Source organism: Gallinula chloropus (assembly GCF_964237585.1).
Source record: "Gallinula chloropus genome assembly, chromosome: 1".
NCBI classification, from domain to species: Eukaryota; Metazoa; Chordata; class Aves; order Gruiformes; family Rallidae; genus Gallinula; species Gallinula chloropus.
In genome coordinates, this window is record NC_140085.1 from 191271484 (window position 1) to 191415662 (window position 144179).

Here is a 144179-nt window from a genome sequence, read left to right on the forward strand (position 1 = left end):
TTCATGCCTGCCTGCATCCGTTAGGGAACAGACTTGGCTGATATTAGAATATTTTGTGCATTGAAATGCAGAGGTTTTTTTCTAATCAATAATACTATTTCTAAATTTTAACTATTTTAGGAACAATAGACAAAGAAGAGAGACCTCATCTCTTAATGAAATATGGGTGCATTAATCTCCTTGACCTAATCTCCAGTTCACTCGAACATATATAGTTCAAAAGTTCAGCTTAGGATCAAACTTCATTGGGTTTATGTCCTGTTTGGGACAGACAGCTTGGAACAGAAGTGAGGAACCCAGTGAAGAACAGAGGGAGAAGGCAGCAGTGGTCAGGATGGAGGAAATAGAACAGCTGGGCATGAAAAAACAATAAGCCCATTAAAATAATGAATACTTTGTATGGAGCATCACTTTCACCCAGGTTGTCCTTTGAGCACATTTCATAAAGTTGCTGGATGCATCACACCTGCTGAGCATCACCTGGTGACATCACCAGTCCCATACATGTTGTTAGTACCATTTTTAGAGTGAAATGCGAGTGCTAACAGCAGCAGTATCTTCGCTGGTGTGGATGAAGATATCCCACTTAAGGGATTCGGTCACAAGCAGGAGCTTGGACATTCTGATTAAATGGTCCAACAGAAACAGAAACAAGCAGAAATTCTGTTTGCAGGATAAAGATACAGGCACTCAGTCTGATCTGAAAAACCTCTAAGTTAATTAGAAGTCCAGAATAATTCCTATGCCAACATCTGTAAGTCCAAACTGATGGGAAAGTGTCTGCTCTCTTCCCCATGCATAAAGCCTCTTCCAGGAGGCAGGCTCTGCTGAGTCCCTTGGGTTCAGGATTGATCCCAACATGCATTTACATCCATGCCACCACTGAGACTGTAAAAATCCACCCAACATTTGACTTACATTTTCTATGTGCTTCTTCCTTCTTCCCTGCTGATTCAGAATGTTTAAAACATCCCTTTCTGTTTATATGCTTTAATTCTTCCCCTTCCACTGCGAACCAATTCTCATAACCTTTCTGCAGAGGTCCCATTTTTCACACCTTTCTCTGTTGCTGCTGCATCCCCTCTGAACTCTCTCACGGTGCCTGGCTGGAAAACTTTGCCAGGTTTTGTAACCTCATTCTTGAGAGAAAGTACCAGGGATCTTGAGGAGTGCATTTGGGAGCTCTGCAGAGCGAGACAGCAGAAGCAGGATAGGAGCAGCTGTCGTGGAGTTGAGTCTTGTGAGGTAATAAACTATCCTTAATCAGGATGTAAATGATACTGGGTGTAGTCTTAGCCTGTGCCATTTGTCAAGGAAAACATGAAGACAGTTTATACTACATCACAAACAGAGAAACAGAGAGAAAGTTGTGAGGGGCTGGCTGGTGAAAAGATTGCAACTTCATCTTTCACTCATGGCTGAGACATCTCCAAAAACTATACTAACTTAATCAGGAAAATGACTGCTATAAGTTTCCCAATGCTGATAGTATGATCTGTCTTTATTTCTAATTTATGGGGGCATCTGAAACAGTGCAGTGGAAAAACAAGGGAGTTTTGGATGTTTGCATGATAAACTATAGTTTAACTATGTCTTTTAGGCCTTTATTAACTGAATAAAGCTTTTTTTATTATAACTGTGGGAGGAAAGTTATGGATATCTACTTAGTTTATATGATCCAAAATGATTTGATCCAAATAGATCACGGTCTTTCTCTGAGATAAAACTTTATTCCCATATCAACTCTTGTGCAAGATCAAAATCTCAACAGCCAAGTTACAGAATCACAGAATCACAAGGTTAGAAAAGACCTTTAACATCATCAAGTCCAACCGTTCCTGTCCTGTGCTAAACCATATCCCTAAGTACTTGATCTACATTTTGTTAAAACACATCCAGGGATGGTGACTCAATCCCCGCCCTGGGCAGCCTGTTCCAGGCCCCGACAACTCTTTTAGTGAATATATTTTAGCTAACATCTGATCTGACCCTGCCCTGGTGCAGTTTGAGGCCATTTCCCCTTTTCCTATCAGCTGTCACCTGGCTAAAGAGACCATTGCCCTCTCTACACCCTCCTGTCAGGTCAGTGGAGGCAGTGACCTAGCCTCCTCTCCTCCAGGCTGAACACCCCCAGCTCCTTAGAGAATTTGCCCTCCAGTCCCTTCCCCAGCCTGGTTGCCCTTCTCTGGACTCGTTCAAGGACCACAATGTCCTTCTTGTAGTGAGGAGCCCAGAACTGGACCCAGCACTCGAGGTGCAGCTTCACCAGTGCCCAGTACAGGGGCACAATCCCCTCCCCGGTCCTACTGGCCACGCTATTTCTGATACAAGCCAGGATGCCATTGGCCTTCCTGGCCACCCAGGCACACTGCTGGCTCATGTTCAGTCAGCAGTCATCCAACACCCTCAGGTCTTTCTCCACCTGACATCTCTCCAGCCAGTCTCCCCCAAGCCTGTAGCGTTGCATAGGGTTGTTATGTCCCATATGCAGCACTCTACACTTGGCATTGTTAAACCTTATTCCATAAGTTGTGAAATGAGAAGTGGTCATAAAAAAAAATCCAAACATTTGGGCCATGAAATGCTGAAAGTTTTGCTCCACAGACCACAGTAAGTGGTTTGTTTAACCATGCTGTACTCAGGTACTCTACTAGAAGACATGTGAGAATGCTCTGTGTGGGTGAGTCCAGAGGTCTGCTGGAGCAGTAGGAATTGTCCGATGAAAACTGAATCAAGTGGCATATTCTGTACTGTGCAAACATGTGATGCCATTGCACTTCTACTGCATCTACTCAAAAGCCTCCTTGTCAGCAGCCAAAGGAAGTGGGAGGCTGGAAAACCAATTACACTGTGGGAAAAGAAGAAAAACAGATAACATGACATTGGATTTGCACAGGCAGAGAGCTGTGCAAAACCTTCCTGGTAGAAAGCTGGTCTTGATTTCTCATTTTGATTGCTGTTTAATAGGGCAAACTGAGTTTAGGCTTCAGAGAGCAGATCTAACGTATCAGCCAGTCAAAGCAAAGGACACAGAGCACATGTTTTTCAAACAGATTTTGACTTCTTATCCAGCAGTGTGTTTGACTGGGTGCCCACAAACTGGTGTTCAGTTGCCTTTGAGATGCCATGGGATATGCTGTCTAGCCTCCAGCTGATATTCAAGAACATCTAGGTTTCCTTGCTCTCCTGTATCACTCCTTCAGACTCTGTATTGATGTAGCCCAAATCCCAGGAGGATCCCAAATGGCATGAGTTTCTTGCCATAGACTGAACTAGCTGTTTATGTTTAGGCAGTTGACTACAGTCTTTAGCTATGGGTTAAGATTAAGCTCTGGATTAATAGTGTTGCCAGCAGAACCAGGGCAGGGATCATCCCCCTGTACTTGTCACTGGTGAGACCATCCCTCAAGTGCTGTATTCAAGTTTGGGCCCATCACAACAAAAAAGATGTTTAGATGCTGGAGCATGCCTAGAGCAGGGCAACAGAGTGGGGAAAGGTCTGGAGCACAAGTGTGATGAGAAGCAGCTGAGGCAACTGGGGTTATTTAGCCTGGAGGAGACCTTATTGGTCGCTGCAGCTACCTGAAAGGTAACTTGACGATCTTAAAGGTGCTTTCCAACCTAAATGATTATATGGTTCTAAGATACTTAAAGTGTCTAGATGTAGACATCACTGTGTCGGTCCACTTTTGCAACTAGTGGAGATCTACTCTCTACAAATGAGAGGCTCACTATGTAGTGGGACTGTGAGTCTCCCAGAAGACCTGAGTCATGGCCTCCATCCATGTAGTTGTAGAGGCCCTAAGGGAATTTAGATGTCTGTCAGGGAACTTCAATGTCATAACTCTTCATGATGGTACCTGCATTTTAACCTCCCTCTGTGACTTCAATGCCTTAAACTGGGCTATAGAGATTGGCATTGGCTATTAATGGTTCCCATCCCTAGACCTTCCTCATGAAACACAGTGACTGAACGTTGTGTGGCTTTTCTTTCTCTTTTCTCCTATAGCATAGTATTTAGAGCTCGTTGTAGACTATGGCACACAGTGGCTCAGTTTTCTCCTCTTCAGGAGGAGGGTTGCTTTAATCAGTACATCAAGAAACATGGGAGCGTGGTCTTTCCCAAGTAGCCTCTGTCTTTAGTCTCAATGGCCAAGTTGTTGTCTTGAGGGCACAGTTCCCTCCTCCACAGATTGCTTAAGTGCTCCTTAGGGGCCACAAAATTCTATAAATTGAGACAAAATTGAGGATAAGTTGATAGGGCCTACCTAGCACAATCATTGCACTGGTAAGGAAGGCACTGTTTGAGAAGTAAAAAGCACCTGTCTGGGTAGGGCAGAGAATTGAACTATCCATCTAGGCTTGGAATTATCATGGCAGCTCTGTTTCCAGCTACACTTTGTACAGAGCTTTATCTAGCAACAATGCTTCAGCAATATTTATTGCTTAGGACACTTGGAAGAGGGATACCCAACTTGAGAGCCCCATTGGGGCTTGCAGAGATATGAATGGTTTTGTCATGTCTGTGGCATTTCTGAATATGCCGAGGAGCAGGCTGTTAAATCCACAGGGAATTTCAACATCAAACATAGTCCTCTACAGACTTTAGGCATCAGATGGAAGAATCAGCAGCTGAACAAGGACTCTAAAGATTTAGATTTTGGACGTAAAATACCAAGAGTGGCAATAAAAGCACCTAAATCCTCTTCTGAACTTTCACCTCACTGATCGTCATTCTTCCCAAACAGGAAAGGATCTTGACTTAGGCTTGATGGATCCAGCTCAGCAACTTGCCTGATGTCTGTGGTGAAGCATGAGGGACATATTAGAGGAAATGTACAGTCTTGAATCACATATGTAAGGAAAGAAACATATGCTAAGGTCTGTTACAAAGAGCTTTTTCCAAGAGTAACCAACAATTAATGAAGCCAGGATTTTGAAATTCTTCACACTACAACACTCGCCAGAATTTTTTGTTGCACCACTTCAAAGTGAAAGGCAGTGGCCTTTTAAAACTCATAAATATTATTTTAAAAGCACCAATTATTATGTAAGTACTCATGGTGGAAGGAAGTTTTACAATGAAAACCATTTTGAACAAAAATTACTAAATTTTATTTTATTTTTACATTTTATTTTATTATTTTAATTTAATTTATTCCTGTGTCTTCGTACTACATGATGTGCTGAAACATGAAAAAATGTCATATTTTCAAGAGGCTAACACTTCATTTTATTTTGTTTGCTTTTTTTGCTTTAATAGTAACTGGGGGGAGGATGTTATTTAGCATTAGCCCATAGAAACATTTCCTCATCTTCTCTAGAACAAAGATAATAAAAGCATATTGAATGTTGCAATGATTATTTGTTTTTTTATTGTATGAGAATGTGCTTGCAAGATTAACTCTGGTCTTACAAAGTGAACATGCTCCCAGCCTCATTTTTCAGAATTGCATGGAAAATTTTGAAAATATTGTTTTTAAATTTGAGCTATAAATAAAAAAAACCCAAACCAAACATTATGTGAACTCAGACTTCAACAACCTGACTAACTCTGCCCACATCTGACATTATCAGCCAATTCTGACATCTCTCCAGACACATCTACTGCCAAGTCCATTCCACATCTTCAGTGCAGGGAGTAGATACCATCAACAGTCTTGGAAGTTTCTTTGCTACTCTACTCTTCACTTAAGTGCATGACCTGTTCTTCTAGTTTTGAAAAGTCTCAGAGAACAATTCAGCTTAGAAGGAGCCTCTGGAGATCTCCATCCCAGCTTCCAGATCAAAGCAGGGACAACTTCAATGTCAGAAGCGGTTGCTCAGGGCCTTGCCCTGATGACTTTTGAAAATCTCCAAGGATTTTTCCAGAGCTCGACCTCTCTCATTATGAAGAATTTTTTCCTTATCTGAACTTCCCCAGTTGCGTCTCAAGGGTTGCATCTTGTCCTTGAACTGAATACCCCTGGGAGGAACTGATGCTGTGGTCTTTGTAACTTCCCTTCCAGTACTGACAAAAGATTCTCCCCACAAGACTTTCCCTTCTTTCCAGGCTGAACAAGCCTAGTTCCCTCCATCTCTTTCTCAATTATCATATGCTCCAGCCTCCTGACCGTCTTGGTGGCCTCTGCTGGACTCACTCCAGCCTGTCTCTCTCTTGCACTGGGAGGCCCACAACTGGACACAGTATCCAGATGTGCCAAATGGAGGGGAATTTCCTGACATTCTAACAAAGCTTTTGCAAAGATGGCTCAGAATGCAGCTGGATATCATTGTCACTAGGGCATGATGTTGATTCATGGATGACTTGTCATTCACTCAGACCTAGGTCCCTAGGCTGGAGTGTTGTATGACCTTGTCCTGTCTAAGGTGCGGGTCTTCGCTGAATATCATGAAGTTTCTGTGGGACCAGTGCTCTAATGTGAAATGTGCTTCTGAATAGCAGCCCTGTCCCAACATATCAACTATTGCTCCATTTGGTGTCATCCACACATACAGTGCAGGCTCTGTCCCATAAGCTCAAATACAGAAGTGTAGATTAAAGCATGGCACAGCTTTCTTTTGATTTATTTCTGATCTCATCCTGACCATTTGTTCCCCATTTGTCCTCCAAATTCCTGGTTTAGATGTACTTATTCCCCTTCTGTTCTCCCTACCACATGCATCCTGCCCAGTTGTCTGTCCCAAACCTTCCTCTCCTTGGTGGGTTTCCTGCCCTAAGATGGTTCCTTTATCTCTCCAGTCTCATCCCTGGATCCCTGGGCTCCCCTCTCCACTCCATTTTCTGGGAAAGTCAGAAACCGTAGAAAGGAAACTCTTCTGCTGTCACCTTTCAGAGTGCTTCCTGATAGAGAATAGTGCTTATGAACTGGGAAATGTGTGTTTTTTGTGCAGTGGCTGTTAGAGATGGACAGGAGGGGGAAATCTGTGGCACTAACTTGGCTCTGCAATGCGTCAGAACAGTCATGATCAATAACCTGGGGGAAGAGTGACTCTCCCAGAGTTTCTGGATTTACATTTGCCAAAATTTTGCTCAGTATCATGTTACATTAGTGTCCAAATGTCTTTGCTTGTGAAAGAATGTTGTACAGCCTGATGGGCCCTGCTTGGAAAGTTCTTCTGTGTTTATTTGCTCCCTTTTCCCTCATTTCAGTTTCACCCTGCTTCCCTGGTCCTCCTCTGTTTATATGCACCACATATTTGCAGGCAGCTGGCATGTTGCCTAACCAAAGTATCCGTGCCTCCCCCTGCTCCACATAGCTCATCTCTGCCTCTTTACAAAGCTTTTCCCACCCCTCACTCTTGGATGCTCTTCAGTTCCCAGTTACACTTCTTGGTTACCCATCACGAAGAGTGAAATCCTCCTAAAACCCTCTACTCTAATCCATTTTCTCTCCATCTTTTTGAATTCTTCTATCAGCCTGCATTTTTGCTCCTCTAATTATTTGTGCCCTACACTCTCTTCTCACTTTTCCACTACAGGACAAGGACTGAAGCTTCACAGATCTCCTCTAACCTCTTGGACTGGGGAGAGTCCAGTAGGTACTATTACTACCTGTTCCACTGGAGTGTTTTCAGCTCCTCATTGCTTGGAGGGAATTACACCAACACTTTGTTTTTTCTCTCTTACCCAGAGCTCTCCGATGGCTCTCAAAAACCCTCATCCCCCGTTCCTCTTGTTTCTTGGCAAAATCTATTTGGACCATCACGAATCCATGACCCATGAGACCAAAGAACCATCTGGCTGATAGCTGCAGCATTGTCAGAAAGCTGCAGACCCAAGGCTTAATTTGTGTTCTTTCCTTAGGGACAATTTTCCTCTTTCACTCAAATTAAGCCACACAAGCAGGTGAATTATTTCTCTGTGAGTGAGAAGATACTTAACTTGGTCCTTCTGAGAGCAGACCACAGGGCAGAGGAGGTGTTGGTGGGTAGCCTTGCTGTATTTCAGCTCTTCAGATGTTCAACACAGCTCTGACAGAGCAGACAACTATCATTAGAAAGCAGTTAAGTGAAATAATTATATATACATCTGGAAAATCTCAGATTTTTTTTTTCTGGGGGTTGCCTAATTCACACTACAGACCCTTTATTTTGAGGGGAGATGGACCTGGTTTTCTGGAAAAATCAGACATGTTTCTGGATTGCTGAGATGCGTGCTGCAAATTTAGGCATCTGAAATAAATCATTGATCGCTCTTGAGAGCCTTCATCAAATCGCTTCACAGGGACAGGCATGAAACGGGAATCCACAGGCACCAGTACCACAGGCTGTTTGTTATTGTAGAAGATCATTTCGTACAGGCTGTTCTAATTGAGGTTAAACAAAGCTAATCCCAAAAGCGATGCATTCCTTCTACTAGCCTGCGTGCATCTGTGCCTTTGCACACGTGGGCAATTGTTTATGGAAAATAGTAGATACAGCCAGAGGATGCCTTGCTGTGCAAGGTAAGACATGGTTTTTCCCTCTTGTGGGGTTATAGGGGATTCAGGTTGTAGTTTGTTTCTTTTTTTTTTTTTCTCCAGGTGAGTAAGAGGGTACTGAATGGTATGAGGAATATATGGGAACAGGAGACCAAATACTCTAGACTCCTGAAGTATTAGGAAGCACTTAGTGGGGTTCAATACCAATACACCATGGGTAGTTCAGGGCTGAGGAATGTTCCTGCAGAGAGGTCTGTAGCCAGAGGCTCTGCTACTCTGCTAGGATATTGTTTTGCCTTGGCTTTGCAGGAAAAGCGAACACCTTTGGAAACTGAGACTTGACTTTCTGTGGACAGCCAACATGAGTCATGGCTTGCTGAAATTTTAGGGACTCTCTCTAGGAGTGTTTCTAGTGCTTCCATTACTTCTTTCTACCTGACCACACTGCAGGGGATCATTTTTGGGGAATAAACCACAGCAAACTGTGATATGAAGTATTTGAAGGAGATCTATTGTCCTGCTCTGTGCAAACATCTGCAGAGCAGAAGCCACTTGTTGCATCCAACAATTTAAAAGAAAAAAAGAAAAAAAAGTTTAATTGGCTGCATAAATCCCACATTCTTTGCTACATCTTCCAAAATCCCAGGACAGAAGGATAATCCCTGGATAAGTAGCACGCCCTCTCTTTGCATGACCAGAAGCTGTTACAAGGTGAAAGAGGAGTGAATGAGGGTGTAAATTTTGGTTGGAAATTCAGTTAAAACATCCTGTATCATGCGAACCTAGTCCCCTTAGGACAATGGGACTAATAGGTGGAAAAATGTGCAATGTGTGAGTAATGACTATAATTGAATAAGGTTCAGGTACTTTGACTTTGTGAAGGCACAGAAGCAGTCAAGGGAGGTAAGGGTTGGGGTAGTAATCTGTATACCCCTGTTTTGAGTAATTACAGAACAGAGAGCTCCTATTTCTCCCTGTTTTCCCTCTCTTTGCTCTTTTATTCCCTTGCGTTCCTCATCCCATCCAGAACTGGCTGGAGTGGGCTCATGTAGTGGAGACCCCATCCCTGGAGATAAATTTAAGGTCAGGCTTGATGGGGCTCTGAGTGACCTGATCTAGTGAAGATGTCCCTGCCCACTGCAGGGGAGTTGGACTAGATGGCCTCTAAAGGTCCCTTCCAACCTTACATATTCTATGATTCTATGATTCTCTGTCACTTCTCGGTTGCTTATTCAGCTAACAGAGAAACCCAAATGACTCCTGCTGCACTTTAATCCTGAGGATTATTCCTCGAGAAAGTTGTTTCTGCTCCCAAGGAAGTCTAATTAGTCCCAGATGTTTAGTAATAACAAGCACTTCCTTTTGGTAAAGCCAAACAAAAGCAGTGTTAAAACTGTTAATTAATTGGGTTTGGCTTTGTCATCGGGTTATTAACTAATTCCAGTCATGGCAGCCAAACTAATACTGACTCTCAAAAAGAAAAAGAATCTTGCCATGCTCAACACAAAATACATGGACTTAATGTGTGGCCAAATTGGCCTGTGTCTGGGCACACAGCTCAGTTTGCTTTCACACTAGAGGAGAAGCTCACCAACTTCAGCATCAGGCTTCCAATTAATCTCTGGGATTGCTGCTGGTGCAAAGTTTCTCCTACAAGAACAAGAGTTTGAACCAATGAACAGTGTTGTCTTTCATAAATGTTAGATCAGGCCCTAATGCTGCTGACCACTTGTGCAAATGCTTAGCTACATCTTTAGCAAATCTTGTTCTCCATTAGGGCTTGAACTCCTGGGAAGCACGACCTGGGAGTTCTGGTGGACAACAAGCTCTCCATGACCAGGAGTGTGCCCTCGGGACCAAGAGGCCAATGGAACCTGGGGACATTGAGAAAAGTGTGGCCAGCAGGTTGAGGCAGGTTCTCCTCCCGCTCTAATCTACCCTGCCCTGCTGAGGCCACATCTGGAGTTCTGTGTCCAGTGTTGGGCTCCCCAGATCAAGACAGAAAGGAAACTGTTGGAGAGTGTCCAGTGGAGGGTATGACAATGATGAGGGGTCTGGAGCATCTCTGCTGTGGGGGAAGGCTGAGAGAGGTGGGGCTATTTAGTCTGTAGTAGAGAAGACTGAGAGGGGATCTCATCAACACTTATAAATATCTAAAGGGTGGATAGCACGATGATGGGGCCAGACTCTTCTCAGTGTTGCCCAGTGACAGGACAAGGGGCAACGGGCACAAACTGGAACACAGGAAGTTCCACCTCAATATGAGAAAAACCTTCTTTGCAGGAGTCTGAGCACAGGGACAGGCTGCCCAGAGAGCTTGTAGAGATATTCAAAATCTGCCTGAACGTGACCCTGTGGCACATGCTCTAGGTACTGTTGATTTAGCAGGGGAGTTGGACTGGATGATCTCCGGAGGTCCCTACCAACCCTTACTGGTCTGTGATTCTGTGATACTCTTAAGATATGTAGCAGCCGTCCCTGCTCTAGGACCAGCACATAAGGTTCTTAGGTGGGGTCTGAACACCACGGAAACATAGGAAGACATGGCTTTTCATCTGTGGAGCATTCCAAGCTGGTGCTTTAATATATTCACAACCCTGTGCTTTTTACAAAATTCAAAGGTGTTTTTATTGTACAAAATTCCACAATTAAAACTACCAGCCAGTTTCTTACATAACTGCTTTAAAAATAGAACTATACATCTTTTTGTAGTGTGTTAATTTTGACATTCACTAGCTGGAAGAAACAGAAATGGAGCAGCAATTTAACTCTGAGTTATATACCTGGAGAGGTTTTTGTTTCACCTCTATTTGTCTTATGTGCCTTAATGTACAGTTCCTGACATTATCAGAAAACCCGATATAGCTCATTTCAAAGCCATTGAACCCTGTTAGTAGGTCAGAGTCCCACTGTTGGTGAGCTTTTTATTCACTTCCATATTCACTGTCAGAGTATGGGACATAGCATAAGTCAGTGTCAGCTTCTAGCAACCATGTTAAACCCATCACAGAATGAGTTCCTATGTAACTTTTCTTGCAGCCTGTCCTGTAGACCATAATACATTTTTAGGGAGACACGGAGGACACCTGATATAAATAACGGCCCAGGACTAGATTCCATGTGTATTTTTTCACACTGGTATCTTTAACATGTCTTTTTTGCTCTCTAAGCTTCTGTGGCCTTTAAAAATCACAGAATTGTAGGGGTTGGAAGGGACCTTGAGAGGTCATCAGGTCCAACCCCCAAAATAGAGATTTTTGATTAAAAATAGAGATTTTTAGTTTTTTTTCATTGAAATGCAACTGGAATGCAGTGAGTTCCCAACAGTTTTCCTTAGAAATATAAACATTTTGTCCAATGGTAGCTGATTGAAATTCATTCTCCAAGATTTCCCTTTTAAAAAGCATTCGCCCGGAGATGAATTTCTTCACATTAAAACCAGTTAAATATGTATTGCACGTGAGGAGCAAATTTCTCCCCTTTGAGTTTAACTGTGGACCTGTGACCTTCTGAGCATACCATGTGCCCGTTGCACACCTGAGATTTCTCCTACATCTCCCCTTGGGTATTAAGTGCCATGAGTAATTAACCTCATCTACCTCTTGTGTCTTGCTCTCAAGCAACCTGCTTCAAGCAAAAGGAGGTATCCAAAGAGGTTCCCACCGCTGAAGATAGCTGCTGATTTTCTAAACACCAACCATGAGCACAACAGGCACTGCCATTTTTAGCTAAATCCTCATTGTTTTGGAACTCATGGGAGATTTGCAACCAACTCCAGGGACTGAAAGAACGTATATTGGCCCGACCTGGCCTTGACTTATGTGGTTTAAGCTTAAGAAGGTTTGGAAGCTGTTATTTCTAACCACTTAGGAAAAAGCCGCACTCGTAGCTCAAAGCAAATTATCTCATGGAAGCACATGACTTTGAGAAGGGCTTTCCTACTCATTTGGTGTCATCAATGACTGTCATAAGAAGGTGATTCAGTCACAATGCTCAATTTGCATAAAGACTTTCTGTGAGGGTGACATCACAAAGTATCTCTAGGCTTAGTGGAAAGTTCTCAAGACCTCAGAAGGCTTTTTTTCGCTTTTGGTTTAAATTTCCCATTCCTCCAAACAACAGCAGGGCTTTACAGTGGCCTCTTTTACCACTGTATAAACTTTTAAAGCAAATCTGCCTGTGACTGAAGCAAGTGCAAAACATAGCAAATTCTCCTTTCAGTCCCTGCAGTCCAGGTGAAGCTGAGGGACTCTTGCAAACCACATTAAAATCCACAGTTAAAAATCAAAGATGAGAATTTTACCCTTCATTCCTACACACCGGCAGTGTAGCACCTGATTTCTTCAGTTTTCAAGGCATTTTGTGTTTCTACGCTTTAAACTGATGGCTAAAATTTTGCCTGCGGAAGCAAAAGAATGAACCCACGCCAATGATGATCACAGATAAAATCAACACAAATGTTAATATAATAAGGAAATTGATTTTCTTCAGATCATCTTTTTCACAGTCTTCTGGTCTAATATTCCCAATGTGCATTTCTTCCTGGTACCCGAAGTTCTGAGTGTACTGGCACATTAAGTGCTCCACATTCGGGATCTCGACATTTTTGTTCTGGATCATTGATGAGAGCCAGATGTTTCCACAGCAGTTGAGTGGATTCCCAGTGAGATACAAGTTTTTAAGGGAATTTTCTAATGCTAGAATATTGCTGTTCTGTAATGTACTAAACCTATTGTTCCGTAGGTCCAGAACTTCCAATGGAGAGTCACTGCACCACTTAGGCAGCCAGCTGAGCTGATTTTCAGAGAGGTTTAAATGTTTAAGGTGACTAAAAGAAGGCAAGTCAATATTTAAATCTATCAGGCTATTGCCATGCAAATACAAATATTCCAGAGACTTTTCCAGTCCTGACAATGCTTTAACTTCTATTTTCAGTCCCGGGTTCATGGAAAGATCCAAGACAATCAGAGAAGTCTTGTAGAAAGTGTATGCTGGTAGGATGTTCAGCATGTTGTCGGCTAGGTACAAGTACTGAAGATTAGGAGAGTCAACAAATGATACACAGCCACTTTCCTCTCCAGCGAGTCTCTGCTTAGCTAATCCTGAGTACATGCTGCAAAGGCTGATGTTATTGCTCTGTAGATTAAGCAGTCTGAGGTTAGGAAGACTTGAGAAGATATCAAATTGCAGGGTTTGAAGATGGTTGTTTTGAATATAGAGCTCCTTCAAATTTGACAACGGGCTGGCATCTAGGAGAAGGTTCTGCAAAGCATTGTAGCTCAGGTCGAGGACAGTTAGGGAGATCAATGCACTGTCATACGTTACTGAAAACGCCTGAAGACAGTTTTTACTGAGATTAAGTGTGTGAAGGGATAACATTGATTCAAAGAACTCATCTGGAATAGATTTGATTTCATTATAACTTAAGTCTAAATATACAAGCTGGGATAAATAAAGAGAACTTTTGTTTCTAGTTTGCTTCTGATCGAGAAGATGAAAAGAAGCATCTAGCCATTCACTTTCCATATAGTCCATTTTGTTATGAGAGGATTCAGCAGTGAGCTGGATTAAATTCTTTGATAAATTCAGAGTTACCAGTTTATTTACCTGGGGGAAGACTGGGAAGTGAAGAAGTTTGTTTTCACTCAGATCCAAACATCTTAAACTATATTCATCATCTGACTTTGTGGTGTGGAAGGTCTCAATGCTATTCCTGCTAAGGTCAAGTATCTCCAGCTGCCTGAGGTTGAAATCAGAGATGCAAGTAATTGAATTCATGGAGAGATTGAGTTTGGAAAGGTTCACTAGAGTCTCAAAAGCACCTTCTTCTATTTCCATGATGATATTGCTCTGAAGGTCTATCTCCACAAGACTGGGAGATCCCTGAAACATCTTGTGTGATATAGCTATAATACTGTTGTCTGCCAAAGAAAGATACCGCAGTGCTGGAGCTTGTTTAATGAAATACTCAGCCATACCATTGTAGAGACTGTTGTGGGACAAGTCCAGTATTTCCACCTTGGGTAAAAGTCCAATCCCTTCTGTCCCATTCTGAGCAAGCTCATATAAGTGGTTGTTGGCTAAATTTATTTCCAGCAAACTTGTCATGTGTGCAAAGACTCCAGGCGTGATGAAGCTTATCTGGTTAGAGCTTAAATCCAGGCACTGGAGGGAAGTGTAGAATGATAACGATGTGTCAGGGATGCTTTGAATCAGATTTCCAGACAGATCTATTTTGTTTACATTTCGATACAGCTCATGAGGGATTTGGTGAAGTTCTTTGTTGTGGCAAAATGCCTGCAAGTTCGCCTGCCAGAGAAAGAGAGAAAAGGGGTTGTCACATGGCAAACGAAAAACATCTTTGCATGAAATGTAAAGAAAATAATATTCAGCATCCAGGCAAATGCTTCTTCTGAAACACTATTTACTCTGACCATTCAGTAGAGATTTTTATCTGCATGTGATACCTACTAAATGTTTTCCTTTTCAAACCTTTCTCCTGGGCTCATTTGAACTGCTCCAAGTGAAGGATGTTTTCCATTGCAAACAGTCATTGTTTCCTCACTTTTTCCCCCCGATATTTAATTTTCTCAGTTTTATCACTGTATTAGACTCTGCAAACTGTACTTGCAATAGTAAGTAGCACTCAGAAGAGCTCCACTCTAATAGTAGCACAGGTCTCATATAAGGAGAAGGAGTAATGTATAAGGATCCTATGGCACAAAAAACACATCTCTCCTTCCTAGTCACACCCTCAGATACTTCATTCTTTAGCCATGGCTTAGTTAAGCAATGCATTTTAAATTAGATGGGTTATTCAACCACTGAAACATTTTTGATGCAAACTTTCAAACTCCTCCTGCTTTTACCATCCATATTTATCCTTTTCTTAAGAAAACAGTTCCCTTCTTGTTTGAGGAGCATGCCTTATGAAGCCACTTACACAAGCCACACATGACACAACACAGAAAAATTGTGTAAATCCAGCTTTTTGAGAGGAAAAATAAAAGCTGTGGCATGCACTGAGGATCATGTCTTTTCAGTTCAGTTCTCAGCAGCAAGATGGAGAAAAACCCCAAGTGTCAAAGTCAAATTAGTCATCTAGATGCATATCTGTTTAATTGCAGCTAGGACTGAATCTGTGTTCAGAGCAAAAATTGGAGTGTGTAGTCACAAGGAACATTGGAAACTTGAACATACTTGCATAAATGTCAAGCTGTGTTTTGCTATTAAGGAGAACATACGGCAGCGGGAGGAAGTGGAATGCGAATGGCTTAGGCAGCATTTAATTTACTGGAGGAAAACTCTTGTTATGAGTGTATTCGGGTGACTGGGTCATGTACTGTTGCAGAAAGATGAGAAAGAAAAGAAAGAGGGAAAAAAAAAAAGTTGAATTTTAACTTCTGTGGAGAAGCAGAATCCAGATTCCATGACGCAAAGCTTTTCAGACATTAAAGAAACACTGAAAGTCAAAAAAATACTTTAAAACCCCAGCTGTTTCATGTGAACTTTTAGGTGAATGAAGTGGCAGGACTGTTTAGGAGAAGTGGGGCAATAGTCAGCATTTTGTGAATCTCTTTTACATCATGTGAGATTTGGAGACCACACAAAAATGTGCTACAGAAGTGTGAGTGCTCATCCAAACTCTGGATATACACAGGCTGCTCCCCGGTCTTCTCATGACACATCTTTCTTAAAGATCCCAAGTAAATGGCCTATTGAAACATGAATCCCCACCTTTATTCCCTGCAACTCACTCAAATTTCCTGCAGCTAAACAAAATAATGGAGAAGGGAATTTTCTGGATTCTGGCAATATTTCTTTCCTGCAAAGCCTGTAGAATTGCTTATTTCAAGCTAAAATGTGCTCAGAGTAGGGCATAGCTCTGAGGCCCAAGTAACAGAGCAGGAAGTCTCCTCTTCTTCATTTTGTGGAAGAGGGAGAAGCCAGAAGAATGCAAAAATCCAGACTGAAAGAGCAGCAGCCACTTCGTAGCCTAGGGCAGATACCAGGTTTCTTCCCACACTTTGAGCCCAACCTCAACAAGTGTTGAGCACCCTCCACTCCCTCTGGGCACCCAGCATCTTAGCAAAGTCCTGATCCAACTCCCGTTGATGCCAGCCAGCTGGTTCTCACTCAAGTAGATGGGAGAGAGGTCAGTCACAGTTCACCAAGTATCTTGCAGGACTGGGACTTTAATCTGCATCCACTGAAACCTCCCAGTGATAAAAGGGACTGATAACATCTATACCTCCCACTCTCTGCTATTTGTTCCTATAACATTTACCCTCCCATTTAAAAAAAAAAAAAAAACCTTTCATTCCTTTTCACTGACTATTTTGATCCTCACTAAATTTCTTATCTAGTCTGTTCTGCACCATCTTTCTCCCCCCAGGCTCAAAATGCATGAATTTCATTCTCATCACCACTAGGAAGAAAAGATGAAGTATGTCTCAGTGGGATGGAGCAAACAGCATCTGTTCTGCATGTATCTCCCCTAATCCCACCCCACAGCCCAGTGACTTGGCAGCCTGAGGCTGGAAAAGGTTTTTGCCGGTCTCAGGTTCTGCCTTTATTATCTCTGCCTGTACTGCCACCAGTTTGTAGTCTGTTGGCAAGAAATACTGTAAGGTGGGGAGCATTTGGTCTCTTCAGTGTTTGTTTCCATTCAGGTGCTGGTGAAAAAATAAACCAACAGCTCAAAAGCTGAGCATCATTTGGATTCTGACTCCAGTTCTTCTCTGCTTAATACTGGGTGGAAGTTATCACCCACATCAATGAGAACCCTACAAACACAGGAGCTGGATCCAAGCCTCCACTTGTGTTGTCCTGTGTCCGCTCATAAGTATTTGAACAAAGAATCTGAGCTGGAGCCACTTTGCTCTGACTTGCATGGTGTCCATGCCCACTGTCTAGAAGAGCTGTCCAGGCAGAGGGGCTCAGCTACACAACCAAACCTTAGCATTTGCCCAGGTATCACGTGATAACTGCCCTATGATAACCAGTTATGCACATGTAAGGTGCAGAAATATCTTTCTTTTGGAAGTAAAACATGACCTAGTTAAAGCCCCTCTCCTTGGAAGGCAGCAAGAGTTAGGAAGAACCTCCTCACACTGGAGCTGTGTCTTCTTGTCTCAAAAGCATGTAGATATATAACTCGTAAAATCAGTGCAGCTCACTCCTGCAGCAAGGACCATTTATTTCTTAAAACCTCTTTTACAAGACTTGGATTAAATGGCAGGAACATCAGCACTGAGTCAGAGAGGGGCACAGGTTTCTGACTCATGCCTCTCCCACAAAATTTGGGATTAAAGTTTCCATTTCTGAGCCTTTGCTATTCTGAAGGTGTCACTGCAGGGAAAGTAACGTAAAACAGTGAGGCTATGATGAAAAATATGTGAGGTAAGCAGGACTCTCAGTGGGCCTGTCAGCTAATCCAGTAGCTCCCTCTTTCTTTAAGCTGTTATTCGATTTACACCCTCTTCCTTCCATTGGACCAAACGTCCAGCAAAGGAAGAACAGCAACATTGCCATTAACGATGCAGAGGTGTTAATTTATTCCAGATGAGCATCCCAGCCCTTGACTGTGCTGTGTTTTCTGCCAGGGCTGAATTTATCCAAGCCTCATTGTGTAGACCCTTGGCTGACCTGTTGGGAAGCAGTTCTGTGGAAAACGCCCTGGGAGTCCTGGTGGACAACAGGAATATCATGAGCCAGTAATGTGCCCTCCTGGCCAAGAAAGCCAATGGCATCCTGGGGTGAATCAAGAAAAGTGTGGCCAGCAGGTCAAGGGAGGTTCTCTTCCCCTCTGTGTTCTGCCCTGGTGAGGCCTCATCTGGAATACTGTGTGTAGTGTTGAACTCCCCAGTTCAAGAAGGACAGGGAGTTACTGGAGAGTGTACAAAAAAGGGCTATGGAGATGATGAGGGGACTGGAACACTTCTCTTATGATGAGAAGCTGAGGGACTAGAGACTTTTTAGCCCAGGCAAGAGAAGACAGGGGGAAGAGGGTGGTATCAATGCTACTTGGGGGGTGGGTGCCAGGAGGATGGGGTCAGTCTTTTTTCAGTGGTGCCCAGTGACAGGACAAGGGACAAAGATCATGAAGTTGAAGACAGGAAGTTCCACCTAAACTTGAGGAGGAACTTCTTTACTTTGAAGGTGGCAGAGCACTGGGACAGGCTGCCTAGAGAGGTTGGGGAGTCTTCATCTCTGTAGACATTCAGGACCTGCCTGGACACTGTCCTGTGCAGCCTGCTTGAGGTGATCCTGCTCTGGAAGGTGGGTTGGACTAGATGATCTCCAGAGGTGCCTTCCAACTTCTATCCTCCAAGACTCTGTTGTCGTCTTGATGGAAACAGTTTGCAGTGGAGTGGTGGAAATGAGCATGTGTTTACTTCCCAGCAGTCAGCCTGATCTGTGACCCATCAAGAAATGGGACTGGGCAAATCTGCTTGGATTATTGCTTGGTTCACAGAGCCTTCATATGACTGTGATACATGGGACCCACGCTGTTTACAGTGGCTTCATCAGTCTTCCCTCTCCAGCCAATGAATTGAGCTACCCAGCCACCTTCCCAAGATCTTTTTATATATATTAGGTCTTCATTTCTCTGGAATTCAGGAAGTGTAGCAATACGGCAGGGTGGGCAGGAGTGGAATGAGTCCCATAAGGGAGATGTGTACAGCTAGGAAATTAATTTTTTTCCCTATTTTGGAAATTCTTGAGGATTTGTGCTGAACAGCTTCAATGTGTTTTGGTGTGTTTTGTTTTTTTGTTGTTTTTTTTTTTTTTTAAAAGAGAAGTATTTTTAAATAGCCTGTTGCAGTCAGAAGCACTGGGATAGGGAAAGAAGCGAGTTTAGCTACGAGTGACATTTATAATAGTGTACCAGCTGCTTGCAAAGTTTTGAGGACTAATTTTTTTACAGGAATAGGAGGCTTTTTCACTTTTTTAACCTCCAGCAGAAGTCAGGTATAACTGCCCTGGCAGCAATGTTGTGTCAGGGCAGAGGAGGTCAGTCTCCCCGTTACTGCAAAAGGGCTGGTTTAGATATATTTCACAGAAAATGCTTTATTTAAAGTACAAAGAACTCAGGCCTGATATAAAGGAGTTGATTTTAGGTCTAAGTTCTTTCACTGTCTCAGCCACAGATGTTCTGTACAGTCCTGGGGAAATCAGGTCAAGTTGCTTTTAAGCAGCCCCCCCTTAGGAAAAAAAATGGGGACAGTGTCTGTTCTTTCTGGCCCCCTGCCCCCCCTTTATGTGCTATTGAAGAGAGCCTGAGAACAGCCTGCTGAGCATCCACTAACCCAGCAAACCCACCTCTGCCATCACCAGAGCCTGGTCCTGGGGGGGTGTTCCCTTCTCAGAGACCAGTTATTTACATGGTGCCTGTAACAAGGGGGTCCCAACCTCATCCAGGATCTCAAAGGGCATGAAAAAGGAGACAGCCTTACCATTTCACAGGCTATGCCCTCTGTGGGCGGATAGTTAGAGGTTCCTCTGTTCACCACTGCCAGGAAGAAGATGATGTACACTTTCATGGTTCTGTGGGAGAAAGGAATTATAGTTAAATTTTGAATGTGACATGGCAGGTCATCATCTAACATGGAGAGGAAGCACACATGCAGTGCAAGAAATTAACCCATCTCTGAACCTATGTCACTTATGACCTACCTATGTGCATTTCCATGCCTGGTGTGAAATTGAGAGATTCACAAAGGAAGATCCAAGGCATTTCATGGGATTGCCTTGGTGTGACTTCAGCTGCTACCTAGATAATACACAGGCCACCCCATGAAGTCCAGATGCTCAAGTATCTGTGTGTCTGGCATCATGGAGATAGTCAGCCACTGAAGACTGAGTTACACTAATTCTCTCCATAGAGGAAGCTCAGGTGCTTTCAACTGGGATGGAGCTTTGGGATGCCAAGCCCTGAGCATAGGGAACAAATGCCACTCAGAAATAACAAGTGTTGGGAACAGTTGCCATTTCCATCCACGATAATTTCTATTCCTCTCATCCCAGAGTACCAAAGAACTTCTACACACTCATTCAGATTTCCTGAGTTAATATAAGCAGCTTAAGGAATGGACTGACAACTTTTGTCCAAGTCTTAGTTTTCCATTTTATACATCCCAGGTATGGTCAAACTTTTAAATACATTTGAAAGCAGATGCCTTGCAAGGAGACAAATGGAACAGATTTGTGTGAAATGAAGTAGTCATTGGACTTTGTTTGGAAAGCAATCCAGAAAAGAGCATAGAAATGAAAGCAAAATGAGTTAATAATGTTGGGAGGCATGTCACTGGGCAATGGTAGAAAAATATAAAGGAGAAAGCATTTGTCCTTCAAGCAGCACTTTCTTAGATGGACACTAATGAGTCTCTGGCTATGGTTACTACTGGCATGAGCTCTAGATATCAGTTCTTTATAGCAGCCTTTGTTGCAAAGATGCCAAATCTGAATTTGTATGGCTTCTTGCAGGCAGAGCTGAGCTGGTCCTGCCCCCATCCAGAGCCAGTGAGACATACGCCAGCCCCCAGCTGGAAGCCACACAGCAGTGCTTAGCTAGCACTGCTTTTAGGTCTTTCCCAAAGCAAGCCTGTATCTGGCAAGCTCCAAATGCTTGCCAATCCCATGCACACATGCTGCCAAACCCCGACATCAGTATACTGTTACTCAGCGGCTTCCACCCACTGAGCATCAGGAGCCTGGAAACAGGAGATGGGATCTTTCCCAGCTGGTGGAGATCCCTCCACTTAGTCACTGTTTGAGGGATGCATCTGATGGCCATGCTTCTGCACAGCAATGGCAATTGCTGAATGACGATGCCAACAGGTCTACTGTGGGAACCTCCCAATCCCTCCCCTTTCCAACCTAAGAAAAAATACATGTGATAGAAAGAGAGAAACTGGGGAGACTTAGACCACAGTTACTCTATTTTCTGATTGCACATTCCTTCCAGTTCAGGAAAACAACTAGAGATGTATGATGACCTGGAACCCCAATATGAAAGAGCTTGGAGTTTGTCTTTGGGGCTCAACAGCAGGATCAGAAGTCTATTCCCCCCATCTATAACAAGACCAGGGATGTTCATTCTTGACCCTTTAAATTATTGTATGTAATACACTGAAAGTATTTCATTGAAGGATGCCACCATCCAGACAATCTCTATCATCCCCCCTCTGTTCCTCATTCCCCAGGATTAGAGGAATGGGTGCCTCCTCTAAGGAGTGTTAGCTTGCTGGAACTGAGAGAACAGAGAAACATACTGATGATTACAAGGATTTACTCAGAGCCCTCGAACGGAAATTGTTTCTGTTTAAATCAAATAAATTAAGCTGATGAAATCTCCATGGATATTACTCACGAAAGGGCACCACCCTAATGGACACTGTGCGGTCTGAGATGCCTTTTATCATCACACTGCGAGTGCAAGGAATGGTTCCCTTGCTTCTTAAATAACAACCCAAACACAATCCAGGGTCTTTACATGCTTTGAAAGTCCCTACATTGTAAGCTCATAAAGCAACTAGGAAATTGATGTATTTGAACACAAACCCACGATTTAATGGCTTGTGGTGCAGGACAGATCTGTAGTAAGCTTGAAGGATGCTGTCCTTCAAGCTGCTTCTAAGGCGGCTGTGAAACCCTGAAGCACTAGGATGTGGTGGTCTCTTCCAATAGGCTATTTTCAGTTCATCTGTCCAGTTGAGGAGCTTTTCCCTGCCTAGCTTTTCTCTGGACAACCTTTAGACCCTCCTTAGAAACACCGAACATGACACAGCACCGCACCCCCCTCCTATCTGCCCTCTGGGCAGGTCTCAGATGCCCACCACCCCATCCCAATGCAGAGCTCAGGGCTCGCAGGATCCCCATTGCCCTGGTGTCAGTGAGCATTACCACTAAATCCTGCATGCTGGCACTGGTGCCTGTAACCACAGCTTACAAAATCATCCTGGGAGCAGCAGTAGCAGCAATTTGACCTAAAGGAGCTTTTATTGCTCTGAGGCTTTCCCAGAGTTTAAGCCACTTTGTGCTTGGTATCTGTTTGCTCCCACTGGCAGCTGTGATAAAAATCCCAGCATACCTCAGGGTGGGACTCTGAACCACATTTAGTGTCACGGCTTTACATCATGATACATAAAACCCATCGCCCTCCCCAGCTGAGAAACCCAGGTGATTTCAGAGAGCAACATCCACAAAGAATCTTACTGAGTCACATAATTTAGCACCTAGAAAAAACATGGTACCCAAAAGAGGCAGCATATCTACTGATCGGATGGGAGGACAAAGGCAGAGAAGAGCAGTGATTTTTCCCAAGACACATTTGAAACCATGGAAGAAATGGGGTTTAATCCCAGTTTGCCCACTTCCCACTGAAGAACAACATTTGCCTCCATCACTGTTACAATACAAACCCTGAAACCGCTTCATAGATACTGCTTGTAGCTAGCAGCAGCACCTTCCAGATTTCCCCCAAAGGTAATTTTTGTTGCTGCTGAGACAATTAACAGACATGTTCTCCTGTGCCAAAGAGAGTTTAAGAACGAGAGAATACAAAAAGCACAAACCAAATTCCCCTGGGTCTGATCCTTTTTTTTCCACACAAGCCTTTTCTCTGCCACGTTAGAGCCTTCAGGGTTAAAAAGAGTGAGTACTCCACATTTACCTTGTTTCAAGGGTTTCTTGTATCCCCAAACACTGCTTATCATGTCTTTAAAAAGCATATCCAGCTCTTCAAAAACAGCTCAGTCCAGGTACTGATGAAATTGTTCTTCAGCTTCACGTTCACCCATTTGGGACACCAAGAGCCTCACCCGTAACTTCATAACGAAGGCATTTTCAGGGAAATAACCTTATTTGGGACAGTGTCTGCTTTAAATTATATTGCTTGTCTTCCTCCCGACTCCTCTCCCGGTCTCTTGCTGGGTCCTAGCCACCGCTGTGCTCCGGACAGTCAGCTACTGTGTGACATCCTGAATCCCTTGCTCAGGGCAGGCGTTGAGAAACGAGGGGGATTTTTGCCAGGAATACTGTCAAGATCAGGCTGTGGGTTTGCTCATGGGAATAAGTGAGTTATCATTGCCGATGCCATTGTTTAGCTGCATGTGTGGTGCAAGGCAGCATGTTTACTTTAGGGTTTTTGTGTCCGCGGGTTACATTCCTGGAGAGTTGCAGCCTCCTGCCCCTGCACCCAAATCGTTCCCCACACCCCTAGGAAAGCAGAACTTGAGGAGTAAAGGTTTCTAATCCACTGCTGATAGATATAAAGCCCGTCCTGACGATGTCTTCATGGCTGGAGGCAGGAATTATGGAGGCAGAAGGGTCCAAATGTCGGGCATGAGCTGCTGAGTTTCTGGCAGCGAGTTCACAGTGCTGAATCTACAGGATCTGCTAGGAAAAATTCCCAGTGCGAAAGGGGTGCTTTTCTGTGGTGTGATTTCAGATTGCCTGGAAGTTCAGCTTTTTATTTATAATTTTGTGCTGCCCTCTAGGGCTGGAGCAGCTGTCTAATTTCTTTTCTCCTCGCTTCCTTTTGCTAATTTAGTCCCTCTCCCGGAAAACCCACCTTGACAAGAGATTTCCCCCTCACTTTCTCCTAACCTCTCAAGCCTGAACCGTTGCAATGTGCTTTTCCCATAGCTGAAATGCTGCACCAGAAGAGCTGGACTCTTAGTGTTTTGTTTGCTTTGCATCCCTGAAATAAGAGGCATTACTGCTATGAAGAAGCGTCAGGAGAAGTGAGCAGGAGAAGGCATGGTTATGTACAATGGATAGGGAAATCCATGTTTAGCTTTCAGGAGAACAGTCTGACAGTGGGATTATCACAGCACTGGGGAGGTTCTCCTCGACTCGGCTCTCACCAGGCTAATTTTGGTCATTTTCCTTGAGCTTCCCTTGGTCAGAGCTGGCTGCAGCACTGTTTCACACTCAATCCCTCTGTCACTTTCCCTAGAGTCAAGCCCTCCATCTGCAATTCCCCTTGGGGTAAGCAGGAAAGCTGGGGACCGCTGTGATATCCAGAGTTTTAAATGCCTTTTGGATGCTTGGGTTAAAGTTTGCCTTGTCAGCACCATGCAATAGCTCTTGCAATGCTCAGACACTTTTGCAAGAAAATCTCGAATACTTGAGGTTTTCAAGAAAATAAAAATACTTTTTTTTAAAGTATGATATTTTGATTTGATTGGGAGATGGAATACAGATATCATGCCTGTAACGAAGATGAGTGAGTGCCCTTGATGGCTGCAGTTTCACATTTTCCTACACCTGGATGTTCAGGGTACTTTGGGAAGTTTGGATTTGCAGAGGTAAAAATAACATGTTTTGGTCAGTGGTGCTTTTTAAAAAGCCATCTCTGCTTCTCAATCTGTTTTACCAAGCATCTGTGCCAGCTGAACTGTGAAGAAGAGCCTGGACAGAAACAAATGCCAAAGCAGGAGGGAAGGGCATGCACTGATTCTGCTGCCTAGGACTTTGCTTCATTAAAACCACAGCCTCAGAGAACACCAACCACGCTGGGAAGGACCAGTGCTGTCCTTACCATCTTTGCCCTTTACTAAAGGGGATCTGACAGCAAATAGTTTCAAAGACTCTGAAGTGTTTGGCTGACTTCTAATTTTCAGTATTTTTGTGTTTTGGGTTACCCATCAGTTTAAACTGTAAAGTGTTGCTGAAATATTAGTGTGGTGTGTGCTTGGTGACCATGTCTGCAGACCAAGGGTCTCCATCAGACAGATCGGAGTATCAAACTTGTACAAAACAGCAAAGTCTGTCCAATCCTACTCATCAAGCCTTATCCCAATTTCCCTGTGTCCTCTTTAGCCTGCTCTTTTTGCGCCAACATCAGCAGGACTTCACATCACCCGAAGCCGGGGGCACCTCATCAGACCTCTCCACTCCTCTAAATCCTCTTCCCAGCATGGCCCAGAGCAGGGAGGAAAAGCAAACCGCAGGTGCTGGCTCTCATGAGCCAGTCTGTAATCTGCTGCAGGTTCCCAAGGGTTTCAGAAAAAAACAAGAGTATGTCTTGACAGTTATGTGTCTCGAACCTCCGGACCTTTTGGAGTCTGTCCATCCATAACGCTGCTGCTTTTGGGTTGAGGCCCGTGTCAAGCCATATGAATCAAACTCTCCAGAGAAGTAAATAAAACAAGCTCCCGCCTTAGAAAGCAGGTCTGAACTGCCAGGGCAGGAATGGGACGAATCTTGCTCCCATTCGACTGGAATAGCTCCCTGGTGATTCATCCCACCAGGGAGCTGGAGACAACATTAATGCTGTTAAAAAATAAATAGCCCATGCCATCCTCAGCCACAGCCTTTGAGAAGGAGGCACAGTTTCAGCTCCTGAGACCCTGCATCTCCAGGAGCATCTTCTCCTAGTTTGGTTTGCTCGTGCCTTCTGCACTCTGCTTGGTCTCTCATGGGTGGATGCAGACACCTGCACCTCAAGTGTGAAGTCCACATATCAAAATAAGGAGTCCTACATCTCCTGCAGACCCAACAGGGACTTATCCTGTCTTTTGAAGCTGCTGAGCTCCTGACTTCCTTCTTTCTCTGTCCTTTTTCCATGTGCATCTCTATCAGGTGTTCAACCAATAGCACTTCCCCACCAAACAGTAATGTTTCTGACTAGTAGGACACAGATGATTGAGCCTCTTCCCCAATTTTGTTCACCTATTTTTCTTCTCCTCTCTCCAGGAAAGAAAATGTAAATGAATGAGAATTGCCTGAAACCCACCTGCCTGGAGAATTTGTGAGCAAGGAGCTGGGCAAAGGGACAGCAGATGGGAAAATTAAAACACTTCCATCAACAAAGTGTGACACACATTTGCAGCTTAAACAATCTGAATGTGAAATACTCTCCCTGAAGAATGAAATTCCTGGAGAAACTTAAATTCAGGAACCAAACCATATTTTTTTTTCACCATCTTTAATCTAAATGCAGCAAAAAAGAGAGAAAAATCATGTTTCAATTCAGTAGTTTTTCTTTTACTGACAGTGGTGTCCATGTGTGAGAAAAGGTGTACTGAATTCATATGATTCAACAGGAGATAAAATGAAGTGAGGAAATTTATTCCCGATAGATTTGATCGGCGCGATGATACCAACACCCCATTTGAATCCATCCATCACTGTATTAGTAAAAGGCCAAGCACTGATACAGTCACTGAGCTGTAACCATCCGCTTTAAAAAGAGAAAGCTGATTGTGATTTTCATTACTGAATTTGTTTTCAGCATACTAGAGTAACAAGATGATTTTAAAGTTGAAGTCACTACACCTTAGTAAATAAAACAAAACCAAATCTCCACTATTGTGGGAGTCCAAACTTTGGTTTCTGTGCAAGGGAAACATATTTGCACTTTTACCAAAAATACCACAGCTTTAGAAAATTATCTTTGACTTTCATATAAACTAGGATTTCCTAAAACTTTACTGATTCCAAATGCCACCTAAACATTAATTCCTCATGATCACAGTCCAGATGCAGCAAAACGCTATCAGTAAGTCATCATTCACCCAAGGTGACATTCAAGCTGTCAGGATCTTGGGAGCAGAAAAACAACTCTGCCATCTCACACCTCGTGCTCCGACAGGGAGAGCTCAATGACAGCTCTGATGATAGTAAGAAGAGCAGAGGAACTGAACGGCATTTTGCCCCTGGTACCCGGGGACTCTGTGATTTGCCCAAGGCTATATTAGGATTCAGTGTCAGAGAGCTGGGCGAGCAGCGTTTGATCAGCACACAATGCTGATCTCTGCAGCACTCCTGGTTCAGAGTGCTATAATGCAGTAACACCATAAATAGACTAGAGTCCTGTGAAGAAAGAAAGGAACAAAACCAACAACTAAAAAAAATTTAAAAACATAAATAAGAAAAAAAAGTCTCCCCATCTTCCATCACTGTAAACACAGAGAATAATAGCAAAACAGGCAATATGACAACTGTATTGTTATAAACTAACCGGTGCCTCCTTAACATAAAAGATCTAACTCTCTGCAGTGCAAGTCCCTGATGGATTAAATATACAGCTGTGTGGATAGAACCATCTACACAGTGTGTTTAGCCAGTTCCTCAGCCTATTCATAAACACAGCGTATTTTATTTATACAGTACCTTCCTCATCTGTGTTATTTTTAAAGGCTGCAGCTCTAAGACACCAGAGCCCCCGTCTCTCCCGCAGTCAAATGCTCAACTTTCCAGCAGGCTCCCGGTTTCACACGCGTCTCCACGTACCTGCTCTGTGGCTGGAGGAGGAGGAGGAGGAGGAGGAGGAGGAGGAAGAGGTTTTGCCTCTGCTTGCAGCCTTCTGCCTCCCGGACTCTCCCAGCAGCCTTTCCAGCACGAGCCGAGGAAGAGTTTCCTTGGGGAAGTCGTACCTCTGTTGCATGCCAGCTGACTAAAACTCTGCGAGCTCCGAGAGAAGTTTGAAGTCACAGGGAAAAAAAATACTCCCCATAGACTGGTCCTTGAATTCATTCCTTCGCAGTCATGAGCTCTTATATATTCCCAGGCTCCCATGAGCACGTGAATACATACCTCCGTAATAGTTTTAAAATGTGTGTGTCCTCTGCACTTCTCTTTATTTTCCATTTCGTTCACTCAACCTTGGCTTATTTCCTGCAGTTCCTCAGCTGGTAATTACACTCCTCTCGTATCGACACATGAAACAGTCTGTGAATACCACAAAAAATCCCCTCCCCGTGCTTCGGGGACGTGCGCCTGCCTCTGAAGTTTGCCGTGCCTGTCCCACAGATGTGAGCGTGTGCTCTCAGCCACATGGACCTGCGGGTTCTGGGGGGCAGAAGTGGCTGGGGCTGGGGTAAATCTGTCTGCAGACCCTAAGCTTCAAGTCTGTGTGGGATGGGGTGTGCAGGAAACGGGTATATTGGAGGGGATATGGAAAACATGGAGCATTTGTTGGTGTCCCAAAAGCTCAGGTGTGTGTCTCTGTGGCACAGCAGTGGGAGGCCAAATGCACCCTTGGGGGAAAGGGTAAATTCAATTTAACGCTTGAATAAGTAATAACATAAATGCCTTATAAAAGCAGCAATGGGATGGGGTTTTTTGTTTCTTTTCCTGAGGCATGAAGCTCCATTTTACTTCAGAAACATTGCTTTCAGGTAAATTGGTGGGAGACCTACACATTGTCCATCTTACTCTGCTTAGATACCTGGGCAGGTGTCCACTACCTCCAAGTGGTAACTTGCAGGACTGCAAACCTCTGATGGCAATTTTCCACCTGGACTTCTGGAATGGATGGCCATTTTCCAGTGGGCATCTCAGGACCAAACAGAGCCTTGGCTTCACAGAATCACAAGGTTGGAAAAGACCTTTAAGGTCATTGAGTCCAACCGTTCCTGTCCGATGCTGAACCATATCCCTAAGTACCTCATCTACCCTTTTTTAAACACATCCAGGGATGGTGACTCAACCCCTTCTCTGGGCAGCCTGTTTCATATCCCCACAACTCTTTCAGGGAAGAACTTTTTCCTCACATCCGAGCTGACCCTGCCCTGGCACAGCTTGAGGCCATTTCCCCTTGTCCTATCTCCTGACCCCTGGCTGAAGAGACCATCGCCCACCTCTCTACACTCTCCCTTCAGGCCATTGTAGGCAGTGAGGAGGTCTCCCCTCAGCCTCCTCTTCTCCATGCTGAACACCTCCAGCTCCCTCAGCTGCTCCTCGTACGATTTGCCCTCCAGCCCCTTCAACAGCCTGGTTGTCCTTCTCTGGACTCGCTCCAGGACCTCAATGTCCTTATAGTGATGAGCCCAGAGCCCAATCTCCCTGGGCCACCCCACCAAGCAGCTCCCACAGGCACTGAGGACTGCTGCAGACCTCTTGCCTTCTTCCCTAAGTGCCTGAGGAGCACCTCCTTCAAGTGACCTCCTGCTCAGAGAGGTTTGGCTTCAGCATCCTGTGTCTTCCTTGCTTTACACTGTGATGTGCAGTGATGGGCAATGATTTTCACCAAAATTATGGGGTGCTGACTCCCTTCTCCTGGGCAACATAAATTCCATCCCACTTTCTGGGATTTGCTTGTTAAAATCAGATAAAAGGCACATCATTTTATACCATGTGCCAAGCAGCTTTATGGATTCTGCTAAACAGAATGATGATGGCTCCCAGCTTTTGCTTCTCTGCAACAGGTTACTGTTCGTTTTCTATAGCACACCAGCTCCTGTGAGTCAGAGTGACTTCAGCATATTGGGAGAGTCAAGACAAAAATGTCAGCAGATGTGAAGGACGTGGTTCATTAAATATTGCAGTAAATACATTTTGCACATGTTGTTGCAATAAGTATATAACTGTGATCGTAAATGTAATAGCAACATGTACATAATGATGAAGAAGTAAATGATAATGATTCTACTACTGTGATAGCTACTGCCAGGGTACATGTGTAGCTGCACACGTATATTTAGTAAAGGCCAAGCAGCTTAACAGTTAAAAACTAAAAGATCTCTCATTGACTTGTCTCTGCAACAGAAGCAGACCCTATGGGGAAGCTTGCTTGTGTGCAGCTGTCCCAAAACCTTATTCATGTCATCAGATTAGCACTTTTAAGGTGCATTTGTGGTCCAAACCAATGCAGGGCAGTACCAAGGAGTCATTTTATGATCTGAAAGTTGTGTTTGCCCCCTCTATGCAACGTCTAAACTAACTGTCCACTATCGCTCCATCTTCTGGCACCATGCCTAGTAAATATGTCTGTACTGTTTGCTTTGGCATGAGCTCAACATCCATGTGTTGATGTATACCTCCCACCCAAGCTGAAACTCACCTCTTTCTCTGTGCTATCTTATTTGGTCAGAACTTATCGACAGAGAGTTCACTGAGGTACAAGAATCTATTGTAGCCCCTCCTGTCACTGTGCCAGGCCAACCTGATGGCCAACTTGACATCACAGCTGCCAAGCCTGGAGGATGACCATGGATCTGCTGCTTAGACAGGGGTCCAATTGTATTCTCCAAGTGGCGCATTGCTAACTAATAGGAAAATGACCTATCACAGAAAAGAAGTCTCCTGACAATAGCTTCCAAACTGATACAGAAGCAGAGGAATTATTCCCACGGATCCTGCTTTTGTTAGACCCCCATCTCTGATGTGAGGGCTACAGAATACTTGGGTCAATCTATAGTTGATTCCCTGTGACACCTGAGTGCTGATGCTTCACCAGTTGCATTTCTCCCACTGAAGATATCTCTCCCAGGGAGTTATCCCTGGCCTGATGCACACAGACCTGTCCCTTCTCTAGAGCAAGCTGGCTATGTCCAGGTATGTAGCACTCCGAAATCTAGCTCTGGACAGTGTTCCCACAGACCTGAGTTCATTGTTTCACTGTTATTCTCGTTTCAGAGTGCCTTGAATGATGTGGAAACAATGTAGGACTGGCCCACGGGGATAGTACAGGAGGACCTTGTGAACCAGAAGAAGCCAAACCTGATGCAGGCCCTGAAGGAAACACCAGAACTACATCCAGTTTGGAAGGAACAAGCTGGTTTGGTGGGAAAGGGCACCCATGAGAGAGCTAACCCACAATGTGGTTGACTGTGGGGAGCCAGGTTATCTGACAGCATTGATGTACCAATGCATACCCCACAAAAGAACATTAGGACACTAGGAGAGATGCCACACCCTGAAGACATGTAGCATCATGCCTTCAAAACTGCTTACAAGGACTAATTTCTGGCAGTACCAGCCATGCACAAATCCTGCACACCTACACACTAGTGCAGCAGGATGTGGCAATTAGCAAATCTCACTTCAAGAAAAGGGCCACAGGTCAGTACTGGTCACACAAGGTCAACCCAAGGCCATGTCTTGCCATAGATTCAACCCCTACAAGTCTCATGGGATACCCGCTCTTCCATGGGAGAGGTGAGCAGGCTCTGGCACGGACACAAGCAGAAGCGTATGAACAGAAAGTAAAACTCCCAACTACTGAGATGCTCCAGGACATCACTGCTGGTATAAGCGTCATCATCTTGAGCTGACGTTAGCCCAGTTTCTTTTTAGAAATTACACAGAAGAAAAAAAATAAAGAAAAGAAACTCTCCAGGAAGCGATGAACTGGCAGTTTTTAATCACTTGTAAAAGATTAGAGGTTGATCACGTGCTCACCTCATGCTTAAAATAGGTTGTATCATGTCAACAGGATGCCCATCTCTAATTATAAATGATATTTCCCCAGACTAAACAAAGTTTGATATTTATGCTCCATTTCCTCCAATTCCGACTGTAGCCTGTTCTTTTTTAAAAATACCAGAGGAACAAGAGGGCCAAGAGCTTTTCTCTGGCTGCCCTTTTTTTGTTCCTAATGAAGTTCAGGGAGCTTTACTGCTGGGAGCATGACAATGCTTTTCATGGTAAGATCGCGGCCTGCTTTGTTGCTGATACTGGTGACAAGTAGGAGAGGGTGGGCTGTCCTGGTCAGCAGGTCAGCTGTGGTTCCTGTCCCATCTCAGTCTCACCATACGGTGCGTGCAGGTCTCAGGCAGTGTGTCTGTAGTTGAATTCAAGGAAGATGCTGCTCACAGCATCTTCTCAGACTAGGCCTGACTTAGTCCTCTCTAATACCAACCATAATCTTCCTCAGGTCCACATGGACTTGGGTCATGAAAACCTTACCATCTCAAGACGGTGACAGCTCCACTTACAACTGCAAAGGAGATATACTTCAGCAAGCTTCAAACAAGCTACCAGTAACCCAAGTAGGTGTGAATTTCATCTCAGAAGCAGAGCAGAAAATGCATGTCTGGCTCTCCTGGGACACTCCCACACTAGGCAGATGTGACTAGCTACAGAGGCGTCAACTCTGTCCATTACAGTGCAGTGGTTTTCAAGATGGCTCATATTGGCACTCTTAGGTGACTGCACATCCTCAGGCATTGCTTGATGCCTAGGTGGGTGGTGTTACAAAACTGAACAAGCAAAACACATATAACTTGAGAATTTTCATGGTGTAATTGAGAGATGTGCATCACTTGGAATGGCAGACATTGTTGAAACTCCCAGCATGAGCAGGTTCCACCAGAGGACTTAGATGAAGTGATTTTGTTCAACAACAGTCTTCTGCAGAGTGAGAGACCGCAGAAGACAAGACAAATAAAGTTGGTGAGGAAATGATGGCCAGATGTGAGGGTTGCTGGTGCGTGGGGCTGTGACACAGTAAAAGGATGGGTAAAACATGGGAAAAACTCCTATGGAAGAGAAAGCATAACACAGGAGATACAGAGTCCCATAATTATTTTTGAAGGCTAAACCAGAGCAAATGGAATTTGTCTTTGTAGGGGGGCAAAACTATCTCTAGGGTTCTTTGTGGGCCTCAGACTTACACAATTGACCAGTGAGGCTTCAAGGTATGGGTTACGAGCAAAGCTGCCAGGGAAGCACGCCAAGAAGAAAACAATAAGGGCAAAGACCTTCTGCCTTGAACTTTCCCTGCCAGCTTTGATGGTCAGAGGCAGTCTGTATCTAACCCAGATTTTTCAAGTGGCTCTGGGCCTTGTCTGCTTCCCACGACCATCTCCAGGGACATCTTCTAGCCTGTGCTTGAAACATCCCAAGTTTTATCAACAGGTTCAGGAAACTGTGCTCCCTGTGACAGATCTGGTTTATCTTGAAATGGCAAACCAGATGAGACTGATGTGGTTTCTCTTGCAAATAGTTCTCATATCTCTGCCTGCCACTGCAATAGCAGGAGGATCTATGAATCAGGTGGTGCCAAACAAGATCACAGAATCACAGAATTGTAGGGGTTGGAAGGGACCAACCCCTAGCACATATTGCACAGATAGGCATCCAGACGGGTCTTGAATATCTCCAGAGAAGGAGACTCCACACCCCCCTGGGCAGCCTGTCCCAGGGCTCCCTCACCCTCACTGTGAAAAAGTTCTGCCGCATGTTGGTGCGGAACTTCCTATGCTCCAACTTGCAGCCATTGCCCCTTGTCCTGTCTCCACAGACCACTGAAAAGGGGTTGGCTAATTCCCCCTGCATTCCATGCTTAAGATACTTAAAGACATTAATAGATGCAGAACAGTTTGCTCTGCATCTGTGCTAGTGGGGTTAAAGATCATGTTTCTCTCTTCAGATTCTCTACTCGATTCAAAATGTGAAATATCCATTTTTCTTCCTTCTTTTAGTTTTCTTCTTCTGCTTTTTTTGTGTGTGTGTGTGTGCAGGAGAGTGAAGAGGGAAGCTGATATCTCCCCCAGCGTTTGTAGTCTCTGCACAGACCTTGTGGAAATGACTTTACACTATCTGCTATTATTGAAATAATCGATTTTCCTTTTTATTTGCCCTTCTCTTTCTATGTCTTTTCCATGTTTGCTTTGGGCAGGTGTTATCTTACTGTGGGGAAGTGAATAGATATGTAGCCTTACAGTACCTAAAGAGGCTACAGGAAGGATGGAGAGGGATTGTTTATCAGGGGATGTAGTGATAAGACAAGGGGGAATGGGTTCAGGTAACCGAGAGAAGCTGGGACTGTCCCTGGATCTCTGGCAGGGTACAAGGCCTGGTTGGATGGGGATTTGGGCAACCTGGGCTAGTGAAGAGTGTCCCTGTGCATGGCAAAGGGTGGGAACTGGATAGCCATTAAGGTCCCTTCCCACCCAAACCAGTCAGTGATTCTGCGATCCTTTGATTACTGGCATTATATCTGTGGGGCCTTGAAGCTGATAATTTTCAGCTCTTGTGGAAAAGGGTTTTATCAGTTGGTTGAGAGCACAATCCGTCCCCTCTTCTCCTCCTTCCATGCCAATTTTTCCGGCAAACACTAAAAAAAAAGGAAAGAAAAAAAAAAGGAAGGTTGTAATCATAATCCTAGGGAGAGAAGAAATGACTTAGAAATGCTCTATTTTTGTCATGTTCCTTAAACCCTTTGATCCTTCCCATAGCCCCTTGATCCATCACTACGTCATCACTTATTGAAAGCATTTTTCTTTTATAGCCCACAGCTGGATTCTGGGCTATTTCCAAAATGTCTTTGCTTCCCGTGCAGTTTGTTGGCTTTTCTTGAATAATCTAACTTCCACCCCCAATTATGTATTTTGGATTTTTTGCATTGAGGAAAAATACTTAAATCCTAGCTTCATCCTTCCCTGAGCATGCTCCTTGCTGCGCTGACATCATGGTGGTCTCTGTGCACGGCGGAATGTACATTTGAAAGGGAAAGGTACCCATATAACAACACCTCCACATCAAACAATGAAGGAGGGGGGACATAGGGAGATGTGGGGGGTATGAGGATTAGAGTTATTTCAGTGGAGAGGGCAGACATAGGGCAACAAACAATATGCTTGTGGTCCAGCTAAACAGTCTCTTTGGTTGTTCAAAACACTGGAAATTTAACTCGATGCTGAATATAATCTAGATTTTGGAGGTGGGATGCACTCAGCCAGAGCTTTGGGTCCATTGCATAGGCTGCATTTCGATTATGAAGTTTAGTGCACTGGAATGGTGAAATGCAGAGAGTACAGAAGCACAGATAACTATGCTCAAACATGTGTCACCAGCCCTCCATCAAGCACAGATGGAAGAAGCTATGGCAGCAGCATCAAAGAGCTGAGTAAACTCACAGTTGTCTTTTTCTTACACAAATATGTAACCTGTGATGTCATGGATGAAAAAGATATCTGAGATCAAATGTAAACGTCTGCAAGGTCGGTATCTATCAAATGAACTACTGATCTTGATATCCTTCACAGCTCATGAAGGGAAATGGAAGCCCTTCTTCTTCATGATTCATCTCATTCTCCAGCAGATGAGTCACCCACAAGGAGCTCCTACTTTCTCCTGTGAACATGAAGGGTGTGGTGAGTAACTAAGGCAGACGCAGATTTAAAATTGAAGGAAATGAGTCCTTCTCACAGTCTGGAAACAGACAACTGGATTTTCTGCTCACTGTGGGTATAGATCCTGCCGATGTAAATCACAGCTTTCCAGACTATGTTGGATGTACCAATCACTTAAAATACTTTGCAGGTTTCTTTTGGAGAAGCCACTTGGGGGTGGTATTTCTGAGCGTGTTACGGACATCAGAAGTGTTTCTGCCATTCTGTTGTTGCTTCAAAGGTCTATTGCCTCACCAAGTAAAGCTCTGAGCAGGATTCCTGTCCTGAAGACCCTCTGTACCCCTATAAAGCATCTTCCTGTACACAAATCAAAAGATCTTTGTTAGCAAATTTGGATTCAGCTTCTGGGCTTAAATCATGCATCCCTTTACCTCCTTAGGTCAAAGGCACTGGGATTTAGACTACAATCCTTATAGATCTCATGATCAATAATATCTAGAAAGTCTGTCTGTTACATATAATAAGCATCTCCTGGTTGGAAGAGTGTGCTTCATATAATTTACTTTCTGGTATTAACTTCTTTATTTCTATTGTCTCCATAGCATGAGTGAAAACAGAAGAAGAGAAGGCTCCAGGGAGATCTTATAGCAGCCTTCTAGTACCTGAAGGGGCTACAGGAAAGATGGAAGGACTGGTGACATGGGCAGGGAGTAATAGGAAAAGGGGGAATGGGTTTAAACTAAAGGAGGGTAGATTTGTTCTAGATATAAGGAAGAAATTATTCACTGTAAAGGTGGGGGTGGCCTGGCACAGGGTGCCCAGAGAATCTATGGCTGCCCCTGGATCTCTGGCAGGGTTCAAGGGCAAGTTGGATGAAGCTTTGGGCAACCTGGCCTAGTGAAGGGTGTCCCTGCCCATGGCAGGGAGTGGGAATAGATGGACTTTGAGGTTCCTTCCCACCGAAACCAGTCCGGGGTTCTGTGATTTTGTGACTTTACAATCCTATGAAGAGAAGCTTTTCTTTGCTCATTGTACATATGCAGAAGGTCCATGTTCCTGCTAGCACACCTGGCATCTCAACAGATGGAATAACCCTTTCCTGGGACTCAGGACTATGAGAAGGGCCAGAGTGCTTCTTGATTCATGTCAACATCACTAGATTTATATCTAATTGTTTTCTGTAGGCAAGTATGACAGTCTTGATAAACATCTAACACACTCCAGAAAGGACCAGTAATTTTACTGTATATCAGTAAATATCCACTGGAAAGGAATAATTGAAAACCCACCTGGATGTGTTCCTGTGTCACCTACTCTAGGTGATCCTGCTCAGGAAGGGAGGTTGATTTAAATGATCTTTCAAGGTCTCTTCCAATTCATTCTGTGATTCTGTGATTCTGTGGTGATGGCTTATATCCAGTGGAAAATAGAGGCATGCAGGTCCCACTGGCCTTCCCTTTCTCCAGACACACATGTGCCTATACCTGTACCCCTTTAAGCCACATTGCCAAGGAAGTTTCTAACTTTTCACATGTGGCACATCTTGTGGCTACCCTGTAGTGGACTGCTCCCAGATCAGCCCATTCCATCCTTGAAAAATGCAGAGAATTTCTAAACAAACACACAAAAATAATAGCCAGTGTAACATGATGTTATCTTAAGAGGTCAAGACTTGAGATAGAAAAGTCATTGGAGATGGTCAAAGAAAACATAGGTGATACCTTTCTGGCTACTGGACGATTTGCTTATTGACATGTGCAGGGAACACATAGGACAACTGATTTACATATACTTTGCCTGCCCTCTGGTGGCGAATGGCTGCTGACTGCTTGCAAGCATATGTGTATATTTACATATACATACATAGACACATGTGTATGTACATATGCACTTATGCAAATGGACTGACATATATGGCAGAAAGTGCTTTCATCTGAAGTGTGCCTCAAATCTGGATGTTGCAGAGGGAGTAGCAGCTAATTACTGTCACTGGATGTAGCTGGTCTTTCTAATTCCAAAGATTTTCTACCTTATTGTGATTGTGTTAAAATTTACTCCAGTGGAAATAATTCAGCACAAAGACAATAGGAGTATGGTTACATATTTGTTCCAGCTTGGAGAGACTGGTGAGCTCTTCGTGTGTCCTTTCCTTCTCTATAAATAAACTCCACTGAAACTGGGTGAGCTGTACAAAATCAAGAGCAAAATGTTTTTCCAGAACCAGTTCTTACAGCAAATACAGGGCAGCATAAAAATAACTGCCACAGCATGGACGTGCTTTTCCCTACACAATGCCAGTCTAGGTTAGCAGGAGGGTACAGAGAGAGAAGTGTCCTGGGCTGTAAGCTTGGAAGAGATACATTCCTTCAGCTTGGAAGAGACTTGTTCCCTCAGCCACTTCGTGGGGTTTATTTTCAGTTCAGCAATGGTTCAAGATCATACTTTCAATCATTTCCCCTTGTAGCTGCAAAGAGCAGGGAGATTTGCCACACAGCCCTCCTCACCTGCAAATATGTCCCCTACCTGGGCATGAAGTAGCGAGGGTATGTTCAACATTGCAGCTCTCAGGACTTACATAAATATAAGAGGCACTGACAAAACACAGGGTTCCCAGGCTTTTCTCTTTGGATGACTTGTTACAGGCAGCAACAGTGCCTGTAACAGCTTCTTAGGCTGTATTCATATTGATGGGTTTTGTCTAAGTCTAGAGGGAAGCAAATCAGAGAAACTTCTCTCAACAGCTTCATTCACCACTTAGCATTTCCAAGTGAAACTAGTCTTTCCCCTCTGGGGAAACAGCCTTCATCCCTTCTGAAGTTTATTACCTGATTTCATATTTGCATTGGATTGTATTTTGAAGCCATGTACAGGGACGAGCACACCATGTCCCATGTCCCTGGATTCAGTCATGGGCAACATGGAGGTGATGTCCATAGTGTCCAAATCCAGCTTTTATAACACATTTCCCAGTGACTGTGGCAGTATTTGTCTGCCTTTCTGACTCATAGCAACTCCATCTGAGCCAGTGACCAGTTCCTAAGTGCTGGGTTCAACTGTCAAATTGCTACTGCCGGTGGTCTCTAGGGACCAGCAATCTCAGGGCATGTCTGTGGCCAGGGATATTCCCACCATATAGTCTGGGTGTTTGGGAGATGAAGACAGTTTATTATCTGGCTCCAGTGCAAGGGAAGGGTGTCAGGTACGTGTTTAATCGTGCAGGTATCTCTATTGTTTTCTGAGGAGCATCCATTTGTGCTTTTCCTTTTCTAAGTCCACAGAGCAAAGTGTGTTGCTCTCAATGCTCAGAGCTTTCTGTTGTTTGAGATATGGGGAATGATTTCCTGAAGACCTCTCAAGATGTGAAATGTACTGTTCCCCTCACAGCTGAAGCACATACAACCAAGGCAGGTTCATCCCACCTAAATGAAGATGTTAGTCTTCTGGCCTTACCTGGTATCTCCTGTCCCATTCATAGAATCATAGAATCATAGAATCATAGAATGGCATGCGTTGGAAGGGACCCTAAGGATCATAGAGTTCCAACCCCCCTGCCATGGGCAGGAACACTAACCTCCAGGCATGATCTAGACAAGGTTGCCGAGGACTCCATCTAACCTGGCCTTGAACACCTCCAGGGATGGGGCATCCACCCCCTTTCTGGGCAGCCTGTTCAAGCACCTCACCACTCTGTAAAATACTTCCCCCTAATATCTCATCTAAACCTTCCCTCCTTTACCTTTAATCCATTCCCCCTTGTCCTGCCAGTGTCTGCCCTTTTAAAAAGTTAATTCCCCTCCTGGTTTTATGTTCCCTTCAGGTACTGGAAGGCTGCAATGCGGTCCCCCTGCAGTTCCACACATACCAGCATTGGAAAGTCTGCGCCCTTCCCAATGCTCAGCCACCAGGACAATGCTTCAGCAGTACAGGTAGAGAGGAAAAGGTTTTCAGGCTGATCCCTCCTTTTCATAGCCCAAGAAGCAGCATTTGCCGTGTCATTCTGCAGATCAGACCCGAGACTTGGACTCACCATGAGTATCAGCTCATGTTTCTCTCTTGTCCTGCGTTGCAATCCTGACAGGTGCAAGCAACCAGAGCAAGCTCAATGACATCCCTCTGTGAATAAAGTTTGGCACCTTATTTGGATAACAACCTGCAATTATTCCCTCTGGTGCTTTATGTGTGATGATGGTGCTTGGGGAGCTAGAGTTACAGATTTGGCCAGGCAGACAATCACCTCCGCAGGGAGCCCACACAAGTAGGTTAAACAAAAGCTTTATTTCCACACTGCATTCTTAGGACACGGTGCCAAGATTTCACAGACGGCTCAAAACAAGGATTGGCAAGGAATGCTCTACTCCTGTGATGCTTTCTTATTGCAAACAGCCTTGAGTCACAAAATGAGTGTTCAGAGCCAAGCCTGAACTTCCTTCAGAATCAGAAGTGTTCAGATTTTTCAGGTTTGTTCTTTAAAGCAATAATGCACCAGATCAAAGCTCTCATGCAGAGAGGTGTAAGGAGTTTCTACGCCACCAGGCTGTCATACATGGTCAAAACCTTCTGATACTACAGCAGAAGAAATATTCAATAAGCCATGGTTATTGAAGTAGTTAATTGCAGTATGTTTGCCACCAGATATTATTCTGTGCTATGCAGTGTTCGTATGGTGTAGTGCTCCTGGCGAGAGACGACCTCAAGGCTGGAGTTTCAGTCACGCAGGGTCTGTTTGGTGCCTTCTCTTCCTGCCCACAGTTCTCTGACTAGCGTGGAGAAAGGTCAGCTGGTTTCCTGCAGGATTTCACTATTTTGAAATGTTATTTCAATTCCAGCTTTTGAACAACAAAACAAAACAAACCAAAAAACCTAATGAAGGAAATTGAATGTGGAGGCTGGATCTGAGACTTCTGCCTCCAGGGTTGCTTCGCAGTGAGAGGCTGGAATTGGTGACTGAGATAGCCCAGCAGACAGGCAGCTGAGGTGTCTGGCAAACAAACTGTTCGAAAAGCAAGCCATTTTCCATTTGAAAACTGCAGAACATTTGCAACTTGGCAAATCCTAGCAATAGCAAAAAAGCTTTGATGCTAATAAATGCCTTCTGTTCAAGACCAACTGGAATTTTCGTGCATCGCACTGTGGTTTGCATTTGAACATCAGAGATATGTAGACATAACATATTTCATATTTTGTCCTTGGCCTTATATTGACTTTCCCTGAACTTCTCTGCATATGTTAATGAAAAATATTTCAGACATCTAGCTTTGGGAAAATGAATCTATTTATTTTCAGAGTCTGTTGTACAGGGATTTTTTAACTGTGCTTGCAGTCTGTACTCTGCAGTTTAGCTCCTGAACATCTCCAAGTTGAGAAGAGACAGTGACAAAAGGGGAATTTAATGCTTTTGAAACAAATATTTTAATGTGTCAATTAAAGCAGACTATGAAAAAGAACCAGCTGATAAATTTTTTTCTTGACATTCAGGAAATCCTGAACTGGTCCTAAGCAGGAAAGGAGACTGTATTGCACCAAGTAATGACAAAATGAAGGGCAAATGTCATGGATTGAAACTGATGTGGAAGCAGAAAGCAAAGAGGGGAATTGCATGATCAGGATTCATTGTGCAACAACTTTTGTGGGTGGTCCTCGCAGTCCCCTGACGGGTCCTGTGCTGTTCAGCAGAATTTAGAGTTGCTCAGAGACTTTGGTCAAGGAAGGAAGGAGAGCCCAGGGATACTGACATCTGTAGGTAGGAAGTCAGGCTTGGGGAGGATTGTGATGAACTCCAGTGAATGAGGAAAAGGTGGTGAATGAAATTTAAGACCAACAGCTGTAAAGTAATGAGCACCAGAGGAGAAGTGTTAGGTGCTTCTTACACTGTGCAGAACATGGAGCTGGTTTCATCAGCTCGGGAACCCTCCCCTGTGGTCACTGTAAGAAGACTGAAGGAGTATTCTAGTGTGGGATGAATACTGAAATGTGAATGAGCTCACCTGTCTCAGCAGTCACTGGTTTAGGAGCATGGTGTGCTGCTGCTCACCAACTAGCATCAGTGACCACGGGTCTGGAAATCATCTTGAATGCAATGGCACTCCATGCATTTTGGGAGGTCTGGTCCAACTCTGTGTGGTAACCCAGCCACCACTTACATCTTACAGCATCCTCCCCTCAAGCTGATACATCACTCCCATAGCTCTTCATCAGGCTCAGTTTTGTCTGCAGGGGCTTTATCTAAGGCCACTGTATCACATGGCTTCACCACGGGGGCGAAGAATTGTAGTTCCACTGTCTTCTACCATCTATCCTTCTATTCAAACAATTATTTTTAATACAGTTGAAGTCAGTGATGAGATTCATACTAGGACTTCATGGCATGACTGAAGAGGAATGCAGGGATGCTTGGCCACAACAGAAGGAAACTTCTAGCCCACCTTCAGCTGTAACGCTCATGGGCTTGTACCCAACTGATGACACCATGTGTGAGTGGAGGGTGAAGCAGCATAAAGCTCTCTACCTAGGACCTTGCCAGACCATGTTCTCAGTTGCATGGATAGAAGGGAGCAGGCTGCCTCGATGTCTCCCATGCATTTGGCAAAGGGACAAATCCATTGCTGGTGTGAGGACAGAAGGTTGCAGAGAAGTGAGGGCTCCTGCTATAGTGACTGTAGAGCTGTCCCTGACCTCACCATTGACAGATGTATCTGTAAAACTAAGGCAAATAATCAGAGGTTCAGGGAAGGTTGTCGTGCTGATGTTTTTGCACAAGGATGTCAGGGCAGAGAAAACACAGTTTCATGAGTTCAAAGAGGGTTGATGCTGCAGAAGGCTTACCCTCAGCTCTATCCTGCCTTCACCTGGACGCAGTCCCAACCCCAGTGAAGCATCTTGATATCTTCCAGTGAGAAAATTGTTTTGGGGACTGTTATTGCCCCCTCCTTGCTTTAGTAGCCCTTATCATGGGAAACTTGTAGACAGAGTTTTGACACCCATCCATGCTGTGGACACTCCATACTTTCCTTAGGTTCTTTTGCATGTTCTCATACCTCCTTTGTCTGACATTCCAACTGCTGGCTTTGTATTTTGAGATGTGCCACTAAGTTATTGAATGATGGAGAGGATATATGAACAGGACTCTACATAGGTCTCCAAACTGCACAGAAGAATGACCAGCAAGCTGAGATGGGTGGAAAGAAGCAAGCAAGAACAAGGTGTAGGGATAGGTTTCCAAGGATCTTTATTGACATTTGGGTTTAATTGACTGTTAAAAATGCTGTATGAAATATGAACTATAATCTAATGGTGCGTATTGTATATAAATACATCTTCTACAGCCTTCAATGAGTTTGCACAATTACATTAAAATTCACCCTATAATGTTAATGGTAAAACCTCCTGTAATCACATGGTAGGTTTTTGTTGCCTTGTCCACGACCACCTGAGAAGTCCAGTGCAGAGCTACAAAATTTACATTTGCTACTTTCCTTCTCCCATTTTTCTCATTGCAAGGTCCATACGCTGGTTTTAAGAGCAAAATAAGAGGAGCCTGATACAGTAATTGCATTTAGCATAGGAAGGAATCTCATGAATAAACCTAAACCTGACTAAACAGAACAATGCCAGGAAAGTACATATTTTATGGCTTTCTAACAGCAGAGGTTATCACACTCAGGGATGAGTCCTTGGCCTCTTCCTGTTAAACTTAAGAGGGGAAAAAATACCACTGGCTTCAAAGAGAAATAAGAATTATCTTGGGATTACTAAAGTTATCAGTGATCAGAAGTTTGTTTCTCTGCTACCCTTTCCCACAGATTTACTATTTTATATTTTAAAATAAATTCAAAGAATGTTGTTTATTTTAGAAGACCATAGGCTGGAGAAAGAATCCAAAAACTGTGCAGAAGGGAGGATTGAATCCCTCTTATTTAAGTGTTCTTCAGCTGAGAAATTCAGATTTTGGCTACCAAAAATTTCCTTAAAAATGTCTTTTCTTAGACTAACAAAACACATACTCAAAAGATTATTTCTTAGAGGATAAGTGTGAAATAAAAAAAAAATGGTTATCCCATATGTATGGGTGGGTAGGTGTAGATTTTGAAAGGGACCATATATGGATAGTGGTATACCGAAGAGGTGTGTTGTTCAGGGTTTGGCTTTATTTTGGTGCTTTTTTCCTTCCTTATACATTTACAAATGTTTAATTTGATATGTATGAGAAACAGAAAGTTGCTGTCCCTCCTGCTCACTGTCACATTACTAGCCAAATGGATTGATGGGAACCTTTTCAGGGGGCAAGTTGATTCACAAATGTTACTTTTTCTGCTCATATGTATCTCCCTTTACATCCATTTTTCCTCAGTTTTGAGAAGAAGCATTTTGAAGAGGGCTTACACATCTAGACAAGCCAAGTAGTGGAGTTTCTAGACCCAAGGAAAAGGTTAAGGGAGTCCAGCACCTCCACTGAACCAGTGATGATATCTATGTGGGAGTGAGGTTCATCCAACTTGAGGATGCGCTTTCTGCCCACCACAACTTGCAATTCTATTTAGCCAAGACATAAGGTTAGGCTGATGTAACCCACACCACTGTGTAACAGAATGACATCAATCAACATTATAAACATAGGAAAATAATGGAAAAGATGCGAATTATACAGAAATTATTTGATTTTAAACTCACATTTGCATAGATCAATACAGATTATGTACCTCCACAGAACTGTATATTGAGGTCTATTTAGACAGAATTGCTTGGCCCATGTTTCTACCACAGGACTTTACCCTGAATGAATTTGCAACAGTGCAGAAGGTGAAAGCTTTCCTAAGCTCTCTTTGACAGCTCAGGTATCATATCAGCCAGATCAGACAGATGTCTTGCAAAGGCCCACTTATCCCACCTAGAATATAGACTCCCATCACAAAATAAGTGCCTGTCACAAAACCAGGTGCCATAGGAAAGAAAAATCCTCATTATTAGACAACACTAACAAATTTCCCATCCATTTTCACTTCTTACTTTATACTTCAAACAGCTCTTACTCTGACAGTATACATGTTTTATATTTGATACAGTGAATTAGTTGTGAAAAATAATATCTTCCTTAGCTTCATGGAATCTGGCTTGCCAATCATTTCGTAAAGAGATTTGCAATAACCAAAAAAAGATTAGTGAGTGGTTGTTAACTCTTATATTTCATCTAAATGATTAGATGGTTGGCCTGATAAGTTCAAACTGAGCTTGAGAAAAGTCTCCGTGTTTTCAACGAGTATCTTCTGGTGGTAATATTGATTAAATTACCGTATCTGCTGTCCTCTTCAGCCTTGCAGAAGAGAGAGCAACAATTCCCAGAAGTTTGTTATAAGCCAGATGTTGAACAGGAGTAAAAAACTGGAAGAAGGAGTACCCAACAACAGAATGATTCAACCTTGATGAAGTGTGCTCTGAGAGAAGTGCCTACAGGCCCAGTGCTATCCCTCTGTGGAATGGTATTTTTACCCAAAGGAGGTTTACTTCGAAGACAAGTACCTTTGAGACCACTTGGAGGTTGGGAAGGACAAAGTGTGATGTGTTTAGGGCTTTGCACTACTTAAGCGATGTACTTTTCATCCCCTCAACCCCACTTCTGCAGGAAAGAAAACTCATATCTTGTTAACATTATTAATATTATTCAGCTAAAGGAAATACAGAATGTCGTTCTCTGTGTCTCAGATTTCCAATGTCTTGGCATTCCATTCTCATCCTGCTTTGGAATAAAAAGCATAAAATGTTTCAGATATGCTATATGTCTGTGTGTATAAAGAAAAACAAAATGTTCTTCCAGTCTAGGTCTGGAATGGTGAAGATGGCATATTTTGACATTTTGAGCAGAATCACATTTTGACATTTGGAAACAAATATTGATTCATACCAAACTGTTTCATTTCAAAACTGTCATTTCAGTTTGAAAATAGCATTAAAATGGCATTTGCAGCTGAAATGTCAATTTAAAGGAAAATGCTTCAGCTTAAATTGACATACGGGAACAAAACATTTTGATTCAAAATTTCCCCTGTGGGGGAGTAAAAAAAAATAATAAATTTTTGCTGTTGTCAAAACCATTTTCTTCTGAATTGAACCAGTTATAATGAAACTAGATTTTCCTACATCAACAACAAAAAATAAATCTATTTACTGAAAAACAGTTAAACAATTTTAGCACTTGGCATTATTGCTTGAATCCAGGTCCAAGTGCAACCAGACATGTTTGTGCTGACATGCAGCCCTAGCTAAAATATTCTTTGGGATCATCCTTGTAACAAACGCTGATGAAGAGCTGGTACTACCATCACCATCACTTTCCTCCCCAGTGGACCTCTACAAAATATGCACACATACAACACTGAGGTCCTGCCCAGTTTCACAAGAGATGATGGTCAGGATTCATCTGACTGCTCAGGTTCACCCTCTGCAAGAGCTAAGAGGCTTCATCAGTTATACTGCAGTTGGTGGAAGGTAATTAAGGGCGTGAGCTCCTCTGCTGGGTTGGCTTTGAGGTGTCCGTCCTGATCTTATTGGTTCTTTACTGTGACATTCTCAGATTTCATCCTCTTCAATACTTATTTCAGCCTCCTTCATGCTCTCCAGCTCCTTAAAGGTGGCTTTTGTCAGTGTCCTCTTTGTGTCCCTCAGGACAGATTTCAGTTTCCTGGTCAGCACATCTGACCAGTTGTAGCTGTAAAACAGAGGAGAGAGGACGAGTTATCAACCTTGCTTGCTAAGGAATAGCCTTTCATTTTGCATCATTTTTTTTTGTCAGACAAAGCATAAATAATAGATGTTCTCAAAGCTATTAAGAAGCATAAGGCAAAGAGGGTTTTTGGTAGAGAGCTGCAGGGATGTGTTGATCCCAGCAGACCATACAACCACTGGAGCTGTTGCATGGTTTAATGGGATATGTAGAGCTTTCATCCAATGATATCCACTTTATAGGTATAAATTACATTTACATAAAAGCAACTAGAAGGCTTCAGCTGCTCAGGAAGGACATTCCTAACTGTGCCTCACAAGTCTCTAGCTGGTAATAACAAAGATCCTCTCTTAATCATCTGGATCTCTCTGGTTTTCAGGTCATTCACTGCCACCAATGAGAAACCTGAAGCTCCAGATGCTCTGACAACCCAGGAAACTGTGATGGGTTAGCCTGGACAAAAGGGGGCTGAGGGGAGACCTCATCACTCTCTACAACTACCTGAAAGGAGATTGAAACCCGGTGGGGGTCAGTCCCTTCAACCAAGTAAGAAAGATAGGATGAGACCAAATGGGCTCAAGTTGTGCCAGGGAATGTTTAGGTTGGATATTAGCAAAAATTTCTTCACCACAAGGATTATCAGATACTGGAACAGGCTGCCCAGGGAAGTGGTGGTGTCCCCATCCCTGGAGGTATTTAAAAGACGTGTAGAGGTGGTGCTTAGGGACATGGTTTAGTAGAGGACTTGGTAGTGTAAGGTTAATGACTGAACTTGATGATATTTAAAGTCTTTTCAACCTTAATGATTCCATAGTTCTATGATATTAGGGTTTTCAGAGACAAAACAAGTATCAAGGACTTGTAGAAGGCCAGAAGCTAAATGAATGGCAGGTCTTTAGGTAGGTCACAACTCTGCAGCTCTCCTCTCCTACATAAAGCTTCAAATAACATTAAATTTGCTGTATGTAATAGAAGAAAACATAATTACAAGTATTGTAAACAAAAAAGAACTAAATTCTAACCCCTACCAACACCACACCACTGTGATTATATAGCTATTAAAAAGGATTAGTTGAGAAATTGCTGTGTATATACATACATATACACGTGGGTTTAAACTGTACACACCATTGTTGTATAAAAAGAATAAGCAATTACTTTAGAAGACAAATATATGTAAAAATGACAACATGAAGACTGTTAAATAAGAGGTCTTGAAAGGAATGAATGTTATTAGGCCTGAGGACTATTCACACTAGTGATGTATTATTAATATAGAATTATTAATCACAGAATCACACAGAATCACTAGGTTGGAAAAGACCTTTGAGGTCATTGAGTCCAACCATGCCTTTCCTCTACTAAACCATATCCCTAAACACCTCATTTACCCATCCTTTAAATACATCCAGGGTTGGTGACTCAACCCCCTCCCTGGGCAGCCTGTTCCAGTGCCCAATAACCCTTTCAGTGAAGAATGTTTTCCTAATGTCTAACCTGAACCTGCCCTGGTGCAGCTTGAGGCCATTCCCCCTCATCCCATCACCTGTCTCTTGGGTAAAGAGATCAACACCCTTCTCTCTACAACCTCCAATCAGCTTAATGAAGTTGCCCTTAATGACTGCACAGGATGAGCCATCTTAAAGTATCTATTAGATAACTATAAATTACAGACATATACTTTAAACTATATGTAAGACCATAGCAAAGTCAAATAATAGCACTGGCACCAGAACCAGATATGCAGGGTTGACCACTCCCACACCTTGTACTGAAGCACTTCATATCTCATGCTTTATTGTTATCATTCAAAAGAATTGTATTTGATTACTTGACCTAAGGTTCTGAAGATGGTGTTTGATGGTCCAGTTACCTGTCCCTGAGGACTGGCTGCTAAATCTGTATGTAACAAGAGAGGAGCAAGGGCCTTCAAACTCAGCACTTGCCATGTTCCCTTCACTTGCACATTCTGTGAGAGTCCAAGAACAGATAAAGGTGGCCAAAGACAACCAAGGGCAAAACCCAGGAAAGGAATCTAAAGGCAAATTCCTGAATCTTAAAAAAAAATCACAAATGTTTCAACTCAATGAGGCTTAGGATTCAGTGGATGATCCACCCTGACAATAGATTCATTAAACATTATGAGAAAGAGTTGAGTCCTTTTTCTATAAAAATGATAACAAATGTCATGCAACCACTGAGGAAACAAGGAAAATAAATGCCTCCTTTTTTTCTTCTTCTTTAAAAAAAAAGAAACCCAAAAACTTTCTGGTGTTGGGCAAAGAAGATATGCCTACCAGTGTGCTGCTGTGAGATGTCCCTGCATACCAAGAGGAAAGTACCACCTAATACAGAGGAGAAGGTAGAAGAGAAGACAGATTTTGTGGGGGAAAAAACCCAACCAATAGAAGTGAGTGTTTAGTTTCTGCAGTTCCGGTTTTAATCTTTGGAGAGATCATGAATGTAACATAATCTATTATCCCTGCAGTGGCACTAGAAGTAAGATGGAATTGTATGGGTTTCTGTGTAGGTGTGGGTTTCACCTTTGAGGACAGAGAGAATCTTTATCAAAAACCTTGTCCTGAATGAGCTTTCAGATCTCAACTGATGGTGAGCCACACCTTGCTAGTCTACGGTTTGGCCTGCAAGATGCAATGATTTGCACTTTCACGGGTGGGTTAGTAGGTCCATGTTAAGACCCTATATCCTACAGTATGACAAAGTAGAAGGATCACTAGTGGTATAGCCAAGAAGTTTATCACCAGGTATCTGGAGGGGCACTTTGGCGTTCCTCGTGATTTATTGTACGTTTTTATCAAGATCCAGACAAAAACATCACTTGTCTTCAAAAACAGGCATCCTCCAAGACAAAAAGAGTTCACAGTCACTCTTTCAAAGTCAAAAGGATTTGCTTCCTGATTATGAGAAGCAGAGTCATGGCTTTCTTCTAGACTCCAGGACAGATGAATGCTCCAAACGTACTGAGAAGTGAATCCCCATCATATCACAGCAATGACCCTGTGACACTGTTAACAGTTTACTGTCCCAGGTTAATGGGACTGCAAACTGGGTGAAAAGACTATATAGATCACTACATCTGAGATCCTCGTAGAGCATCCCTTTATTGCTATCAAGGAAAACCAAGGTTATCAATGGCATGATTTCTCCTATAAACATCTAAGATATATTAACCGGAAACACCACTAAGCCACCAAGCAGGCACCTGGGAATAAGTAGCTCTTGAGGACATAATTGCCTCCATTGAAAGCTTCATGCACACAAGAATGATTGAACTAGGACTGTCAAAAAGCTCCAGGTATAAACGCCTTATTGATTTTTCTTCTATTTCCCAAGAATTGAGCCAAGTAGGCTAATGAGGAACTTCTGTTCTCTATAATGTACTGCTGATCAGCCTTGCTTCAGTGCAGAAGTTTAGGTCTGTGGGTGATATATGTGTTAAATGTTGTTGTATCAGTACTGATGCAGGTTTTCTGTCAAGATGTGCTAACCCAAGTAAGAGGTCCTCTTCTCTGTCCTTGGAAGAGTAATTTGTGCTCACAGGTGAAGGTCAGCAGGGTGGACTTCTGTGCTTATATTTAGCAATATGGTAATGCTTATGTAGGTATCTGCAGAGTGTGTCCCATATTTAAATCTTTTTTTCTTCTTTTTTTTTTTTTTTTTAAATGACAAATTTCTGCCCAGCTCCTAGAATAAAGAGAGCCTCAGACCAAAATTAAAAATCTCTTAAGGGAGATAAAACAATCTAGTAACACCCCCTGAATATTCAAACATTATGGCTGGGAAAGAGGAACACAGCCAGAAATTCTCTCTGGGTTTTATCCTTGTGAGAAAAATGGATGGAGCTTTAGTCCTTAGAGTAATCTATCTGCTTCATATGATGTATCTCAGGGGTTTTTAACCAGCCTGTATCTAGGCACTCTGGGCTTTCATCCACATCTGCCTTTTACTAAGGAAGTGGTAATTAAGTCATAGTTCTGCACTGCGCAGAACTATTATTGCTGCTTTCAGAGATACTATTTTAAAACAGCATTTTCATGGGACATCAGGCCCTCTGTGTGCCTGATTATGTGCTGGTCTTGCCCTGGTAGCACCTATTGGGTCAAACACCTCTGTTCATGCTGATATACTACATGGAACATCTGAATTCCAGTCAAATCCTACTAAATCCACATTTATTTCTCATTCCAAGAGGTACCACATTGATGAATAACAGAGCTACATCCTGTTTCATGTCATGAGATACGGAATTACATTAGGAGATATGCAAGACAGGAAAGCAACAATAGGCTATTTAGATTCTTCCAGGCATGAACTCCAGCTTTATCTCCATGTTTACCATGGACTTGGTGCACATCGACATCCAGTGGATTGATAATACACTGCTGGTAAACATAGTAATACTGTACGTCGTTCAGGAATGAGTGTGGTAACAGGTTATAAGTTCGCTAGGAAATCACCCAACAAGGCTACTCTTATGTTTAGGCAGCTTTGCTGCTATTCTGAGCACCATTTGAATGAGACACTTTAATGCAGATTTTGACCAAAAAAGAAAAGAAAAAAAAAGGAATAAAAGCATGACACTAAAACCAGCAAAGTACAGACAAAGAACACATAAGCAGACACTAAATAGCAGAGCTACGTTGGGACTGTCCTACAGCTACTACCTCAGATCTAGGCCCTTTTGCCAAGGAGTTTTTCAGCTTTCCTCCTTTTGAACTCTGCAATTTCTTCCGGGGGTAACCCATGAGCTCTACACCTGCAGTGAACATGTAGGCCATTAGAAAAAGAACCAATTCAGTTTCATCTGCAATAAAGAACAGACTGTAATGGAGACCAAGCGAAAGGTAAGTGTCTTCAGGTGCAAAAAAGGGAAACAAATACTGAGCCTGGTTCAGTTTTTATTTATCGCCCTTTTATATCGCTTCATCTTGACTTGCTGCCAAGGGGGAGATTAATCTAATTTAAGTGTCCTGTAGTTAGGTGCCTGGTCTGAGACAGGCATCTTTTGTAATCTGTATAGGAGGCACTTCCAGAGGGCACACCTTAGACACTTCTCCTAGGACAAGACGAACGATGATGTTGCTTGAGGAGCCCAAACTAGGTATTGATCATGGCTATTTCCTGAACGTATTAGACAAGGTGAATCCTGGGAGAATTATTCCATTATTCCTCTGATCCTCCCCCTAGTTGATCAAAAGGAAGAGCACAACAAAACTGTTGTGAAGATCTTGCCTTTGGTTAGTTCAGTTCCTGCCTCAGTGCCTTCTGGTCTTCCAGGGGTGTTGCTTTCAGAAACTCTCAGGTCTCACAACTATGGGCACATTTCCAAATGGAAATTCTATTTAACTGTCCAGACAGTTTACCCTGAAGATTTAGCACAATTTTAAGAGCCTTTCCCAAGGGAGACTTGAATCAAGTTTCAGCTCCCGTGCCAATTCTGTCCCGCACATGACAACATCTAACCAAGCTGTCCTTCCATGTCTTGCCTAAACCCTCATCTCTGGGAGTGTCTTTCCTTTCTGTAAAAACATTGATTCTTGTTTATAAAACCTCTCATGAGTGCTGGAGACTTTATGGCTGGGCCCCAAGGACAGGAAAGCCAGGAGGATATAATCCTGATGGCCCGAATGAGAAATGGCTTCTTCTGGGAATCCACAACTCAGGGGAGATTGATCTCTGAAGTTTATTTAGGCACAACAGAGATGTCTCCACCTGAGTCAAGTGTCTTGGGCCCTCTCCTGAGCTAGTGCAGTGGAGGGAAGCAGGCAGTGCTGGACTGCAACAGGGTTTTATCCCAAAGTAGATTTCCTCTGCCAGGCAGAGGAACAGGCACCTAGAAATGCCTGTTTCTCTGAATTGACTCTAAAAGGGGTGTAAGATGATCAGCTCAGACGGATGCTTAGAGGTAAATAACTTTTAATAAGATGAAATCCTGCCAGTTGGAGGTGGAAGAGGAATACTTTGTCTCCAGCCCCTTTATGCTAGCAGTATCAAAATTCAGCCACGTGAGTAACGTGAGGGGCTTGTTCTTTGAGTCCACCCAGCAGCCACAGGGGAGTGAAGGAGGTTGCTTCTTTTTTCTGCACAATAGTGCGGCAGGTTGTGACCCGCAGAAAATGAAGACCCGACCAAAGTATTTGTAGATTAACCACAATATCAGATTGCCTGAGCTCCACCTCCAAACATTGCTCACACAAATATCAAATAGCACTTTGACAATGACTTGGTCTTCATCCATGGCATGTTAACAAGAAATATCCATTCAAACAGCACTGACACATCTCCTTATCTCACTAATATCTCAGAAACTGGAGAGGGCTAGTTCTGCACCCTCCATCCCAACCTCTTGCAAAACACATCTGTCTGAAGTCAGCTGTTATTTTTCCAAGGTTCTCTCTTCCCACCACGCTTTTTCCAAAGCCAGCAGAAGAACATCTGTGAGGTCCTGCATCCCATCTCTCTGGACCATTAAGGAATTTGCCTTCTCTTTTTGGAATGTGGTGTGTTACTGTGATTTTTTCTGTATGTCGAAGACATGAGCCCCTAACTTGAACTTTAGGCAGCCAGCACAACTTCTGGCAGGGGGGAAGCTGCAGGGGAAAAGGTTCAGATCCATAAACAGAACATTTTTATGACTTGGCCCCTCTGTACCCTTTGGCGAGAAGACCTGCAACTCAAATTTCCTTGAGAACTGAATCATATGGATGCAAACAGAGTCTTCTCTCTGCCTTCCTTTCTCTCATCCCTACTTTGCATGAACCTGTATGGTGGAGCAAGGCATGCTCTATTGCAAGGCACAGGTATCCAGGGCACAGGTATCCAGCTTATTACATCTCAGATCTGTGGTCCTGTTCTAACCAGACCCAAAGCTCTTTCATTGATTGCTTTCCACACGCCTTTATCTTTAAACCAGCTAGGATTGCCTCTAGGGTTACTAGTTTTTGAGGTGGTGTATTTTATTTTAACCCATGTTTCATTGTACTCCAGTTTTTCGTACTTTAAGTGTCTGACAGATTTGTAGAAATGGTTGGTTGAGAAGTGGAGGAGATTAAAAAAGGCAGCAGCTGGCTCTGAGATGGTTTCTCCTTGATACTCTTCCCTTTTGTGCTTCAGTACTGTCACTCAATAAAGAGCTTTTGAGCAAGCTTGCCTAGATGGCACAAGGGAGGGCAGTGTACCCTGACCTGATAGAGGCCTCACCTGGCCAGCCCACACAGCAGGTGCAACACTACACAAACTTTCCTAGACTCAAGCTGGCTCCTATTCAGAGGGCTCACTGGGCTTCCCCCTGCTTGTCTTTTCAAGGCAAGTGTGGGCAGATCCAGGGGGATCCTCAAGTGAACTTCTATATACAGGACCTACTCTAGATAGCCTCACCTGCTGCCTAGGGGCTGACTGCTGTTCTTCTTCTGTCCCTCTGAGAAACCATCCTTCAAAGGGATCTTTACCTCCCACTTCACCTCTCATCCTGTCTGGGTGAGACAGGAGAAACTACTGGGCACATCTGGACACATCTGGGCACAACTCATCCGTGCCTGAGGCCCCAGCTGAAAGCCAGAATATGTTCCACAAAGCCAGCCAGGTCCTGAGCAGTTTCAGAGCTAGCTTTCCCTAAATCCATAGAAATAGCCACAGAAGGGTGGTGCATTGAATCACATCTTCCAGGCAAATAATGTCACTACTTGCCTTTGCTTCCCTTCTGAATGCTGCATTCAGGGTTTTTTGCTATTGGCAGTAATTGTCTAATCTAATATTCCATCCAATTGTTCCAGAAACCTCAGATTGCTCAAAAAGATCTCATTGAAATATAGCAGCTGGAGCAATCGCATTCCAAATCAGAGAGCCTTGTTCAAAGAGAGATGAGTCAGTGGTTTTTATTCCCTTTTTCCCCCTCAAATCAGATTTCAGAGAAAAATTCTTCTTTCCTGCCTGCATTATTCCATAGCCATGACCAGAATATTCATTTTGTTTCAGTTTTCTGTTGTATAAGGGACTCAGAAATAATTTTAAGAGAGAGCATTTACTGTGAAGCAAAAAGCATCTGTCCTGACATTGGGTGATGAAGACAATGAGCCAGAGGATGCTTTGATTCCCCCAAATAACTGTTTATATAACATATAAGTCCATTTAGGAAATGTTGTTATGCTATTGTATCATTCCAGCTATGTAAGGACAACAAAAGTTTTTCACTGCTGTTTGCTGAACAAGCTTTTATTTCTGATTTTAAAGGGCATTGGGTGAAAAGTTTCAAATAGGATCCTGAATGGAAATCTTTTACTTATTCCCCCACAGACAGACACATCCATAGCAACACTAGAACTCTCTTCTGATCATCTCCCACCCTGCCAGGGTGCATCAACATAGGCAAAGCAATGAGAGCATTGCATTGGGTAGGAGAACAAGCCCTGTTATCCTAATAGGGATAGGATAACATCCTATTTTTCTGGCTCGTAAAAAAGATTTTTCTCATATCAAATTGGAATGATGGGTTCTTTGAGTATATTTCATTGCTTCTCACCTATTTCATCTTCAAACACGGATTTCAGGGCTTTCTCTAAGGTTGGTCCTCATGTATATGAGGACAGAACAGTCCAAAAACTTCCTCCTACACCTGGTTGCATCTTCAGGATTTAGTTATTTCTCACATTAGGCTGTACTTTCACTGGGGATGGTAGTGGACTAGAGGATCTACTAGCCCTCCTGGACCTACTGAATGATTACATACAGGAAAAGGGATCTGAGTTTGATGATAAAAATTCAAAACTTGTGTGTTCTTATCCTGGGCACTAAGTTCATGTTTAAAAACTCTTGAGAGGACCCACAATCTGTATCTTTCTTCACTGAATTGTGTTACCTTTTTTTTTTCCCCTTAAAAAGCTAACTTTCAATAGCTAATTCAAAATATCTTTAGAAAGGGAAAGCTTCCAGATAAAACTACAGGATAGAGGTTTCCTGCTGCTTGAAAGCACTGTATTCAGTAAAAGACCAAAGGTTTTCTGAAACACTATGGTAAAAGTTGGGAAATCAGAAGACTGACTATGCTACTCATCGTCCTTGAGCTGCAAATGAATGTCACCATGGTTATTGGCACCTTCTTCTGAATTTCATTATGTATTGCATTTTTCCTAGTGCTTTGTCAAATGCACCTATGATTTAGTCCAGGTCAGGCTTGTACCTGCCAGATTTCATAGAATCACTTTCACCTGGACAAGAGATGCTCACAGGAAGAGCCTATCTGTCACCATCAAAGCAAGGGTTTATCATGCTTGAGATTGGGAACTCCCCATCATAGAATCAGAGAATCACTTAGGTTGGAAGAGACCTTTAAGATCATTGAGCCACATGCCTAATCCTGCCTAGACCATGTCCTGAAGCATGTTTGTAAAACCATATCTTTTCTGCTATTTTGGAAAAGAGGAGTGCTCCACCAGTACTGACTAAGTATTGCGTGTCCAGAGCATCACAGGATGCCAACTCCAATATCACACATTTCTAAACAAACAACTTGGAGCCTTGGCTGCTCTTCAGCCCCAAAATTAGTCTCCTGGTGTACCCTCAAAGAAACCTCACAGCCTTTGCTGAAACCTATCTGGCATTGAAATCTCAAAAAATATCTAGCCTACAGGTAAACTGCTGCTTGACTGCTCAGCATGCTTGTTTTTGCTGTCTCATCATCTTGTTACAACTTCTCTATGTCCATCGTAATCTGCTTTTATTTTGTGTGACAGGCTTTTGTGGAAAGGTTTATTCTTTGCCTTCTGTCACTACTGCATAACAGATACTCAGCCTACTAGATCCTGAGATGCAGAAATAGAAATCCTAACAAGTTGCAAGGAAGAAGGAAAAATAATATTAATCACAAGGCAAACATCTCTCAGGGAAAATGTAGAAATCTGCCTTGGAGCAAGGAAGGACTAAGGAACCTATTGAACTGCTTGGTCTGTTCTCTGTTATATAAAGTTAACCTAAAGCTCCTGCATAAAACCTAAACCTGAAATTTGGTCAGACCTAGAAAGAAGGAGGTTATCCTTCAAAAAGGGGGGCGTCAGGAGCCACCACTGCAATCTGGATGTTAAACATGCACTTCTCCTGGGTCCTGGCTCTACCACTGAACCTCCACACTTTCCCATACAAGAAATATTCAATGTTCCCTAACCATCTTTATATCCCTCCACCTTCCAGTAGCTCCCTTTCTGGCTTGAATTAGGGAGCTCAGTGCTGGACACACAACTCTAGGTATGACCTCAACAGGGCAGAGCAGAAGAGGGGGACAACCTCCCTAATCTGCTGGCCACACTCTTCTCAATGCATCCTGGGTCCCACTGGCCTCCTAGACCATGAGGGCACCCTGCTGGTCATGAAGAGCTTGTTGTCCACTGGGAATCCCAGGTCCTTCTCCACAACACTGCTTCCCAGCAGGGTTTAAGAATAAAGTAAAGTACATTTATTTGAATGTCCTTCCCCAACTGTAAATGTATGAAAGTGTAGTGCAGAAAATGGCAGTCAGTAAGAATTCCAACTAATACTTCCAACAAGTCTGTAACTGGGATTAAACAGAGAAGTTGATGCATATCAATTAAATTAAAATTATATAGGTGCAACACTTGTTCCTTTGCTATTCATTTGGTGATGTCTTGTTATTTATTACTAGATAATCAGATGTATTTTCTCAGTGATTTCTGCAATACCAGAAGGAGTGGTTATCACAGCATTTTACTGGACCTTTTGGATTAACCCAATGACATAACTAAATGTTCTTCTACATCTTTAATTTTGCTAAAGTCCTAACTTGTGCATAAATGCACCTCAATGACTATTCTGCAGGTCTATGGGACCAAGTCTACTACAAGCACAGTAGGATAACGAAGTTTGATTTATCCCTAGACATCTATACTACTTGATCATAGATCTGCTCATGACTGCCTATCAGAGGTGGAAAATTGCCTTCATATGTCAAGAAATCATCCTGTGAAGGGTTGTTCTTACATCTCTGATTTACTGTTGGGATATTTTACATCATGGGAAATAAGAGCAAGTTGGCAAGTTGGCAGTGAAAGCCTGAAATACGCCATATGTCAAGGGCCACAACTTGTCATGGGAATAAGAATCACAGAATCACTAGGTTGGAAAAGATCTTTGAGTCCAACTGTACCTGTCCTCTACTAAACATGGATCTGAAGCATATTCATTAAAGAAAATCTCCTTTCCTTGCTTTGTAATACTTAATGAGTGTGATTCCCTGTGATGGTCTAAATTCAGACCTCAAGACAGCAATGAAGTGCTAAGGGATATATCTTATTCTCCTCTCATGAATAGGAGGAGAAAATCTGCTGCTGCCCACTGATTTCACCAGGTGTGAGGGACTGTCTTGTGGGAAAGGGAAGACATAAAGAGAAGATGAGTTGCTTCAGGACAGAGTGAAAAGATGAGTGGAAGAGGACTTTGTTCAGCAGCTCCTACCTTAGCACAAAAGTCTACAGATGAGGAAATTTTTACAGAAGTATTTCAGGCAATGTCTACAAGCCAGCATATTGGCTGACATACAGACCTAGAGAAACAACTTTCAACCTCTTATAAACTGCCATAAAATTGAACTCGAAAGACAAGGCTGGAAAAACTTAACATCATGTTTGACAATAACACAGCTTGTGCATGAGGCAGTTCTCCGAATGTTTGTTTTGCTTGGACCTGTATAAATCTGACTGAGATACATGACAACAGTACAGGTACTTTGAGGATTATGGAAAGAACCTCAACAGTTGGCAGAGGCCTAACACATGACTTTTAGATGGTAAAACCAGGATAAGAAGAACCTGCTCTCAAGGTAGTGTCTTAGTGTGTCTCTGGTTGCACGGTAAGCCAACCCACCTTGTTAATCTGGCAAAGCTCCTCCAATTTTCATATTTCTCATGAATAATATATCACTAATATCAGGACATACTCAATAGTTAATTTCCATCAGGGTTTATCAACGAAATGCCCCAAGCCTAAGAAATATTGTCTCTCAAAATTATCTTCCACTAACCTCCTACCTTCCACACTGACATCCAATAGCTTAAAAGTTCTGGCTCAAAATACTGTTAATTCCATGATACTCCAAGAAACCTCTGGGAGGGCTCTGAGTACATCGACTTCCCTGTATGCAACTGCCCAAGTAGTTAACCATTATCTGCAGAGTGAGATAAAACCAGTCTTCATTTTACTACAAGGAAATGAGGAAATATGTAGAGATTTCTCAGAGGAAGTCAGAGTCAAAATAAAATCAGACCTTGTTTGCTCTCAGACATCTATGTCTTAGCTAGTAACTGTAGGACCTCTTACAATCAGTAAAACAGACATCTTGCAAGAACAATTCAACTTCTAATACAGATGTTCAAGCAGGTCAGCCAAATCAGACTCTTGAGTGTGTATTTTATTTTGTTGACCATAAAAGGAATCAAGGTTGACTAGTTTTAGTGTGGGTGACTACACTCTTCATGTCAAATAAATCTTACTCCTGTTTTTTGTATCCTGACCACAACATCCTTCCCAGCCATACAGTATGTGACAACTGAACAGGGAGTACTCGGCTTGCAAAATCAGGCATTGCATGGCTACAGAATGGTTTAATGAATGTCAAGTGCTCAACATTTGCTCACCACCTCTTGTATGAAGGCAACACCATTAAGTCTTTAAATGCATAATGCTGCTGCACAAAGTCTCATTGTTCTATTTGAATGAACAGTGCTACAGGGAAGAAAAGTTTCTGTGGTGAAAGAGGCTGGTGTTTCCTCTTCAAGAGTTTGATGGAAGGAGGGAAAAACCTGAGTGTCACTTGTACACTAATGACACCAGAGTTACAATAGTGTGTGTCTCCCTTAGGCACACAGAGTAGGATAGAGTTTCAGGAAGGAGCTGCCTAGTGCTCCATCTCCAAGGGACTATAAGGGAGGAAGCAGCAAGTTGACACTCTACTTCTTGGGAACTGTGATTAAGGAGAGGAGTCAAAGAAACCGCAACACTTCTGAGTACCAGTACTATGCTTGAAAATGCAAGTCACCTAAGGAAAACTATGTAGACTTTTCAAACTGGTACCATTGAAATACAACTAATCAGCCTGTGAGACCTTTTAATAAATGCGTTGAATGGTGATGAAATCACACTTACCCTGGCTTTATTTCAGGAGGTTTAGGTAAGGGCTTCAGAAAGCCTTTTTTCCCAACTAGCCAATACGTGTCTTCTACTCCTTTACCCTAAAATAAAACAAAAAATTTAGAGAAACAGCAGCTTTCTGACTACCCTCTGCTCAATTCATAACTTCCTCAGTGGGTTTCTGAGAGCTTCATATACATCCAGAGTCAGAGCATGGCTGGAAAACTTAGGCTTTCCTTCACAATGTTTCAGGGATGATGTGTATTTCATTATCCTGAAAGAAGAGACCTTGTTCAAACTGTCATCTAAAAATGACCCTCATTGATCTGGGTCACTGAAACTACACTGCTTAACAGAAATGAGAAACTATAGCATCTCTAATAATCTTATTTGGCAGTATCATTAATTATGAGATTTTACAACTGTTACTGGGCTGAGTATCAGACTAATAACTTCCTTTCCCATCACTGATAATTTAGCTTTTAAGGTGAGATGCTCCTGATGAAATGCAGGCATCTATATTAGAATCAATCACCCTTGACTGAAGAAGTGGAGAAAAACAGACACTTCTAGGGGAACATTCATCTTTACATAAACTGGACCCTGAAAATAAGTAAGGTTAATAACTTCCTAAAGTGACAATTTATCTCCAGTAACTATGTAACAGTTTCTTTCCATTGACTAAATCTGGAATAATTACCTCAGATCTCTATTTGCAGACATATGAACTCAGGTGAGATATCATGAAAGCTTGTTGAGGGATCTGTGGTGATGTTTAGTTCAAGCAAATCTCCTACATCTGCCTATTGACTATATAATGGGAGAAGTGTTGTTTAGAATTATTTTGTGTTGTCTTGTTTGGACACTGTGAAAAGTACCAGCTTCTGTCCTAAATAGAGTCCTAAATAAATACTTAGATCCAGCATCTACAGCTGACTGTTCAATCCCACGGTTCTTCTCATGTACTGAAACAACTGACGGGGACAATTTGGGAAGGATCCAGCACAAGAGTGGTGGATGAAGGCCAAACAAGAGCTTAATATAAAAATTCCTTAATCAAGAAGATTCCCCAGTGCAGCATTTCACACAGCCCTGGCCTTCTTACCTTCAGTTCTGTTTTTCCCCTAGGTATGATTTCATAGCCTTCATTTAGACTCCGAAGCGTATCCACTGTACTTTGGCTGACGTGAATTCTGTAAGCTGGGAATGGAAAGCAAAACAGCTGGATCACTATGCTGCACACACACTGCAAATTCCCCACTGCTTCATACTGGAAAAGAAAAGTACTCTAAGGCGTGCAGGCATGTAGTTTTGTGGTGCTCCTCTGTGTAGAGTAGGATGCGGATGGATGGATCCTTCCAAGTAGGGCACAGAACACAGAGTTAAAAGAGACCTACACTGAGAACTTCCAGGAGGACACCAAACACTCTATGCATAGAAGTCCAGATCTTAATAAAGATGTTAAGTATTTTTTCAGCAGAACTCCCATCTGGAATCAAGACAGCCATTTTTATCTGTTGCCGCAGCATAAATAGGCAGCAAGAAGGAAAAGAAAAATAACCAACTGTCCTGCTCCAGACATCCAGTATCATTTGAAAGTTGGGGTGAAGAGCAGAGAGATTGACTTTGCAAGGAGACATAATGAAAACATAGCTGTGCATGTGAGGTTTTCAGCAATTGATTCCATCCAGAGCTGCCATTAACAGTCTCTGACCAAAAGGGCAAAGGTGGACATATTTATTTAATTTCCATCTCCCCCAACTTGTTTTACAGTCATTACTGGAACTGACCAAAATTTGTTGTTGTTCTGTTGGTGTGAATAAGCCAAGTAATGTTTCTAAACCATTCCCCACCATCCCCCAAAAACCAGCTATCTTTGTTGTTGCTTTTGTTAAGCTTTCATTTTAAATTTGTCACTCATGTTTCCTTCTCCCTTGAAGGATGGGGGAAAAACTAATTAATTTTTTTTGCACAATATTCAGAAAGAATAACATCAGTTCAAATACACAAAGGAAGACCACACAGCTTTCATCTGCATTTCCTGAGACACTAATCTACAACATTCCTATTACTATGGATTTTGTTATTGCTTTATATATTATTATTATTATGTTAATATATGTTACTATACATATTTCTATTCATGGGTAACAGTGCTCTTGTATCAGCAGTGCTCCCAGTCTCAGTGAAATATAGCATTTTCAAGCATCTAAACCCTGAGAATCTTCAAATATCTGTCTTGCCACTAGAAATCTGCTGTCAAATTATATTCTCTTTTTCACTGTTTTCCAAATGCTATGCACGCCTCTTAAAATAAGCCAGCCATAATCACAAGAAAGGCAATTTTCCTTAATTAATGATCAGCCTAATTGTTAGTCTTAATTAGTCTAATCAAAACCACTGGAGCTAGAAATGTGAGGATTGTATGAAAGGGTGAGAAACTTTCAATGTGGTGTGTATACTGCAGCATATTTCTAGCCTGCCAAGACCTCAAGATTTTAATACTGAATATCACAAAGTTCATGTAGCTTGTAAACTAGCCATAATGGGTAATTTCTTAGAGCTGTTGAAAATGTCAAAAGGGAGACCAGAGATCAGAGATTAAAATGTCTGAGATGTTGCCTTTGGAAATAAACTTGTACTGACAGCCTGAACATCAAAAGCAAATTTAAAATCCATCCAGGATCGTCTCCAGCTGTCCATTGTGTCATCCACAGTTCATCCACTGTGGTTTACATATCCATGTCTTAGCCAAGGACAGCAGCAAACAGCAGATCTTTGTACACATATGACCAAAACACAGGTAAATGATTTTTCCTGACCACTTCTATTTACATGTCTAGATGCCTCCAGCCATGGGACAGTAGGAAACAGCTGAGAGATAGTACTATTTTACCTGCTGCAGCAACTGACTCTGTGTATGTAGACTGGGGGGGAGGGGTGGGGGGGTGGGGGAGTGTTGATATAACTGGAAGTCTTGGAAAAATAAAGGACAAGAACTTGCGAGGAAAATAGCATGAGTATCAAGCCATGCTATACGATGAAATACCCAACAAGGAAGGGAAGCCTGCAGGTTTTTTAGGACATACCAACAATTGTTTGTGGAATTGTTATTGCTGATAAATGAACTCATCACAAATTATGCCCTTCATGCTGTAACATGTGCCCTCATGTGCTTCAACCCTTGCCTTGGCCATGACAGGTTAAGTGCATTATTTTACCGTGCAAGAACAACTCTGAATTAAAGGTCCTGAACACTAACTGAGAGCAAGATTCAACCCATGCAGGAGAAATCTAGGATGAGATTCATGCTCATTTTGGTGGACAGGATCCAAACCTCTAACTGGAAGTCTGTCTTGAAATTTGACCTACAGTGGCGAAGCTGATGATGTTCCCCTCCATGCTGTTTGAATTTTGTTGTTTGACTTGCCCCTTTCTTCAGAGATGATTCAGTTCCAATGTTTATAACTGAAGATGTGCATTTCTTTGTTTCTCTTGGGAAATCTGTCAACCATCTTCCCAAGGATTGTCCCAGATACTCACGCAGGCCTGTGGACTCCATTCGTGATGCTGTGTTCACTGTGTCTCCAAAGAGGCAATACCGTGGCATAGTAAGTCCCACCACACCTGCCACACAAGGCCCTGAAAGACACATCATCTTTATAACCCTGGAGGTATCACATGAATGAAAAGGATCACCAACAAACAAACCCCATTCGCTCCCCTGATATTCAAAAACAGGAGAAGGATTTCTAAATTTCTCATTGGCCTTGGTGCTTGCTACAAGAGGTTGAAAATTATACGTTCTGGACTGCACATTAGTGGTTTATGCCTGAGAAAGGTCTTGTGTAGTAGCACCTCAGTTCACCATCACCTGGGATAAAGTTGTTCAGAGTTCATGCAATCTCAAGTGCTATCTCAATCTCATTTTAAAAGGTCAGCTCCAATCTCCTTTTCCATCTGAGAAAAGTTCAGGTCCTGTTATGTGCTCTGTGTCCCAGTGAAACAGGATTGAAAATCAGCCTTGGAAGTCCAGAGATACTGGCAACATGCTGGACCACCCTGTGTCCCTTCCTTGGAAAGGAACATATCATTAGCTCTCCTGTCTAACCAAAACCTGTTTATTTTTCTACTTTCATTTTTTTGACAAGATCCACCCCCTTCCAAAGTAGCTCCTGAAGAACCACTGCCAAGTTCTCAGGGATAGGTATGTGTTCAGGATTCACATGAAAATGCACACATACATACAGATAAAATGTGTGACAGCCAAACAGCACCAGCAACGGCCATCTGGGGACCTGGGTTTGATATATAACATATCAAACTTTAAAAATAGTAATAAAAAATTAAGTATTTTCATATTATATTAAAAGTTGTAGGTTAAAATGTTGTTATAATAAAAGCCTAATTAAGAAGTGATGAGTTGCTTGTTTAGGATAAAGTAATTTTACTGTAATTTTATCCCTCTTAGTCATAAAAATGATTCTTCATATAGTTTTTCAGATACATCTTACGGTCAATGAAACTCTGTAGCTGAAATGTCCAAGGACCCTTCTTGCTGTGATGCTGTGACGTCTTAAGAGTTGTCAGTGAAGAGTCAGATAACAGGGTTTTGATATAATGCAAACTGAGAGGGAACACAGATCTTATCTCTAGCTTGATGAAGCATCACTTACTTGAAGAATAAAAATTAAAAGAAGAGGATGATTATTTCAAAAATTTTACAAGGACGTAAACAGCATGTCTGGGTCAATCACAGCATGCAGAGACTGCTGGACACCAAGAAAAGCTGGTTTAAAGGTGAGGTTTTTTACTGCCAATGTTCTGTGCAACCTGGAATAAAACACTGTCCCTGAGAATCTCTTGTAATTAAATTCCCATCCTTATCAGCTCTCACTAACTTGTTTCAAGCTCTTCAGGAGACAAGCCATATCCACTGGACGAATTTTTTTCAGGGTCTATAGGCACTTCTGTAAAGGTAGTGTTGATACTACTGCATCAAGGTCCCTATTATGCGTACACTAATGTGGCATATGGATAAAAATGGCTCATCTTGAGACATTTTAATTCATGCGTCAACAAGTGCTTTCCCTGAGAAATCACTAACTTATATTGCATCACCTCTCTTCATATTGTGGCGATAACGTGATGGTGGCACTCAAAAATCTCAGTGGGGATCAAAGCTCCTTGTGTCATAGGTGTTGCAAGGACATGAAAAAGTGGTTCTTGTCAAAAAAATAGCCCTCACTGAGGAGGATTTGATTCAATGCATGTACATAGGCAGCTGAGTACCTACCATAATTGGTGGAGGCCAAGCCTACACAGTCAACTAAGCCATGGAAGACTCCACTGAGCAGGTCTCCATGGTCCACCAGATCTCCACTGACCACAAAATGAGTGCAGACTCCCTAACACTCTTGTAAACACATCCATGTGGGTGCCTGAATTTTGGTTTTCCACTTAGTTGTCAATCATTTCTAATAATTTCTGCAAAGCTCAAAATCTAGGGTAGGCAAGATTTTTCGGGTGAGGTACTCTTTCTAGATCACTGCTTTTAAGTCTGTCCTGTGGCAGAAATTCTACATTGTAACCATGGACAAAGTATTTCTCCATATTGAAAGCATCCAAGAGTTAAGTCACTTGCTGCCTTTGCTGCCTGTGTGTGTTCCTCTTTGTCTAGACAGCCTCAGCAATGGACTAACAAAAACTTCCAGCAATAAATCTCCCACAGTAACAAGTTTCAGAGGAAACCGGAGACCATGTCATGAGAACGTTATGGTTGAGTTGTTTAATTACACAGGTTCACTGGTTTGTTTAGAAATGGCTCCTTTCCAAGGCTCGCAGGGTCAGTTAACAGGCTGTGACTCTGCTACAGCCATCAGTGGTGCGCAGAGGTTAATAAGCTCGATTGAAGTGAGGGGCTGCCTGCCAGAGAGCCTCACTGGTAAACAGACCTTGTTCAGCCTCTGTGGAAAAACTTGTCTTCTCACCATCACTCTCTCCAACTGTCCAGACACAGCCAGCACAGAAACAGCTGAGTCAGCTGAATTTTTCTGGACAGTCAAGTTGAGAGAGGAGAGCCAAGACTCAAGGGTGCATTTAAAGCAGGGGAGAAACTGAAGACCAAACACTGGTCTTCTCGTCCTCCTCACCTTATCCATTGCCACAGGTGGACTATGGGCATGAGCCAGCAGAGATTCCCAGAGGTGCAGGAGCAGCCCATGCTGTAATGGCATTTTCTGCTTTGTCAGAGGAGGAACTACAAGCTCTTCTGGGCACCAGAAGGGAAGTTTGCCCACAAAACTCATGGTCACATCCATTCTCCAACCTTCCTAAGAGAATGAAAGTGCTTGCCATGCCCTCCTGTCTCTCAATGCATCTGTGATGTTGGTGATTCCCTCTTCATGCTTCTTTCCTCAGCAGAAATAGGGTCTGGGGTTAATAAAAATCTACTGTCTGTTCAGTGGCTCAGAGAGCTGGTTTTCTTTGGAGTGTGCATTTCTCACTGTTCCCATGACAGTATGATGTTGTCAGATCTGCGCAAAACAAGATCTGGCTTCTGCTTCTTTAGAAAGAAAACACCAATTTCTCCCCCTCTTCCTCTCACACCCTACACAACACAATTTTCCAGATACCCAAAGTTCATAAAAACAAGGAAAAAATTTAACTACCCCCTGTACACGTCATCTAGGGATAAAGTTTTGGCTGGGAGCATGGAAGACATGTTGCAGAACTGCTGTCAACAGGCAGCAGCAGATGTTTCACACCAAATTCCCCTATTTCCATGTCGAAAATGTGTTGCCCATGCTCCAGAGGCTCCTGCTCTGGGCAAGACAAGCTGGGGCGATTGTCTCATCTCATTTCTGCCAGAGTATAAACCCACCCACAGTGCTGCTGCAATCATTCCTTAATACTTTAGATTTCTGGGAGGGGTCAGCTAAGACCCTTGAACTGGAAAAAAACCAACCCAAAAATGGGAGGGAGATGGGCTTTCAGAGGTATCTCCAAAAGAAAAACTTATATGGGCTAGGAGATATGAAATATTGATTTTAGCTCTGCTCAAGTCATGGCTCTGTTCTCAGGGTATTCTGAGAGAGATCCTTCTTTTTCTCTGTTCTTGTTACCTTACATATTCAATGGGGACCAGAATATTGAATTATGTGAAGCACTTGCATGCCAAAGATGCAAAAATCTGGGCATTATCCAATTGGCTGAAGTATAAAAAACCCCACCATGTAATGCTGGGTCAGACTCGTGGCACTCTTATTCATTATTCAGTTTCCCACAGTGAGCAGTACCCAGTACTGTGGAGGAAGATGCACAACGTCTTGTGATAAACAGCTGGGAAGAATGTATTAATGGATGACTGTGGTATAAAATTATGAATGTTCATATCTCTTCAAAAATATTGATTCTATGATATCAGGAGATGATTTTTCCTCCATTTAAAATCCCAGTCATACTTTTGGTTATACGATGACTGCAATTCTACTGTAAGTTTTGTTTTTTGTTCTAAAGTTTAATTACAATTTGTAATAAGAAAAAAACCCAAACCAAAACACCTTGGTTTCTTCTAAACAAGCCCTTTTTCTGTTCATTTAATAGATTATGACTTCTGTATTGCAGACAATTTGCTTTCTTTATAGCACGTTTTTTTTATAGCATGCTTTTTTTATAGCTGCATCACATATTCTCCTAGTTACGTCCTACCTGTAATTAATCTCCACAACCTTTTTAACTCTTTTTAGGTCTGTTTTTCTCTGCTTTTTCATTCCAGAACACAGTTAGAAATCGTGTCTGTATCACACTGATGAAGATCCTACAGTACATCAAAGAGCCACCCTTACGACGAAACCCTTGTGACTAACGTTTCTGATGTAGTTCCTCCTGACTTTGACAGAATACACAATTTCTCCCGCAGATGATACTGAGCCATTTTCCTCCTTGAGGTCTGTGTTTCCATTTTAATGCCCTTGTTACTGCAGAAGATTTTAAAGCATCTTCTAAGGGTGCTTGTTTTGGGGCAGGCAGCAAAAAAACATTCAACGAAGCAGTTGTTTGATATTCAGGTACCAACCTGTGTGCAGCCCAATCCGTATCCTGAGGGGGATCTCTGGCATGTGTCTCATTTTGAATGTTCCCACCGAGCTGAGGATGTCCAGGGACATGTTGGCTATCTCAGCTGCATGTTTGTTTCCATTCCTTTTTGGGAGCCCTGAGGCAACCATGTAGGCATCACCGATTGTCTCCACCTGGTAAATACCATGACATTAATGAATACATAAATGAATTTTGAAATATGACAAAGAGCAGTAGAATGAAACAAGAGCGTTTGACCCAGGCATGGCTTGATCCTCTTCCCTAGGCACTTCTTACCTTGTAAACATCATGGTTTCCAAGAACAGCATCAAACAGTGTGTAAAGGTCATTCAGAAGATCAACTACTTCAATGGGTTCACTGAGTGCTGAAATTGTTGTGAAGCCCACGATGTCACTGAAGTAGATGGTCACCTGGTCAAAATACTCTGGCTCCACTGTTCCACCAGTCTTGAGGGCTTCTGCCACTGATCTGAAATAAACACAGGCAAAAATGCCAGGGCACCAAAATTTGTTGTAGTGCATGCCCAAGAACTCAGAACCTCCCATTCTACTGCGTTCAAAATATCAAAAGAATTGATGAAATCTCTTAATTTGATTGGAAGATGCTTGCCAAAATTTGAGATCAGCTCTGCAAACTCACTGAGTTCTGGGAAACTTTTGTCCAGTCTAGCTATAGAGTGCCAAGGGTCTTTTTACCATCTGAAGTACTAGTACTTACGGGGGGAGCATTTGTGACAGCAGTTTTTCTGTCTTCTGTTTTTCAATCTCTAGCTCTTCAGTCCGCTCCCTGATTAAATCTTCCAGGTTGCTCGAATACTGCTCAAGCATCCTGAGCATCGAGTCAATGATATTGGTCTTTTTCCCTTTGTTGATGGTTTTGAACTGGAAAATCAAACTAGAGAGTTATTTCTCCATCTCATTACACCATTGTAGCACTCCATGTTGGGAAAGGAACGAAAAGCACTTATTTTTTTAAGGGACAATGCTAAAGACTGGCTTTGTCAGTGGCAAGACATTAACAGTAAAGGCAAACCTTTACATCACTAACTATGGAAGCTGCCCAGAGGCACGTTGCTCCTTTATGAACTTCCAGTGAGGGTTGTGTAAATCACCACCTTCTGTGAGTTGGCAATGTTTTATGAGGTTTCACAGAGTCTTCTCATCCTATGAAATTGCACCCTCATTTATGGCATCTATAGCCTTTAAGGTACTTTGCAGCTTTTTGCATTCAGAGGTGCAACTTTCAGGGCATTAGCAACATTTGCAACCTACTTATGCATTACTGGTCTTAAATCCACCTTTGCACACCAGCGTGTATGTGTAATGCCACCTCCCATCCCCAGCTCCTCACTGAGCTGTGTTTTCCCCTCTTGACCTAAAACTGAGCGTCTTTGGATAATTTTGAACCATTTGGATAATCTGTGGCTTCAGAAGCTGCCTTAGACAGAATAGTGGAATCACATGGCTGTGAAATTATTCACAGTTTCATAAATCTGAAAGATATGATGGATATTGATTTACTTCGTTTGACCTTATAAGAGATAGGAACTGCTGGATCAGACAAGGAGGTTATTTTGCCAGTAGCTGTCAATGACACTGGTCAGTAACAGATATCTGTAAAAACTATTCATACAGGGCTCAGGTAGACTGCTGTTTCCCTGAGTATGCTCCCTGCCTCCACCAATCTGCAGTCCAGAGACCTCATATGTCGAATGTTGTACGTTTGTGCTTAACAGCCTCTGGTGAATTTTCCTTCTAAATTCATCACCTTTCAAACACTTTGTTAGATCAAAAATTATACTGATCTGAAGGTGTTATCATAATTTACAGAACTTTTATCTCCATGAGACTATCCATTCAAGTACATTGCAAATGTGATGACATCAAGCCCATATCCAGACTACTTTGTACCCCATGTGGTGGTGCCATGGCACATCAAGTTCAGGACAAGGTGTAAGCCAGACACCACAAACTGTAAATTAACCCAATAGCAAAGGCAAGACTAGAGCTCTGTGACTTCTTCAGTCATTATTATAAGGGCTCACTTAAAGAAAGGAAACCCCACAGTTTCCTGCCAAATGCAAAAAAACGTATTTAATCTGTTTCTCTATTCACCAACCTTATGAAATACCTCCTCAAAGGTTGGACGTCGTTCGGGGGCTTCACCCCAGCACTGCTTCATTACCTGGATGCACTCCAGGGGGGCCAACTCAGGGGCTATGTTTGGGCGGCACAGAGGAGGGGGCTTCTTCACTTTCTTTATAATTTCTGTGACAGAGAAGAATGGGAAGCACATTGTGAGATGGAGACAAGAACATTGTGTCTTGGTAGGGGCAAAGGACATAGACTTTTTCACTTGTCCCTTGCACATTCCTTCAGCCATCACTGTTATTACTCACAACCCAATGGCTATGCCAAATGAAGCTGGGGGTTTCTGCTTTCCTCTGCTAGAAGCCTCACAAAGGGTTTAAAAGATAAGAATTTCATCTGCCTTCTTGTCCCTGGAGAAGCAGGTTATGAGCAATAAAGTGGCTGGATGGAGGAAGGTGATGTGACAGGTGGATGTGTGAGCCTGAAGTCTTATGTTTAATGAAATGGCCCCGACTCTCTCCATTAGGATCTGTGGTCCTGTAAGAAAGCAGAGAGTTATGTCTGAGCCCAGACAACCCTGCTCTGATGTTTCATCATTAACTGGAAAGCATTACATAGGAGGTTGATGGGAATGAAGACAATGACAATATTCTAAGGGAAAGAGTTTGGGTTCAAAACAATGCCTGAGAAGTGACTCTTTATCCAGGGGTGAAATAAGACTGATAAAGCCTGGCCTTGGGCTTTCAGATCCTGAGAAGTCAGTCGTTGAATCTGTAGGTTTTACATAAAACAGAACTAGTGAAGGAGCAGAGCTGCAAGTTTTTTGGCCAGCTGAAGCATGGACAGATGTCTGAACCCAACCCTGACTTCAATTCAGATATTTCTTAGTAAGAATATCCTGCAGGAAATGTGGTTGGTTATTTTGGGGGTTGGGTTTTTTGGTTTGAGGTTGGCTTTTTGGTTTTCTAGGATTTTTGGGTTTGGGTTTTTTTTTTTTTTTTTGGTAAGACAGAACTATATCTGCCCACTTAAAAAGCCACCCAAAAACCACAAAGTGATTGTCTTTGAAGGTTTCATCTTGTGTAGTGCAATGGAGTCATCTGGAATGAAAACCACCTTCTTTCTGGCAGGAGGCCTTCATTTCCACAGCTGTTACTGTGAGTACCCAAAGCTTTTGAGTGTTGACAGTTAACTTTAAAGCTCTTTGGCTCATCCCACCGGTCTCCACCACATGAACTAAACAAAGCACCTGGCCCAATATATTTCCAGAGGCAGCCAAAGGGAAATGCCTTCCCCAGATGGTTTTAAAGTTCACACTATGAGTAAAAGCTCCTTGAGTATTGGGACACAATGAGGATTAGGACACACCACATCCAGAGAGTGGTGGTCAATGGCTCCAAGTCAAGATGGAAGACTGTGGCAAGTAGTGTTCCTCAGGGGTCTGTGCTGGGACTGGTGATGTTTAATATCTTTATTAATGATCTTGACAGTGGGCTTGAGCACACCCTCAGCAAGTTTGCTGATGATGCCAAGCTGAATGGTGAGGTTAATGTGCCAGAGGGATGGGATGCCATTCAGAGGGACCTGGACAGGCTGGAGAAGTGGGTTCTACAAAGCCAAGTGCAGGGTCCTGAAACCTGTTTTAAACTAGAAAAGGGGAGATTTAGGTTGGATTTAGGGAAAAAATCTTCACTTTGAGAGTGGTAGATCACTGTCACAGGGTGCCCAGAAAGGTGGTGGAGGCCCCATCCCTGGAGATATTCAAGGTCAGGCTTGATGGGGCTCTGAGCAATCTGATCTAGTGGACATGTCCCTGCTCACTGCAAGGGGTGGGACTAGATGACCTTTAAAGGTCCCTTCCAACTTAACACGTTCTAAGATTCCATGATTCTATGATATTTGTAATTGTAGTAGGTCTAGAAACTGGATTGCACAGCAACATTTACTAGAGGTTCCCCACGGGGATTAGGTGGGGGGAAAACTTCTAATTAAATCATAGCCTGCATGAAAGATTCAGCTCTGAATTACAGAACAGGTTACATCACAATCATCATTGTCACTGCACTGTTGCAACAGCTTTTTATGAAGCAAGGTCAGGGCCCCATGTTTCCAGGAGCTGGACAGGCAGATACTGAATAGCCATATCCCCTTGGGTAACTGTCTGGTTTAAAACGCATTTAGAATGAGTTTTTACTGAAATCATATATTTTTTGATTGTTCTCACACCCTCCCTATTCTTGTACTTGTGACCTGACCCTGACTGCTGTGTGTTTGATCTACGTATGCATGGATGATGGAGTTTGAACTAGTGGCAGTTGCATCATGAGCATTTCTTAAAGAATTCACTGATTTGCTATGCCTGATACAACCCTCCTTGTATAGAAGTCAGTAGGGTCAGTAGGGAAGCAATTAAAGGAAAATAGATAGGCAGATTGACCAGATAGGTCACTAACAAGAGGTTGAGCTCAAAACTCCTAACCTCCATGACATATAAAAAGGGTCAAAGAGTGGGAAGCAAAGGAGTTTTCAACCTAAGGGAAATATTGCCATCAGATTTCATCCATGCTGTGAAGAAAAGTCAAAGTTTGGACTGGGAACTGGAGGTGCCACAGTGGTCTGACTGCTGGCCAGCTCTGAAGCATCTTGGGTGGGATCCAGAGCTCCAACCCCATTGATCAGGAGGGACACAGTAAGGCCAGCTACACAGGTTGGTATTTATTATGGATGTTTTGTTGAAAACTGCCTTTTGTCACTGAGAGAAGTCATGAGATTGGGACATAATTTCCACATTAATATTTTACCCGAGGGGCTCAGACAGATCTTTAAATGATGTTTTACCTTAAAAGTGAACTGAAATAGTTGCCTACCTTCAGCTGAGAATTCTGACATGCAGTATGGTGGACCTCGAACAACCACTTCTTGTAGGATGATTGCAAAGCTGTAAATATCCCCTTTGAATGTGCCCTTTCGGCGCATGTCTGGGTCCCTCAGTAACTCAGGAGCTGTCCAGAGCAATTCTGAAAGCAATCAAGAGCACCATGTTTCTTGAGTTCAGACTATTGCAAATTAAGTGCTTAAATGAACACTGCATTTCAGTTATTTGAGGAAGGGTTGCAACGTAGTTTGTTATTTACTGGATAAAGTCTTCTATTGTGATATGTTAGAAATATAAAATTTTAATTTTCCGTATTTCATTCTGCCTTTTTTTAAAAAAAAAATAAAGAATTGCTATGCCAACAGTTTACATGCTAAAACACCAGCATTGAACATCTACATAAATTTCCTCACCATTACCGAAAGTGTTTAAGACCATTTTTGTTTAAAAAAAAACATTGTTGCTCTTCTACAAAGCAACAGTTAATAAAATATTTTCTGTAGTAGTTCTTAGATGAAATTATTTTCCATAAAAGCAATTCATGGCAATCTGAAGTATTATCCATCTTCATAATCCAATAGTTCAAGTGACGAAAGACACAGTTGTAAAACATGCCCAGCCTCATCAAGAAATCCATTTTCTTCAAACTGGGATCATAGAATCATAGACTGGTCTGGGTTGGAAGGGACCCCAAGGATCACAGAGTTTCAACCCCCCTGCCACAGTCAAGGCCACCAACCTCCAGGACTGGAATATTGTTACTACATTAACTATGCATTCTGGTTAATGTGAATAAGGAAAATTTCAGCAGCTGAAAGATATATATGTAAGTGTGTATGTGTGTGTGTGTGTGAAATTCCTGTAAGGGAGAAGAAGGTCTTCTGGCAGTTCTCCTGATACCCTGGAAATGTGTAGTAACCAAATCCTGCCACAGTGGGATCAAAACACTACATACCACTTGAAAGCAGATTTAAAAAATGAACAGGGGTACCAGAGGAACCCTAAGACAATGGCCAAGTGAAAGATATTCTGTTGGAGTCTCTAGAAGCTGTCCCATGAGCTGCTGTCCCTAAGTGGTGGGAATGTCATGTGGCAGCCTTTGGTGACTGCCATGTAAAAGACATGTCTCAGAGAAAGCTGTATCATCTTGTGTTTTAGAATGTTTAGTTTTATAAAGCAAGGCTCTTTGCAACTGGGTTTGGACTAAGGATGTGAAGTGAATTCCACCTGTCACGGAAATTCTGGATTGATCAGATTTCAGGAGCACTTAAATCCTTCTCCAACTATGACTGTCTAAAGTCTGTCACTGCTAACAATAAAGCTTTTTTTCTAATGCCATGGCACTGTGCTATTCACTTTCAGGAAGTCTGAAAATGCATTGCACATCCTTTTCTGTAACAACACCTTGTATATTGGTAACTAGATGTCATGAGATTGAGCACAAAAATTTATGTGGCTACCGGCCCACAATTGCATTAAGACAAGCACCTGTTAAGTCAGTGGACAAATGTTTCCCAAAAATATCTCCTTGTGTCACCTACCTTCTGGGGGTGGCTGAATATATGGAAATTTCTGTGCTTCCAAGAGCTCGTTATAACCGTAGTCAGTGATCTTCAGCACAAACCGGCCATCCACAACACAGTTACGAGACTTGAGACGTCCGTGGGCAAAATCTCGGTGATGCAAATACCTAATTCCCTATGAAACACAGAAAAGATTGAGGCTGTTCCTTAGGAATTATGTTCTGTCAGCATTCAGTGACACCAAGCCAAATTGTCACCTTGGATGGCATCAAATACAGCATTGACTACGTCAAATGCAGTGCTGATCACCCCAAGAAACTGTGAGAAAAGTTCAGAAATGGATTAGGAATAAATATGGGGCTATCTGCACCCTAAAGTAACACTGGAATGGACTGGAAGCTTTGGGAACAGTCAGATGCCTCTCTCTGTAGGCCTAGTACTCATTGCACTCCAGAGCCTGTACTTTTAGACAAAGTTAAGAAGGTGGACACAAGTGGTACCTAGTGCTTAGGTCAAGGAAAGCCTTTAAGAGCTGGATGCCCTTACCCAGCTCCCTCAAGGAGGGTCAGAAGTTGTATCAGGGTCTGGAAGAATGGCTCTGGCAGTCTACCCTCTGTAGACCACCTCCCCCAGGTTGGAAGTGTGTGAAAGCTCTTCTAAAGTGATCAAAAGTGTAGCCAACCTGGATGTCTACAGTATGGTTCTATGTCCAATGCATTACTGAAAGGACCTTTGGAAAGTATGAAGTTGTCACCAAATTAGTTGTTCTAGGTGATCAGTTCTAACCCAATACATAGTTTTAACCTCTCATGCTGCTGTTTAGATTCATCACCCCAAATAGTGTTTCCCTCAGGTGTTAGCAAAACAGGAATAAGATGCTTCCGTTAAAGACCCTGTGTACAAGTATGGTTACATTTGTATTGTTTTTTCCCTGCATTACTATAAACTTCCCAAAGTCCTGCATGAAATAACTATGCCAACATAAAAGTCAGGTGCAGGTCAGGCCTCAGCAGGAGCAGTGGATTTACTTTAATAAGATCCATCACAAGAGAGGACTTGAACATCCAGTCCAGTTTCATATCTTCATTTCTCAGCAAGTCTTCCAGGCTTCCTCGGGAGCAGTACTCTGTCACTATGGCAAAGATGCCACAGTCAGAGAAAAAGCCCAGGAACAGATTCACATTTTCATGGCGCAGATCTTTCATCTGAAACAAGACAGTGGATCACGAGAGGCCAAGTCGGCTAAGCACCTTCTTTACATCACTAGATGTCCTTACCATGCCCATGTCTCAAAACAGTCTTTCACACAAGGATGGGGAAGCAAACAACCTCTTTGCTGCTTACTTTCAGCTACACTACACTCTTTTTAAGCTTTGTTTTCCTTATCCAATCCATTAGGTCAAAGAAATCAAGATAACAAAGGCACATTGAATGGAAATTTGTTTTTCTTTAGGTATTCTGGATTGGATCTTTCACTAGGACAAAATGGCTTTTGGGGGTGGTGGGTGGTAAATTGAGTTCAGCCAGTGGAGTCTTGCTCCAGCTTTGGTCTGATCTGGAAATCAATACCATGCCTGGAGAATCCAAAGTCTATACAAAGTCAAGGGTGCCTTTGGAGACAAGACCTGGAAAATTTGTTGCATTTATGTGCATAAAAATGTCACTCCTATGGTAGCAGTAGCTTCCAACAGCTAATGGACTTGATTTTAGAAAACAAATGCATTTGCTTGTCATTTAATACTACTACTAATAAAATCATTATTACTATTAAATTATTAAGTTTACTATTTACTAAAAGTAAACTTCCAACATGAGTCTTAGCTGGAGACACAAAGCAAATCCCAGAGAAATGCACTACTGTGTCTGTGCCACACCACTGTCAGCAAAGAACACATGAAAATAGCTACCAGTGCATCATCCTGCCCTGAAACAGGCAGGGATGATTCCCTCCAAAGCACTCTGCCCTTGTAGACAAGGCCACTTAAAGGACTCATTGTATGCACCAGCTTTGGAACATCAGTTCCAGGGTGGGGTTTTGCAAGCTACTGATGCTGATACATGGGCCACCACTAAGTTTGTCAGATGTAGTTGTGCGTGGTCCATTCCAGTATATTTCACTGGGCAGGACTCGTTGATAGCCATGATGCATGTTTCAGCGGATAACCAGGAGACAAGGAAAACAAAATCACCCTGCAGTCACAAATGTCCCCCAACCAACCTTCCCTCCACATGCCTGGTCACCTCCCGTTCTTACCTTCCTCAAGATGCTGGTGGAGCTTTGCCTCAGATTGTGAACTGCTCCGCTCTCAAATTTTTTCAGCCACACCCAGTCTCCCTGTCCGCAATACAGGTGAGTGAATGATAGAGCAAGTTTCTGAGCAACAGCTAACACCAGGACTTAGGTCTGAATTCCAGAGCCTTGTCTTTGAAAGTGGCAAGGGATTTTCAATGTTGTTGGTAGTTAATTCTTTCTATATTGCACCCGAGTAAGAAGAGCCACAGGAAACCTTAAAAAATGGGACCAGGCAGGACCTTCACCCAGATCAGAACTTCATCTGATCAGGTGGCATCTGATAAACAGTGATAAATGGATTAAAAAGGAAAGCTTTTTCTGCATTAGTGATCTATTTTATTTCACTCCTTTTCAGGAAAAATTGCCATGCCATCTTTTCAAAAGGCTGCATTTTCTAGGAAGAATGCTGGATGGGGTGCATTTTCTTGGCTGTTGTCTCTGCTCAAAATCCACACAGTCTTATAGGGACAAAAGACAAGTTGATAACCTTTAATCTGTGTATTTGGATCCTGTCTTATAGGAAAGGTCTGTATTAGAGATGTCACCACCTAAAGACCCTGTCTTGCAGGAAAGGTTCCCCACCGCACCTTTGGGTGGGGACATCTCTAACAGGAACCAGAACCTGACAACACTATGTAGGGATATGAAACATCATCACCCAACATGACTCCAAGTGTCAGAGTGAGGGTTGGAGTAGAGTCATCTTAAGCACTGCTAAGTCCATGCTTGGGAGTGATTTGTTTTCACACTCAGGGTCTGCCAGCATTATTCACATGCTGGGACCTACAGTACTGTAGCTCAAGGCTTTCTTCACTTGACTACTAGCTCAGTGAACTGAAGCAGTGGGAGAAGGCTGCATGAGGTCCCTACCTACCTCATACAAAGCCACATTGGAGGTTTCATGGGTGGCAGCTGTGCTTTTCAAGGAAGAGGAGCGTGTTACAGATTTCAGACTTCTGCCTTCAACTGCGACACTGTTTGCATCAGTCAGGCTGTCCAAGGTCAGCCTCTGGAAGGCAAGGAAAGCATGTATGAGACAGTTAACACATCTGGATGTAAAATTTTCCACTCTAGCTCTGCCTTGGGCCATGCATTTCACCCATGCTAGCAACCCCCCAAACCTCCCAAACTCACTCTAAACGCCTCTAAAAAGCTCATAAGATTGAACCAACTCAGCATCTTGAAACACTACAGCAGCACTTTAGGTGATGAAAATGCTGTGACTTGGGTGAGACACCAGAGGAAGCGAGTATTTCTCTGAGCATTACACAGGGAAGTGTGACATTTTCTGATATGCAGGGGAAAATGAGGCATGGAGAAATGAATGGCTTTCCCAGACCTGCATGGATGTGAAAATGTCACACAGCAAACCTGCCTTTGACTGTCCCAGATTACTCTCATGACTGGGAGAACTTACCTTTTTATGTAGCTCTGGGTTGATGAAGACAAGGTCGTCTAAGGTCAGTATTATCTTGTTAGGTCCCTTGAATAGCTGGCTGTTCAGGATACTATGCCTGGAAGATTTGGAGAGCCACAGTTAATATTTTTAGGTACATAATAACCAGTTTGCACTGCATCTGAGTCCCCCAAAGTACAAGGAAGTGCACCATGTGATGTGGCAGCAGGGATGGATGGGCATGGGTGGAAGCAGTGGACAAACAATGGTGTCCTGATTTGGACCGAACCCCCCCAGGTCAAACAGCAAAAGTTATTGAATTCACAGACAACAGAAGCTATGATCTCAAAAGGTCTCATCACAAATAGATATTTGGAGTCAATCTGCTTACAAATATTAATTTGGTATGTATGTAATGCATACTTTGTTTTGCTTAGGTTTATTTTTCATACCCCAAATCATTCTCAGTTAGGAGACAATAAAAGGTTTTATTAGACCAGCCAATCTGGCTGTTGAGCAGAGCTCTCAGGCACACCAGCCTTTCTTAGGGCCTGAAACTGAATCATAGGTAACTTATAAAATCTGCCTGGGCACAAATCACCATCAAAATGAGCTGGATGAATCTCTATAATGAAGCTTGTTGCAATATTATGCCCACAGCAAGATACCCCCTTGTAAGGACTGCAAGCTCGTACAGAGGGAAAAGCTCCAGGGGATGAGCAGTTTGGCATGAATGGTGTAGTGCAATACAGCGTGGAGGTCTTGGAAGCAGTATTGCTGAGCCAGTGCTGTTCCTCTTGGTCAGGAGTAATTAGATCAAGAAGAAGACTGCGCTGATTCAGATCTACTTCTTCCAGGACTTGAGCCAGATGGGATGTCTATCACGCACTGTGTAACACAGGACAAATGTGCTTCTGGCATCTCCACAGGATGCTGTTGCCTATTTTCCAAGGGATAATGTTCTGCACTCCTTGGTAGGCTACCAGATTTGCAGAATTGCCCCAGGTAAGAGAGAAAATTGAGCGGAGTTGTCAGACCAGCAAAGATATTATCTGTTGCTTGACTGAACCCTGATACTTGCCCACCTTCTCTTGAATTTGCAAGACAGAAGAGACTACAAGAAATGGTGCCCTGCCAAGAACTGTGTGTTCATGGGATACTTCAAATAGGCTCATGTCCACTTCATGCAAAGCAACCTGAAACATTCCAGAGCTTCATTTTCAGTTTTTAGCAGGGGTTCATCTGACACTAATACCCACCACATGAACATTTTAGGGACTCAGGTAAGAGGCAGAAGTCATGCACCATTGCTTTGAGCCTGCTGTTTCAATAGATGTCAAGGTCTAACACTGCACATGAAGTGCACTGTATATATCAGACAGTAAACAACTCATCAGGCAAGAAGAGAGAAGGGAAAGGAAAGCTCCGCCATTGCCCCCAGTGTCACATTTTTTGTTCAATGAACTTACACTACAGTGGGTGTCTGATCTGCACACACATAATGCTCTTCCTGATGAGGTTGGCAATAGACTGTTTTTTGCTAACTGCACTGTAGAAGGAATCCACTTTGCCAGATACCCACAACCACCACTATTTCCACTGCATGTATCACTCCAGGCATTTTAGAAAAGCACAGGCAGCTCTTCGGAGTTCACAAGGAGATTTGGCCATATGACCACAGGCATCACCTGAGATGATTTTTTATAATCTTTCTCTAACCACTCATCCCAAGCCATCTAACCCAGCTTCATGATAAAATCTCCTCACTTATGCCCTTTTCACCTGTCCTCCTGAAAACCTTGTTTAGTCAAGCACATCCTCTCCCCCAAGCATGGAGGAAAGAACCTCTCTTCCAAAAAGCAAAGCATGGAGAGTGGAGTGACTCATTTAAGGTCATGCAGCAGCTCCCTGGCAGCTCAAACTAAGACCAGAGCTCCCACAGTTGAACTTAGACCATGCTGTGGTTTAAATTTAGTTCCAGACATGCCCTTCCCTAACATAAATCATTGTCTGAGTCATGCTAGAGATTTTTTTCTTCCCTTGCAGATGGTCATACATCTTTACTCCTGACTGAGAGTTCCCAAGCACAGTCTGGTACTTGTGGAACAGATTACAAGTAGAGTAGGCAGAAGGATTGTCTTTTATTTACGTAATTGTAAAGGCCCATGGCCAAGGAATAGAGCAGGGCTTTATAGCGCGGGTGGATGGAGGCAACCTCCTCAGTGCCTGCAGTTATGAGGTATCAGAAGCAGCTGTGTGTCATAAGCAGGGGAACTGTTTGGGGTGTTGCTTGCTGGGTGGCCTTACATCGTCTGGGTTTGGAGGGATGATTCAGGGATGGAGAGGAAACATGTTTGAGAGGCAAAGCTAGATGGGAAAAGCCAGGAACCCTGCTCTCTTGAATTCATTGCTTCTGAGGAAATACATCTTCTAATTTTAGTCTGATTTCTGTCATGCACCATGTAGATGTCAATAATGAGATACAGATTACTCCAGGGGCCAGTTTGGAGCAGATTCCCTTGGTTGTCCCATGGTGTCCTTGTTGAAAAGTAGCTCCTGGGCCAACCAGTCCATGAGGGCTCAGGTCCACCTTGGATATAGAGTCAAGACACAAGTGTGACCCATGCAATTGTTGTAAATTCTCCTTTCCCCAGCAGACTACTTCATTTGCTCCAAAGGTCCCATGCTGAGACCAACATATATGCAATATTAGTGACCACAGAGCTGGACTTCAAAACAGGGAGTGAATCAGCTTGGTAATAAAGAGATATCCTAAATTAATTGCTCTGAACCCCCTCTTTAGTACGTGGAGAAAGTAAAGAGGGTCGGTCTAGGTGCTTCATAGGATACATGGTTAATTTAGGAACAGAAATCCAGGAAAGAATGATCTCAAATAAGAAAAAAACACATTTAACATGACATCCCACTCAGTCTCCACCCCAACATTATTAAAGCAGATCCCTGTCATTAGTTCATATGACAGACTTTGCACTTTCAAAGTGTTAGTCACTTTCCTGATGCTTCAGAGCCATTATCCACCTAATCCTTCCTGCAACAGACTGCAATGCTCTTCCAAACCTGGGCTGGTTTAAGGGTAATATGGGTCTTCCTGCGACTGCAGAACCAATGACAACAGTGCTTAAGCTGCTATTATTTAATAAAGTGGAGAGGTATGTGGATGGAGAGCAAAGACCATAGTCAAACCTGCTGTGTGCTCTCTTGGTCCAAACCCCTGGTTGCAGTGGAAGTCTCCCACAGAAGCTCTAAGTGGCACCAAATAAACTGCATAATGCAATTCTCACCTGATGAGAGAAGCCAGGCCCACAGCACAAAGCACCAGGGCAAATATCAGCATTACTCCCAAAATCATGACTATAGGCTCAATCCCTGTGCAGAGAAAAGAATCAGTGAATTAGAAAATCCTTTTGATTTAGGCAATAATATCAAAAATATCAGTATCAGACCATTAGACAATGAAGTCAGATATTCAGACAGGAGAATGCCAGAAGACAACTTCTATGTGGCATTAAATTGTGAATATAAAAATGCTTACTGATTTTATTTACATGAGACTGTGACTACTTTAATTATCTATTTCCATGCTTGGTTTTTTTTCTATACCAAATCCACAGCCCTCAATCGGTGGGAAAATGTTTTTTTCTCAAGTAAATAAAGACCAGACTCGCAGGGAAGAATGAAGTTTTAGAGGCAGCTTCTGCAAAGTTCGTAGCTTTTGAACATTTGACCCTCTTCTCTCCAGGAACAGAAACACTGAAAAAACTTTATCATGTGGTACCAAACTGACTGCCAGCGTGAGTCACCAGCCCATCTGGGATTTTTCATTCCCTGCTAAAGATTTCTAATGCTGAAAAGAGCAGAAGAGAAGGAGGAGAAGGTTGATGTTTTCCTCAATGGGGCCATCGTCAGAGAGTGCTGGAGACAGACACTTTGCTCCTGAGTGTTTTTGCTACAGAGCTAAGGAAAGCTGACGTGAGTGGAAGAGCTACATTCCAGTGGGAAGTGTTTGCTGTCTCTGTCCCTTCTGTCTTATGTTTATTTCTATTTTATTCTGTCTGTATTAGGAGATCCTTAAACACAAACAAGCATGAAGGAATTTGGGTTGATAAAAGGTTCATAACTCCGTGTCACGCTTGCACTTAAATCACAGGCTGTTTTGCAAGCACTGAAACCTAGAGCTTCCCAGTGAAAGCTGCTGGCATTTTTGAAAGTTGGTGTCCTTTTCAGGATAAGACAGAACAGTTTAGCTGAAAGTTTTCTTCTGGGTTTGGACATAGCATCTGCTTCATCCCAGGGCCTTGATCCATGATTCTCCTCACACATACACTAGCACAGTTTGCCCAGAGAACACTGCTCCTGGCAGTGTTCAAGGCTAGGTTGGATGGGGCTTTGGGCTAGTGGAGGGTGTCCCTTCCCATGGCACGGGGCTGGTTGGAACTAAATGGGCTTTGAGGTCCCTTCCTACCCAAACCAGTCTGGATTCAATATAAGAAGCCATTCTATTTTCATGCTCGAGCCTAGAACTAGTCCTGTATACCTCCATCTGAGAAGAAATCTGGATGTTGTAGAGCAGATACTTCACACCCATCTCTCCATCTCACAGTGTGGATGTAGATCAAAGTTTTACTCCACCAAACTGCAATGGAGACACAGACAGCTTTCTCCAGCAAGCTCACCTTGAATACAAGAATGAGCAAGACCACACCAAGCTGGCCTGGAGGTCAAGATTTGTTCTTCATGTGTTGACAAAGACCCTCAGAAAAAGTCTTATGTTTATTACCATTGTGTTTTATAATCCACAAGTGCTTGACCATAGTTTAGAGGATTCTAAGGCAGAGTGGTACTTGAAAAGCAGTGCAGAAACCCAAGGAACAGCAAAGGGTCTCTTCCTGATCATACCCTTTACTTAAAGTATGGGCATTGTTACCCATCATGACATGAGAACTCTTCAACATCTGGAAAACATAAAAATCCAATTTAATTCATTGCAGCTTCTGATAAGCAGAGTGCAAGAGCTGGTTGGAGCTTAAAATTTATTGGGGTGAAGAAAAGACAGTAAAAGGACAAGAGAAGTGAAAAATAAACTCCCAGGTAAACAAACCCTAAGGAACAGCAATACCAGAGATCAAAGATCTCATCTCACTGATGAATGGGGCATTGAAGGAATAATACAAAGCCTTGAGGAAGCTCAGCCATAACTTTATATCTAATCAGAAGTGAAAGCAAGATTATCATGGGCTCATGGGAAGAGCAAACTTACAGCATATTTCATAGATTCATAGAATGTATTCGATTGGAAGGGATGTTTAAAGGCCATCTAGTCCAACCCCCTGCAGTAAGAAGGGACATCTTCACTAGATCAAGTTGTTCAGAGCCCAGTCAAGCCTGACCTTGAATGCCTCCAGGGATGGGGCCTACACCACCTCTCTGGGTAGCCTGTGCCAGGGATCTACCACCCTCAGAGGGAAGAACTTCTTCCTATTACCCAACCTCAATTTACCTTTTTCTAGCTAAAAACCATCACCCTTCATCCTGTCACTCCACGCCCTTGGGAACAGTTCTTCCCCAGCTTTCCTATAGGCACCTTTCAGGCACTGGAAGACTGCTCTAAGGTCCCCCCAGAGCCTTCTCTTCTCCAGACTGAACCAGCCCAACTCTCTCAGTCTGGCTTCATAGGAAAGGTGCTCCAGCCCTTGGATCATTTTTGTGGCCTCCTCTGGATGCACTCCAAGAGGTCCATGTCCTTCTTGTGCTGAGGGCTCCAAAGCTAGACACAGTATTCCAGGTGAGGTATTTGAGGTGACTCGTGGGATTGTGTTAAACTTGTTACGGAATGCTTTACGGGGACTGGAGGTGTAAATGAAAGTTCTTATGGGATGTTTAGGGGAAGGGAGAAAATGGGGAAAAGGAGGGATGGAGGTGAGTTGAGGAGGCTCAAGCATGGGATACTGGAGAGGATGGTAATGCTGGTCACAGACAAGCAGGTTGTGCATTCTTCCAGACAGACCCTCCACCTGATCATCACAATCTGTCCAGTCCTCTTCTTAACCCCTACACCTAGCTTTTTTTCCTGGATGAGTGTGCCTGTGATGTTTGTAGACTTCACATCAGCCTAACAAACAGGTAAGATAAGTCTTGAAGCCATCAACCCATGAGACACAAGAAGTCTGAAGGCCAGCTCCTGCATAGACCAGAGGGTTTGAGAACTGGCTATGAGGGAATTACAGATTTGGATCACCCACCAGCGGATACATTTCTGCGTGTGCAGGTGTTGGCATTATGGGATCTGGTAGCAAGCTTGGAGCCTGATTTAAGTGATGCATAAGAACAGGATCAGGCCTTTTGTGTGTCCCAAGTTTTGGGAATGCTGGTTGTAGTTAGTACACATGGCTGTCCTATATGTGTTGGTCTCTTGGTGACTGGCTATGTCTGTAGTCTCTGTATGTGTGTGCACATGTACTGAGAGCACCTGCTCAGCCCCACTCCTGGTGGAGTTGGGATTTGGAACCACAAGAGCCTGGCAGCTCTACATCCAACCCTAACTCCATACAAAAGCCAAACAGACGCATGGATTTAATTCTAGTCATAAAATTCAGCCTCTGAAATATTAATAATAAGAAATTATCACTTCACTGACAAATTCCTGGAGCTTTATTATTTTGTAAAGGTGTGAACATAAAATCTGATCTAACAATTGGTGGGATTTTTTCATAGACTGCAACAGGATGATAAATTGCAGTGGCAGTGCAAAATTAGATATATGATAGCGTTATATTTGCCTTTTCTGTAGCTTTCCAGCTGCTGTAAGATCAGTATATTTCCAGTTTCTGTGGAGCATCACTGATTTAAACCACCTATGGCTGAGCCAAGGGGAATTTTTTCTCAGCCGCTGAAAGAAATATTCTGTAGATGTGGTTAATTTTGTCTGTTTATGTCATATCCTGAAGCAGTAGGAGTAAATGCTTAGTATTATAAGTAAATATGTCAAGTGGAGTCTAAGAATCCTACTCTGAGATTTTGGCTTCCCTGTGGACTTTAAAACTGCCCCACAGTTGCCTCTAATTAAAACCAAGTAAAGCCAGTGCCCAGTCTCACAAACCTAGGAAGAAGCACAGATATCTCTGCCCCTGAGTCTTTGATTACCATCTCTGCTCTCTACAGTAACTCAAATTATTTTGAGTAATGATTATAATCTTTTCTGTATGAGCTCTAATGATCCTTAAAGCTGCATAGCTAGCTGGGTAACGGAGATGGGGTTATCAGGGGAGATGGTGAGAGCGCCTGTGATTGTGCAGCTCTCTTAGGCTGTCTTCAACACAAATCCTCTTAGCGCCCTGTCCCTCAGAAGGACAGGGACTTGGTGCTGGCCTGAGCCTCAGCCGTATACAGATTGCTATCAAAATAGATGGATGTTGAGTGTCAGACCTGGAAAACTCTTCCCAGCACACAACAGTAGCAACAATCTTATTGACCTAATAAACAATAGGAGTCTTGTGGATCAATTGTGGGATCTCTGTACAGGATTCCCATTACAAACAGCATAACAAACGGTCATATATATGTTAATTTCTTGAGCTAAGGGTTTTCTCTTTGGGGTGCTCTCCCCTGGACTAAGAGAAGAGTTGATATAATAAGAAGCATGGATCCAATGCCATTTCATCCTGTTTTTTTGTTTTTCTTACCTCCAGTGCAGAGAACATCTGGATCAAACCAACAGCTGGAGTCTGGCTTAGGTGGAGCTCCACTGGGAAAGTGGATGACCCGGCCTAGGGACTTCACAGAGCCTGAAGACATGTCAACCAAGTGGGTTGGGAAGAGCTGGTTCCCACGACCATCTGTGTCCAGTATCATGTAGTTGCTCAGTCCCCTTCCACAGTTGTCTGTCTCTATCCAGTGACTAAATCCAGGGAAACTTAAGTTTTTTGTGTGCTCAGCGATGTTAGATCCTAATTTTCTAACTCCTTTCCTCCGAGCACTGTCTATAGCCATTGCCATGAAGTAAATGGCATCATAGATTGTTCCAAAAAGTGGAGAAACCTAAAATCACAGGAGAAATTGAAGTCAGGATATAATGCTGCTAACTTCTGGTTTGAGATCTGTGGTAAAAGATGTTCCATGCTGTTAAGATGTAAACTGAAGTATTGAGACATCAGAGCATTAAGGCTCACAGAGTAATGAGTCTGAAGAATCTTAGGCTGAAGGTAGCTCTGGATTGACCCAATGTATGTGTGACTTTGAATATCTGTCTTTTCTTATGGTTGCTTCCCTAAATACCATTTCAAAATATTTTTAAAACAATGTAAAATTGCATTGTCATGGGAAAAGCCAAGACTACTGAGCATGATGTTCAGCTGGTATTTTATCACCACCTATCTCAAAGCACTGCGCTAAAATGTCTTCCACAAATAGAAGATCAAAGCCAGAGGCTTGCCTCCATACCCAGGTAGGAAAAGTGTCATGCCCAAAGGATTGGTCCTCTTTGTCACAACATTGTTTGTTCCCAAGATGTAAAAGCCCCAAAGCAGAGTCATGGAAACTTGTTCTCTGGAGTACCAGAGCCTTTTCTCCTAGCATTGCTCCTTTTTATGCCAGACTTGATTTAGGAATCTTTACCTTTACTCTCCACTAAAAACACCCTTGGTGGCTTTTGCAATCACATAGTCACTCACAGTTCGTACGTGGAGAGAGATTATCTCCGTACATTTGTTATAAAATGAGGAGCAATGAAGAACCTTGCATTCATTATCGTTATCCTGGGCTCTCATTATAATCAGAGGAAAGAAAAGGATGTTTCATGGCATGATTAATCTCCTCCTAAAGTAGACATCCATGCCTTAAAAATGCTTGTAAATTTTTGAAATACTATAATGTGATTTGAAGATTAGCTCAGTTGAATCAGCAGTTTTCACAGTATTGCAGATTCCCCAATTGTCCTTGAAATGTTTAAAAGTTTGGGAGTGGCTTGTTTTGGTTGGCTACTGGTGACATTTAGATCACTGTGCTGACAAAAAATAATTTTGACTATAGTGCAGAAATGAGTGAGGCAACAATGACCCTAAGCATTTCCCTCTAGAATCATCCAGTGCTTTGGTTGTCTGTCGCATTCCCCCCATTCTCAGGCATGTGGACACCTTACCCTGATGCCTTAAAAGCTCCACAGACTTTATCCAACTTAGGAGACACCCAAGGCAGTTAGCATGTAGTAAGGTGAACCTGAGAGCCTCAGAGGATTCTCCCTTTCTCTGGAATTCCTAGCACCATCCTGGAGTTGAACTTAAATTGCCAGACATTTAGGAGAAATATCCTTTCCAAACAAATGCAGAACGCATTTAACTTTCACCATCTTCTTCTCAAAATAAAAGCACATGCTCTGGGTCGTCTCTCATCTGTACTTTCTCTGTAACTATTGCATGTCTCTCATTACTGCACCCTAGAAAAGACCAAGAGAAAAAATATTTACCTCTGTGACTTCCAGATCCCTCGTTATTTCACCACTTTCTTTAGCTTCTGCGAATGCATCATAGAAAGTCCTTTCTCCAGACGCCAGTGTGATTGTCAGCACAGCATCGTATGCTCTCCGGAGCTTGCTGTTGTTATCAAAGACATTGAATGAGTTGTTTTGGTGAGGAAGACTGTACAGTAAAGTGTCGTATGGAATGAAGACGTATCTTCCATCTGCTAGTCCCATTTCCAGAGCTTTTGTGAGTAAGATGGCCTGCTCCTCCCCTCCAACGAGAACAGAATGCATGCACAGGACTATAACTGAAATAACAAGGATTGCAGTGGTGTTAATCCATGTGGGGTTTTCCACACAAAACAGCTCCCTCCCCCACAGTAAAATAGTTTGCTGAACTTCTGTATCAGGTCAGACTTAACCATCACCTACCAGTGTGATGTTCTGAGGAAGTTAGGATCCATGATTATTTTGTTCAATTTCTGGAGTTCTGCAACATCTATCAAATGAGTCTGTGAGCATTACTCATTCCAGAAAGAGAAGTGGAGAGAAATTCTGACAGAAACGAGGCACAGGTTAACATGATGGGAATTCAGGTCCTGGGCTGCCATCAGCTGAGATGTGAGCTTTCCCTTTGTGTGCCCTGAGCTCACAGTCCTTAGCAATGCCAAAGCTCCACCCGGTCACCTTGTCACCATATTTTTTTGTCTTTCAACATTTGGTCCATGTTTGGCAATCCCTGAATCCATGTCTTTGCCTGCCAAATGCCATGGTGTCAATGTCCCCATGTCTGGTGGGGAGATCTAAAATACAGCTGTTTAACAGGCCTTGTATGGTGTTCACTGGCCTTTCAAAAAAGGAAGCACCCCTGATCTTTCATCCAAGACAACATTTCAAAATTCAGCAAGTGAGAGGAACAAAGTTGGGCAGTAATGGGGAAAAAAGTTGTAAAGGAGACCTGCCTGGTATTAAACCAGGAGGGAGAAGGATCACTGCAGTATTTTTGGTCTCTCCTTAGGATAAAAAATATCCTTGGCAAAGGTAGAAGCTGAATTGAACAAGAGCATTCTCAGGTTGCTGAATTACAGGAAAGAAAAGGGTCCTTCTAGGCCGTGATTCGTGCCTTAGCAGAGAGCTTAGGCTAATCAGATGAAACCTTTCAATAGGGACTGGTTCTCTCCATTGATTATGAAAGGAGCCCATCATTTCTAATTCACATGGAGAGCTGTGATGATGATGAGAGGAAACCACTCAAAGCATATGTGTTTTCAAGTATAGATTTGAGAACTGACAAAAATACAAGTTCATAGAATCACAGAATCAGACTTGTTTCGGTTGGAAGGGACTAGACCAGGCTGCCCAAAGCCACATCCACCCTGGCCTTGAACACTTCCAGGGATCCAAGGACAGCCACAGATTCTCTGGGCAAACTGTAGGCTCCTTTAGGGAATCCAAGGTGCTCCAATATCTTCCAAGATCTGAAGAAAAGCCTTCTCTTCTCCAGGCTGAGCAAGCCTATCTTTCCTCAGTCTGTCTCCATAGCAGAGACACTCCAGTCCTCTGAGTATCTTTGTAGCCTCTTCTGAACTCACTCCCAGACCTATACATTGTTCTTGTCCTAGAGACCCCAGAGCTGGACATGGTACTCCAGGTGGGAAGGAAGTCTCATGAGAGTAGAGTAGAGGGGGAGAATCCCCTCCCTCAACCCGCTGATCACACTGCTTTGGATGCAGGCCAGGACATGGTTGGCTTTCTGGGCTGCCAATGCACATTTCTAAGTCATGTCCAGCTTGCCATATACCAACACCCCCAAGTCCTTCCTCCTCAGGGCTGCTCTCTGTGTATGCTCCACCCAGCTGAAAGCTATGCTTGGGATTGCCCCAACCCATGTGTGCAGGACCTTGCAGTTGGCCTTGCTGAACTTCATCCAGTTCACACACCCCCATCTCTCCAGCCTGTCCAGGTCTCTCTGGATGGCATTCCTTCCCTCCAGCATGTTGACTGTACCACACAGCTTTGTGTCATCAGCAAACTTGCTAAGGGTGCACTTGATCCCACACTCCACATCTCCCATAAAGATGTTAAACTGTGTCAGCCGCAGTACCGACTTCTGAGGAATGCTGCTTGTTTACTGGTCTCCACTTGGATGTGGAGCATTTGACCACAACTCTGAGTGTGACCATCCAGCCAATTTCTTACCCAGCAAGTGGTCCATCTGTCAAACCCATATCACCACTTTAGAGACAAGGATATCATACAGGACACTGTCAAATGCTTTGCACAAGTCCAGGTAGATGACATCAGTCACCCTTCCTTTATCCACCAACACTGTAACCCCATCATGGAAGGCCACCAAATTTGTCAGGCATGATTTGCCCTTCAGGAAACCATGTTGGCTGTCATCACTCACTTCCTTATTTTCCAAGTGCCTGAGCATCGTTTCCTGGAGGATCTGCTCCATACTCTTGTAGGGCACAGAGGTCAGAGTGACCAGACTGTAGTTCCCAGATCTTCCTTTTTTCCCTTTTTAAATCTGAGGGTTATGTTTCCCTTTTTCCAGTAAATGGGAATTTCACCACACTGCCACAGCTTCTCAGATATGAGGGAGCGTGTCTTAGTCACTTCAGCTCCCAGTTCCCACAGAATCTGTGGATGCATCTCATCAAGTCCAATGGACTTGCACACCCTCAGGTTCTTTTGGTGTTCTTGAACCTGATCTGCTCCTGTAGTATGTGGTTTTTCGTTCTTCCAATCCCTGTCTTTGCCTTCTGTGACTTCAGTGGGGTGGGTGGCTGGAGCCCTTGCCAAGTGCAGACCTAGGCAAAAATGTTGAGTACTTCAGCCTTCCCCTTGTCCTGGTTGAAGTCCCCCAGGAGGCTCAAGATTTGTGAATGCAAGGCTGCTCCTAATCTGTCTATGCAGGGCCTCATCGCCTTGGTTTCCCTGCTTGGGTGGCCTGTAGCAGACCCTCACTATAGTGTCCCCTGTCCCTTCCCTCCCTTTAATCTTTACCCATAGGCTCTCGAACAGCTCCTCATCTATCCCCAGGCAGAGCTCCCTGCACTCCAAGTGGTCATTGACATAGAGGGTGACACCCCAGCCTCATCACCCCTGCCTGACCTTCTTAATGAGTGAGACAGCACCTTGCTACCCTTGATAGTGTTTGGCAGAAATGTCAGTCTTAGCCAAAGTGCCTCCTCAATGGGATTCACAGTGCTGTCTGTAGAGGTTTCCACCCAAGATCAGAGCTCCGTCACAGATTTCCTAACAAGGCTATGAAACATAAAAACATTACTTTTTCCCCGAGTTTCCTCAAGATAAAAAAGATTGTTTCTTACTATGTTGTGTACATCACTGATGGTCCTTGTACTGCTTTACATTGTTCTATAACATGCTAGATTTCACTTCTGATACTTCCACTGACCACAGGTTGCAAGGACACCACAGTATCAAAGCATGAGAATTTTAATAATCTATAATCCAAATGACCGTAAATATAATACCTTCCTATAAACCCTCTTTACACTTGACAGGGTCAATCACAGATACCCATCTACTAAATTTTTGTTTTCAAAGAAGCTGGAACCAATCTGGTTTGGGTTTGCATGGCAAGGTTTTGTTAGTAAGGGAGCTACAGGGGTGGCTTCTGCAAGAAGCTGCTAGAAGCTTCCCCTACATCTAATAGAACCTATGCCAACAAGCTCCAAAACAGACCTGCCATTGGCTAGGGCTGAGCCAATCAGAGACAGTGGTAGTGCCTCTGTAATAACATATCTAAGAAGGAAAAAACCCTCAAAACCTAGCGGCAGCTTTCTGCTGCCAGAGAGGCATGAAAACATGTGAGAAAAACAACTTTGCAAACACCAAGGTCAATGCAGAAGGAGGAGAGGGAAGTGCTCCACACACTGGAGCAGCGATTTCCCTGAAGCCTGTGAAGGACCCCATGCTGCAGCAGGTGGAGGCACCCATGGAAGGCTGTGATCTTGTGGGAAGCCCCACTGGAGCAGGCTCCTGGCAAGACCTGTGGCCCCGAGGAGAGAGAAGTCCACACTAGAGCAGGATTTCTGGGAGGGAATTGTGATCCCATGGTGGACTAGGCTGGAGCAGTCTGGTCCTGAAGGTCTACACCCCATGGGAGGGACCCACGCTGGGGGACTTAACAAGGAACTACAGCCCATGGGAAGGACTCACATTGGAGAAGTTCATGGAGGACTGTCTGCCATGGGAGGGACCCCATGCTGGAGCAGGGGCAGAGTGTGAGGAGTCCTCCCCTGAGGAGGAAAGAGTGGCAGAGGCAACATGTGATGAACTGACCACAACCCCCGCTCCTCATCCCCCTGTGCCGCTGGTGGGGAGGAGGGAGAGAAATGAGTGGTGAAGTTGAGCCTGAGAAGGGAGGGGTGGGGGAAGCTTTTTTAGATTTTTTTTTTCTCGTTCCTCTATTCAGTTTTACTGGGTAAAAAGTGAGATTAATTTTTTTCCTAAATTAGTCTGTTTTGACTGTGATGGTAACTGATGAATGATCTCTCCCTGTCCTTAACTCACCCCATGAGGCTTTCATTATGTTTTCTCTCCCCTGCCTTGCTGAGGAGGGGAGTGATAGAGCAGCTTTGGTGAGTGCCTGGCCTCCAGCGAGGGTCAACCCACCACACGATCTTCACGTTGTAAAAGACTATTTTGCCCCATTTCCATCACATAAAAAATGCCCAGCTTTCTTTTCTATGAAACCTTGGATCCATTAAGGTTAGAGATAAAATTCAGTTTTACTTAAATGACTTCAAAATGTCACTATCTAAACTATGTCCATTGGATAACAACACAATCCCACCCCAGAGAAAATAAGAATTAAAAAAAAAACCCAAACACTTACTTCTAATGCTGCCAACTCCTTTAATCTCATTCCAGGTGTCTTCTATGCCTTTTTCTCCTTTATGCATGGATGTAACAATGCTTACGGGAAGTCCCTCGTTCCTGAGTGCACTTGCTAACTTGTTGGCGGTGTTCATCCAAATATCCTCACTGGAAGCAATGATGCCAACATGAGCCCACTTAAAATATTTCATTATTGTAAACAAAACTTGGGTTGGAGAGGGCAGGGTCCTTGCAAATGGAGAGTGGTGGATGGTAGAATCCAGTTTATAATTGACACACATCCATGAGAAGAGAGCTTTATTCCAGTTTTCACCTAAAAGTGTAGCCACCTCACAGAACCCAGGGTTCAGTGGGCCTATGAAAGCTGAGGAAAACTTTCCAAAGTCAATGAATCTGATCAGAGCTCTTGACGTCTCACATTCTTCTTGCAAAACTACATAATCCAGCCTGTGGCCAAGATTTAGTGAAGGATCTTTGCTTATTCGTCCCACTGCTAACCTGGCAGCCACATGGGGAAAGGCTTTGGAAAAGAAGGGGTCACAGTTCCAGGGTCCGAGCAGTCCAATTTTAAAAACAGAACAATGTGCTGGAGAACAAAATAGGATTATTCCCAACAGCAGCCACCAGAGACCTTGGAAAAACGTCTTGGATGAACTTCCCGTGTTGAACTGACGCAAACTAATGTGCCTTGATAGCACCCAGAACAAGCAGTTGGGACACAGTAGGAAAAATGACATTGTTTTACAGGTGGGTAGATCTGTGCTGAGGTCTTCAGGGAGCCAGGCAGTGCATTACCAGCTGCTGGAAGAAAAGTGGATTACATTTGCCTTCCTGTATACGTATTTGTTTGATGGATGTAGGTACAGATGAGTCAGCCCAAATTACACAACAGTTGTCAAAGCCCAAGTGCACGAGGTGCCAAAGTCCTGCACAGACACACGGACAGGCACCATGCGAGGCACTGCACCACACCACACAGGCAAGCACCCCTCAAGCATCAAACTTCCCATAGTCCTTAAGTGAAGGCTTATATCAACACTTCAGAATGTTTTGCAATATATCCCGAAATCAGGCAGTGAAGAGTGAGTTTGTTTTGTTTGCAGCAGTAAACACTACTTATGGGTGCACTAGGGTTTCTGTTCTTTCATAGGGTAATTCTCAAACCACACCAAAATAAAAAGGTGGAATGCACTGAGCCAGCAGCTCTTGCCAGTTTTAAGTTCCTGAATATGAATCAGAGCCCAGACAGACAGAACTGTACACACACATGCAGACACTTATATAGACCTGTATTTACGTATACTCAGAGATACATATGTATGCACATGTGATTTAGAAAAGGTTTTTCAAGGACAAGTCATGGTGGGGGTCTCTTAAACCTGGAAAAAATAGAAGTGGATAAACCAAGTAATAGCAAAACAAAGGAAAAGGAGGATTATTATTTTGAATTTAGATAAAGAACTGTTAAATAACTCTCAGGGCAAAAGTTTTGTGCTCACTCTTGGCTTAAAATATTCCTGATTAAAGACTAGGACCTGTAGATTTTTTGGGGGAATAACAACCTCACCCTTCAAAGCCAGGCACAGAAATCACAAACCCACAACAATCTCCCTGCCATCTGTAGTGTCACCCCATGGCTTAGAAAATTTGCTGAACCAAGCAGGTTTGTGCTCTAAAAATAGCAGCCCCCTTACACCAGCTTACCTGTTCATTACCAGAGAAGTATTTTTATCCTGGATCCTCAGCCACCAAGACATGCAATGCAGAGCACAGCAGTGCAGCATGTACTGTAAATGCACCCACAGGTTCTCTAGCCTGATGGAGAGAGACCTCCAGAAGGAGCCACCCACCAGTGGAGCAGCTTGTTACCAGTGGCAGTGGTTATCCTTGGACGTAGGTCCTGCCTCAAGGAGAAGGGATGCATGGTCAGTCTCCCCTGTGAGTGAAGTTGGGTTCCCACTTCTTTCAACTTCTTGCTTGCATGGGCCACTCCAAATGGGTGGGTTCTCTGGGGTGCTCCACGCTGTGTCAAAAGCTTCCTATGTCCCTTTTGGTGAGGGACATTCTTCTCCTCCGGTGTTTCACAACTTGAGGTACAAACCCCCTCAAGCCCTTAGTTCCTATATAAAGGTCTCTCAAAGCTCCAAAGCTGCCTCACTCCGAACTGCCTCGTTGCAGAGGTACTCATATCTATCAAAGTAATTGTAGGGATGGCCTCTTAAAGCTCTGTCCTTGGATTAGTGGGATTTAGCCCCTGCAGAACAGCTCCTTAAATCTCTATGCAGGGCAGCAGGGATAGCTCCTCTCCTGCCCTGAAGCAGCAGAGACAAGAGCTATTGGAGGTTTGGGATCGGCAGAACATTTGCTTTTGGGCTCTACCTGCTGATGTGTTTCGTTCCCCTTTTCCCCATTTCTTCCTTGTACCCACCATTCCATTATACTTGTATCAAAACTTTCTTGGTTATTTCCCTGGGTCATCCAGATTTCTCCCTACAGCTGAGCAATCCATTAGCCTCCTCCACACTACCAGACACCTTCCTTCCCCAGTGGACCTGGCAATAAAACTGTCATCCCGACCAGACCACAAATGTCTTCATGCCTGTCCTAGCTAGGAAGCCCCTTGCAATAATTCAGCTGAGGTCACAAGACCAGCACTTGTGGTCTAGAGGGAACCATTTATAATTCAACTCTTTAGCAGTATTAACCTCAAATACGTCATATAAATTGTATGTGTCTCTTTGGTGTGTGTGGAGGAGCAGTTGTCTCTTCATGACTAATGATTATGGGAAGCCACAAAGCCTTTCAGATGCAGTGGGAAGAGCAGGTGATTTCATTCATTTCCTTCCATTCATTATTTTCCTTGCACAGCCCAGATCCAGGAAGGTTGGTGGACACATGCTTTGTTGAAGACTGGTACAGCTCAAGCTGGTTATCAGGAATTAATAAATAGCTTTACATTTGGGAAGTACCTAAATGACACGCTAATGTCAAGATTAAACTGAGAAAGGTTCTTTGTAAGCTGCTAGTGCATTAAGTTTTGACAATGGGTCTTGATCAAAACACGAAATTAAATAAAGCTTTTGCAGCTAGAAGTCCAACCTTTTTAAACTGAACTTAAGAGTTTGGTTTATCTATTTACAAAAGTTTGGTTTATCTATTTACAAACATACTTACATTCTATCCATATATTGTATGCTCACTGCCATCCCATTTCTTCGGTATTAACAACAGCACTGCACAGTTTAATTTCACTTAATTTCAAAGTCTCCTGGAGTAACTCTAGTGACACCTTTTGAGGGGATGTTATAGCATTAAAACCTCCTGTGTTGAAAAAGATGTGGTTCAGGCACCCAACGGTGAAATATTGAAAAATAATTGACTTCTTAGCTTTCTTTATTAGCATAATTACTCTGACCCTTAAGGATTCATATTCTTCCATAGCCAAGTGGTTTGAAATCTTTATCATTTTCTCCTTTTTCTTCTGCTCCTGGTTTGCCTCCTGCAATCAAGTAATCCCCATGACAAGAGTCCACCCTCCATAGGAAAAACTGGTGATCCTAAACAGCTCTGACATGTTTGTCCCACGCTCAGGGTATCCAGGACTGGGGGTGACACTCCAACCTTTGCAAAACATGCCGAGGTCCTGCCATTGCATGATTTGCCTTGGTAACAAACAAGCAAGGAAAATAGTGCACCCCAGGCCAAAATAAAAAAAAGGGAAAAAAAAGAAAAAAAGTTATTAAGGTAATTTGTCTGGAGTTAACATTAAAGTTTAAGACCCTGTGTATGCTTTTTTTCTCTCACATATTAAGCTCATCATTACTGCAACAACTGCTTTATAGAGTGAAGGTTTCTTCGTGATCGATTCCCAACACTCTCCTGCGAATAGTGGAGAGAGGGATGCACACATTCCTACAGCCGCATCTCCCACGGAAAGCTGGAGCCGCAGCTGTATGGCTTTGCCTTAATGTTTTAGAGCAGAAGAGGGTGCTCTAATCTCTCGGTCTGACCTCCCACATCAGCCTGGCCAAAACACCTCCGAGGAGCTGCTGATGGTCAGAACTCTTCAAGCGTCCTGGAAATAAAATGTGTTGTGTAAGGATTTATACTGAAGGGTATCTCGGTGAATAAAGCTGATTTCTCTGGAAACCCTCTGCAGAGAGTGGCAGGGAAAAGGCTTGGCTCCTGCTCCGACTCTCCCTGCAAAGAGGTCTCATATCTCCACAGCTTATAGAGAAAATCGAGGCAGAGCAGGGTGGCAGCGTTCCCATTAGCCTTTCTTCACATCCTCCGAGCCTTAATTAAAATCTCCAGCCTTGGAGGATCTACCAGGTTCCCACGTCTATTATTCCAACTGTTAATTACCCTCAACATTAAAACTACCCACTTAATGTCTAGTGTGTCTGGCTTCACTTCCTTCAACTGGCTCTCACTCCTTTTTGTCTGTGAAACAAAAAAAAACCAAGAACCACAATAAATATCACATCCCCATAGACATTTGCACACCATAATTAGCTTACACCCTAGTCATCCGCTGAGTAAAATAAATAAACAGCTCCTTAAGGCTTTTGCCATAGACCATTCTTTAAGGATTTTATCCTGGCAATTATCTTTTGACATTCATTTCTAATTTTCCTTCTTCTTTTTGCTAAATTAAAACCCGTATCCATTAACGAGCCTCACTCCTTAATGCCCAATATAGAGGTGATGGCATATTTTATCACCTATTTTATTTTTATTTGATTTTTTCTCCACTTTAATTCTATAGCTCAGGTGAACACAATTGCAGCACCACCGTTTTCAAGTCCATCTCTGTTTTCTTTAATGCAAATGTCTGCCTTGGGAGTATGGTATGAATTCTTTGTTCCCAGAGGGATAAAAACCCATCTGATTTTATTTTGGTGGATACTTTTCAAATATGTCCATTTAATGAAAGGTCCAGACCAATCTGCAAGTTTTATGAATAATGATTTTTCTGTGTCTTCCAATAAATGTTATATGGTTATTGAACAGCACTGGAAAAAATGAGATCCCAGAGGCTCCACTAGAAAACATTACCAAAGGAGGCTCCTCATCCGCTATTTTAATTTGAAATATCAATTAATATTTTTTTATTTCTTTTTGATACAGACACGCTGACTAAGTAGCACTAATTTCCTCTCTCAATATCACCTTTCAGTAGGATGACAACTTGTAGGGGTCTAAGAAGACAATGTCACCACTTGACTTTACATGCCAGACTTGTGACTCAATCACAAAAATTATGTAAAGTCAGACTGACAAGATTTATTATCACTCCAGCCTCACTGCCTGGCATTAGTTAACCTCCATCCTTTCATTCTCTCCAATTTGTCCTTTCCATGACTTTGAATAAGCTTGTTGTCAACCCGTTCTGATATCAGATTCTTGGCCATACAGTAAAGAAAGGGTTTGATATCCCATGTTTTTGGTGGGGCTGGTGTATTTTTTGGGATGGAGTATCTTGCTATGTCATATCATCATGTTTTCAAGTTGCACCCCAACATGCTGAAACCCTTTTTCTCCAGATTATCTGGTTTCCATCAGAGCGGCTATATGTCAGCCCTGAAGAGTCCTGTAGACTCAGGTTCAAGTGGGTCTGCTTCTTTCCCCAAATGGCTACATTTATGTGATTTTCTTGAAAGCCGATTTTTCAGCCTGTGAGATCTGAACACTCTGGTACTGACATTAGTGGAATACAGGATATTACAGGTAGTTTGGATAGCCAGTGTTAGAGCTGGCAGGAAACAGCCTTATAACACCAGATGAGGTATTTATATTTGTATTTATTTAGGCATCAAAGCCTAAGTGTTTGACAGCCTCTTCTCCAGAAGCTCATTATGTAGCAATACATAGAGAAATGGTCTCCTCCCATGTGACATTTCAAAACCGCTTAGAATCCAGTTGTGATTCAGCCAAAGAAGTGGTTACTGTTCATCATTTTCTTTACATGAGGCTTAGCAAGACTGGACTTTTAATAAACACGTTAAAGCCAGGTACTGAAAGAGGTAGGATGTCTCATGTGGTACTAACTGAAAAAGCACTTGTCCAAAGAGTCTAAAATGTTTTTTCTTGAAACTTCTTAGATTAAAAAAAAAAAATAAACACTTCAGACATGTCTGGACCTATGTCTGGAGACCTAAGAAATTGCCAGGTGTCTTATCTGGAAATAAAGATATCAAGCAGGTCTGTCTCATGGGCACAGAAGCCAAGAGCTTGATATACATTTTGCAAGGCCGGCCCATATGGATAAGCCTAGAAACCAGCCACAGCAACTCACTGACAATGATGATTTTGTTGACGGATTTAACAGAAAACCTAAGAGGAGCAACGAACTCACCCAGGGCTTGTAGAGTTCAGGAAGCTTGTAGTTATTTGGATATTTAAAAAAAAATGTTTTCTTTGCAATGCAGCCAAAAAACCAAACTAAAACAAAATATCACACTGAATATTCTGGCAGACAAAGAATGATGGGTTTTGGCCAACCCTGCTGATGGTGAATGGCAACAAGACTTCCAAATGCGTCAATGGACTTATGAATTGTTGGCTGATGTTTTGCATGATGGCTTATCCTATGCTATGTTGCAAACTTTCCCGCAACCACAAAACCTCACTAGAGCATTCATCAGATCCTGCCAGATCTGATAAATGGCATTTATCCTGAAATAAAGCTTGAAAGTAACACTGAGTTGCCTTTCCTTTACACCAAGGCTTCACAAACCCCACAGAGAAAATGAGCCCAGAACAACTTCTGTCCCAATAGCTGCCTCACAGCCTATGGCATCTTTGATAGCTTGAAGAAAACAACCAGTTTTACAAATTTATCTAAACATCTGAGCTTTCAAAGGTTTGCTGGAGAGACTTTAACCTGGATACTGAAGCACAGCATAGGCCACACAAGACTGGGGTTATAACTTCCTCAACCTCTTACCTTGCCCACCACAATATATACCTTTGTCACCTGTTACCAGGCTATCCAAACATCTAGCTGATATTTGGTGGTAGAACAGCATCATTAGCATGATTTAAAAGTTTAGAAGCTGAGGATACACAAAGTTTAACTATCTAGCCTAGGCTGCAGAAAAAAATGTATCTACTAGACCAAAAGCTTTCTGTTCTTTTTAGTGTGGGATGAAACAAGACCAAAGAAGTATGTGGCTTCTCTTGTAACTGTAGACTTCCATCATGTAGGACTCAGGACACCATTTTTAAGCAAGGTTTCTGAATGACCTGCCAGATGTTGCACAGATGATCATATGGGAGCAAAGAAACCACCTCAGGCTCTAAGATGCACGTCCATGTAGCCCAAAAAATTCTCCGACTGCATCTGTGCTCCCCAACACCCAACTCTTTCTGCATAAGTGCTCTACTGGTACAGCACACTTTATTAATTTACTAATTAATTAATCATAGAATCATAGAAACATAGAATGTGTTAGGTTGTAAGGGACATTCAGAGGTCATCTAGTCCAACCCCACTGCATCTCTACTAGATGATATCACTCAGAGCTCCATCAAGCCTGACCTTGAATGTGTCCAGGGATGGGGCCTCCACTACCTCTCTGGGCAGCCTATGCCAGTGATTCACCACCCTCATATTGAAAAACTTTTCCATAATATCCAACCTAAATCTCCCCTTTTCTAGTTTAAAACCATCACCCCTCAACCTATCACTCCATGCCCTTGGGAACAGTTCTTTCCCAGCTTTCCTATAGGCACCTTTCAGGGACTGGAAGGCCACTCTAAGGCCCCCCCAGAACCTTCTCTTCTCCAGGCTGAATATGGATCATGTGTTAGGAATGAACTTTCCTGAGTAGGTGGAAGGTTTTTGCAGGCAGCAGCCTACAGCAATCTGATGGCTTCTTCTCTCCTGCTGCTATTTCTTTTTAATATGTGTGTGTGTGGGATGCTCTAGCAGAGTCACCACCTGGCTGCAGTCTGGCTCTGCTGACTCCCTGCAAAGTCCTCTTCCATGGAAAGCCCACGGTCTGCCTAAGTCTTCCCACTAATCCCTTCTGTGCCCACAGGGATAGGCAAGCGCCTGCTCAATTTACTGGCAGTTATCTGGCTGTATTTCAGACTGCCAGATATGTAGGAACTGGCTGGCCCTGTGTGGAGCCAGGAGTTGGACTTGATGATCCTTATGGGTCCCTTCCAATTCAGGAGATTCTATGACTCTATGAATTTCTACTGGCATTTTTAAAAAAACTCAATTTAAAGCCTTTCTGAGGACCCTCTCTGAAGGGCCTATTTTGATTTTACTTCCTTTCCAGACCCTCCACAAAACTTAACGAGGGTCAATGTACCTGGTTTCTGAGCACACCTACTTTTTAGTGCCCTTTAATTGTCAGTCGTAAAGTCAACCCTCAAGATGACTTTTTCCAAGGGACATACAAACCTCATGGGCTGTTGCAGATGGTTATTTTGCAGTGCTGCTCAAACTCAGTCAACCCAGCTAGAGCGACACATCTGTTAAACACATGCTTTAACTCTTCAGTAAAGCTCAGACTAGAGATAACAAACACCCCCAATATCTCTCTTTGTCTCCTTTGTCAACTGCCACCCAGCCATCATATAACCAGCAATACCTGCAATTCAACTAACTACAGAAGGGGGGACAAAAATAAAATAATCAGTCATTCTTATCTATCTTCATGACAACCGTGTGATTTTTTTAAAAGTAATTATAATTTAGTTAAGACCTTGACAGAAGCAAGTCACAGGATAAATCCCAGTGTAAACATCGCCATCTTTCAGACCTGGAGTCTGTGGGAGTCCCAAACAAGCCCCTGGATATTAATCCCTTCATCTGAAGCATGCACATCCAGGCTAACACCTTGCTAAGTCCCCATTATCTGTTGCTGCACTGCATGGTATGCTACAGCAGGGCATGCCCTCGGAGAGAGGGAGGGAAAAAACAGATCAAAACTGCGGGAGGAAATAAGCACTGACCCAGCAGGCAGCCAGGCATTTTTAAATAGCAGTAGCCTGCAGTGTCCTGGTACGGGTTTTCAAGGTGGCTGTCATGAAAGGGTCCCTTCCAGAGTAGTGAGCGAAAAAACCACAGTATATTCCTCATGGAAAAGGAAATCCTTCCTGGAAATCTAACTTTCAAAGTACACCTGTGGCTGGAGAGACAAAGCTTTAGCAGTTGAAGATCAGCGTAGCATCACTGTGGTTCATGGAGCAATTTATTTCATCCAGGATGAACAGAGGAGAAGTCCCAAGAGCTGCAGCTCAGCTCTCCTGGTGCCCATTTAACAGAATTGATAATATCTTTGTCTCTTTGGGTGTGAAAGTGTCTCTGCTGATTAAAATTCCCTGAAGACCTACATCTCCTAAGCCGATAATGATAAGCCTCTCAGGCTGACAGTGTGTTGCTCTGGTACCTCCAGTGCTGCTGTGGATGGGTAGCAGACACGAGACACAGATAGTCATTGCTGAGAGCTCTGCAAACCAGAATGGGAATTTTGGATGCTCAGAGCCATGGGAGAAAAAGGCAAGAGCAACATTCAGATCTAGGGAAGCAACCTTAGAAACCGCCTTATTAACTATGCCAGACCAGACTGCATGAATATGTGCAGGGATCTATTAAGAAAGCTGCAGGGAAATTTATCAGAGGTGGGTCATAGAATCATAGACTGGTCTGGGTTGGAAGGGATCTCAAGGATCACAGAGTTCCAACCCTCCTGCCACAGGCAGGGCCACCAACCTCCAGGCCTGAATCTACACAAGGTTGTCCAGGGCTCCATCCAACCTGTCTCTGAAAACCTCCAGGGATGGGGCACCCACCACCTCTCTGGGCAGCCCGTTCCAGCACCACACCACTTTCTCTGTAAAGAACTTCCCCCTAATATCTCATCTAAACTTTCCCTCCTTTAGCTTCAATCCACTCCCCCTTGTTCTGCCATTATCTACCCTTTTAAAGATTCCCCTCCTGTTTCTCTGCTCCCTTCAGGGACTGGAAGGCTGCAATGAGGTCCCTCCTCAGCCTTCTCTTCTCCAGGCTGAACCGGCCCAGCTCCCTCAGCCTCTCTTCGTAGGGGAGATGTTCCAGTGCTCTGATCATCTCCGTGGCCTCCTCTGAACCTTCAACAGTTCTACATCTTTCTTGTATCGGGGGCCCCAGATCTGGACACAGGACTGTAGCTGGGGCCTCACGAGGGCAGAGTAGAGAGGGATAATCACCTCCCTGTCCCTGCTGGCTACCCCTCTTCTGATGAAAAGCTCAGGAAACTTGGGGCCCCTTGGCTGTGATGGACTGGCCCTGACTTTCCATGGTTCCAGCTTCACTGGCTTTCACTGCCCACTGGAGACCAGGAAGCCCCATATGTGATCTGAGCCCAGCCCCCAACCCTGGCCAGGCCAGTTCTCATTCGACCTCTCACAGTGATGTCAGAGTGTCTCTGTGAGGCTTGCAGTACTCATAGGTGAGGAAAACAGACAGGTCTTGTGAGAAACCACTTCCCAAGGTTCTAGGACCGCCTCCTTCTTGGATGTATTCATCAGAGGCCAAGCAATGGGGAGGGCAGCTTGCCTTTCCTTACTAGCACTGCTGGCTTCATGCTGTGAAAAAGGGACACAGTTGTTGCCTCTTTTCTTCTATCACTTTGCCTTGTGCAGCTGTCTCTAAAGCAGACCACGTAGTCTTATACAATAAGACACAAAGAACCCAGATTGCCTTTTCCTGTGTTTCAAAGAGCACAAAACACTTCCAAGCCTGTATCTGGATCAGCATTACTGTGACTGAAATACCAAGCAGAGGTTGCAGCAGGTGCAGCAAAGACTTGTCACTTCTGCTTCCTCTGTAAGACCACAGACGTGTGCAAGTCATGATTTACCTACTACTGAGCAGTTCATGCTGTTTTTCCTGAAGACTAGACTGCTTAGATGAGGATCTGCTAAAAGATTTCCTATCTGGCTGACTGGCAGGGAGGATCTTGAGGAGTAGTATGAACGTACCATCAGGTATTCAGCTGATGAAGATGCTCATCCACAGCACTATCGAACTCTGGTCCTATCCCCCCTAACTCCTCTCCGCATTATCCTTTGAGTGGAAAGGACAAGGAGAAATTCTCCTGGGCTGGAAGGAACTTCAATACAGTAAATTACATAAGGATAGGCTTAACTGTAGGAATAAATATTTTTAATATTATCTCAGTTCCATGCATTTGACCTGGGCTGAAAAAGGCTCCAGCTGTTTTCCTGGGATCTTCTGGTGGCTCTTCTAGTTTCTGAAAGGTCCTCTGCCATGAGGTGCCACAGAGATGGGCATATGGGTGTGAAGTAAGTGGAGTAACTTCCATTTTATTCTGAGGGTTAGGGGGGGAGGAAGAAGGTTATAGGGAGTAATCAACATGGATTCATGAGGAGGAAATAATTCCTGACCAGTCTGATAGCCTTCTATGATGACATCACCACCTGAGTTGATGAAAGGAGAGAAGTGGTTGCTTACCTTGACTTTTTACACCATCTCCCATAACATCCTCATAGGTTGAGCTTAGGAAGCATGGATTGGATGAGGGGACAGTGAGGTGGGTTGAGAACTAGCTGAAGGGTAAAGCCCAGAAGGTTGTGGTAAGCAGTGCAAAATCTAGTTGGAGGCCTGTAGCCAGTGGTGTGCCCCAAGGGTCAGTGCTCGATCTGGTGTTACTCAACACATTCATCAATGACCTGGATGAGGGGACAGAGTGTACCCTCAACAAGTTTGCTGACGATACCAAACTGCGAGGAGCTGATGACACACCAGAAGGCTGCACTGCCATTCAGTGAGACCTGGGCAGGCTGGAGAGTTGGGTGGAGAGGAACCTTATGACGTTCAACAAGGGCAAGTGTAGGGTCCTGCACCCTGGGAGGAATAATCACAGGAACCAGTACAGTTAGGGGTTGACCTGCTGGGAAGCAGCACTGCAGAGAAGGACCTAGGAGTGCTGGTGGACAAGCAGCTCTCTCTGACCAGCAGTGTGCTCTCATGGTCAAGAAGGCCAATGAGACCTCAGGGCATTGAGAAGAGCGTGGCCAACAGGTTGAGGGAGGTTCTTCTCCCCTGCTGCTCTGCCCTGCCCTCCTGAGGCCACATCTGGAGTTGTGTGTGCAGTGTTGGGCTCCCCAGCCCAAGAGAGACAGGGAATAACTGGAGATAGTCCAATGCAAGGCTGTGAGGATGATGATGGGGCTGGAACATCTCTCTTATGACGAAAGGCTGAGAGAGCTGGGGCTCTTCTACCTGAAGAATACTGGGAGAGCATCTGGTTAATGCTTATAAATGTCTAAAGGGTGAATCTCAAGGGGATGGAACCAGACTTTCCTCAGTGGTGCCCAGTAACAAGACACAACAGGCACAAATGGGAACCTATACATGAGGAAAAACATCTTTAGTCTGTGAGTGGCAGAGTGCTGGGTCAGGTTGTGGAGCCTCCTCCTCATGAGATATTAAAAACCCTCCTGGATGCAATCCTGTGGAACATGTTCAAAGTGGTCCTGCTTTAGCAGTGGGTTGGGCTGGATGATCTCCAGAGGTCCCTTCCAACCCCCACCAGTCTGGGATTCTGGGATTCTGGGAAGTTAGAGCAAACCTAGCATGTCTATGCCTTGCAGCTAGCTGTCCTACATACTTCTGTGGTACACAGACCCCATCCAGTGGCATGTGACACATTAGACCTTCCCTTTCATCTCATCTGGCCTGAAGCAGCACAGCATGGTGCTGGTAGTGTCTCTGGCACTGCAGGGGGCTTATTTCTCTTCCCTCTCTCTTGGCTCTTCGAGAAGATCAAAACAACTGGACATCTGGTTGTGCTTTACTGCCACCCTGGCTTATGTCATGTCTTTCTTCCACAGCCTTTATTTTCTTTATTAATCAGCTCTGGGCCAGCGTAGCTGACACATGCTCTGCTCATGCTCCACGCAGACCACGAGAGAGCGCTCCCTTGCTGGTACTCCGTCTGGTTAGGCTGGAAAGCAACTCTGGCTGGGGTAGCTTGGTCCCTGGGCTGCCCTCTAATTCCCTGCTTACACCCAAACCCCACAGAAGTCCACTCCCTGGGAGTCAGACATGATGCATCAGCATCTGGTCTGTCAGAGGGTTGTTTTGGGTTGGGTTTTTTGATTTGGTTTTGTTTTGTTTTCCCAGGAAAGAGATTTCTGCAGGACACAAGCACTTACAAGCAAAACAGGAGAGCACAACATGGGATGGGGGGGGGGAGGTTCTGTTCTCCCAGCCACATATTTTATCGAGTCCAAGTCTGATCTGCCAATTCATCATTCGGACTAAACTGTCACCAGCAGGATTTTGATCCTTAGGGCAAGCTGAAATCAGTGCTGGTGAAATATATTGCCTTGGCTTCAGCCTTTCTTTTCATATTCAGCAACCTCCCATCCAAAAGAGCCTTGGCTGTTCTGCTAAGCCATGGAGCACAGTTTGTTTCTCCAATTAAGCAGTGAGCTGCTCTGGAGAGAAGAGTGGTGAGCCTCTCTCAGCGCCTCCTTTTAATTAAGTTTCCCTCGTGGTGAACGTCTGAGGATGACAGACAGTTCAGAGGACTCCCAGAATGTCAGGCTTATAACCACTCCTGATTTTATGTTGTTCTGAGATTTTTTTTCCTGCTCAGATGATCACTGGGTCTCATCAAGCCATGTATGTAAGAGTTCTTGCACTAATGAGTAAGTCAGAGCTGCAGCCCCCCACTTACTGCACCCTGCAGCTGCAAAGTAATGCTATAAAAACACTTAATGAAGCATGATGCCTGAAAAACACCCAGCTCATTCCTTCAGGGAACGGGAATGCCCTCAGCCATGATTAAAGTGATGCTCAGACCTGGTGGCCATGGGGGAGGATGGTGTGGGGCCAGTGTAAAACTGAGGTGGTTGAGTGGCCCAGAACCAGAGTAGTGGGGGAGTGGTCTGTTTAGATGAATAGCAATGGACATACAGTGAGGAAATGAGTCCTCAAAAGATGCTTTGGACCTGGAGTTTGTCCCTCCTTTCCTGACATCCTTTGAAACCTCCTTTCCTCCCAGCACAGCCCTTCAGCTGTTAAAAATCCCCTCCCAGTTGTGCCTGTTGGCAGTTGCATGCCCTCCAGTGGCACCGTTGTGGGTTTCAGCCCTCCAGCTGATGCCAGGATATATATACATGTACACAGGGTCCCTGCGCTTCTGCTGCAGTTAGTATTACTGGAGCCATCAGGGAGCCTGGAGCTCCCTGATGCTCCCCCTACCCCCATCCATGTATATAGTAACATATATGATGTCCTCTACATCTAACACTTCAACGTGGTATCGGACATGCCTCAGGTAAAAGTTCCATGCTCTGCCAGAGTTACAATGCCATAGGCTGTATCTTATTCCAATAAATACCCTAGTGTCATCATACAAATCTGCCTTAGCTGTTTCTGTAATGCCCTCTGAGGTCCCTGAGGTGTCACACCTGGTCTTCTATTGACTCTTCAACAATGTCTCAGGCCTCCAATATGCTGTGTTATACCAATTATCAACATCCTGCAGAGATGTCAGATATTCCAGGGCATCTCAAATTCTACAAGATCTCCCTGCATAGGTGGCTGGTCTGGAGGAGAGGAGAGGAGAGGAGAGGAGAGGAGAGGAGAGGAGAGGAGAGGAGAGGAGAGGAGAGGAGAGGAGAGGAGAGGAGAGGAGAGGAGAGGAGAGGAGAGGAGAGGAGAGGAGAGGAGAGGAGAGGAGAGGAGAGGAGAGGAGAGGAGAGGAGAGGAGAGGAGAGGAGAGGAGAGGAGAGGAGAGGAGAGGAGAGGAGAGGAGAGGAGAGGAGAGGAGAGGAGAGGAGAGGAGAGGAGAGGAGAGGAGAGGAGAGGAGAGGAAAAAGCATTTTAGCCCATTAATCGTCGCAGTAGTTAGAAGGGGAAAGAACTAGGGAGAGAGTGAGTGAAGGGAATGTTGATCTACGCATCCAAAGGCTACTTGATACCATTGCTCTGTTTTGCATGCTCCAGCAACACAGCAGTGACCAGAGACCACCAATGAGGACTGGGACAGAGAAGGGTAGGATAGGAGAGAATCTGGATAGGAGAGAATCTGGCTAGGAGAGGATCCTCCACCTAGGAGGAGCATGGTCAAATGCAGTGTACAAGCACAGAGATGTAAGGTGAGAGCAGACAAGCACAACCCCAAAGGTGAAAAACAGAGTGAGACATCTAAGCTGTGGATAATCCTCTCTGAGCTGTGGACACAGCACAAATAGAACATGGCAAAGCCTGTAGGTCCTCATGCATCAGTATGCTAAGCCTGCCATTGTGCCAGGGAGAGTGAGCAGCCACAGCCCTCACATCCCAACATAAGTGCTAAATTTTCAGGACCAGGAGTGTAAATGAGAGGTTCTTTTTGCAGCCTGGTGATGTTTCAGGAAGATCATCTTTACTAAAACTGCTGTGGAAAAAAAGAAAGAGGAGTAAGAATGTTAATTACTGAGTTTTGGACAGCACAGGGTTGGACACTGAGGGAATTAGTTTAATTTTCTGCTCGTACAGTGTGTTATCTTGTCCTTTCAAATCTGAGGGCCCTGTGTATGTATGATAAGTGGTGTTCAGTTACTGCTCTACAGCAAGGGACTGAGATGAGATAGCTGCCCAGAAACAGGGAGTTTCAAAGGAAGCTCCCACCACACCCCAGCTCAAGTGGATGAAGCTAACGGGAAGGATGTCACCGCAAATTAATCCCACTGAGATGGTGCCTCCAGCGCCATGTATGCAGAGGCCTGCGGGTGCCATTGTATCTGAGCGATCAGGGATGTGGTGAGAGGGATTCAGCCTTGTGATCTTTCAGAGACCTCCTCCAGCCAAGATTTACTGACTCTCAGTACTGTACTTAGACTCCCTTTAACTGGTAAAACACCTTACATCTGCAATTCCCCCTTCTCTGGGGCAGGAAGACACTAAGACATGTCAGTGTTGGGGTCCTGATGTTTGGCTTCCACTTTGCCGTAAGGGTGTTGAAATGAACCCACCATGTCAATCAAGTGCTAAAAGAGGGGGTTTAAAACCTCCTGCCATGCCATGTTTCCCTATCTGTAACATGTAGACAATACCTCCTCAACTCACAGGGGTGTTGCAAAAAAACCAAACCCCACAAACATGAAAATGGTAAGGTACTCCATTGCTATGGCAACGAGAGCCATTGAATTATGGGTGGATAGAGTCAAGTCGAAATGATAATGGAAATGCATTTGTGTCCCTCACTTGTTTTTTATACACAGGTCTTTATTCACTGGTGTTCTCACTGTGCATTCATCCAGGAACAGAACACAAAGTGTAGTTGCCCCTCCCTGGCCACAGGGCATGGTCTCCCACAAAGGTTTTGTGTATCTTTATCAGAATTCTTTATTTCTGAGGTCTTGTAAAATACACATGACTCCTCCAGAGCTGGAACTGGCTCTTCGAGAGCTGGAACTGGCTTGTTATAAACATCCAGTGGAGGATGGGAGGGCTAAACCCTATTATTTCATTGTCTGGCAGAAAAATAGATAAATAGAGAAAAAGTAAATAATTCCCCTGAGTGGACATCTGTGCTGACGCTAAAGAGGTCTCAGCAAGGAACATGGAAAGGGTTACGCTTAGCAGTCAGTTGGCTTTTGCAATAGGAGAAATGACCATATTAAAGCATCTGTTCTGCACAAGACGTGACCAGCCCTCACCCCTGGAGCTGAACCCTCCAGCTGGGCAGGCATCTCTGTTCACAGCATCCATCTCGTCACAAGGAAGCCTTGTTCCAGGGTAGGAGACACGTTGTTCTCGGGAAATGAACCCCTGACACCAATTCAAGCAATGATTAAGCAAAATGAGGCACGGTGGTGAAGGAGGGCAAAGTTTATTGCTAGCCAGATTTTGGGTCACACCACCACACCGTCGAAAAGCTGGCTATTCAAACTGCCTTAGCTTAGTGACACTGCTATAGTTGGGTGGGGGAGAGGACTAATGAACAAAACTAGGCGTTTCCATGAACTGTACAGCCTGGATCTCAGCAATATTGGCTTAGACTTCTGTGCTACATGAATGCAATGAGCAAAACCAAACACATCAGGCTGAGGTCTTCAGGTCTTTGGGGAGGCATCAAAGGCAGGCTGAGGCTTCCCAGCAAAACTGAGGTCTGATTAAGAGCTAGAAGAAGAGCTAGGAAATGCAGGAAGAAGGCAGGAACAGAGCTGGAAAAGGGGGAGAGGTGGCTGTCCTGGCATTGCTGTATTATTTCTCTTGACAGTCTGTTGCCATAGATAAGGCAGGGGGGTTAGACGAGATGATCTTTTGAGGTCCCTTACAAGCCCCTTTTCAGTGGTCTGTGGGGACAGGACTAGGGGCAATGGCTGTAAACTGGAGAATAGGAAATTCCACACCGACATGCTGAAGAAATTTTTCACAGTGAGGGTGACAGAGCCCTGGGACAGGCTGCCCAGGGAGGTGGTGGAGTCTCCTTCTCTGGAGATATTCAAGTCTCGTCTGAATGCCTATCTATGTAATATGAGATAGGGGGCTGCTTTGGCAGGGGGGTTGGACCCAATGATCTCTCGAGGTCCCTTCCAACCCCTATGATTCTGTGATTCTGTGATTCTGTGATTCTGTGATAACTGACAGAGATAGTTTCAGCAGCTGACTTCAGTGGTTCATCTTGATGACTTAACCCTACATATCCAGAATAAACCTGAACCAGTGCCACAGCATGATGCTTTGGGTGCAAAAGGGTAAGTCATCTTCTGTTGACCATCTAAACTGTCTCCTCTGATGGTAAACTTGCCCTCAGCTAGTTGATCAGGGTAGGTTTTCTAGATTTGCTCTAAAGTAACAGATAACAGAATTTGCTGCTGTCCTTTTAAGACTCAGCTCTGCATCAATATTGTATTGGTTTTGCGTGGCAAGGTTTTTGGTGAGAGGGGCAAGCTACACAGGAGACTTCTGTGAGAAGCTGCTAGAAGCTTCCCCCATGTCTGATAGAGCCAATGCCAGTCAGATTCAAGATGGGCCTGCCTGGGACCAAGGCTGAACCAGTCAGAAATGGTGGTAGTGCCTCTAGGACCACAGAGTTAAGAAGGGAGGGAAGTACACATTAGCAGCATTTGCAGCTAGACAGAGGAGCAAGAGCATGTGAGAGAAATAACTTTGCAAACACCCAGGTCAGTGCAGAAGGAGGGGCAGGAGGTGCTCCAGGTACCAAAGCCCCTGGAGAAGTCCATGGTGAAGCAGGTTTTCCCCTTGCAACCCAAGGATGATGGTGGGGAGCAGAGCCATGCAACCCATGGAGGACCCCGTGCTGGAGCAGGTGAAGACTCATGAAGAAGGTTGTGACCTCATGGGGAGCCCACACTTGAGCAAGCTCTTGGCAGGGCCTGCAGCCCATGGAGGCAGATTTGCTAGGAGTACTTGTGACCCCATGCAGGACTCACAGTGGAGCAGTCTGGTCCTGGAGGTCGGCACCTCATAAGAGGGACCCCACACTGGATCAAGGGCACTGTGAGGAGCCCTTCCCTGAAGAGGAAGGAGCAGCAGAGACAACGTGTGATGAATTGACTTCAATCCCCATTTCCTATCCCTCTGTGCTTCTGGTGGGGAGAAGCAGGTAGAGAATTTGTGAGTGAAGTTGAGCCCAGGAAGAAGGAATTGGTGTGGGGAGGTGCTTCCAGATTTGGTTTTATTTCTCATTACTTTGTTTTGAATGTCAATTAGTTAAATTAATTTTCCAAAGTTGAGTCTTTTTTGTCCATGACAACAATTTGTCAGTGATCTCTTCCTGTCCTTATCTCAACCCACAAGCCTTTTGTTATATTTCCTCTCCCCTTCTGACCCAATGAGAGTACTGATAGATCAGCTTTGAGGGGCATCTGACCTCCAGCCAGGGTCAACCACCACAAATGTCTGAATTTCTTTAGGTAAAATCAGAGGAACATTTGTCTGGAGGGACCCCTGTTCTCATCCCAAGTTCATTCAGCTCATAAAACTCCAACAGGTCTGGTCTATCCCCACAGAACAACCCATGCCATGTCATGATCTTTATCACATTTCTGCAGTTGCCCAGTCCATTTCAGTGTTAACATGAGTTGGTGACATGTTGTTTCATGCCAATAAAGAGATGAGGCAGTGCCCAAGAAGTCTGAAGAAGAGCACTGGCCAAAGGCTATTCCCATTAGGCAGCAAGAAGGGGACCTCTCAATTCTGGCATGAAACAAGCCATATGGACACTGTCTGAACCATATTATTTAGCCCCAGAACTAGAGAATATTCCTTAGCAGAACAGATGAAGTCACACAGTCCAGAGTGATTAACAGAAAACCACCAAGAAAATGTCACAGGTTCCCAGAAGCCCATTGAAACCTCAAAACCTTCAGCAGAAGAGTCCAAAAGCCACAAGAACTAAAAAGTCATATAGCAAGAAGACAGAAAGAATCAAGGACACATACACACAAGCATAAGAACCAGGCACTGGTTATGCTTTTTAATTCACCCCCTCACCTGGATTTCCTATTTAATGTTGGTTAAATAGGATCACATCCCTGAGAAGCAAAGGAAAAGTGCCTACTCCTGGCTATCACTGCCCCATGCTGAGTGCTGTTTTACGGGCAGCGTAAACCTCTGCACCAATTTGTTCTGAAGTGAATACTTATGCTTAACTTTCAAGCAGCATAGATCTCCATATATGTCTATAATACATGCAGAGGATCATTAAATTTTTATTGTGCAATTCTGGAGGGAAAAACAAAACCAAACCAAACCAAAGCAAACCCCTAAGTTTCCAAGCAAAATTTTTAATATAAATGGAGTATGTTTATCTCGTGTGTGATATTTTGACTAGAGATGAAGCAGAGGCATTTTGCAGCTGTTTACCCAAAAGAAAATGAAAAGAGCCTTTTCTGAGAGGAAAAGGGTGAAATCTCAGAGGTCTTTGCCGACACCCTTGATAGACAACTTTCCAGATGCTTCTAATAGACAACTTTCCAGATGCTTCTAATAAGCCTCAAGGTACCTAATGGATACATTTCTGCAATAACACCAGTGACAGCATCAGAAAGCCTCATCAGTTTTGGTCTGATGCATTTTCCTATGGATACAGGGAGAAGAAGATACAGCATAACATCAGTAATGAATAACAGAGATGGAAATACACGGGAGCAATTGGAGCTTACATCCAGTATTGAGCAATGTGAAGGTTCGGCATGATTGGATTTGGCTTTGTGGCTTGGCCCATTATAAAGACAGGAATTGTTTGCAGAGCTTCAGAGTGGGATTAGATTTCCAAACTCTTCAAAGCCTGAGGGATGCTTGGATGGAGAGCAAAGGTTTGGGCTATTTGCTAAATAATAATAACGGCAGCTTCTGCTTGCTATATTTGACCCAAATATTTCCTTGGAAACAAAGCATAGCAGAAGCTTTTGCCAAGTTGGAGGAAGCTGATTTGAAACTAAAAGAAAAATGTAAATAACAACAAGAGGAAGAGTTACCAAAATCCCAGTTAGATAAACTGTAGGTGAATTTATCCACTTGGGATGCCAGTTAGAGTTGGATTTTTTCAGAGGAGAGGACTGTTCACTCTTGATGAAGGAACTTCTGAAGAAGTTCCTGTTTTCAGGTTTAAAATAAGCAGGAATGGCATGTTTCTTTTCCACTTGGTGCATGGAAATTTACTCCTAAATACAAAATATGTTTGTCCATGAAAAAATGTTTGTCCATGAAAACATGAGCAGAAAATGAAGACCATATTCAAGCCTTAGCTCAAGAAGTTTCTGAATCACTTGCCAGTAAAAGCTGAGAAAGCCTGGTAGGAAAAGTTCACTTTGTCTGGCACATTTTCCTACTTGTTCTCAACTGACATATTTGACCCAGAAAAAGCATTCTTGTATTTTATTCTATTTTTTCTTCATTTCTCTAATTCCCATATCTTTTTGTCCAAGTCACTACTATAATATTAAGGAATTTGTTTATCTGGTATAAAAACGTATGATTCACTAATACAATGTCCAACGAATTGTCATCCCAGATAATATATGTCGTTCTGTGTCATGGAAGTTACCTCTGAAAACTGCCAAAAAACAATTAGTATTGGAAGATATGACCCTGGTGGGGACTTGCCAAGACCTGGAAGGATGAATCCGTGGTTAACAGATATAGCAGTGATTTAGTTAATTATTCACTTCCTATATGAGTCTAGATCCACAAGGCAGTTCATACTTCAAGACAAGGTAGGAAAGAAATAGTAAGCAGTCATGTCTCCAGCTGCAATTCACAATGACATCTTGGTGTGATTGGCAGATGACTAGTCAAACTACATTCTGGTTCACTCTTCTAGATCATCACATCCCCAAATGAGTGGAAAAGAACAATGGGTGCCAATTACTACCACAACGGCTGCCAACTGCTACTACAAAGGCACTTCCATGGCAATACTGCACCAAGGGAGATGCCCTGATTCTCATCCATACGTTGATTCACCAATTGGAGAGCCAGGGAGTGATCAAAAGAACCCGTTCACCCCTTAATAGTCCCATATGACCCGTGTGAAAGTTTAATGGAGAGAGGAGACTGACCGTAGACACTTGTGACCTGAATGAAGTTGACGAGTGCTGCTGAGCTGGACATGAACTTCAATATGAGCTGGAGTCAAAGGCAGCTTTGACACAATTGACATCACAAATGTATTTTTCTTGATCCCTTTGGTTGCAGAGTGCAGGCCACAGTTTGCTTTCACTTGGAGGGGAATCCAGTACACCTGGCATGGACTGCCCCAAGGGTGGAAACACAGCCCCAGCATTTCTAATGCTGGGAGAGCACAGTCAGAACATCTGACCCAGACTGGCCAAAGGGACATTCCAGATCATATAAAATCATGCTCTAGATATAACTGGAGAAATGAGCTGGGAGGTGGGATCACTGCTTGGAAACACACTGGGCATTGGGTTGGGTTGGGTTTGGCTATTTTTTTCCCTTCTGCACATGGTGAGCAGTTGAATTTGTGCATCATTTGGTTTATATTTATTATTACTATTACTATTCTTTTCCTTTGAACTATCTTTCCTCTCAACCCATGAGGTGTTTTTTTCTCCATTCTCCTCCCCATCCCCATGGGAAAAGAGGGTGAGCAAATAGCTGCTTGGTGCTTGGTTACTGTCTGGGTTTAAACCACAACACTGACATAATCCTCACTTTTGTCTTCTTAGATTGTCTACCAATACATTCTTATCCTATTTTGCACACTGAGGTGTCTTGTGTTCAATTAGAGGCTGGCATAACCAGTGATTATTATTAATGATGGCCATATGTTTACAGCAGGAAAGCCAAGAAACAAATTATATTCTCTCCAGCAAAATGGCCACATAGTATTCTGAACCGGGTGGGCTCCCAGCCTGGTATGGCTAGTGCATGATGTTCCTTGTAGTCCGCAACACCCAGAGGATTAAGGCGGCTGTTGATACCTTTCCTACTGCTGCCCCCAAATAATCAATGTACTGTAATAGACACTCAACCTTCAGCATGCTTCTAGATGACTGGCACTGTTGGGAGTTCCTTTGATTTCTTTAAGGCTTCACTGTTGTCACAGATGGGGTTTTTTTTTGTATGAGATGGATGCAAATTACTTGCCCCAACCTGTTTCTAGCTGAGGAGTATCTACATCTCCTCAGCCCTATCTAGGTGAGTCTGCAATGACTTGACTTGCTGTGTGACAGACCCCATAGGTTTCCTGAAGACACCAGGTTTAGTTTGCAGCATATCAACAAGGATAGTGGCTATTTTAGACACTCTCAGCTGCTGGTGCCTCAGCTGATGGAGGAAGTGTCTTCACACATGTTCTTATGAGAGAGCTGCCCAAGTACCAAATCAAACCCAGGGAAAACCAGCCTGAATGACTGTGCAGAGTTCTTGAAGGTAAATAACACCTTATAATTTCAGAGGCTAACCAAGAGTCCTGATTTTGGAATGGGCTGGACATTCAGTCTCTCATCTGGCTCACCTACAGTTGCTGCTTCAACCACCAGGACATTCAAATCGTACTGAAGACATGGTGGATCAGCTACACTGTCCAAGCAATGTGACTGGTATAACCCAGATAACTTTCTGTTTGGGAGATGCTCAGCTTCCTCTGAGAGTAGCATGGAGACTTCCAGTCTTTCAGAAATGACAGAGCCAAGGGTCTCTCTTCAAGTAGCCTCTTTGACATCATTTTCCAGAGGTAGAGCCTTTTTCTGATTTAGTTTCTTTTTACAGGAAGAGATTGTGTTTTTAAGGAGGCAGGAAATGAACAGCTATCCAAAAGAATTAGATTTTTATGAGACTGTCAGGGACATCTCTAGTTATTACCATTAATACCAACAGATTTGAGAAGGCTACCTTGACATCCCTTTTAGTATGACGCTGCTCAGCATCTTGTGATCCACCAGGTTGCACAATGATTCTTGGAACTGATGTGGGGCTCTCTAGGGACAGAGCCATGAAATGTCCTGTCTGCTGGTTACATCATCTGCCCAGTCTTATTTTTTAAGCTGTGATCCTGTTGTTCCAACCTATGCAGGTAGAGATCTCAATGTAAACATCTTCAACCTCATTCAGACCATCATGCAGACCTTATTTAATGCTTATTTTGCTTTGCACTCTTTCAAAGTGCAAAGTTTCAAGATTTGATGGCAATTATTATAGGGGATTGGAAATGAATTTTGGGAAAATGTTCTCTCAGCTTCTCATTATCTTATGCATTTCATAAAACAGTTTTCCAGTGTTATTGCCTGGGAAGTTTAGATAGAAATAGGTCCCCTGTTACTGAGAGTTTTATCTCCTCCTGTTCTGCATCAGATGTCATATGTGGTTACTACAGCAGTGACTTGTTTGATGTTTTCAGACTGAAGATGGCAATGCACAGCAGGACATAATAAAAAACAATGAAAATGTTGTTTGCCCTAGTTTCCTAGGGAGATGAATACTATGCAATCATGCTACTTTTGCAATTGCTTCCCTGTAAGTGTCTTTGCTTAACAGTGCAGGCCTCTTCTTTTTTCCCCAGGTATTTTTAAACAGGCTGTCCAATTTTGATCACTTTTGACAGGAAGGTGGAAACCTCCTAGTTATTCCAAGATTAAAGATTTTCTCCTGTAGTCAATGGAGAAAACCCTTACTGGTTGTGCAAGGGGGAAATCTGTATCAAAACCTCGATCCTCACTAGACCTTAGAGAATCAACCACAAGGCATGGACCTATAGGAAGGCAGGTTTTGGTAACCTCAGAGCTCTGAGCACCACACGTTAGAGTAAGCCATCAGTGTAATGACTATCAGTGAGGGAAAGAAGTACAGAAATACTATGCAGTCTTGTCTCCTCTGGGAAAACAATATGTTGAAGTTAAAAAATCAGTGATTTGAAGACACACTTCTCCATTTTTGGCTAAGGGCTTTTTATTATTTTTCTTTTTTTTTTTTAATGTGAAAGGCAGTGTAAAGGACAAAATGCTGGAGTTGTAGGTGTGTGGAGGACCATTCTTTTGGTCATTGCTCATTATCAACATTGTGGTAGTTGTACCAAACCCTTGCCATCCTGAGAGATATTTGGTACAAAGCAGAGAATTGACAATTTAGGCTTTGGGCAAAAGGCAAGAGATGAATAGTACAGGGAAGGAGGATATTATCTCAGAGCTGCCTTGGCCAGCAGTAAGTGGATAACTTATTACTCCTTTAAAGTAATACTCTGTGAAGACTTTACTTTGACTTTTATAGAGCAAGTGGATGTCTACCTCCAAGGCAGAAGTAATTTCTTGTCTCTGGTTCCAGTACCTGACACACAGACTATCTACAGCCTTCAGGATTGGTGTTGAGTTTTACTTTCAATAAGCCATTTTGCAGATCATGTGTGAACCTCTAAAGGTGGATCTTCCTATTGCAGCTCTCTTTCTTGTGAGTATTGTGTTGCTGGTCTCCTTACCCCGTGCATCAGGTCACAGGCAGAAGAAATGGAGGTCATGTGGAAGAAAGGTGTCCACAAGGAGCATGCTGCTTAACAGCAATCCTTTGAGCCCTCTCTGAGTGCCCATCCTGCACAGAACACCCCCTTGTCATGACTTTTGCCTACTCTGTGACCTCACAGCCAAGTTCATCTCCCTAGACAGCCCTTTCTTTGTGCTCACACAGTATCCCTCATTCCTTAACAACATCCAAAAGCTTTTTGTCAAACCCTTCCAAGCAGCTGTAGGACCACAAAGGATTTTGAGACATTTGAAGTGGGCTATTCTAGTGCTGGCATCTGCAATACCAGATGAACCCCACCCTTCATTAAGGCTGGTATATCTCTGGCCCTGGCTTTGCCTGCCCATATAAGTCATCCATTATTTAGTGTGTTAATATAGCTCCCTCAACAGACCCTCACAAGGCCTTCTGGAGCTCTTTGACATTTTTCTGCTCCAGGACAGCACAGCAATGACAAGTCTCACCCAGGAGACATGGCCACACACCAGAAAAGGAGGAGTTGCTGAAAAGTGTTTGATGTGATTCTACTGATTAAGTTAGAGCAAAACTCAGAGAAAATTAAAGAAGAAACAACATTTCCACCCAAGGAGCCTTGTTCAATGTGATGATGAGAATATGATATCAGCTTTTTAAAATTTCTTTTCCTGAGAGTTTCAAAAAGCTTAGATAAAACTTTTCTTGTCTCGCAAGCAATCCCCAAAGCAGCCCTTTCTTGGACAATGCTTGTGTGTGTTGCCTCAGTCCTCTGCCCCACAACCTGTAGTAGCCCTGGGCAAGAAGGAAGCCAAAGACCAAACACAAAAGTTAAAGCTATTCTATATCAAGCTGAGTCATAATGTAACTAGGCATAGGCCATCTCCAACATGTCAAGGAAGAAGAGTAGAAGTGCACTCTACTTATTCAAAAACCCTTCATGAAAAGCAGCTGTGTTCTCTTCAAATTCACCCTGGAGTAGAAAGAGAGTGTGGACCCAAGTCTTTGGAACCCAAATTTCTTGCCCATTCTACTGAGACACCGTTGCTTTTAGAGGCACCAGGAACTCTGGTCATGGAACTTCTACTTTTCTGAGGTTGTTTAAACACCCACAACATGGCCCAGAAGAATATTTTGGATTAAAGAGTCTCTTCCAAGGGAGGACAGGTAGTCTCAACCCACAAAGAGGACTCTTCTGTTCCCTGCAGTGACACACACTCAGCATCAGAGGATTTTCAGGCTCATAGTTCCATGCAGTGGAAAAGAGGAGCTTCTGGGTTGAATTTCTCTCCACCCTCATATTGCAGCACATGAGAAGTCATCTTCAGACTGCGCGCCCTGAAGAGTTCCTGCAGAGACAGGAGTTCACTGAGGCTAGCTTCTGGGACTTTCCCAGGCTCTCCACATGCCTAACAGGTTCCTCTGACAGCCAGGCTCAGGGAATTGTCTCCAGGTAGATGGTTTTAGTAGGGGCTTTTTTTGAGGAAACTGGTTTACCATCTGTCTGTGTCTACCTGTGACAGCTTAATGGAGAGTAATGATCCTCCATGAACCCTCTAAATGAAAGCCATTAACTGAACTGATGAGAGAAATTGAATTATTGTCTCACCCAATACTTCCAATTTACCTGCCAGTTTGTCTTGTCCAAGAGGTGCTGAACACGGACATAGACTCTGTCAGTCACTGGGTCATAGGCAGAGAGAGGGATCCCTCTTTTTGTCTCCCCAGGAAACTTAGAATGTGCTAGCAAAGTCCTTAGTTCCTTTTAGATTTTTAGAACTCACTTTCTCTCCCTGTATTCCGAACCATCTTCAGGGCATTTTGGGGGTTTGCGGTTTGCACTGACAGCGGGTGTGTCCACGAGATGCTTTCCCCCAAAAAAGTCTAGGAGCAATCAATGCACACAATAGTCACAGACCCACTGAGTGAATCCATGCTGATTTTTCAGAGTCAGCATGAGGCTTCCACGGAGACCATATTTAGTGTCTGTACCAACACTAAGCATGAAAATATAAACACCAGTGCACAGCTTTGAGGATGCATACCAGCAGGAAAGCCCAATCACTCCCAACACTGGCCAGCAGCACAGCAGACTGGAAAGGAGAGCTTGCCTGCAAATTTTCCAGCCTGAGGCAATATCTAACAAATCACTAAAACTGGAGTACTTGCAAACCATTTTGACACCCAAAGTACAGGGCTGCTTTGGGACCACTTGATGCAAAAAGCAGAGGACTTGGAGTAACTCAGCAATGTGTTCAAAGTCATATGTAATTTTTTCTTACTCATCATGCATCCAACTATGTGCAAAGGGGACATTTTGTCCTTGATGATGTTTGATGAAGTAGATTTAATCAGACAGGACATTGGCCCTGATAGCATCATGTTAGCCCATCTATTATTCAGGGTTTTTTATCTGCTGGTCCCTAGATGGATTGGTGTGTCTTCCAGATGTTCTTCCCTGTTCATGTGATGTCTTTTTGTTTTCGTGGTCAATAACCTTGTGCTTGGTGTGTGCAAATCTAATTATATTTTGGTCTAACAGAAAAATGTCAGCTGGCATGTATCTCCAGGAATGACAGATATCCTGTCTCTGGAAATAGCAGAGCCACAAATGGGAACTATCCGCAAGTATGAGGTTAACACAGCCTATTTGCTATTTGCAAGGGAAAATAAAAAATAAAAATAAAAATAAAGAAAACCCCAAACCAAAGCCAACAACAAAACCAAACCACAACACACCTTTATTCTTTTCTTCTGTAAATCTGCAGCAATAAATCCAAAGTGGCAGAGAAGAAGACAATAGCATATAGACGATTTGAGCAGGGAGCACAAGGATAGAATCTCTGGTTTAACTTCTGGTTCTTGCTCTGCAATCTCGATGAGAGTTCATGTTAACCATCCCTTTTCTGTGATGGCACTTTCCTGACTCTTCTTCCTCACCATTTGTTCTGAATGCTTGCAGACCCTCTCCTGATCCTCCCAGCCTCCTAAAAACGTATGGACCCCCATCAAAATAGCCACCAACCTTCAAATATCATCTTTTACATGCTGCCTGTCTCCATCAGTTGTCTGTTACCTGCTGTTGAGGCTAATTGTGTGCCTAAAGCACATGCTGAGGTTCTTACAAAACTGGGGGCTGAGGCCATCAAGAGATATTAAGGAGACCCTCAACACTCTGTCACAAAATGCCTTCAGGACGTTCACCCTGCTTTCCCAAAAACTGCATGGACCTCCCTGAAGACAAAATTTAAGTAAGTTTTATTTATGGAAACTGTGATTTTATTTGGGGATTTTTTGGTGTTCTCTCTTTCTGTGGGAGGTTTTCTGATATGGAGGTGGATGGAAAGGCTCTTAGTGCTGGCTCATGTTGGAAAATGTGATATATATAAAATGTGATGCTGTTGACAGAACTTACAGATGACTGAAGCTCATCAACAGTAGCAAACAGCTGGTGTTAGTCGAGATGTAAATTAGTTTTCCATGGCAGGCAGGAAGGCACAAATAATCGTCCCAAAACATAGCAATAAAGACCTACTTCTGTCATTTAGCATCTTATACAATCCCAGGACATAAAGCCCCTTGGCCATACGGGTACGTCTTGCTGGAAACAGCAGTTCAGCTCTGATCCCTTTGGAATCCTGTGCTCCTCCCATTGGTTCCCACAATTAGGATGAGGATAAATCAGTCAAACTGAATGGAAAAATCTCTGAAGTGAGTGAATCTTCTATTTACTGGCTCAAGCGAGCATGTTCAATTTTCATCGGCCTTTTTGGTTCAGATGCCATCAGAAGGCAGTGCTGGACCCTAATTATAGACATCCGTGAGTAATGCATTTCACAGCTGTTGTGCTATAACAGGCAGGGAGAAGCTCGGACAGCAGCCAGTGTTGTCACAGAGTGCTGGGTGCTGATTGCCAGGTCTCCACTTGGTGTAGAGCCCATGGCTTGCAGCTGCTCAGGCTGGGAGGCAGGCTGCACACTTGGGACAGCAAGTCCCATGGGGCAGCCCAGTGCTTGTAGAAAGGCCAGATGTACCTGGAATGAGAAGATGTCTCTGTTTTCTGCACCTGTGGCCAAGGGAGGTTCTTTCCCTGGGGCCACAACAGCCAATGACAATGTGTCCAGAAACTGCAAAATTGGAGAAAGGAGGTATTTAGCCTGAAGTAAGAAGCCAGGAAGCAGAGAGAAGAATGTTGAAAAAAAAAAACCCATTAAAAATAAGAGAAGACCCGGGGGGTTCTCCCAGGGTTGGTTCCTCTCCCATCACCGTGGTCAGACTGGAAACCCCATGAGGCTGGAGTGACTGTAGGTATCTTATAGATGGAAATACCATCTGGACATGTGCCCTGTCTATCCTCTCCATCTCTCTGTTGTATCAGGCTTTCTCCTCTCTTGTCCTCACAGATGTCATACTTCAAACATCTCTGGCTTGCCAGGAACTCTGGAAGTGGTAATGCCTCTCATGTGCAAGTAGGTCTGCAGGGTTAGAAATAGGTGCCAGCTATAAATAGCCTGATAACGGCCTGCAAATAAACTGAAGGGATGGGCTGTAGTGGCAGGGGAACTGTCACCACCATGTGTGGGAGATGTGCTTTCCCTGCCACTGGCAGCCCAGGAACAGCGGCTGTGATCCATCTGTGGAAAGCAGCCAAGTCGCCATGTGTTCAGACAAGGAAGAATTCAAGCTCAGCCCCCATTCCTCACAGACCCTGCTATTTCTGTCTCCTTTTCATGTGTATGTGTGTGTGTGTATTTTAAATAGATATGATCTTTTAATAGTCATGACTTCAGATGGCAGTTTTCAAATAAAACCAAGTGATGGACTGTGGTCTCCTGAGTGCACACTGCCAGTGACCAAGTACCCCGAGGCAAGGTCTGGCTTCTCATCGTAGCCTTGGTCCTAGGATCCAGCTGGATCAAAACCAAAGCCCTCAGGATACAGCACCTGAATTATTTGCTGCTGAGCTTTGCTGGGTTAGAAAGTTGTTTGAAATTTCTGCCAAGGCAGACGATGAGCATCACTTGGGTGAACCACATCCTTGCTCTTCAGAGTACCTGGGAGGGACTCAGACACAAAACACTGGACAGCACCGTTCATGTCTGGAGACAATGGAACATGAGTGGGTCATTGAAGCAGCACAGAACTTGCCTGTTGGTTTCAAAAACATGCGATAGGTTATAGTGTTTGTGGTGGTTCAGAATTTGGATGAGGAAGGTCTGGTCCTCCAGTAGCTTTCACCTGGTTGTAACTGCCAGATTGCCCATAAACAAAACTTCCTTTGAAAAAAAAAAACCTCCACCAGCAAGAATCAATCTATTTATAAGAGATTTGACCCCATTTCTACTCCTGAATTAAGACTGAGCTTGTTAAACAGACCAGGTTTGAGTCTTTTCTCAATCAGTCAGTTTCTGTAACTGTAAAACGGACAAGAGAGAGCAAGGACTAACAGTTCCTTGAAAGCATTTTCTGCCAGACGCTGTCTGACTTGCAGGACCTGTCTGCTTTCCCTGTGAGCATCTTCCAATGCCTCGATCACCCACAGAAAATAAATTTGAAAATCAAAGACACCTCATCCTTCCTGATAGCTTTGTTAACTGGCTCATAGAGTAATACAGAAAGTGAATTAAAGGATGGATGCTGGCTTTAAGAGCTCAAAAAGGTTGCATCTGTTAAAAACATCTGCAGTTCTGCATGCTGAAGGAAGGAGGATCCAATTTTTCTGGACAGAGCATGATGCTGACTGGTCCCAAATAGACGTCATTGTGTGCAGTGCTGTCCAACGTGATGATGCACTCAGCTCCCCGTGCGCTCAGTACACTGGGCATTGGCTGACGTGTCTTCCTCTGATTCAACCAGTCTTGACCATTGCTAGAAGTAGGATTTGGACTGGAATGATACCCATAAAATCTGAGGGACTAGCTGCTTGGCTTGATTTGTCTGCATCCCTGCAAGGCTGATCCAACAGTCTGCTTCCTCTGGACTTGGTGCAGAGCTGGGAGCTCACCTTCCAGTGAAACAATTCGAATCTCCCTGATAGAGTGGGGCTATCGCATATTTTTTAGGTGATAGCTAAGAAAATTCAGTCCTCTGGTAGTTAATAAAACAAGGAGATGGCGCAAGAAGTCCTGAAATTCTTGCCTTCTGGCAGAGATACTGGGTAGCGTCATAGTGTGTAACTTTATACAGCAAACCACGCCTTGGCCCAGCTTCCCTGTGGGGATAACTTTTACTCATGATATAGGAAACTCCCAGCTGCTGGCAGACAGGGCAGACACTGGGGCTCAGCATCTTTTCCACATAAGGTTCATGAGAGCACACACTTGTGTCTGTCCGGCTGCACATCTGTTCCCTTCCACAGGCAGAAACCTGGTTTTCCAGCACACAAAAGAAAGTATGAGCCCCACGGTGCTCACTCCTGTGACACTGGCAATGCAAAGCAGGCAAAGGCAGGTCCAGTCAGTCCCACCAGCATTTCCATGTGCCTCATACATCCATCACTTAGTGGGACCAGAAGTTTCCTTCATTTCTGGTAAGTGAATGCCTTGGTTTTAATCATTGCTTCCTAGAAATGAGCACATCACGGAATCCCAGACTGGTGGATGTTGGAAGGGACTTGTGGAGATTATATAGCACAATCCCCCTACTAAAGCAGGGTCACATAGATCACATTGGGCAGATTACTATCCAGTCAGGTTTTTAATATCTGAAGAGAAAGAGGCTCCACAACCTCTCTGAGAAGCCTGACCCACTGCTCAGGCACCCTCAGAGTAAAGAAGTTTTTCCTCATGTTCAGACAGACCTTCCTGTGTTCCAGTTTGTGTCCATTGCCCATTGTCCAATCACTGAGCACCACTAAGAAGAGTCTGGCCCCATCCTCTGGACATTTACCCTTTAGATATTCATAAGCATTAATCAGATCCCCTCTCAGTCTTGTCTAGGCTGAACAGACTAGTTCTAGCCTTCTCAGCCTTTCCTCATACAAGAGATGCTCCAGTCCCATCATCATTCTTGCAGCCCTCTGCTGGACTCTGTCCAGTAGTTTCCTGTCTGTCTTGAACTAGGGAGCCCAGTGCTGGATACAAAATTCCAAAAGTGACCTTATCAGGGAGAGCAGAGCAGGAGGACAACCTCCCTTGACCTGGTGGTCACACTCTTCTCAGTGCACTCAGGTCCCATTGGCCTTCTTGGCCATGAGGTCACATTGCTATCTTGTTGTCCACTAGCACTTCCATTATGTGGGAAACTATTCATGTAACCTGATTTCCAGAGAGAGATTTCAGTGCAAATCCAAAGACTGAGCTTTGAACACCTACCTGCTGATCCCACAGTAGACCCTCCTAGTTTATTTGCTCAGGAACAGAGCCATTGAATGCAAGACCTTCTCTGCTCACCATTTGCTTTCAGCCACAACAGTTTCCAGTGGAGCAGCAATGTCTCACTCGTGAGACGGAAGAGCTTTGCAGCTCAAGAGAAGGGCTGTGTGCCCTGAAGAGGTGTGAAGGTTATTCACAGGCTGCCTTCCTATTCATGTCCTCAGCTGACCATGTTCTGCCCCTGTATCCTTTTTGTAGCCCCAACAGACCTGCTTATCCCATTATCTCAACACAGATTCAAGTTCTGGGGTCGTCATCAGACTATCAGTGCCTTACTGAGCATGGTGGCATGGCTGGAGATAGGCAGGACAAAGCTGCTCTGCCAGGATCTGGCACCTAAACCAAAGGCCACATATGCAGTGTGGTGCCAAAATATCAGGGGCATGATGTAGCTGTAGTGTCCCAGACCTACCTCTGCTCTGGTCTTTCTTGAGTCCAGAGAGCTCAGCATGGGCAGAGGGAGTTCATCCCTGTTTCCACGCACCACATCAATACACCCAGGGCCACCAATTAAGGTCTAATTCAGGAGAGTAGGATAGAAGTTTTCTTTCTGATATGCTTTCATCTGTTCGTGCTCTGGTTTCTTTTCAGTCAAACAGGGAATGAATCATCCTTCCCTCTTCCACTGGAGGACTGCAAGGGATTAATAAGACAGCATGTGTAGGACAATTCAAAGCTTTCAGCTGAATATCCTCTCCCACAGCTCCTCTAAAGCTGCACTTCCCCCTTGCTCTGCAGACATATGACAGCGAGAGGCATCACGGCAGATATGGAGCCATGAGGCCCCCAGCATGTGGTGTCACTGGAAATCCTTCTCCTGAGGGCTCAGCTAGCTTTCCCTGTAGGAGAATATGAGCTCTGCTCAGTTAAATAACTCCTGAAACCTAATGCTGCAGAGGTTTGAAAGCCCCCCCCTGCTACTTCCCCTCCTCAGGTCTCAGATCTTGTGTTGCTGGAGGCCCCTTCAGTATCTCATTAGGTTTCCTTTGTTGAGGCTCGATGTGCAGTGAGGAATTTTGCAGTGAGGTGAAGGAGGGCAGCCTGTTCGTGTGGGACTCTTTGTCTCAGGTTTTGTAAGAGCTGGTATTGTGAAAGCATTTGACATTCCCACCAACACAAATTTAAAGGCAACTTAATGACATATTACTTTTAATTGGGGGTGTGGAGGGGTGAAATAAAGAAGAAAGTGCCTGGCTGAATCGGCGCCAGAGGACTCAGGTGGGGATTTATTGTAGCGGCTCCCAAGACTGCCAATTGCCAATAGCAACGTATTGTGTAGGAACCCAGCATCCACCACAGAGGTGATTAAAGGTCCAGAGATGAAGGCAGAAGAGTGGCTGCATGGGTTGGGGCGGGAATAACAACTCCACGTGGGCTCACATTCACTCAAGAGTCTTTTAGGGGAATTCTGCAGCACATCAGAGCAGGTTGTGAAAGGGTAGAGGTTTTGATGCTCCCTCACAGTGAATGCTTGGTCTGGAAAAAGCATTAAACACCTGCCTCTAAAACTTAGATCTCTTCCAACAGTATAAATCTGAGCAGAACAAAATCATCACTGATCTTATTTTGGCCAACATACAGGGAGCCAAAAATTGTGCTCTTAACCCCAGCTATACCTTGGCTGTAAGGCTTCAGATGGAGAACGTTGGAAATAATTTGGAAAAATCCAGTTGCATGCTCTGAATCCCCTCTCCAGCCCTAACCTGTGGTCCTGAGCATCCATGTGGACTGAGCATCGTCATAGCCTCTCAGACACAGAGGGGATCTGTATCATAATATGCAAAAAAAAGCACAGCCTTCCTCTGAGGCATCTCCTGTACTGATGTTGATTTTCCTGGGATAGGAACTGGTGATATAAGGAGATTCCTAGGAAAGCAAACATGTCTCTCCCCAGTACTTCTTGAAGCAGAGGTGATTGATAGGTGTGAAATGATCCTTAGTTGCCTAAAAGGAAGCATGTATTGGGTGAGGCAAAGGAAAAAAAATAGTATTTAATGCCTGATTCCCCTAAAAAAAAAGAAGTTTCTTGTGACTTCATTTCAAGCCTGTAAAGGAAAAAAAAAAACTCAACTTTAAAACTATCTTCCCGGGAGATCCTGATGAAACAGGGCTGTCAGAGAAGGCATCCTGTTGCCCTTCTGATTTGAAATCCAGCTAATTAGCTCTGAAGCACGGTGTTTCAGATCTGAGCAGGGCACGAAGCTGCGGAGTTTGATATTTCCAGGCTTGTCAGCCCATGCATTAAAACAGAAACGAGCTCCATAGCAGTGAGGGAGCAGCAGGCTTAATGAGGCACCCTGGGGCAAGTTGGCAGAGACAGGAAAGAGACCGCCTTGATGGCAAAGCCCTCCTTGCTTGGCCTCCTGATGGGATCCTGGGATGCAGAGCTGTGCTAACGGAGGGGTAATTCCTCCTCCCAAGACCCCTGCAGGGATTCAGGAAGGCTGGAAGCAGATGGAAGCACCAAGAAGGAGGGGAAGCAGTTCTCTGAAGGAGCCTACAGGGGCAGGTCACCATCTTGAAGCAGCAGCTTCTTACTGGCATCCCTTTAGCTTTTGGCTGCAGGATGACGCAATGTCATGGTCTTTTGGTGTGGCAAAGCCAAGCACAGTCCTTACTTCTTGTGCTGGATTTGGGATAGCATAAGCTTCATTAGGAGACCCTTCTCTGAAGATACCTGGAACCAACTCCTGGACCAAACCACAAATTGTTAAACAGTGCCTAAAATCAGGACAAAACCTGCATTAAGACATGTCAATGCACGTAGCAGGTTGTCCTGCCTCCTGTAATGTTTGCAGGGCACATCTATCATTGAGTGAACTCAAGGCAAGAAAAAGGCTCATGTAGACATATCACCTCCAGATGTAGAAGATCCACCCATGGAGAAAGGATTGAGGGAGTGAGTTTCTCTAGCATACAAATGGGAACCGGACAGGAAATTAGGCACCAAAATTCTATCTGAAGTCCAGATTTCTCCAGCATAGATTTTACCACATTTGGAATAAAGAATTGTCTTTCATAAAGCTGATGGTAATGGCACCACTGAACCTCAGGGACTGGTGTTCATATTCAGGTGGTGACTTAGTTGGCAAGCCCAACTTCTTGACTTAAATTCTCAGGCTTGAGAGATTCTCCAGATGTTTCTCCAGTAAAAGTGGTGTCACACCCCCGTTTTCTAACTGGGTCTGCAGCACAGGTCAGGAAGCTATTTTTGTCTTTAATCACTCAGTTTTTAAGAGCTGCAGCATTCTGTAGCACACTGAGGACTCCAACCCCTCCTTGGAGAGCAGGAGAACCCAAGAGAACTCCATGCTTCTGTGGTAGCCAAGACAGGCATAGGAGAGCAGTCCTGAGTGTGTACTGCAGTGCAATTCAAACTAGGACAGCATGGCAGATAACATCCTCCTTGACCTCTTACGTAGGAGATTTCTCACATGGTTGTTTCCGATTTCCAAAACTCCTGAAATTTGTGCAAGGGATCTTGCTGCCAGGCAGGGGAGAAACATCCCTTTCAAGATCATGTCTTGCACCTGCAAAACAAGTCATGACCATGTACTGTCACGTTTTACCCCTTATCTCAGAACGAAGAAATAAAACAGGAAGGGGAGGTAGTATTTATTGTGAAAGTCACAACAATAGGGACCATCAAGAAGTGATTTTCACTTCAATGCCTCGCTGGAGAAATCTCAGCTCAAAGAAAGCTTAACAAAAAGAAGCAGAAAGACAATATTATGCAGGTAATCTAACGTTACGCTTCAGAGAGCATAAGAAGTTTACATAGGAGAGTGACAAAGACATTTTTCACACAGTTTAGGGTATTGCACAGCTCACCGGCTGCATCCTGGGAAAAGTCTCTTCTTCCCAGCGAACGTTTGCTATCTGAGAAGATGGGATTAACTGGGACAGTTGTCTGACTGGACCACTGGACTGGAAGAATTGGCTTTGTCTGAGTTCCCATTCTCTTCCCTTGATTCCCCCTTGAGAACACACATCAAGACAGATCATTGCCCTCTGTCCCACCAGACTGGGAGATAGGATGCTGCTTGGATTAAAGGATGGGGTATGTACAAGCAGTTGTCAGAAGTGCTGGACCTTACTTCTGTCCAGTGTTTGCACTGAACTATGAAAAAGTCGTGACATAGCACACCTACTGAATGAGATGAGAGACAGAAGTCCCTATCTCACAAAGCAATGATAGGTACTCACGTGTTGGTACTTTGATATGAACTCAGCCTGCCATAGGGCCAGGATTTATCAAAGTAAAAGAAACACTTTCCATGGTGCATGTGGTCAGCAATGGTCTTTCACTGCTCTCCCTTGGCCTTTCCTATGGAGCAACCCCCAGACATCTGGCGAGGAAAACATCTGAAAACATTCTTAAGAACCCTTGATTTTAATCATGTACAGCTAATTTGCATCTTCCTTTAATGTTTGCCTTTTTCTGAGATTAGTTCCACTTTAAAAACAATTTCCAGGTTGTCCTGTCACCCTCATTATCTGGTGTTTAACGTGTCCTGCCCAGTTCCCATCTTGCTCCTTCTAGAAGCAGTATCTGTGCATGCAGCATTGACGTGGGATAAATAATGCCTGGAAGACCTCAAGGCTGAGTTTTAACAAGATTTGTAGTGAGGGAACGTACTATTTATTAGACCAACTGCTTTAACTTGAAAAAAACAGAGGAGTTCACAGGCACATCAAACATTTGAGGGCCACAAAGATGATTAAGGGCCTGAAGCATCTCCCCTATGAGGAAAGGCTGACTGAACTTTGGCTGTTCAGCCTTGAGAGAAGAAGACAAAGAGGGAATCTGATCAATGTTTATAAATATATGAAGTGTGGGAGACAAATGAAAATGGCCAGCCTCTTCTCAGTGGTCTGTGGGGACGGGACAAGGGGCAATGACCACGAACTGAAGCACAGGAAGTTCCACACCAATATGCAGAAGAACTGTTTCACAGTGAGGGTGACAGAGCCCTGGGACAGGCTGCCCAAGGGGGATGTCGAGTCTCCTTCTCTGGAGATATTCAAACCCCACCTGGACGTGTTCCTGTGTGATTTAGTCTAGGTGATCCTGCTCTGTCAGGGAGGTTGGACTAGATGATCTTTCGAGGTCCCTTCCAACTCCTGATGTTCTGTGATTCTGTGATTGCCTGCAGGAACGCAGCCGCGATAAGAAGCTCTGGCTGAGGACACGGGAACAGAAGGAGTTGCGACCTTGGAAAACTTTTCTAGTCCCAGTTTTTAATGATTCTCCAAAGGTATCCAACAGGCTAAAATACTGAGTCTTCAAGGCAGGGCTGTTGCGTGTTTCTGATCCAACAGTCTTGTGTCTGATTTGTTCTCCTGGTAAAGGCATCTGGAGCTTCAGCAGTTTCCTTGAATCTATTATTCTTTACCTGTAGTGTTTTGGGTTGTGGTAAGATGAGTCCTGACTTCACGCAGTCATTTAGCTTAAATAGTTGAAACCTCCTCCTTCTGTCACCCTGTTTTGGATAACATATCCAAAGGATCTCCTAAACCCTGCACCCCCACAACCACCAGTCCCCACGTCACCCTATCCAAGCAGTCCACCTCCCACAACAACCAAGTCCTACCAACATCTCTGCCTGCCTTTGCAACCAGCTTGCCACACGCCTTTGCACGATGGACACGACCTGGAGACCAGACTTCACCCAGTAACGGATTAGCAGCAATTAAGCAGCACTCATCAACCTGGTCCTAACTGGACCTCCCCTGAACTGAATGGGAGCCACACTGAGTCTTGCATATTTACATTTCTGGGGCTAATTATTACCGGCTAAACAGCACCAGGCTTTCCCTTTTTCTCCTTGCCATGCTTGTTAGCATTGTTTCTTCCAGCAGCTTTTCATCTCAATGGAGGCAATTGTGCTTGGCTGACATTTTAATTCTTTCCAGCTGCATCTGAACAAAATGACACAAATTAAGTGGAAGAGCTTGGGTAAGAGGGGGAAAGGAAGCTTCCAGCCCCCACAGTCTGTCCCACAGGGAGAGTTTTGTGCTCCATGCAGCAGATGCTCACAAGATGCCAGGGAGAAAGGGTTTGGTGCCACACTGACAGTGCAGTCCTGTCCTGGGGATGCTGTGTGCACCAACACTGTCTTTCTGGACCTGCTCTCCTGAAAGTCATGGTGGGTAAACTTAGGGGTAAAGGATTTCAAGGTCCCCCAGGAGACCAGTGGCACACATTTGCCTTTACATAGAGGAAGTTTTCCATGGTAGTCTGCTGCAGTGGGCCTATACCTTGGTTTAGGCACCCCTCCACCCAAGTAAGTGAGGCTGAGTGAGCTCCTGCCCACTTTATGAAGGTTCTGCAGCTGAACTATGCTAGTTAAAGACAGATAAAGAGAACAGACTGGCAAGTTTGGATCTCTTTAGAAATACATAGGAATCCTGGCCATGAACTAAGACTTCCTTGGGTAAAATACTGCATAAATACAGAATAGAAATCCTGCTTATACCCCTGAAGGTATTAAGAAGACCAGAGATGCATTAAAACTAGTATACTTGAATATTGGGGGTTTAGGTCTTAGGATGCTTTAGAGATACCCAGGATGCATGTTTCAGAAGTTAAGCCCTTTAGCCTAAGCTAGGACAAAAGACATGTCAAAAGAAGAATTAAAGGCAAAACGTCTTAGCAGCTAGTATTAACCACAGGGAACAAGAACAGACTGGTTCAGTAAACCACAGGGCAACACAATTAGACTGATGTTGGATCGAGCCTGCCCTCAAACCAGCAGATGAAATCGGAGACGTTTCCTTGCCACATTTGTGTTACTGCAGCCTCATATTACTCAGCAGGAAGGGAAAAGGGTTTGTCCTTTCAGTGGTTCCTCATTCTAGCACCACACTCGTGGTCATGCCATGGGTCCCAGCTTCAAGGCAGTAAGTCTTGCCTCCTTTCTTGCTGCTTGGACACATCCTTGTCACACTGGCCCTTCTTTTTACATTTAGGAAGGATACATTTTTGACACTCAGCTACTTTCTTTATGCTACACTTTAGTAGATTTTCACCTTGGAGAAGAGCAGATTCTCAGAAGACCTTAGAGCATCTTCCAGTCCGTTGAAGCAGAGCTGGAGAGGGGCTGGTGCCAAGGGCAGGGAGTGCCAGGCCCAGGGGAATGGCCTTCAGCTGCAGGAGAGCAGCTGGAGAGGAGCTGGGAGGAAGAAATCCTTCCTGGGGAGGGGGGAGGCCCTGGCACAGGGTGCCCAGGGAAGCTGGAGCTGCCCCTGGATCTCTGGCAGGGTTCAAGGCCAGGTTGGATGGGGTTTTGGGCACCCTGGGCTGGTGGGGGGTGTCCCTGCCCATGGAATTAGATGGGATTTGAGGTCCCTTCCAACCCAAACTATTCCATGATTCTATGATTTTCCAAGGTCTCGCAGTGCTTAATATTCATATTCCTTGGTTCCTGTTTCACATCAAGGATATTAAATCCTATCTTCTGCCTGAGGGCAAAGAATTCGTACTATGGGCTGAAGATGCAGCTATGGTTGTCACCAAAACTAGTATAAGACTACTTGACACCAGTAGCACTGCAGCCTGATTTAGCCACCAGCCTAACTGGATGGTGCAGCATCCCCAGGAGCTTCCAATTTCAGCACACAGCAGGAGACAGGAGCCGGTGCAGGAGGTGCTAAGGAACTGGAGGATCATGGGCAGTGCAAAGGAACATAAAGAAATCAGATGTAGGAGATGAAGAAAAAGGGTGAAGAGAAGTTACAGACACAGTCCATGGTGAGCTGATTATGGTTCACATGACATGCCTCTGCTTTCTCCGCCCCACCCTCCAAAAAAGGTAGCACCACTGGATCTGGAGAGCCCATCCCAGCATTTGACACCAGACCAAAGTGCCTGTGTGGGGAACCAAGTTGCTCAAAGCCTGGGGCAGCTCAGAGCCACTCCAGGAAGGTGATTTGGATCTTAGCAGGGACAAAGTTTCTGGAGGCACCTTTCCCTTCACTAGCTACAGAATCATAGAATTATAGAATGATTTAGGTTGGAAGGGACTCCTAAGATCATCAAGTCCAACCATTAAGTTAACATTACCAAGTTCACCACTAAATGTCCCACTAATGTCCCCAAATGCCACGTCTACACATCTTTACCTCCAAAAAAGAGTCAAGTTTGTCTGAGGTTCCAACCCACACGCCTCAGGAATTCAAGCTGCCTTTTAGGGGCAGAAGAAATAGCCCAGGGAGAGCCATGCCAGGGAAGAAGTGAAGATGTTTTCCAAAAAGTCTCAGTGCTAAACCTTTCAGCTGCCTCAGAAACTAATGTGAACATCAGACTCCTGCTGACGAAAAACACCCCTGTGCCTCTCTCTCCCCCACATGCTGTGGGATGCAAGACCCATTTTTCTAGGTGATAAGAGCTTCTTTCAGGTGATGGTGTCAGTGGCTCTAACACCAAGAACAAACAGTGTGATTCTGGGAGGTTTTCAAAGCACCCATCCTAACACGTGAGGAAACATCACTGGGATGTGCTCTACTGAGAAACAAGGAGCAGCAGGAGGGGGTGGTCTTGCTGTTTTCAGCCCTTGCCGTGATTTTCTTTTTCTTTAAAGGAGCATTTGAACAGCCCTCAGCAGTGGTCTCAAGCAACAAATGCTGCCAGGCTTTCATTCTGCTGTGAAGCTTGTGGAGTCTCAGCAAATCCATGCAGTTCTAAACTATCTGCAATCAAAATTGAGCCCTAGGGCAGTTATTTATTTATTGCACTATTCTGCATTTCTGTATATCTTCATGACTCTGACTTTGAAAGGAAGAGGCACAGAAAGGAGCAGAGGGTGAAGGAGATAATAAGCATTTCCTGATTTATAAAAGGCTGTTTGTTTGAGGGTTTTTTTTTTTTTCCTTGCAGAAAAGATCTCTGTCCAGTAAGTCAAATTCCTTGAGGGATTTAAAGGAACGTGACACTATCCATCTGTTATTTCGCTGAGGCCTTGCACCGCAGGCTGTGGTTTCGTGAGACATTTTCTTTTGCAGCAACATCAGCTTAAACAATTAACTCCCAGTCCTTGTCCCTTACCCAAGTGGTTTTTCATGCCATATCATGATGTAGTGCTGCAAAGCTGGGGCTGAGTATGGTAGGGTAAAAAGAATCAGGGAAGCAACTGATTACCCTCAAAAATCTGTTTTGTCTATGTCATTTTTAAGCTGGATCCATTCCCCAAGCCAGCTCTCAGCAGAGCAGCTGTGCTGGCAGGGGAGAAGGGAAGGGGTGCAGCAGCCTGACAGCAGGATTGAGAGGTAGCAGAGGGAGGGAGAGCAGGAAAACCATCAGAGACAACAGTATCTTGAAGCTAAAGGCTCAATTAGTGGCTTTTCATGCAGGTGTTCCATGAGAAAAAAGATGGTAAATCACAAGTCTCTCATCCTCCCCAGCATGCAGCCATGCCTGGAGCATCTTCAGTATCAGTACAGAGTCCTTCCCCACCATAGGACCCATCGGGAGAGGAGGGAGGAAGAAAGTGCTCTGAGATCTACACAAAAAGAAAGTCTGGAAAGACTCAACTTGAGACCTGTGCACCTTTAAGCCTCATCTCTGCCCTTCTCTAGCCCCAGATTTATTTTGCAATAATGTGTATAGAAAGGGGAATAAGGTGAGCATCGTGAGGCCTCTGGAAATATTTTCAACCTTCTAAAGTCAGTGTAGAAATAGTCTTGGCTATTCAAAAGATTCAGTAAGGTGAAGATAAATGAGTGGTAGGAGCTGAGGAGAAGGCTCTCATGCTGCTACCATGAGCTCCTGTGAAGGGCACCAAAGGAGCAGAGGAGGGACAGGGTGAAAAATAGCAGCGTGTAGCAAGCACATGGGCAGGTGCTAAGACGAATGAGGCAGTGGTGGAGCTATTTGAGGAAAGGAAGGACTTTCTTTTCTGTCTGTCTTTTGGTGAAGAGCAGAAAGGGCAGGAGGGGGAAGGGAGCTCATCTTTGCAGAATGCTAATAAGGCAGAGGTGATGCTGCTTGATGTAGAGCTAAATGTGCTTAAGGGACCCTCCAGGGATGATTACTCAAAATGACTTTTAGAAAACACCACTGGGATACTCCTGGCTCTGACGGAGTACACAGCGCAATACATCTTTGCACGGCGAGATTGGCACACAGATGATGAATATCAACAATGCAGGAATTCTCTTTAAGGGGAGAAAGGTAATTAACTTTGGAAACAAGGATTGGGGCTGAATGCATGTGGGCATGTTCTCTGCAAGGCTTGATTCAAAAGGAGCTGGGTGAGATGGGTGTGCAACACTTGAGGATATGTCCCCGTGTTCAGGGAGAGCTGGGGGTAGCTGACTGTCCCTAAGCCTCCCATGTGATGAAAATCTTACAGCCAGTAAGTCTTAGGAAGTCCCCAGAGTCCCATTTCTGACCCTAGTAATGAAATGTGGAAAGTGGGGGGCTTAGTCCTTAACGCTCAAGCCCTGAAGTTGCAGAGGACTCACAGGGGAGGGAGGCTTAGCATGGCAAGGGAGAAACTGCAGTGCGTGTATTGGAGGAACTGTGTCTGTGGCTTCTCATGATCTCATCATGACAGCGTGTTTTCCAGTTAATACCTCCCTGATTAATACACATGAATACACAGGAAGGAAAAATACATAACGCCCTTCCACTTCACCAGAAGGCCACCCAGACAAGCTGGCTGTCTACTGGGTGCCCCAAGCTATCTTGCGTCATTACGGTGCCAGCGCTGGGTTTGTGTCTGTGTTAGGAGAAGACAGACCTCAAGCCTTTACCACACCTTATCAACAGCCATAATTTGTTTTTGAGACTTTCCTTCAGCTGCAACATCATCGCTATTTCAAATCCCAACCTATTTGTCCAGTTCATTATGCTAAACAACAGCAGTATCACAGAATCACAGAATGACTAGGTTTGAAAAGACCTTTAAGATCATTGAGTCCAATCATTCCTGTCCTATTCTAAACCATATCCCTAAGTACCTCATCTACCCATCTGTTAAACACATCCAGGGACAGTCACTCAACCCTCTCCCTTGGACAGCCTGTTCCAGGCCCTGACAACTCTTCCAGTAAAATTTTTTTTTATAACATCTGAGCTGACCCTGCCCTGGTGCAGCTTGAGGCCATTTCCCCTTGTCCCATCTCCTGTCACCTGGCTGAAGAGACCATCGCCCACCTCTCTGCATCCTCCTGTCAGGTCAGTATAGGTGGTGAGGTCTCCCCTCAGCCTCCTCTTCTCCAGGCTGAACACACCCAGCTCTCTCAGCTGCTCCTCAGATGATTTGCCCTCCAGCCTGGTTGCCCTTCTCTGGACATGCTCCAGGACCTCAATGTCCTTCTTGTACTGAGGGGCCCAGAACTGGACCCAGCACTAGAGGTGCGGCCTCACCAATGCCAAGTACAGGGGCACAATCACTTGCTCAGACCTACTGGCCACACGTATCCGCACAGATACTGGGGGGTCCTTCACAAAACACAAGCATTTATCCAAATAAGTAAGAATAACCTAACATCTTTCCCTACCACCTCAGAAAAAGAAACACATTTTTCCCATTAATCCTCAAGGAGCATGCTTTGCTCTGATGCAATGTCACAGGGAGAGAAAACAAAGGCATTCTGGGCAAAAAACATGCAAAATTTCATTTCAGGATTCATGTTTTAACATCTCCTAGCTCAAAAACACCCTCATTGTTTCTAGTCTGCTCTGGCACCATCAATTTCCCTTGCCTTCTCTTTTCAACCCAAATTGATTTTGAAGTCAAAGCTAAAAAAAAAAAAAAAAAAAAAAAAAAAGAAAGGTGCTAATGCTGGGCTTTGTTACTGAAAAGGTGATTACACCTTTGCTCAGGGGATGCACTTGCCTGCTCAGGATTCCTGGCTGGTTTCAGCGGCAACAGCCCTGACAATAATGGTGGTGGTGGGCAGACATGAAGGAAGACACTGCTGCCACCCTAACAAGCTAAGATTAATGCCTATCATGACAGCCCTATTCAGTACAACTACTGTCAAGCCAGCTCATGTTCCTGCTCTGAATTGTCCTCTCAAGAGGTCTCTCTTTTTCTCTCCATAGGTTATAACTGCACTGACTGTGCTCATGACCTGAGCATACAAACTGGGGTCATGAAGTAGACAGCTGAAAGATCCCCAGGGAAGGCTTTGTCTTTCTGTACCTGAAGGACTCAGAGGTAGTTGTTTAGCTAGTGCACCTGGAGACTTCTCCTTGTTTTCTGCAATCCCTGATGGTTATTAGAATAGATGCCAGGGTGTGATTCATATCACCCAACTCTACACATTTTAAAAAGATCAGCATTTAGTCTAAGTATTCTCTCTCCACAGACAAGGGAAAGAGATTTCCAGAAGGTAATTCATCCAGTCCACTTGGGACACATATATTAGGGTAGTTGGAATCAATCTGTACAAGTGCCTTTGTCTTTCTACCCACTAGAAAAGCAGCCTTGGATACTCTGACTAGTGGCTTTTCTATTTTTCTAGCTATTTTCTATTCCAGTATTGTACTTTTTCACTGATTTATCTTTCCTGAGAGTGCTTATAAAGCTATTACATTGCCTTTCATTCTAATTCTCCTTTCCAATTATTCTGTGCACAAATGTAGATAGGCTTTGTTTTTAATGATGGGCCAAAGAAGGAAACAGCAGGGGTATTGGTTTGGAAATATGAAAAAGATAATAGGTTTTTGTGGTTTGGAACAATGCTGCAGCTAAGCTTATGTTTCTGCAGCTTTCTGTTGTGTAGTTCATCATTTGGAATTCATTAAGAAATTATTTGCCTTTAGAGACAGAGTGACCAAACTACAGTAAAGGCCCAAGGTTATAGTCCTGAATCTTAACTTGATTCAATCCCTCTGTGAAGGCTGAAACAGTTTATATCAGTCAGGAAAGGGGTCTAGCTCAGATACATTAGTTAGAAATCCATGACTGGTAGGATGAACTTGGGTCCTTCTGGCTAGATTCTCTCAAAAGTGTTTGACTCAAGCCCATCAGAAGAAGCTATTAAGAAAAATGGCTGAGTTTGAAAGCCCCAGACTGGTCTGCAAAATTCCCTCACTAGAATTTAAAGAAATTAACAACAAGGCTTCAGGGGGGTCAGTGAGGTCAAGGTCTAGAGACCTGCCAGCAGAACATCCCAGCAGTGACAAGAAAGCCAAATTCCATCCTGGCATCTTGGTTCTCCCAGGGGGAATTAATCTCAGATGGATGAAGCTGGGTTTTCAAACTTCAAAGTATGACTCTCTGGCACCTGAAAAAAAATTGGGCAGGAAGTGATTTATTTAGGCTCATCCATCTCTGGAGTCCTACCCTCAGGGGAAAGGAAGCATAATTGTCTGTTAGCTTGGATTATTCTGGTCTGAACTTGGAGTGACTCTAATGATACCAACATTACTGGTGTAGGAGGGATGAGACACTGGTCATATCCTCATAGTTTCTCAAGAGGAACCACTCGCATTACCATGGTGCTGCGAAAACAAGACCCACCTCCTTAGGAGAGTCCCCGCCCAGTGTGACCTTTAAATTCAACACCAAGTTCAGTGCAAGTTCAACACTGGGATCACAGTCCCCTCACTGTCCTCTTCACGGAGAGCCAAAGCTCTACACCATGCAGCAGACACAGCTATACCCTTTTTCTCACTCTTGGACCTCCGCCCTGGATTCTACACCATGAAGCTCTCTAGCTGTCCACTTCCTATTCATTTCAGCCACTGGCGTGGCTGATTCTGAACTGTGGATATTTCTTAAAACCAGGAAATTGACTGAGACCTTCCACCTCCACAGTACTCAAGTCCAAACCAACAGCTCCAAAAACCTTAATACTTAATTTTGAGCTAAATAGTAAGCTTTTCCAGGCAGCCCTCTGTACAACATCACCCCTCTGCAGGTAAGAAGGCATTTACTACACAGAGCAAGGATGTGCCATGCCCTTGGAAGAGGGAGAGAATGGGGACCAGACACATTTTCCATTGAATGCTGCAACATCCAGGTATGAAAGGGTCAGGGCAGGGGGCACTGAGCTCTCCATGTGTGGATGGAGCTGGCAAAGCCAAGTTTCTCCAGGGCAGGAGCTTGCTGGCAGCAGCTACTTTTGTTTATCAAGTTCCTTGTAACCGCATGAATTAGAGACTGGATCATTAGCTTCACAATGAACCAGAATGGTGATTTATTTAATGAATGTAAATGGTCTTTCGCTAGCTAATTAAATTAGGGAAATGAGAACTGTTGGTAACAAAATGGATTGCAAGGAGAGGAAAAGCTTCTGTACCCCAGTGACAGCTGTAATATAGGTCTTTCCATGCCTATGCCTCTCTGTAAAAGCTTTGAACCAAGCTTCTGTCCTTGAGGGCAAACTTTTACTACATAATCTGTGATCAGTCATGGGTTACTGGAGGTCTGTAAAGGTCCAGAAACAAGACAGATGATGGACAGGCTTCACAATCTAGATACACCTGTGTGCATCCAGACCAAGCTGAGTGGTCTTCTTGAGATTCTCTCAGAGTAAATACAGTAATTTGCATATTTAGTGCAATGAGCTATTTACAATAATTTCCAGTCTCATCTACCAGGACTCAGTTGCTCGGTGCTTTGGAAATTCCTTGGGTTGAAAACTATCCTGTTCCAAACTACTGACTTACATAAACACAACATGGACCTTCAGTGGTCAAGTCCAGTCCTGAATCCAGAGACAAAAATATTGCCTTCACACAGAGGCTTACACAGATGGTCCCTACTATAAAAGACTCAGCACGATAGCAAGAGTGGACCAGGGGCTTTGTGACACTGTGATGAGTTTTCATGCTTTGGGACAACACTGTTTAGGATCTTAGGGTGTCAGAGACCCCAAAGTCTCTCTTAATAAATAGTTTGGCAAAATCAGCTTCACAATGATGAATTCCTAATAAATTCCTTACCCTATAGACATTGCTCACCTCATGAACCCCTTCTCCCTCCTAACACAGATGCAACAAAAGGAGACTTGTTCAGGTATCGCAATGGTCGAATGTTGGGTTATAAATCTTAACAGTTCCTTTAGATGAGGCATGGGTATACTTAAGATAATAGAACTCATAGAGGAATGGCATTTATTTCCTGCCAAAGAACATAACTAAAAGCCAAAGTGCCTTTTGACAGGTTTATAATCCACCCATGCATTGCCATCCATGCAGGTCATACATTAGTCAAGCCATATATTACTCAAGACTCCTCTTAATAAGTAATTTAAAGACTTTTAACAGCCTTCTTGTAGACCATTATGAAGTAAAGAGATAACAGAAATATCACAAACTACTGTCCATCCAGAACACCTACAAACAGATAGGAAATAAATAAAATATAAGACTTCAAGTTTTGAGGAAATAACTTTCATCAATTAAACCATGCAAATGACCAAGGTCTTCAAACCAAATGACACCAGCATAAATAACTCATCACAAAAGGCCACTACTTGCCCAGAGGTTATGGAGGAAGTCACCGTGTCTATTACTGTTATTAATAGGAATATGTCTGTAATGATTTAGATTTGTGCTTGAATTTTCAAGGCTATATATCTACACGGAGGCAATAATTGGAAAGCAGTGATGATTAATATGCCTGATTAATTGCACTATCAGAAGACAGGCAATGCAATTACAGAGTCTTTCAGACGTGCCTGATCATACACTCCATCACCAACTGAATAAAACAAACACAAACAGAATTAATCAAATGAAATGGGAAAACTGAATTTAAGTAAACTCATGCAAAATGTCAGACACCTCCATTCTGGATCCTTCTCAATATCAGCAAGAGAAGCATAAAATTAAAAAGCTGAAGGAGATAAATGATATATCCCTAACAAAATCAAGGATATTTTCTAGCACAGGTTCCTACAGCTCCCTTTGGTCTGCAGCCTGGTGGTGTGGGGAGAATACAAAGCTACCTTTGGTGTGGTGTTTCAGGACAAGATGCAAAGTGCTTGAGAGTGTTACTGTCACTGGCCATGACTAATCAAGACTTCATCTGTCCCCAAAACCAGCTTTGCAAGGATTTTTGGCTGTGGTTGACCTCATTCAGTAAGACAACCCTTATATTTAATTATTACCATTGAAAAGGGGTTTTTATTACCATTGAAAACCATGTTCCCTCAGAAATGGCTATAACACCAGCTGTATTTTTGTTGACAAAGCTGAAGTATCTGCTCTCTCCCCATCTCTTCTCCACCTCAAGGTACTTTCCCCAGCTGGCTGTATGATACGACTTTGACTCATTTCCATGCGGCAGGCTGGGGGTCTTACACTAAACCTCTGAACTGATTAAAGTTTTAAAAAAAACTTTTTTTAAAAAAAGAGTATTTTTTAAAGCTGTGGAACAGGGATGAGACAGCCCAGGGAAGGGAACAGTAATGAGCTGATGCCCGTTTTGTCTTCATGGTAAGTGCCTTTGGAGCTACAGTTCAGCCACGGGAATGGGGAGGGAGTTGCATGTGGACTAGGGGCTCCTCACCCCCTCTGTAGGTCCACCTCTGAATGATATGTGGGCAGTGATGTTCTAACTGATAGAAAAGACATTTCCATCCTAGGAATCACTTGTAGTAGCTGGTCAACTTGCTAACAACTTGTATCTGTGAGCAATGGATCTTTTCAGTTTTCCCAGTAGAAAAACCTCATTGTCAAACTAGAGCTACAGAATTGCCCCAGTGAAAGGTTAAACTGAGGGACAGACCCAAGCCAGGCCTCTCTAGTGTCATTGATTAAATACATTAAAGAATGCAGGAAAGGAGGTGTTCACAGGAAAGGAGAAGCTAATTCACATCTCCCCTTCCACCTGTGAACACCAAAAGGCATACTAAGTGAGGACCACAGCTGGGTGGAGGGACATCAGTGTCAGAAAGGGAAAACATTATTGGCTTTTTGGAAAGACCAGAGAAGAAAAGCATTTGGTTTATTGGAGCAAGAAGAGCAGCAGGGAAAATGATGAGAAGTGGAAAGGATTGATAGCAGATAAATGCTTGAGAATCAGCAGGAGAATCATAGAATCCCAGACTAATTCAGGCTGGAAGGGACTTCAAATACCATCTAGTTCCCACCCCTGCCATGGGCAGGCACAGCCTCCACTAGCCCAGGGTGCCCAAAGCCCCGTCTAACCTGGCCTTGATCCCTGCCAGGGAACCAGGGGCAGCCCCAGCTTCTCTGGGCACCCTGTGCCAGGGCCTCACCACACTCCCTGGGAAGGATTTCTTCCTAATATCTAACCTAACCCTACCCTCTTTTAGTTTAAAGCCGTTATTCCTTGACCTATTACTGCATGCCCTTGTAACCAGGCCCTCTCCAGCTTTCATGCAGGCCACTTTTGGAAGGGATCAGGTCAAGCAGGGGAAAGATTCCCCTCATATATATTGCAGTTATGGTGAAACACCAGCCTCTAGACAGAAAGGGCATTAACATAGAGCAGCATGTCACCTTTCTTGGAATAGACCCTGTATCATTTTCACATGCTCAGGATATTAGAGCAGAGAAACGGGCATGTTAGAATGATGCTGGTTGACACATTTTGTATGCTTGCATAGCCACACTGCAGAGGACTGCTAGAAACCTCAAAAGAGCCTCTTAATTGGTGCTTCTCTGTAATTTCAACCTCAGAAGCACCTAAATTGCAGTAACTTGAACAGCTGTCGTGTGATGCCACACCAGGTTTTCCCTTTGCAAGGTTTAGATCTAAAGTTGTCCAAGTTAACATCTAGCCTCAGCCTCTTGCCAACAGAGATCAAAAGTAAATTGCATTTCTTCCTTCATGCAGCAGCTTTGAATGTACTTTTCTCCAATCGTTTCACCAGTCCTGCTTCTTTTGGGTAGACAGCTTCCATTTTTCATGTTTTACCCCCACAGTGTGCTTTTAGAGCCCACTCCAAATCATGTTTGCTTCAGCCCAGATAGAGCCAAGCTCAATGCACAGTCAGATGGCAGCAGCACAGTGTGGTAACTCTCCTTTGGATGGTTTGGCTTTCCTCTCAACAGGGCTATCTGCTTACGCCAAGAGGGAAGGAGTGTGGAAAAAGCCTTTCTGCCAGGTTGCACATGAAGAAGAAAATCTTGTCTTCAGCTAGGACCCTTGGGACAGCACTACAATCTCAGGCTCCCCTTCGTCTCTACACATATGAGAAAACAAGAGGGAAGAGATTGCTATGGTAAAACCACATGCTTAAGGAGAACTGTAGACTTGGATACTTGAGCCAAAACAACATTACTGATGAAGAAGACTGAGGTACCTTCAGTTGGAGACAACAGAGTGAGAGGAGGAGATCTAGTTTTACAATATTGCAGAACTGCTGATGAAAAAATCCAAAGACTCCACGCCTCAAAAAAAAAAAAAAAGCATCCTTTTTATCCTTTTTTTGTGAATCAAGGTCTGATAATTCACTCCTCAGGTGAGATGCCTGAAGGCCAGCAAAATCGATTTCCCAGTTGCAGGACACAGCATGGGAAAAATGAGCATAGCTGTGAAGTGATAGCGTGAGAAGGTGGTTTGTAAAGTTGATCCCTCTATGCAATCCAGAGAAATGGCTCTCTAGAGTACTTACTGTAGCAAAGAAAACAATTTAATAGATCAAGAATCAAACACTACTCCCTTCCAGCATCCTTGAACAGAATTAATTCTATTGCTTCTGCAAAATTAATCCGTGTTTACACCAAAATCACCGGGATAGACTTTGGCCCTAAGCCTTTAAAAGGATTTTCAAACAAACCTAATGATATATGTGCAGAACATATTTGAAAACATCACTGTGTAAATCAAATAACTTTCTGCCTTACAAGGAGCTATTGTTGAACTTGAGTGATCTGTTCCCTTTTGTTAAAAAGTTGCAAATTTCCAGACAAAATAACTTTACACTCAGAGCAGGAGGAAGATCAAGTTTACTCCCCCAATTTGGAAAAGCTCTTGTTATACTTCAGTGATTTTAAATGAGATCCACCCAATAAATAACTCTTTTCTCTGAATCTACCTTTCCTCACAAAACCTGGGATCAGAGATGCTCATAAACTAACTGCCAGAACAAGGCCTTTTCTGATCCTTAGGATGGGTATTGAAATCAGAAATCTGAACACAGTGAAAAAAAATTGCAAGACTAATCAAAATTAAACAAAAAACATCTTCTGAATGGATTGAGACTGTTGGATGGAGCCGCCTTTCAATTTCATGGTCTTAAGAATCACAATTTCCCAGTCATGTTTTTTCTTGGTTATAACTGAAAATGAACAAATGAGTGAACCCCTCTTTGCAGTTGGGGAAGTTAAACCAAAAAGCAGCTGGTATATGGCTTGTTCAGAATGATACATGAAGTCAATAGTGGAGCCTGAAGGTCCCAGACTCCTAAGATGATATATGTTCCTATAGCAGTGTCCTTGGACAACTACACCGTATCACATGCAAGGAAGCTTTTCACCATTACATCTGGCATTCATGAAATACCTTAACTGCTTTGAAATGCCTTAGATATTTGAATATTGCTCTCTGGCCTTGTTTAATCACATGATAAACAGGAAGTTGGGCTCCTCTTGGTACCTGAGCAGTGATAGAACCTGAGGGAACGGTATGAAGCTACGACAGGGGAGGTTTAAGTCGGATACTAGGTAGAGGTTCTTTACTTAGAGGGCGGTCAGGCACTGGCACAGGCTCCCCAGGGAAGTGGTCACAGCCCCAAGCTGGGCTGAGGTCAAGAAGTATCTGGATGATGCACTCAGTCCCATGTTGTGACTTGGCTGGCCCTGTGTGGAGTCAGGAGTTGGACTCGATGTTCTTTATGGGTCCTTTCCAGCCCAGGATATTCTATGATTCTATTATTTGATCTGGAAGGATATTGCAACAATAATCATGCAGGGCACTGACCCAAAAGATTATGCTGAGCCAAGAAAATTGGGCTTTTTTCTCAACTCTCAGCCATTCAGGCCAAATCAACCCGACATTCCCCTATCAGAGTGTTGTACCACATGTCACGCGAGGTCAGCTGTGCCAACACTGGAGGAACTCTTCCCTGCATCCCCCCCTTTCCCCTTCCCCTGGCTGGATATGAAATCAATCCAAGACAAGGAAGTCAGGCCCCTCAGCATAATTGGGAATTTGAGGATTTTTTTCTAAATACGGGAAATAGATTTATCAAAAGGACGTCTGATAGGATAAC

General features: G+C 43.7%; 2 protein-coding genes across 2 annotated transcripts; both read right to left on the reverse strand.

Moving 5' to 3' along the window:
* Window positions 1-12791: 12791 nt before the first annotated feature.
* Window positions 12792-23114, reverse strand: LRRC32 (leucine rich repeat containing 32; the record flags this gene model as incomplete). The annotated part of the gene is made up of 3 exons (XM_084279380.1): window positions 23101-23114; window positions 19883-19973; window positions 12792-14732 (listed from the first exon to the last, which is right to left on the reverse strand). The coding sequence occupies exons 2-3, from the start codon at window positions 19967-19969 to the stop codon at window positions 12792-12794; spliced, it is 2028 nt and encodes a 675-aa protein (XP_084135506.1). The 5' UTR covers window positions 19970-19973; window positions 23101-23114.
* A 22682-nt stretch (window positions 23115-45796) lies between these two features.
* Window positions 45797-92461, reverse strand: GUCY2F (guanylate cyclase 2F, retinal; the record flags this gene model as incomplete). Its single annotated transcript, XM_084279211.1, has 18 exons — window positions 45797-45935; window positions 59118-59203; window positions 60208-60302; window positions 62646-62744; window positions 67180-67354; window positions 67479-67671; window positions 67921-68084; window positions 69322-69470; window positions 72161-72310; window positions 73710-73866; window positions 74720-74896; window positions 75946-76026; window positions 76859-76993; window positions 77402-77498; window positions 80683-80767; window positions 85081-85435; window positions 86859-87160; window positions 91723-92461. The coding sequence occupies 18 exons, from the start codon at window positions 92459-92461 to the stop codon at window positions 45797-45799; spliced, it is 3378 nt and encodes a 1125-aa protein (XP_084135337.1).
* Between the last annotated feature and the right edge of the window lie 51718 nt (window positions 92462-144179).